At 43.5% G+C, this 111888-nt stretch overlaps 1 protein-coding gene across 2 annotated transcripts; it reads left to right on the top strand.

Annotated features, from left to right (window-relative positions):
* The first annotated feature begins 3169 nt into the window (after window positions 1-3169).
* ciita (class II, major histocompatibility complex, transactivator) lies at window positions 3170-111187 on the top strand. Of its 2 annotated transcripts, none has more exons than XM_072268944.1 (23): window positions 3170-3202; window positions 15475-15786; window positions 57133-57264; window positions 60188-60277; window positions 60402-60467; window positions 66153-66239; window positions 67664-67735; window positions 68625-68717; window positions 70447-70593; window positions 78174-78302; window positions 84572-84640; window positions 85920-86144; window positions 89024-89098; window positions 91749-93480; window positions 97380-97559; window positions 98338-98409; window positions 99337-99417; window positions 100879-100992; window positions 103246-103329; window positions 105200-105283; window positions 106960-107043; window positions 108125-108215; window positions 109678-111187. In XM_072268944.1, exons 2-22 carry the CDS (start codon window positions 15477-15479, stop codon window positions 108198-108200), a joined length of 4002 nt encoding a protein of 1333 aa, XP_072125045.1. In that variant the 5' UTR covers window positions 3170-3202; window positions 15475-15476; the 3' UTR covers window positions 108201-108215; window positions 109678-111187. The 2 variants fall into 2 exon arrangements, with proteins under 2 accessions (XP_072125045.1, XP_072125046.1); XM_072268945.1 differs by lacking the exons at window positions 3170-3202; window positions 15475-15786 and adding exons at window positions 31229-31413; window positions 62160-62204.
* The last annotated feature ends 701 nt before the right edge of the window (window positions 111188-111888 follow it).

Below are 111888 nucleotides of genomic sequence, written 5' to 3'. Positions count from 1 at the left end.
CCTATCATTTTGGATCTCCCCCTCCCCCTCCCACTTTCAAATCCCTTACTCACTCTTCCTTCAGTTAGTCCTGACGAAGGGTCTCGGCCCGAAACATCGACTGCATCTCTTCCTAGAGATGCTGCCTGGCCTGCTGCGTTCACCAGCAACTTTTATATGTGTTGCTTTAGATCATGTTGATTGATTTCTGCAGACAAAATCAGATTGCACCCACACATGCACGGGCGTGCACTGAATCATTTCGGACTAAAGGCCATCTAACTTCATTACCAGCAATGAAAAATACCCCCCGCAGCTGCTCGGTAACCTTTACTGTCAACTGCGCTTTTAACTTCTGGCAATAATTTGTAAAAATTAGTAGACATGTTTGATCTGGGGATAATCTTAAACCACATAACATTTTAAACACTTCATAAAACTCTGCCACTAAAAGTATTCTGGCTTCTGTTATGAATTAGCAGATTCCCTTCTTCAGTGAGATATAGTGAGTATTTGGCTCAGGTCAAGCAGAGTGAGAGAGCTGATTCACTCTCACCCACTCCAGGGCTATAGAGTCTTCTAATGGCTCTTCTCACATATTTAGATAACTTAACAAACCCTCAACTGTGCTCACCTTTTTTCTTGCACTCAGAAGCATCACTGACATCGGCACACACAGAAATCCCTCCACACCTACCACCTGAAACCACACCTTTGCCTCTCTCTATCAATCTATCTTTCTCTCTCTCCCCCTTCTGCCCCCTCTCCCTTTTCTCTCCCCACTCTCTTCTCCCTCTCTCCCCCTCTCTCTCCTCTCTCCTCCTCTCCCTCTCTCCCCCTCCCTCTCTCCCCACTCTCTCTCACCCTCCTCTCTCCCACCTTTCACTCTCACACCCTTCTCTCTTTCTCCGCTCCCCAGCTCAACCTCTCCCTGTCTCCCCTCTATCCCCTGCTCTCTCTACCCCTCCCCCCTCTCTCATCCCCTTTCTCACCCCTCTCACACCCCCACCCTCCTCTCAGCATCCCTCACTCTCCTCCCTCCTCCCTCTCCCTTTCCCCCTCTCTCTCCCCTCACTCCCTCCCCTCCCCTCTCTCCCCACTCTCTCCTCCCTCTCTCTCCTCCCTCCCCTTTCTTCCACTCCCTCCTCCCCTCTCTTCCCCTCCCTCCCTCTCCCCCTCCCTCCCTCCCCCTTCCCCTCCCCCTCCCTCCCCCTCTCTCTCCCCCTCCCTCCTTCCCCCTTTCTCCCTCTCCCCTCCCTCCCTTGCTCTCCCTCCCACTCCCTCTCTCCCCTCTCTTCCCCTCCCTCCGTCTTCCCCTCCCTACCTCCCTCTCCTTTCCCCTCCCTTCCTCCACCCCTCTTCCCCTCTCTCCCTCCCTCTCCCTCTCTTCCCCTCCCTCCCTCCCCCTTCCCCTCCCCCTCCCTCCCCTTTCTCCCTCTCCCCTCCCTCCCACTCCCTCTCTCCCCCTCTCTTCCTCCCTCTCCCACTCCCTCCCTTTCTCTCCTCCTTCTCTCCCCCTCTCCCCCTCCCTCTCTCCCCTCTCTTCCCCACTCTCTCCGTCTTCTCTCCCTTCCCCTCTCTCTCCCTCTTTCTTCCTACTCTCCCCCCCCATTCTCTCCTCCCCCCCTCTCCCTCTCCCTCCCCCTGCCCCCGCCCTTCTTCAGTATCTAGGACAGAGAGAATCAGGGTGTGCCGGTGTGAGAGGGTCCACAGGTGAGAAGGTAAGCAAAAGATACACTGCTGGGGGCAGCAAAAACCAACAAAACGTCAACACAAGAGATTCTGCAGACGCTGGAAATCTAGAGTAACACGTGTAAAATGCTGAAGGAACTCAGCAGGTCAGGCAGCATCTGGGGAGAGGAATAAACTGTCAGCACTTTGGCCCCCGTCCCTTTACCAGGACTGGAAAGGAAGGGGGAAGAAGCCAGAATAAGAAGGCTGGGGAAGGGGAAGGAGTAGAAACTGGAAGGTGACAGGTACAGTCAGGTGAGTGATAGGTAGCTGGGTGGGGAGGGTGTGAAGTGAAAGCTGGGAAGTGATAGGTGGAAAAGTTAAAGAGATTTTGTGCAGTTTTGGTCGCATCCTACAGGAAAGATATAAATAAGGTTGAAAGAGTTCTGAGAAAATATGCAAAGATTTTGCCGGGTCTGGAGAACCTGGTTTATAAGGAATGATTAATGGGTGAGGGCTTTATTCCTTGGAATGTAGAAGATTGAGGAGAGATTTGATAGAGCTTTACAAAATTGTAGTATAGATAGGATAAATGCAAGGTGGTTTTTGGCATTGGGGTTGGGTGTGACTGCAACCAGACCAGGTTGGGTTAAGGATGAGAGGTGAAAAGCTTAAGGGAGCATTAGGTTGTGAGTTCCTCATTCAGAGGGTCGCGAGAGTGTGGAACGAGCTGCCAACTCAAGTGGTGCATACAAGCTCGATTTCAACGTTTAAGCAAAGTTCGGATGGGGACATGGATGGTAGCGGTATGGAGGGCTACGGTTCCGGTGCAGGTCCATCGGAGTAGGCAGTTTAAATGGTTCAGCGCGGACTTGATGGGCCGAAGGGCCAGTTTCTGCGCTGTACTTTTCTGTGACTCTATGGCTGAATAAGAAGGAAATGGACAGGGGAGAGCGGAACAGGGAAGAAAATGAGGGAGACTGGACACCAGATCGATCGATGATAGGCAGGTGGGGAGAAGAGAAGCGGTTAGAGTGAGGAATAGGAGAAGAGGGAAGGAGGACGGTGGAATCATCCAGACGGAAGCTTAACGTTGTAGACTTTACTATCGTGCAATGCTCCAGTTTAGTCAAGGACACGAGCGAAAGCAACAGATAATGGGATATCCGACACTGAAATGTTCTCACCATGTTGAAATGACAGTAAAGGTCCCTTCACACAAGGTGCTATATTTATGAAAACAGGATACACGTGAGAAACCAAATATAACTTTAATATCTAATGAGTAAAACTGGATTGGGCACTGTTACTGAACCGCCGGCTGACGGGACAATTTGGGGATTTCCTTCAACCGTTTTGGATGGAGGGGATTTCATCTACAAGAATGCAGAAATATTTTCAGGCCACTAAAAGTAGGACGGTAGTCTTTGGAGGCGTTTACCGCCACTGGAACCACCCAGTAAGGTTACGAATTGTTTTATTCAGTCCATATCAAAACGTTACGAAGCGTCGGATCGGACGGAACATGAGCACTGGGAGCTGCAGCGAGAAAGTAAGTCTGGTTTCAGAATGTCTAATAGGCTTTTTTTAAAAACCGATTATTAACCTCAAACCTAACGGCAACTAATATGAAAAGTACAACACATCGCCGAATCAAATTAGTAAATTAAGTTTTGAGAATGTGTATCTTAGGCAATTGAACATTTAATAACGAAACTGCCTAAGAGCGGGTGTCAACGATAATTTCTAAAGAGACACATCCTTACAGGTGAGTTGCCGGGAGCTGAAGGAAATAATACAGTAAAATTGGGACCATGCATTCTTCAAGCATTTCCTAACCTGCTTGACTAGGACCGGTGTTAGACACCGGTGTCGTAAGCGATTTGAAATAGTGTAATCATTGCAGAAGCCGGAATTCAAATCAATACTATAGTGCTGATAACACCCGGTAATGATGAAGAAGTTACGATTAAAAGGAATGAATTGATGCCTGATCCATCTTTTCAGATTCAACAGAAGTGGTTTATAATGGGTTGAGTTGAAAATGTCTTAATTAATTTATAGGACATGGGTAAGACAGACAAGATCAGCGTTTATTACCTGTCCCTAATATGTCCCTGACATGCTATCGAAAATCTTCTTCAGCCGCTTCAGTTTGCTCTGGTTGAGAGAATCTCGTGGTAGCGTTTGGATCCAGTGACAATGAAGAAATGCCTATATACAGTATATCCAAATCGGAATGCTCCGTGTCTGTTCTGCTTTTTTGTTCTTGCTTTACCCTATGAATGATACATTTTCGAAGTCATCTTCTCTTCAAACCCGGTAACCGTTCATTGGTTTCACTCAATTGTCATTGAACTATCTTTGTGTGTAGTTTTTCACTGATTCTATTGTACTTCCTTGTTCTACTGTGAATGCCTGCAAGAAAATGAATCTGATGGTAGTATATGGTGACATAATGTGCAACAATCTTAAGCACCCTAGCTATATATGGGTGTCTAAGACTTTTGCACAGTATTTGTCAAAGTGGGGAAACTTGTAAATCTGGCGGAAGTATAGGATGTTGGGAATGGCAAGAGCGGAGCGCCAATAGTGGAGTGTGGGACAGGTGTTGGAGAGGGAGTGCCAGAGGCAGGGGGAGGGGGGGTGGCACTGGTGTAGACACACCCAGCCCTGAGACACCAGGCAAAGTCATTTGATGCCAAACAATTGGTTTATTGATCATTACAGAATGTCTCTCTGGTGCTTCCCCCTCCTTCCCCTCTCCCTGCCCCCTTCCCGCTCTCAGTCCACAATTGACACCCAAATCAGAATCAGGTTTATCATCACCCACATATGTAATGATTTTTTTTGTGGCAGTAGTACAGTGCAATACATAAAATTACACCAGTACTGTGCAAAAACCATAGACATTCGAGCTATATACAGGAGACGTGCCCAAGTCTTTTGCACAGTACTGCACATACTTTTCTAGTTCATTGAGTTTGAACTGTGAACACTTGGGAATGATTGATCCTGCAGGACAAGGTAGAGGAAAAGATCCACAGCAGAAACATAAACAGGAGAAAAGCGATGGGAATAAGGGTAACAATGAAAGGTGGAGGAGGGAAGAAGCTGGAAATGAAGATGGGCAAGAAATGGGGACAAGTGTGGAGGAATTTGCTTTTGGAGAGAAAGAAGATGAGAAGAAGATTTTTGGTTTAGAACCGAGGATAAGTGTCAGCTCATAGTGAGGGGAAGAGGAGGGTATTATGGGGAGGGGTGGGAAGTCTAGTACAGGAATTGCAAGGCATCTGACCACAAGTCCCTGCGAGGACTGCTGAGATAATCATCAAGGTCTCTCTTCCATCCGCTAGAGATACTTATGAGGAGTTCCCTTAGCATTGTCAATGATCCCTTCCATCCGTCCAATAAACTCTTTGACCCCTTACCATCAGGCATGAGGTACCATCATATTAGCACAAGAATTAGAATGAGAAGCATCTTCTTCCCCCAGGCTGTAAGACCATTGAACCCCCTACCACCACCCACATCTCATCACATATGAAGTGCCAATAGCATTATGCTGCTTACTTTTTAACTTGTATCATAAGTGCAGCTTATTATTTGATAATTTATTCATGGTAATATTACTGTTTGTGGCATGTGTGTGAGTTATATATACTGTGTTATCCACCTTGGTCCGGAAGAACATTGTTTTGTTTAGTGGTATACATGTGCACAGTTGAATGACAATCACCCGAACTTGAACTTTGCCAGCAGCATTTACTGAGGAGCTGTTGACGGGGGAGTGGTGTTGGTTCGGTAAAGGAACACCCTGAAGCAGGAGAATGGTTTTGCCCGCTGTTTGGGGGGTGAAGATGGGTGTGAGAATGGAAGGAATGGAAGGATTGAAATAAAGGATAAGTTTTGAGAACAAAAATATTTGTTTAGATTGGGCAGCAGGAGAAAAGAGTGGATGTTGGTTGGATGAATTGACATTTGAAAGTGTATCAGTTTGAAAAGCTGACAGGTTGCAGTATCCCTGCAGGTAAGGTGTGGGGCTGATTATGGGAAACTACTAGTATAACTTTTCAGGAAATTATATTCTGTACTGTTGGTTTAAAATACATTTCATTTTTAGAACTTTTTTTGTCAGATTAAATGTATGGTTGTAAAGTACTAGAATTGACTTGAATGTAATTATTGGAATGTAAAGATTCCAAGTTTTTTTAAGGCTGTAAACCATTGCAGATTGAGGAATGGACGATCAAACTTGTGCCTCTGATATTTGCAAATTTCTCCGGTGTTTTTACTTTTCTGTGATTTTTACCCACAATGCTCTAACTAGTTGATGTAACCAGAAACACAAGAGATTCTGCAGATGTTGGAAATCCACAGTAACACTCACAACTCAGCAGGTCAGGCAGAATCTATGAGGAGGGTTAAGGAGCTGAGCTTTTGGGCCGAGACCCTTCTCTGATGGAACCAGGGCTGTCTCAAAATATGTACAATTTAGAGTCATTGAGTCATACGGCATGGAATCAGACCATTTGGCATGCAAATCAGCAACCACCTAATTACACTAGTCCTCCACCAACTCCATTTTAATTTACACACACTTCTATCGCAATCCTCCCAACCAGCTTTTACCACTCAGCTACACATAGGGACAACCTACAGTAGCCAATTAACCCACCAACCTGCATGGAATGTGGGAGGAACACAGAAACACAGAAAACCTACAGCACAATACAGGCCCTTCGGCCCACAGTGCTGTGCCGAACATGTACTTACTTTAGAAATTCCTAGGGTTATGCATAATCCTCTATTTTTCTAAGCTCCATGTGCCTATTTTGGAGTCTCTTAAAAGATCTTATCATATCCGCCTCCACCACCGTCGCCGGCAGCCCATTCCATGCACTCACCACTCTCTGCGTAAAAATAAACTTATCCCTGACATCTCTGTACCTACTTCCAAGCACCTTAAAACTATGCCCTGTCGTGTTAGCCATTTCAGCCCTGGGAAAAAGCCTCTGACTATCCACACAACCAATGCCTCTCATCATCTTGTACACCTCAATCAGGTCACCTCCCATCCTCTGCCACTCCAAGGTGAAAAGGCCGAGTTCACTCAACCTATTCTCATAAGGCATGTTCCCCAATACAGGCAACATCCTTGTAAATCTCCTCTGCACCCTTTCTATAGTTTCCACATCCTTCCTGTAGTAAGGTGACCAGAACTGAGCATAGTACTCCAAGTGGGGTCTGATGAGGATCCTGTATAGCTATAACATTTCCTCTCGGCTCCTAAACTCAGTCCCACGATTGATGAAGGCCAATGCACCGTATGCTTTCTTAACCACAGAATCAACCTGCGCAGCAGCTTTGAGTGTCCTATGGACTCGAACCCCAAGATCCCTCTGATCCTCCACACTGCCAAGAGTCTTACCATTAATACTAAATTCTGCCATCATATTTGACCTACCAAAATGAACCACCTCACACTTATCTGGGTTGAACTCCATCTGCCACTTCTCAGCCCAGTTTTGCATCCTATCGATGTCCTGCTGTAACCTCTGACAGCCCTCCACACTATCCACAACACCCCCAACCTTTGTGTCATCAGAAAATTTATTAACCCATCCCTCCACTTCCTCATCCAGGTTATTTATTAAAATCACAAAGAGAAGGGGCCCTAGAACAGATCCCTGAGACACACCACTGCTCCCCGACCTCCATGTAGAATATGACCTGTCTACAACCACTTTTTGCTTTCTTTGGGCAAGCCAATTCTGGGTCTACGAAGCAACGTCCCCTTGGATCACATCCCTCTTTATTTTCTCAGTAAGCCTTGCATGGAGTACCTTATCCCATAGCCTGCATGGGAAATCAGAGAACCTACTTGATCTCAGGGAATAAATGCAAAGTTCATACAAACAGCACAGTAGGTCAGATTGAACTAGGTGGCAGCAACTCTGCCAGTTGCCCCACTCAATTTCACTTATCAAAAGTGTATAATCATGACCATTCTTTACATGTACGCTTTTTGGGACTGTATCATGGACAAAAATGGAGATGACACTGCTATGTCCACATTATTGTTTCTCATTGTGGCACCAAGGTCCTCAGGTCCCAAGGTATTATTTAGAAGAACAGGATAGTTACGGCCAATAGCTTACTGCTCGCTAGTCAATATTAATTCCCAAGTCTAATAGACAAGTTATCTAGTCCATGTCACTTTGTCCTTTGTGGAAGGTGGTACAGCTTTTGGGTTGTGGTTTTCCTGCATAACTGATCTCCCTCCGAATCACATGGCATTTGTACTTCATTGCCACTGGGTTTAAACCGTGGAGGCCCTCTTCAAGAGGGACTGCAGCAGTCCAAGAAGGCAGCTCACCATGACCTACTCTGATCAAGACAGACCAAAAGATGGTGACAGTCCAGTGACACCCACTGCTTTCAAATAAGTAAAGAAACATATATTCACAAATAAATAGGTAGATAGATAGAAAATATAAAAAGGTGGATTATGGTATTCATTGTCTTTAAATTCCCTTGCCATAACTTGAAAGGGGCGGGGTGGTGAAAGGTACAATAAAATGTCTTTTCTTGTACCCACATACGGTATGCAACTCTTAAAATTCAAGTGGCTTTGGTTTCATTTCAGTTCTTGATTTTATTTTTGCTTCTAACCAGTATAGTGTTTGTTAACTTTTGCACTAAACCACTTTTGCCAAAGAATTGAACATATTCTAATGCTCTTTAAAAAAATGTGTCATATATTCTTAGGATCTCAACACTCACACAATATGCCATTCCTATACAGCTGTGTGGCTTGGCTCTTCAGACTGCCTATGTGTGGCTTTAAGAGGACAGCGCAGAAAAAATGGATAGAAACACATACATATGAAAAGGGAAATTTTATGAAAGACATTTTACAGTTTTGCACCAATTCAAAGAAAAATATAATCTAAGCAAAAAGTTACAGAAATTGTGGATTTTTAAGAAAATATGTAATCCCATACACCATATTTCATGTTGAAAACCCTTTCCTCTTTTTTTTTGCTTAGTTAGCAATTACTGTTTGAAAATAGAGAAGCTTTGGTCTAGTGTGTGTGATTTGAGAAACAAAATCACTCCTAACTATAAAGGGAATAGGAGATTATGTCAGAATCCTATGGAACAAAACTTCTTTCATAATCTACATTATATTTTAACTTCAAAATTCTGTAAAACCATGTATGGTCTTTCTTTTAGATACCATCGTCACAGTTCACAATATTTTTCACCTGGAAGTGCACGTATATTTGATGTTTTGTAGATGATACAATACTTCTCTTTTATTGCTTTAACAGAGAATAAATTGATGCACAGCTTGCTTTACTTTCTAATCTCAGCTGCTGATTTAGTTTGCTATGTAAGTTCCCCATCCTCTCTAAAAATACCTGGGAACATGTTTGAGATGATTTCTAACAGTCTGCCAAAATTTGTCCTGAGTATTTGTTTGGCCTTAATGGTTTCTTAGTAAATATTGAAAGAATTTAGTAAGTTCACAAACAAAAGAAAATCTGCTGGTGCTGGAAATCCAAGCAACATGGACATCAAATGGCAGAGCAACTCCCAGGTAGCATCTGTGGAAAACAGTCAACATTTTGGGCCAAGACTCTTCATTAGGACCCAATCAGGACCCTTCAATGCTACTCATTTAGTAAATTGTTCGAATGAAAATGACAAAACGTTACCGGGAGAAGTTTCCTCTCCCGCCACTATGCAGTGCTATCTGACCTTAATGCCCACTTGAGGAGGTAGTTGTAGCTTTGCTCTAGTGTCTCATCCCAAGGACAGCGTCTTTAGAAAATGTAATAATCCTGCAGAGCTGCAGGGAATGAATGTCAGCCTAGATCCAAGTAATGTGAATTCAATCCAAAACTTGTGACTTTGAGGTGAGAGCACCTAATAGGTCTTTTTTATCTCAAAAGAATTTTTTTTTAATTATGTGGATCTGAAAAACAAATATCATTTAGAAATAATGTCTTTCAAATATGAGATTCTGTAGAAAGCAGACCTCGCCTGCAGTTTTCTTTCCTTTGTGTTGCATGGCAAATAACTGACCCAGGGCCATTTTAGGTGCCCCTTCCATATTCATTATTTGGCATGAAAGCACAAGTGTGTACTTCTCAAAGTTCCTCTTCCTGCGTTGCCTCAACTTCCTCCTGATTCCCACAGTTTCTACTGTTCCAGATTTTGTCACAGTGGGTCTAGTTCCTGTTATTTAATACAGTATTTTTGCCACTGTCTAATAACACTTCTTCTCCTCATTTTGACCATATGTAATATGGAATCCACCATTTTAAAAGATGTTGTGTGCATTACCATAGAGTTACAGAGCACTGCAGCGTAGAAATGGGCCCTTCGCCACCACCACCACCCCTGCTGCCCCAGTCTGTGCTGACTATTATTCGGCTTAGTCCCATCGACCCTAGATCATAGCCCGGATAGCCCTTCCAACTATGCACCTAATCAAACTTCTCTTAAATGTTACAGTCAAACCCCCACCCATCGTTTTCGCTGGGAGATGAGCCTGACTTTTCATTCTAAACATAGAGCATAGAACACTGCAGCATAGGACAAAGCCTTTGGCCCATGGGGGGGTGCCAATCTTTTAACCTAGTCTAAGATCAATCTAACCCTTCCCTCCTACATAACTTTCCATTTTTCTATCATCCATGTGCCTTTCTATGGGTTTCTTAAATGCCCCTAACATATCTGCCTCTACCACCACCCTGGCAGGGTTTTCTACACCCTCTCAACTCTCTGTATAAAAACCTGTCTTTGACATCCCCCCCATACTTTCCTCCAATCATCCTAAAATTATGCCCTCTTATATTACCCATTTCTGTCCTGGGAAAATGTCTGGCTATCTACTTGATCTATGCCTCTTATCATCTTGTAGACCTCTCTCAAGTCGTCTCTCATCCCCCTTCGCTCCAACAAGAAAAGCCCTACTGATGCACTATTAATTACTCCAAAAGACTGGAAGTAGAGTAAATACTGAAAGGCTTTTACTAACAGTAAAATGGACCCATGTCCATGCTGAGTATCTATCCTGGACTGAGAGGAGGAGCAGTGACACAATCGCCTTTATTCAGGGGTCTGTGGGAGGAGCCACAGGAGCAGTCAGCAGAGGGGCGTGTCCAGGCAGGTAACCCAGTTACAACCTATATACCTGGTTTACCACACCTAGCTCACTCAACCCAACCTCCTACAACACGCTCTCTAATGCAGGCAGCATTCTGGCATTCTAGTAAATCGGACTTCAACCACATTAAAGCAGCACACCATCCTCCCACCCTCCCCTCTGCCTGCGCCTACATCTACGCTAAGCTACACACCATCCTAGCTTGGAAATACATCCCATTTTCTCTATGCTAATCAGTCTATTTTTTGGAAATCTCTCCTTATAGAATCAGAATCAGATTTATTGTCCTTGACATAAGTAATGAAATTTGCTGGTTTTGACAGCAGGCATAACAAATTAGAATAAGTAGGAATATTAAACAAACAAACAAGCAAATATATGAATGACAGACTAATAATCAAGTATATAAATAGACAGATACATAATTAGTGCAAAAGGTGAATAGTGAGGTCGTGTTCATGGACCGTTCAGAAATCGGATGGCAGAGAGGAAGAAGCCACTCCTAAGACACTGAGTGTGTGCCTTCTCTCTGACAGTAGTGACAACAACGGGTTCTTTAGTCCAATTCCTTGACATGGGTGTATATACCCAGGGTACGAATACCAGGAAAGTTAACTTCTGAGGCAGCACCACTTCCAGTTACAGCAGCTGGGGAGCTGCTGCGGATTAAGAATACGGTTGACCACTGCTTCCTCAAAGATGGACAAGACCCCCTGGTCTTACCAGCATTGTCTAACCCCAAAAAAATCAATTGCATTTCTGGCTGGATGAGTTTAAATAGGTTGCAACACTGAAAGCAATATGGTTTGTTGTGGAAGATCTAATTTTTTTCTGTTTACAGGAACTCATTTCTGAACATGCTATGATAAAAATGTATGCAGATTCATTCTGAGAAAACAGATAACATTAAATGCACTTTATTCCGAAATAATGTTTTGCCCTTTTGCAGGTTACCAATGGGCGTGTCCATTCCAAAGGCATAACAAGTCATCAACACTCATGCCATCTATAGGCAGCTGCTTTCTTTCTTCATGCTTTAGGCTTCCCAGCATGTCACATGATTTCCCAGCAGAGTTAGTAGGTGCTCAAGATTTTCCCTCTTCCTATTTAGTAAATATTATGAAGTAGTTTTCCTGTTTGTGGTTTATAATCTCGCTGTCCATCTTCACATTCAAATTCAGGTATGTTGTAATTCAACTGTGCACATGCTAATAGTGAAATGAAACATCATTCTTTGGTATCAAAATACAAAACGCAGTACATAGAGCACATAAAATAATATTAACAGACACTAAAAAATATTCTGTAGATGTACTGTGCATGTATGACATACAGTATATTTTAGACCATAAAATATAGGAGCAGAATAAAGCCATTTGGCCCATCGAGTCTGCTCTGCTATTCCATCATGGCTGATCCAATTTTCCTCTCAGCCCTAATATCCTGCCTTCTCCCCATATCCCTTCATACCCAGTGCAATCAAGAGTCTATCAACCTCTGACTCAAATATACATAAAGACTTGGCCTCCACAGCTGCCTGTGGCAAAGAATTTCACAGATTCACCACTCTCTGGCTAAAGAAATTCCTCCTCATCTCTGATCTAAAAGGCCGCCCCTCTATTCTGATGCTGCGTCCTCTGTTATTCTGATGCTGCGTCCTCTGGTCTTAGACTCTCCCATGATAGGGAGCATCCTCTCCACATCCACTTTATCAAGGCCTTTTACCATTTGATAGGTTTTAATGAGGTCAATCTTTGTTTATCTGAATTCTAGTGAATACAGGCTCAGAGCAATCAAATGCTCTTCACGATGACAAGCCATTCAATCCTGGAATCATTTTCATGAGCCTCCTTTGAACCCTCTCTACTTGCAACACATCCTTTTTAAGATAAAGGGCCCAAAATTGCTCACAATAATCCAAGTGAGGCCTCACCAGTGCTTTATGAAGTCTCAACATTACATCCGTGCTTTTATATTCTTGTCCTCTTGAAATGAATGCTAACATTGCATTTGCCTTCCTCATCACCAACTCCAGCTGCAAATTAACCTCTAGGGATACCTGCATGTTATACATATTTTAATATATAATGTATTATGTTACTAGAGCTGCTATAAATAATGTGTACTGGGTGGTAGCAGGGTGTTCAGAAGTAGCGTTGCCAACTTTCTCACTCCCTTAAGGGACAAAAGTAGCAATCAAATAGGGGACACTTGTGTTTACCCCGAGAAAGACTACCATGACCATGAAGCCTTGTGCAGGCACCTGTGTGCGCATGCATGTACGTGCCGATTTTTTTTCTACAAATCAGTTTTGGCTTAATCTTCCGATTCTGTTAAGTGAAACTACACTGTACATACATTATTTCTACTTTATATAGGCTGTGTATTTATACTATCATTCCTGCTTCTACTGTATGTTAGTGTTATTTTAGGTTTTATGTGTTATTTGGTATGATTTGGTAGGTTATTTTTTGGGTCTGGGAACGCGCAAAAATTTTCCCATATAAATTAATGGTAATTGCTTCTTCGCTTTACTCCATTTCCGCTTACGAACGGTTTCATAGGAGTGCTCTACCTTAGCGGGGGAAATATGGGGTAAGGGCGGTCCGGTATGGGACAAGCCAATTTAGCCCAATATACGGGATGTCCCGGCTAATATGGGACAGTTGGCAACCCTATTCAGAAGTCTTTACAGAAGTCTCAGTTGAGCTGTCCTTGTTCTTGTACTGTGGTACCTCCTGCTTAATTGTAGGAGAGCAAAGAGATTGTGGTACGGATGAAAGTAACCAGCTAAAATTTCACAAATGTTGCTGAGACCCAGTCGGCCTCTTAGTCAGAGGTTCTTGATCCCAGTCGGAGTCCTGTAAGCTGAGCTCACAAACACGGGCGTAATATAGATTCAGTGTACTGCTGATACAGTGCTAGACTGCAAGAGGTATAGTCACTCAGATGAGGCAATGACTTAAGGTTCTGGGTAGGTCTTGGGTAGAAATAAAATATCCTATGATGCTACTCCAAAGAGAAACAGAGAAGATATCCAAGGGAATAATATCCCTTGTGCAACATGTCTGAAACAAATGAGCTGTCCAACACCATATTTCCATTGCTAATGAAAATCAATAATGTTGGAAATCTGAAATAGAAACAGAAAGTGCTGGAAAATCTCACATCAGAACCTTGACTGTTTCTTTTTCCACAGAAGCTGCCTAACCTGTTGGGATTTACTGGCATTTTCTGTTTTTATTGGTTTACCAGGATGGCTGCAGAAAACTCCCTCGCCAAATTAAATGGGTGACACTAAATCACTAGATGCTCCAGGGCAGGTGAGCAGGATTGAGACAGTCTGTGAATCATGATGAGTTAATCATATAGCATACAGCACCTCCTGTACCTTTAAAAGACTCGGGCGTCCTGTCCCTTTGGTGGAAGGTGAAGTCCTCAGGTTGCAATGCTGTTTCCAAAATGGTGGGGATGAGCCATGTTTCTATGAAGCAAAGTACACAGCAGTCCCTTCTGTCCCTCTGGTACTGCAATCTTGCTCTGAGGTCTTCAGTTTTATTTTCCAGAGACTCTACATTCACCTGCAGGATAGTCGGAATTGGGAGTCCAAGACCTTTGCGCTTCAATCATACCTGTAACACTGTGCGCCTTCCTCACCTCCTCTTTCTTGAAGGGGAACTGTACTCACGTCCTGACTTTGCTGATCTTGTGGATTGATAGATTTTTTTTTTAAGTATTAAAACGATGCTGCTTACTGTAGTTCCCATGTGGATGTCAGCTGTAGAAGTCCTAAGTGGGAATGCTTGATGATTTCCATTGGAGCTGCACGCAAAGAATCACCATCTTGTCTAAGACTTGTATTATGAAAATATCATAACACTGGACTTTATTTGATGATTGTATCTGCTTTAACCAGAAGCAAAATTTGTGGAAGAAAGAATTACAAGTCAATTTGAGGTTTGTTTCCTCCCTGTGAGGCTACGTGTCATTGGTTCAACAAGGAAATGTGTCAGTCTTCCTTCACCCACCATTCGCCACCAGCTACCTGCACATTATGCTTAGCTGTGGTCCGAACGAAGGAATCAGGTTGAAATGGCGACCTAATCGTCCTGGTTACTTTTTAATTTCAAGGTGGCGTGTGTCATTCATACTGTACATCAGTAATAATACCTTTTAAAGATGGGGCCCAAGATAGCATACCGTTAACTATAAGACAATACCCAGTCAAAAGTGTGAGGCTTGAAATCACAACTGCTGGTGGAACTCAATGGGTGAAGCTGCATCTACAGAGGCAAAGGGATGGCATTGAGACTCTGCATCAAGACTCACAACACTCTATCTCTGAAGTAGGAGTAACACTCTTCTCTTAAACATCTGGTGACAGTCTTTTCACCTACGTTAACGCATTCTCCTGATCAACTGCAGTGTTATAACTGGTGATAGAAGCATTATGTCTTTGCTATTCCTGTTAAACAACTTAAATATTTCTCTATTTGATTCATGCATTTCTAGGCAGCCCTGTTTACACTTCCTGCAACATTTTACGAGGGAACTGACTCTAGCAACTTGACAATATTCCACTGTTCACTTAGAATATTTTTCACATTATACTCATTAATTATCTCTATATTCAATCTCTCTAGGTATGATCCACTCCAAGAAATTCCTGCTTGGCTTAATTAACATTCTGTCAAATGCACCTCCTTTGAAATTTCAAGACCTACTGATTGACTTGTTGGGAAGGGGCCTTTTAACAAAGGATGACTACAGACATTACAATCAATGTGAACCTGAGGACTTGTCACGGACCATTTTGGTATCTGCTCTGGGCAAAGACGAAAATTACTGTCAAGCATTTCTCTCCATTCTTTGTGATAACTTTCCATGGATTTGTGCAAAGCTTCAACAAGTTTCCAATGGCAAGGATCAAACATTGTCAAGTGGACAAACTGGCGGTAAGTAACTCCATTTTTTTTTTTAAGTTCCCTTCTCAGTAATAAGACATGGGAGCAGAATTAGGCCATTTGGCCCATTGAGTCTGCTCCACCATTCCAGCATGGCTGATAAGCTGACCAAAATCAGACTATAAGTAAGATGGAGATGTGGTTTAGTTTGTAATACGGGCTAACTACACTTTAAATAGTGTAAGAAGGGCACGATTCCCCATCATTTTATGATGGGGAATTGTGAATGAGTGTGCAGCCATGTTTCACTAATATGCCACTTGTTTGAACAACGTCCAGTGTAAATTTACAACATTAAATTCAGGAGCACTTGTTGAAAGGTAAAAAGCTGACAACAGTTAAAATAGGTGATGATGTCTAGCAGATTCATGATGTTTTTCCTAGCTTTTGCCACATTAACTTAAATATCTCATGGAGTCTGTGCGGTGGATGGCAATGTTATCTTCTCTTTTCATCGCCTCATGACATCCCGATTTTGGAAGACATGGTTATTTACATGCGGCTAGAGAGGGGGAGTTCACGCTTCAGGGGCTTCCTCAATTAACCATGGATACCAGAGCATCCATGTTGAGAATGTGAACATGCGAATAGGAGAGGGTCTCTTATTTCCATTTGGTGTGGTTATGGCTGAACGCCATAAGCTGAATTTTGTACAACAAAGTTTGGCTAGTTGCAGAATAAACATTGCTAATTGCAGATAAGAGTTACAATTTGTTTCCACCCTTGTATAAGCAGTGTCTGGAACTGTCCCCAATTTTCAGGGCAGAAAATAACAGCATTGATGATGCAGGCCCTGGTCCATGACTCCGCAGTGAATGGAAAGGACTTTTCTCTATTGATTTCATCAGTTTTCTTTCCCATTTATCAAATCACCTCTTAACCCTTGAAGCCTATTTATCATTCTGATTTACTGACATGGCATTTTCCCCAAGGTCTGTTGACTCGTCCTAAAATGTGGTGACCACAATTGCTGACAGTCCCTCACGTATGGTCCAATCCATGCTTTCAGAATTGTGTGTAATTCCTATCCCCCTGTACACCAGTTCTCAAGATATGAGTGCCATTCCATTGGCTGTACCATTCTGAGGCAATACGATAGTTCTTGGGCATGAACGCCCAGCTCAGTTTGAGCCTCCAGTGCTTCTAACTGCTCACTGTTTAGAATGTACTCTGTCCTGCCCTTCTTAGATAACATTCACCTATATTGAAATTTATTTCTGCACTTTTGCCCAGTTACTTAATATATTCGAAACTTATTGATGCCATTCAAACCAATTACAACGTTGCCCATCTTTATGTCATTGGAGACTTAGCTTATAGTCTTTCATCTCATTGGTTTATAAGTTCAACGAACAGTTATGATCCCAAAACTGACTCGTGTGGGATTCACTTTGTCAAGTTGATTGCTTACCTTTTATCCCAACTCTGTTCAGCCAGTTTCCTTTCTAGATTAATACAGTTCCCACAGGGGACTGTAGCGGCTCCCTTCCTGTTTGTCCTGTATACCTGGAACTTTAGATACAACACTGAGTCATGTCATCTGCAAAAATTCTCTGATGACTCAGCAATAGTTGGGTGTATAAAGGGAGGATGGGAGGATGAATACAGGGCCCTGGTGGAGGACTTTGTCAAACGGTGCAAGCTGAATCATCTGCAGCTCAACATCAGTGAGACAAAGGAGATGGTGATGGACTTTAAGATGACTAAGCCTGTTACTATTGATGGTGAGGACAGGGATGTGGTGAGGATTAATACATTACCGTCAAACCCAAGAATGTAAAATCTCAAGTGGGAGAAATTATGAAGTACCTCTGGAAATTTATATAAGTACCATCTGCAGGTATTCCCCCCTTAGTCATCGCTGCAAAAAAAAGTGATTATTTGTCAGAGGTGACATATCTTGGGAAACCCACTGGAGTTTTGAAAGAATGAGCAGTGACCTTATCATGTAAGGTATGCTGGAGACTTGTGGGTTGGATGCTGAGATCCTGATGGGGCTATGTAGAAATACATTTTGAAGAGTTTTGGTTGCCCTGTTATGGTAATGTCATTATTAAACAGCAAAGATGTTAAAGATGGCACTGGTGAGACACGGTGCCACTTGGCAAGCATAGAACAAAACTACTAACTATTCCATTAAATACACTTTTTCTGGACTATGATCACTGCAATCTAAAGCCTGTACTTCCCTTTGGGAGTTGTGCCTGAACCTCCTGTATGACCTGACATTTTGCAGTATCCTGAAGGAATCAGAGGACAGAACTTTTGAGAATGAAGGTATGGCCTCAGCAGCATTTGCTGGAGTGGACTTGGGGCTGGGCCTGAGAGTGAAAATGAACCAATGTTTGGCCAATTTAAGCGCCGAGAGGCGGCAAAGCTGAGGGCAAAGGACGAACCAGAGTTCAGCTCAGATTTATTCACCTCAGTGCTGAACTGTCTCCGTGGCTGTGGCCTGCAGCCATCAGGCTCCTGGACCAGCTGCAGCGCTGAACTGACTCTGTAGCTGTGGACTCGCTTTCAGGGACTCTGCAGTTCATGTTCTGTGTGTTATTTGGTTACTTTTTCTTATTGTTACACGATTTGTTTTGTTTCGCACATTGGGTGCGTGATGGTCTTTGTTGTGTAGGATTTTTAAAGGGGCCTATTGTGTTTCTTTGTTTTGTGGCTGCCTGCAAGAAGGCGAGTCTCAAGGTTACATGTAGTATACGTACTTCGATAATAAATATACTTCAAACTTTTTAAAAGAATCCCCCCCCAAAAAAATAAACAAATGCTGCTAGGACATGAGGGGCCGAGTTTTGGAAAGAGGTTGAACAGGCTAGGACTTTATTCCTTGGAACATCGGAGATTGAGGGGCGACATTACAGAGGTGCATAGAATCATAAGGGATATGGATAGGCTGAACATGCCTAGTCCTTTTCCCAGGAAAGGGGAACTAAAATGTGGAGGGCATTGGTCTAAGGGGAGAGATGAAAGATTTAAAAGAGAACGGTACATTGTTGGTATGAGCTTCCACAGGAAGGGTTGAGGCAGGTACAATCATAACGTGTAAAAGAATTTTCATTAAGTACACGGATAGGAGGGATATAGAGGCATATGGGCCAAACATGAGCTAATGTCACTTTTTGGGTACCATGTTGGCTTGTATGAATTGCACTAAGACACCTGTTTCCATGCTGGTAACTCTATGATTCTAAGTGGTATCAATTCAGAGTAAGGGATCAAGCACAGAAAATGGTGCTAAGGAGGAATTTCTTCTTTCAGACAGTTGCCAATGGTTGAACTTTTCTGTCCCAAAGAGTGGCGGAGGCATATTCAAGTTGTAAGTTGACAAAGGAATTAAGGGGCCTGTTTGGTCAATTCCTGCTCGTGGACTTTCTAGTCTCTGGGAGGAGGAAACCAGAGGTCCATGAACCAATCCTCATGGGAGGATAGGAGGTGGAGAGGGTCAGCAACTTTAAATTTCTCTGTGTTATTATTTAAAAGGATCTGTCCTGGGCCCAGCACCTAAGTGCCATTATGAAGAAAGCACAGCAGAACCTCTACTTGCTTAGAAGTTTGCAAAGATTTGGCATGTCATCTAAAACTTTGACAAACTCCTATAGATATGTTGTGGAGAGTATATTGACTGGCTGCAACACAGCCTGGTACGGAAGCACTAATGCCCTTGTACAGAAAAGCCCACAAAAAGTAGTGGATACAGCCCAGCCCGTCATGGGTAAAGCCCTCCACACCACTGAGCACATGGAACACTGTCACAAGAGAGCAGTATCCAGCATCCGGGACCTCCCAGCTTCTAGGTCATGCTCTCTTCTTGTCGCCACATGAGCTTTAAAACCTTCACCACCAGTTTCAGAAACAGTTATTACCCCACAATTATCAGCCATGATAACTTAATTTGCCCCATGACTGAACTGCTCCCACAAAATATGGACTCACTTTCTAGGACACTGCATGTCATGTTCTCGATATTTATTGCTTATATATTTATTATTATTACTATTATTATTTTTTCTTTTTGCATTTGCACAGTTTGTTGTTTTTTTGGCACCTTGGATATCTGTCCTGTTGGATGTGGTTTTTCATTGATTCTGTTGTGTTACTGTTACTGTGATTACCCACAAGGAAGTAAATCTCAGCGTTGCATATGGTGCCGTATATATACTTTGATAATAAGTTGCTTTGAACTTTGATCTTGAACTTTGTTATGTTCTTTAATTTATGCCAGTTCTTCCAGATTAATTAATTACTTTCAGAGTGCACAGACAATTGATTCTTAATTATAGGCTCCAATAATTTCTCAACAGCAGATGATGGGTATACTGATCTAGAATTACTATTTCTTTTGTGAACTTACTTTAAAATGTCACAGTGGTTTTTCAGTCTTAAGAAACAGTGCTTCAGAAAATATAGTCAAGACTTTTGCAATGTTCACTTCCACTAAAGCCCTCAGGTGAAAACATCAGATTCTGGGTGTTTTGCAACCATCAGTACCATTATTTTCTTCATAATTTCTATTTTACTTTACTAACTTTGCAAGGATTCTTGTCCCTGATTTAGTTCTGCAGGATTGCTTTGATGTTACCTTTATCCATTACTGTAAATATTGACACAGGTAGAAATGAAGCATGCCCTCTATTTACTTATCTTCATTTATAAAGTCACCATTATTGATTTTTAAGGGAACCAAATTACTCGTGGTAACTTACTTTTTTCCAAATAAAATGTAGGCAAGTTGTGTGGGTTTGATGTCCCTTGCAGGTTTTAGGAACAGCTTCTTCCCCTCTGCCATTAGATTTCTGAATGGACAGTGAACCAACCTATGAATCTCACCTCATTATTTTTTCTCTCTTTTTTGAACTACATATATTGTAATTCATAGTTTTTCATGTATCACACTGCACTGCTACCACAAAAAAACAATTCTCAGAATCGGTTTTAATATAGAACCATAGAACCATAGAACATTACAGCACAGAAACAGGCCTTTTGGCCCTTCTTGGCTGTGCCGAACCTTCTTGCTGCCTAGTCCCACTGACCTGCACCTGGACCATATCCCTCCATACACCTCTCATCCATGTACCTGTCCAAGTTTTTCTTAAATGTTAAAGGTGAGCCTGCATTAACCACTTCATCTGGCAGCTCATTCCACACTCCCATCACTCTCTGTGTGAAGAAGTTCTCCCCCCCATGTTCCCTTTAAACTTTTCCCCCTTCACCCTTAACCCATGTCCTCTGGTTTTTTTCTCCCCTAGCCTCAGTGGAAAAAGCCTGCTTGCATTCACTCTGTCTATACCCATCATGATTTTATATACCTCTATCAAATCTCCCCTCATTCTTCTACGCTCCAGGGAATAAAGTCCTAACCTATTCAACCTTTCTCTGTAACTCAGTTTCCCAAGTCCTGGCAACATCCTTGCATATGTTGTGAAATTTAAAAATGCAAACTCGAGGAAATCTGCAGATGCTGGAATTTCAAGCAACACACATCAAAGTTGCTGGTGAACACAGCAGGTCAGGCAGCATCTCTAGGAAGAGGTACAGTTGACGTTTTGGGCCGAGACCCTTCATCAGGACTAACTGAAAGAAGATATTTGAAAGTGAGAGGGGGAGGGGGAGATCCAAAATGATAGGAGAAGACTGGAGGGGAAAGGGATGGAGCTAAGAGCTGGCAAGTTGATTGGCAAAAGGGATATGAGTGGATCATGGGACGGGCGGGAGGCCTAGGGAGAAAGAAAGGGGGAGGGGGGGAAGCCCAGAGGATGGGCAAGGAGTATAGTGAGAGGGACAGAGGGAGAAAAAGCAGGGAGAGAAAAAAAATTAATAATAAAAGATAAATAAATAACGGATGGGGTACGAAGGGAAGGTGGGGCATTAACGGAAGTTAGAGAAGTCAATGTTCATGCCATCAGGTTGGAGGCTACCCGGGCGGAATATAAGGTGTTGTTTCTCCAACCTGAGTGTAGCTTCATCTTTACAGTAGAGGAGGCCGTGGATAGACATATCAGAATGGGAATGGGATGTGGAATTAAAATGTGTGGCCACTGGGAGATCCTGCTTTCTCTGGCGGACAGAGTGTAGGTGTTCAGCAAAGCGGTCTCCCAGTCTGCATCGGGTCTCTCCAACCTGATGGCATGAACATTGACTTCTCTAACTTCCGTTAATGCTCCACCTCCACTTCGTACCCCATCCGTTATTTATTTATCTTTTATTATTATTAATTTTTTCTCTCTCTCTCCTTTTTCTCCCTCTGACCCTCTCACTATACCCCTTGCCCATCCTCTAGGCTTCCCCTTCTCCCCCTTTCTTTCTCCCTAGGCCTCCCATCCCATGATCCTCTCACATCCCTTTTGCCAATCAACTTTCCAGCTCTTGGCTCCATCCCTCCCCCTCCTGTCTTCTCCTATCATTTCGGATCTCCCCCTCCCCCTCCCACTTTCAAATCTCTTCTTTCAGTCAGTCCTGACGAAGGGTCTCGGCCTGAAACGTCAACTGTACCTCTTCCTGTAGATGCTGCCTGGCCTGCTGCGTTCACCAGCAACTTTGATGTGTGTTGTGAAATTTGTTGTTTTGAGGCAGATGAATGTTCCAATACATAATAAATATAAATTACAATAAGAAGTGTGTGTGTGTAGTACGAAAAGAGAGGGAAAAGTCATGAGGTTGTGTTTATGGGTTTATTGTGCATTGAGAAATTTGATGGCATAGGGGAAGAAGTTGCTCCTGAAATGTTGACGGTGTGGATTCAGGCTCTTGTACCTCTCCCCCGATGGTAGCAACGAAAAGGGGCATGTCTCGGATGACGGGGGTCCTTAATGATGGATGCCGTCTTTTTGAGGCATTGTTCCTTCAATGGGGAAACTCGTGCCCTTGTTGGAGTTGGCTGAATTTACAACTCTCTGCAGCTCTTTCTGATCCCGTGCAGGAGCCCCTCCATGCCAGACAGCGATGCAACACATCAGAATGCTCCCCATGGTACCTCTAGAGAATTTTGTGAGAGGCTGCACAAAGGAACAATGTTGATGGTTGTAGTGGAACTGGTCAAGGATGGAGACTGTGGCAAACAATGAGATTTAGGAATAAACTCTTTTTGGGCATCCAGCCGGTTTCAGGTATCGATTTTAACTGATGTTTCGATGACAAACTCTGTCATCTTCACCAGGGATGATGCCTGGGCATGTCTAGTTCGGTGGTATTTCTACCCCCTCCGTCCATCCCTCCTGATTGGGTAGTTCTTATCCAATCAGGTCTTCACTGTCCCACCTTGTTTACAATTGAATTCTAGTTCTTACTTAGAGCAAGACCTTCGTCTTTGTTAAAATTCTTTTCCTTTAGTTTAATTTCAATGGCCTCCTTCAACAGGCGGTCCCAAAAGCCGTTGGCACTGCACAGTAGTTCTGTGCTGTCAAAGTCAATCCTATTACATTGCGAATGCAATGTTCTACTGCCGCCAATTTCTCTGGGTAAGCCAAACAGATACACCTCCTGTGCTCCTTGATGTGGGTTTCTACTGTGTATCCCGTCTGGTCAATATACGCTGCTAGATATTCACAGGGAATCCTGTAAACACCAACCATCCTGAGTCCCATGTCATCTTTGACCCACATGAGCTGTGATTTGTGCTTTCTCATGGGTTTGTGGATGGTATTAATCTGGTACTTCTTCAGAATCCCTGGCGATCCTTCCTGAAACCGTGGAAATATCGGGAAGACAGGCAGTCTCCTGGTTCAGATTTATTTATTTGTTTTCCACATGTACATCCAAACGTACAGCACAGTGAAGAGCATTGTTTGTATTGACGTTTGCATGTTCTGGGGTGGCCTGTAAGTGTCACCACACATTCCAGTATGCTCACCAAGTTGTACAGAACAACATGAGCAGCAACAGCAATAACACAACAATAGAAGACAATAACCATAAAACGAGCCCCTTTCCCATCCCTCCTACCCACCCAGATAGGTTTCCAACTCCAAGACAGGCTGCAGTAGGCCTCGAGCCCTTGCCTCTGGAGTCTCAGATTCGCAGTCTTTGAGCCTCCAACCACAAACTTCACCCCAAAACACCAATCACGGGGTTGATCTTTGGGCTTTGTCTTCCAGACTAGCACAGACCACGAAATAACAATAGAAACTAAACGCTTACTCTACTAAATGGCACAAACAGTCTGAGCAGATGTATCAAAGATTCAGGAAACACCTGGCAGCAGGGTCACAAGTAAATGAAACTTAGCAAGGAAATAAGTAAAAATTAGTAGAATAGCAAGACGTTGTACTGAAGTATATGACAATACTTTCTTCCAAAGATGTGTGACATCTTTGTTATTTTAACAACTGTGAATGTTCAAGTTACTTTTGAAAAGATGTGCAAATGGAGCACAATATCTGAAAGGTCAAGGGAAGCAATTTGAGGAACTGTAAATGGAGTAACTCTCTATTCTCCCCTTTGTTAGAGGATTTTAGGGTTGTATTTCTTATGTTTGTGTTTGAAATTTTAGCTGTCAGCTTAATGTAAATACACGTGTGCAGGTTGTTGCTTTTAGAACATAGAACAGTAGACCCTTTGGCCCACAATGTTGTGCTGAACCAATTAAACTAGTAATTGAATGCCTAACTAAATGAATCCCTTCTGCCTAACAATATCGATATCTGTCCGTTCTCTGCACGTTTATGTACCTGTCTAAGAGTGTCTATCAGACTTACCTCCACCACCACCCCTGGCACTACCTTCCAGGCCCTGTGTAAACAACTTGACTTGCACATCTTCTTTGAACTTAGTTAATTTCACACCCTCTAGTCTTAGACATTTTGATCCAGTGAAAAAGATACTTGCTGTCTATCTATGCCTCTCATAATCTTATAAACTTCTATAAGGTGTCCCCTCATGCTCTGGTGCTTCATATAAAACCCCAGTTTTCCCAACATATCATTATAGCACATGCCCTTTAATCCAGTGGCGTCCTCTGCACCCTCTCCAAAGCCTCCAAATCCTACCTATAATTGGATGATAAGAATTGAATGCAATATTCCAGATGTGGGTAACAAGTGCTTTATAAAGCTGCAATGTAAACTTCCTGACTCGTGAACTCACTGCCTCATCAACCAAAGGCAAGCATGCATGTTCTCTGTTCACCACCTCATCAACTTGTGCAGCCACTTGGGTGAATTTTTATCTTCTAGAGCAGGGGTGTACAACCTTTTTAATGCCATGGACTCCTACCATTAACCAAGGTGTCTGTAGACCCCAGGTTGGGAACCCCTGCTCTAGACGGGATATGTGCAGTCTGTGAGTAGGTAAGATAGGAGGGAGGCTATTCAACCATCTCACTTGACAAATCATCTATTGTCATGGTCTGGATTGGGGTCCCTTTAAATTTAGCTTGTTTATGTTACGATCCGGACCATTGATTCCCTGTTTTCCCGTGTCCCTCAACTTTGGTGATTAGAGGCAATTAACACTTGGCTGAACCAGTAGTTTATAGTCTCCAGCTTTCAGCCGTTCGGTGCGGGAGCGTCTGCAAAGTCTGCAAAGTCTGCAAAGTCACGGCGTGCCAATGTCATCTGGCCGGAGCAAACCTAGTCTCTGCCGAAGCGAGGGCCGGTAATTCGCCCTTCCTCACTGGAGCAACCCTGTCCAGTTACCTCACTGAAGTGAGCCTGCAAAATTTCCTCATCAAGGTGGGTCCGTCAGTTAATCCGCCGGAGGGAATCAAGAACCGCTGTCCTCTGTTCCCGGGCCCAGTCGAGAGCTCGGCACTACCTGGAGGTTCCAAGTCAAGTCCTGGCTCTGGGCGGCGTTCAAGTACCAAGTCAAGTCCTGGCCCTGGCGGCTTTCAATTACCATGTCAAGTTCTGGCCCTGGCGGCGTTCAATTACCATGTCAAGTCCCGGCCCTGGCGGCTTCCCAGTTCTGAGTCATGTCCTGGCCCTGGCGGTCTGTGATTCCTGTCCTACCCCCTTGTCTGAAACCCTTCTCTGCACCTCTTGCCTCTAGCCCTCGTCTGCAGCCCCCGCCTGCACTTCGGTCTAGTTCCATCACCGGAGCTAGATAGGTACTGTCTGGTGTCCATTCGTGTTGGTCCTGTCTTGTCTTGTCCTCGCCTCCACGGGGTAAGTCAGGCTGTCTTGCTGTTGCCCTGCGGAGAGTCATGTCTTGATTTGTCTTGTCCTTGCCTCCGTGGGGTAAGTCTGGCCGTCTTGCCATTGCCCCACGGAGAGTCATGTCTTGTCTCGTCTTGTCCTCGCCTCCGTGGGGTAAGTCGGGCTGTCATGCCATTGCCCCGCGGAGGGTCATGAGTCCTGGCCCTATGTCCTGTACCCAAGGAGGGGTCCCGGCTCTCTGTTCTGTGTATGTGTCCATGGTTCCATGTACCTGCTCTCCCGAGACCGAGGTACTGGGTCCTTGCCTAGTCTCGGGCTCAGGGTCCATACCCTAGCCTCTTCATGTCTCCTCTAGTTCTGGGAGCCAATTCCGAGTCCTAGCCCAGACCCTTGGTCCCAGCCTAGTTGTAGTCCTCAGTCCTTGTCCAGTTCGCTATTCCTACCCCTGCCTTGCTCTCCTGGTATCGAACAATAAACTAAATCTAAGTAACCTCACAAGATTTGCCTTGCATTTGGGTCCACCCTTGCTCCCAATAACCCGCCCATTGTGACAGTAACAAATTTATAGAGGAAAAAGTACTAATGAGACAGAAGTATTAATTACAGAAAAGTCTTTAAATTGCCCCGGTTGCCTCAATATATACTGCATATATGACTGATGCGACTGAGTTTCTGATCCAATGGTGTACTCAGAATTTTTATTTTTGGTGACTCAGGATAGTTTGTTAGACTCTGGTTTGGTTATTACAAGGGACTTTAGCGGTATGAAAGTTATTTGCTACTGATTAGCTCATGCCTGGATGTTATCTAGATCTTGCCGTATTTGGATATGGGTCCTGATTGGCTGACAATTTGTAAAATGGAATTGCACATGAAACAATGTCTCACCGTGTGATGGAGACAATTGGAGTTAGTTGGCTCCAAGTAGTATCAACAGTGGTGTCCAAAGGCTGAGATGATTCACCTCCAACAACTACGGCTATTTTTCTTTGTGCCAAGTGTCTACAATGGTATTGTTTTCCCCCTTGATGTCTATTGGCCAGCTTTATCAGGTCTTCTAGATGTCTTGAGGTCAAATCAGCAGGTTAGTTACTTTCACTTCATCTCTAGAATTTGGCCCTTTGGGCAACGTTTGGACCGTAGAGCTATGATCAAGTTGGCAGCTGAGTGCTCCTAGTGAAATCCTAATTGAGCACTTGATGCATAAGTGACACTTTAAAAGCATCATTGATGGGATATTCCATCAGTTTTGATGATGGTTGACAGTCTAAGAAATCTCTCATTTAACTGGCAGTGCCAAAATTGTAGCCGTATTGGAACAGCTTGGATAGAGGAGCATGTTATTCTGAACAGCAGGTGTCAGATTCAGAACTAGGAGAATGGTTTCATGGTCTTTGATATATCCAAAGCCTTCTGTCAGTTCTTAATATCATGTGTTGTAAATCAGGTTGTTGAAGATGATGGTGGAGATCTCAGGAGGAAAATGACAAGAACCACCTACTCTGCACTCCTGAATGAGCATGACTGCAAACATGTCAGCTTTCTCTTTATCTCACATGCTGGGCTGTCATGGTCTGGTCCGTGAAATCCGCATTCCGGTTCACGGTCTGGACCATCGATCCGTATTCCAGGTTTTCTGGTTTTCCCTTGTTCTGTTGGGTGCTCTAACTGAGGCACATGATTCTTGTTTGGGCAGACACATAAATACCTCCAGAGACAAGGGCTTGGCTGCTGGATTGTTCCTGTCCAACCCACTGTCTGAATCCCTTCTCTGCCCCCTGCCTTGCCTGTAACCTTTGCCTGCACTGCTGTCAAGTTCAACTATCTGTTGTTGTTTTGAACTGTCTCTGTGTCCATGCCTTTGCCAGGTAGGTCTGGCTGTTTACTGATACCTAGTGTTGGGATCTGTCTTGTCGTGTTCAGCATTCTATGTATGAGTCCTGGCCCTATATCCTGTTTCCAAGGAGGGTCCTGACTCTGTGTTCCATGTCCCTGTGTTCCCGTCTCTCAAGTCCAAGGCTCCATGTTCCTGTGCTTGAGACCAAGGCTCTATGTTCCCGTCCTTCCCAAGACCCAGGCTCTAGGTTCTGAGGTTCCTGTCATCCCAAGTCCAAGGCTTGGCTGTTCCTGAGTACTAATTCAAGGCTTTGTGTTCTTGTCCTGTCCATGTGCCTCATCCAGTCCTGCAGCCACACCATGTCCTCACCTAGATCTGGGGTCTGAGCCTGAGTCAAGACCCAGGTTTTGAGTCCTTGTCCAGTCTCTGGCTTGGAGTCCTTGTCCAGTTTCCAAGTTCCTAGTTCCTCATCCAGGTCCCACTTTCCTAGTCAAGTCCTAGCCCATGTCTGTGTTCTTGTCCTGGCTCCTAGTCTGCATCCAGTCCCATCCCTAAACTCTAGTCCGTTCCTAGTACTTCAGTGATTGTGTCTTGCATTTGGCTCTGCTCCCAGTGCCCCCCTTATGACATGGGCCCTATAGTTATTGAAGATGGGGATGTCCTTAGAACTTACTGTTCCTGTTAGTTGTTTAATTGTCCACCACCACCCATGATTAGATGTGTCAGAACCACAGATCTTCGTTGGTTGTGTGGTTACCTTGCTGCTTTCAATGTACAATACACATGTAGTCAGCCCTCTGTTGCAACTACACAAGGTTATCCCCTCATTTTCATGAGGGTATGCCTGGTTGAGCAGTTTGGGCAATCTCATCTGCAGTCTCATATGAACTAGGACAGCACCCCTGGCTTGAGAGAAACTGTAGTTATAGACTGATAGTGTGCCTTTTTGTAGTGGTCTACAACACCTCAATGGAGACCAGCATCGAGCTGCCAGATCTGTTCAATATCCACGCCACTTAATAAGATTTTGTTGCTACAGAACATGGTGGAGGACATCCTTAGTATGAAGATAGGTCTTTGTCCCTGCAAGATTTTATTTCTCGTCGGTCAAAGTTTTTGTGGGTATCTGCTTCAGGTAGGTGAGTGATGGTAAGCTTTATTTGTGACACAGTGGTGTAACAGGTAGAGCTGCCATCTCACTGCTCTGTGTTTGATCCTGACTCCAGTGCTGTCAGTATGAACGTTGTACCTTTTCGATATAACATATGAACTTTTAAAAATTCTCCTTTTCCTCCTTGCATTACCATTTCCTGGGTTCTGAGTTTACTCTATTAAATCTTCCTAGGTCATTACTAGAACTGCTAGACCTGTCCTTCCAATTGCTTTTGCAACTATCAATAAAGGGTGCCGCGGCTCAGAACAGCTTGGGGCTTCAAGGCTTGGAGTTCAATTCCTGCTGCCATCTGCAAGGAGTTTGTACGTTCTCCCCGTGACTGCGTGGGGTTCCTCCGGGTGCTCCAGTTTCCTCCCACCATCCGAAGTCATGCCATTTAGTAAACTGGTCATTGTAAATTGTCCTGTGATTAGGCTAGGTATAAATAGGTGGGTTGCTGGGCTCATTATGTCCGAAGGTATAAATAAATAAACAAACAAATAAATAGGTATGTAAAATATCTAAGTTCCCTCTCACATGCTCGTCAACATGATTCACCTCCTACCACTCACCTACATTAGGGATCATTTATAACAGGCAAATATCTGAGTAACCGGCATCCCACTGGGATGTGGAGCAAGTGGGAACACCTGGAGGAAAGACACAATGATATTGCAGTCAGTGAGGTTGTATGTGGTTTATAGGAAGTAGGTATTCCCCACGGTGGTATTGTAGTACAGCCAACCTCTGTAGAAAAGAAACATAAGAAAATCTGCAGATGTTGGAAATCTAAAACAACACACTAAATGCTGGAGGAACTCAGCAGGCCAGGCAGCATCTATGATATCGTTTCAGGTTTACTTTTCCTGATCTTCCATGGTCTTCCTGTCAGATTCCCCTTTTTCCAGTCCTTTATCACTTTCACCAATCGACTTCCCAGCTCTTTACTTCACCTCCTTCCCCTCTGCTGGTCTCAACTATCACCTCCCACCTTGTACCTCTTCCTCCCCCTCACCTCCACTTTTTCACTCTGACTTTTCCTCCTCCTTTTTCAGTCCTGACGAAAGGTCTCAGCCTGAAGCATCGACTGTTTACTCTTTCCATCGATGCTGCCCGGCCTGCTGAGTTCCACCAGCATTTAATGTGCGTTGCTTTGGATTTCCAGCGTCTGCAGACTTTCTTGTGTTTCTTATCTACAGAGATGGGCTCTACTACAATACCGCTGAACCATCACCATGGGGAATACCTACTTCCTAGAAACCAGCTACAGCCTCACTGACTGCAATATCGTTTTGTCTCTTTCCTCCAGGAGCTTCCACTTGCTCCTGCATCCCAGCGGGATGCCCGTTGCTAGGACGTTTACCTGTTATAAGTCATCCCTAATCTCGGTGAGCAACAGAAGGTGGATCATGTTGACAAACATGTAAGAAGGAACGGGACTGATGGGATTTTTTCTCACAGTTGACATTGACTGTAAGCGCAAGATGGACGCCTGCTACATTGATGGAAGTAACGTAGTTGGATTTATCCCTTGTGCTGATTCACTCGCTACTTGCCTCTATCCTGTCCGCCAGCCCTCAGCCGGCTCAGTTAATGGTGGTAAAACTACGCTGTTTTTATTTTCAAAGTTTAAATTCCCCACCCAGCGGCCATTCTGACCCTTTGCTACCTTCACTACTGACGCACGATGGCAGATGGCGTTCAACTCAGAGGTTATTTTATGCCCTGTTTTGACCCGATGCCATTAGTCTTCCCGGGGTCTTCCAGGGCTAGACCCTTCTCGCTTGTGTGAGAAGCCCAGTTTCAGATTCACGTCCCTCCATCAACCTCCCCCAGATCCTCCTAGCGCACAAAAACCGCTCGTAAACGTTAGCTCCATTTGTTGTATGTACATGAAAACATACAATGGAATGCGAAAATAAAAAACAGCAGGCATTGTGCTGCGCAGAGGAAACCCAGAATATTACAGAAAAACTTACAAACTCCTCACAGAAAGTGGCAGGGATAGAAACCTAATCTTACAAATGGCGCTATAAAACTTACCGCTAACAGCTGCGTTACCTTGCCGCCTTCCACTTACTCCCCTGTATTAAAATGATTTGCATTTATATTCTACCTTTCAGAATCTCCCAAAGCAAAATAAAGTATTTCTGACCTGAAATGGGCACGCCCATTGACTATTTCAAAAATGCAACTATATAAATAATTAGCTAGCGAAGTGGCGACGACGCACCATCCGTTTGCCTTCACAGACGCTGCCTGACACGCTGAACCTCCTGCAACATTTTGCTGCCGGGGATCCTTGCACCTATAGTCTATTGTACTTTCACAATCATATGCCTTCACAATGTAAACTCAACTTTAAGTTAAGCTTGCGGTTCTGGTTGGTAGGACGCACTGCGCCTGCGTCGCGGGGATTCCCCTGCATCAATTGTTCCTGGAGCTAAATTGAGGGGGAAAACGCGGCGGGTGGTTTGGGAAAGCTGAAGGTGAAAAGACGGTAGATGATAGAGGCGACCACCCTCTCCTCGGTAGGTTAAATCCTTACATTGTCGTCTTGGTTGATGCGAATCTGAGATGGTAGTGTGTGCTCACTGTACCGCGTGTATGCTGTTGCGGCTCCTATTTACTAAGAGTTTCAGTTTATTAAATAAATCTTGTCTTGGGGAAATAAGTGGAATGTTAGAAAAAAGCTGCCGTAGCTGGGTGGCTCATTTTCGTGGCTGTTTATTGTTACTTTTGCAGAGAAACCTTAAACTGTGTGCTTTGGTAAATCTGTAAAATAGAATTCACCATTCCGGTTAATCACATGTACTTGCCGATGTATAATCTGTTTCGCTGTCTGAGATTTACTTTACTGAGGTGTCGTTTACAAACAGTAGTCGGCATTTCAACAAATATAAGCTAAGCTGATCCAGATGCTGTTAATGGAGATGAACTTGCTTTGGAGGGGAGCCAGCGTTCTTTTTGGGCGTTTGGTTGCTTTCCTAGGCGGTTCAGCGTGGGACAACGATCAGGGATCAACGTTCAACTGCAGCGAAGCAGGCAGGCGGTGGCTTTGCTACACTGTCAAAGCAGTGGTTTCTCGGGACCAGTGTAATTCACAAGAAGTTGTAACAACATTTAAAGAGAAAATCTTGGAAGATTATAATGCTTGGATTTTAGCTGGCACGTAGTGATGTATATGAGAGGTTACGTTTATTTTCAACGAATGCAGCTATCTTTGTATTTCCGTTTATGCATCCAATACCAGCAAAATAGCACATATACACCAAAACATTTGCGGCTTTTTTGGACAAATGCCAAGAATTTCACTTTTGCTTAATTTTTTTTACTTCGATTACATCATGCAAAGACGGCCATAGATTGTGACAAAATACTTAATCAGTATTTTAAAAAGTGGCCCCGAGTGATTTAATATGAATCGCCGTGCGTTTTTCTGTTTGGATTATTGTTTGCTGGAACGTAAAGAGGCTTTCCGGGAAACTGAAAGTGAGTTTCACTGCTCTGGAGTACCGTCGGGTTTATAGGAAATAATAACTAACCAAGTCGGGAATTTCTCCGCTCGATTTTCCTCGTGTTGCACCTGTGTCCCTGCAATTTACAATAAATCGCAACCGAATTGCACTGTGTTGAATTTAATCGAATTGGTTATTATCGGCGGGGATGGAGACGTCTTTAGCCTCAAGTACACGTGATGAATAACTGAATCTGGACCTGGGCCAGCAGTCAGTGAATGTCTGCAGCCTCATCTTGCATTTAGTGTTTAATATGTACCTAGATAATATGTGCAGCAGGCTAGGCGAACTCTGCAGGGTGAGTAAGAGTTAAATTGTCGGATTGAAGACCCTTATAACCATATAACAATTACAGCACGGAAACAGGCCATCTCGGCCCTTCTACGTGCCGAACTCGTACTCTCATCTAGTCCCACCAACCTGCACTCAGTCCATAACCCTCCATTCCTTTCCTGTCCACATATCTATCCAATTTAACTTTAAATGACAACATCGAACCTGCCTCAACCACTTCTGCTGGAAGCTCGTTCCACACAGCTACCACTCTCTGAGTAAAGAAGTTCCCCCTCATGTTACCCCTAAACTTTTGCCCTTTAACTCTCAACTCATGCCCTCTTGTTTGAATCTCCCCCACTCTCAATGGAAAAAGCCTATCCACGTCAACTTTTATCTATTCCCCTCATAATTTTAAACACCTCTATCAAGTCCCCCCCTCAACCTTCTCCACTCCAAAGAATAAAGACCTAATTTGTTCAACCTTTCTCTGTAATTTAGGAGATGAAACCCAGGTAACATTCTAGTAAATCTCCTCCGTACTCTCTCAATTTTATTGACATCTTTCCTATAATTTGGTGACCAGAACTGTTTTCTTATAGGCCAAATTTGGAGTATTGTGTACAGTGCTGGATTTTCTCTGCATTTTCTGCATTTGTCATCTTGAATTTGTTGTTTCTTAAGCCCACCCTCCGCCACCTCCAGTTTAAATTCCATGCGGAATATTTTGGAGGATCAAGAACCAAGAACCCTTCTTCAGAACCGCGAAAGAACGACGATAAGTAAGTTTTAAGAGAAGGCGTGGCAGCATTGAACTGGACAGAGGGGAGGAACATGTATAGGATGCAGAAAGGATAGCGTGTGCGGAAACTAATGAATTTGCAAAAGTCTAGGTAACTAACTGTCACTGTGCATAGCAGAACAGGCTATTTCTACTGTGTCATATGTCTGTGATGGGTCTCAGTATTCCCCTCGCTGTTAGTGTAGCCCACCTAATGGTAGTCCTACCTACCGCCCCTGCATCTTGCACACTTTTTTACGGTTCTTTGTTTGTATTCTAACTCTGTTGTAAACTAGTTTGCTGCTTTGTTCATCTTCTGTTGCACTAAGAGAAGGAATGCCTCCCTTTCCACGCCCAGACCACATTTCGGTACAACTGATCACTTGGCTGCATACAGGCAAGAGGTTAAAGCGCAGCCCGTTAGAGATTAGGACAGCAAAGAGATGGTCGCGGGAGGCAGAGCAGCGGCTACAGGGCTGCTTCGAGTCAGTGCACTGGGCCATGCTCAGGGACTCCTCCGTGGCTCTGAATGAATACTCCACGGTTGTCATGGACTTGAAAACAGCTGTAGACGAGTGTGTCTCCACAAAATCATTCAGAATCCTCCCCAATCAGAAGCCCTAGATGAATCATGGAATCTGCAGTCTTCTGAGGGCTAGATCTGAGACGTTCAGGGATGGAGACCAAGAAGGTCACAAGGGGTCCAGTTGCCATTTCTGGAAAGCTATCTCACGGGCGAAATGGCGGTTCCGGACTAAACTTGATTCTACAAAGGACCTATTATCTCTTATAAAGTAAAATAAAGCAACAAATGCGGCAATCGGGCTTCGCTCCAGATGAGCTTAATGCCTTCTGTACTCGCTTTGACTCGAAACACAGAGCAGCCATCACGAACTCACGCAGCCCCCAACGAGCCTATGATTTCAGCCTCTGAGGCTGACATGTGAGCAACTTTCAGGAAGGTGAACCCACGAAAAGCATCCGGACCAGACGGGGTACCTGGCCGAGTAGGAAGGAACTGTGCTGATCAACTGACTGGAATATTAAATGAGATCTTTAACCTCTCCCTTCGGCCGTCTGACGTGCCCACCTGATTCAAGCGGACTTCACATACCAATGCCCAAGTAGAACGTGGTAACATCCCTTGACTATCATCCGTTAGCACTTACATCCACGGTGAAGAAGTGCTTTCAGAGGTTGGTGATGAAACATATCAACTAATCGAGAAGGGTCTTGGGTCCACTCCAATTTACCTACTGGAGCAACAGGTCCACAGCAGATGTCATTTTATTGGCTCTTCACTCAACCTTGGAACATTTGGACAGCAAAGATACATGCATCAGGATGCTCTTTATTGAGTACAGCTCCACATTCAATTCCATCATCCCTTGAAAATGAATCAACAAGCTTCATATTGACCTCATATGTCCTTGTGCAATTTAATCCTCAATTAACCCTCCCCACTGATCTCCCTCCTGGCACTTATCCGTGTAAGCGGAACAAGTGCTACACATGCCCTTACACTTCCTCCCTTATCACCATTCAGGGCCCCAAACAGTCCTTCCAGGTGAGGCAACACTTCACCTGTGAGTCGACTGGGGTGATATACTGCGTCCGGTGCTCCCGATGTGGCCTTTTATATATTGGCGAGACCCGACGCAGACTGGGAGACCGCTTTGCTGAACATCTACGCTCTGTCCGCCAGAGAAAGCAGGATCTCCCAGTGGCCACACATTTTAATTCCACATCCCATTCCCATTCTGACATGTCTATCCACGGCCTCCTCTACTGTAAAGATGAAGCCACACTCAGGCTGGAGGACAAAACACCTTATATTCCGTTTGGGTAGCCTCCAACCTGATGGCATGAACATGGACTTCTCTAACTTCCGCTAAGGCACCACCTCCCCCTCGTACCCCATCTGTTACTCATTTTTATGCACACATTCTTTCTCTCACTCTCCTTTTTCTCCCTCTGTCTTGCCCATCCTCTGGGGTCCCCCCCTCCCTTGTCTTTCTTCCCGGACCTCCTGTCCCATGATCCTCTCGTATCCCCTTTTGCCTATCACCTGTCCAGCTCTTGGCTCTATCCCTCCCCCTCCTGTCTTCTCCTATCATTTTGGATCTCCCCCTCCCCCTCCAACTTTCAAATCCCTTACTCACTCTTCCTTCAGTTAGTCCTGACGAAGGGTCTCGGCCTGAAACGTCGACTGTACCTCTTCCTACAGATGCTGCCTGGCCTGCTGCGTTCACCAGCAACTTTGATGTGTGTTGCTTGAATTTCCAGCATCTGCAGAATTCCTGTTGTTTGCGTTTAAATTCACTACTGCGAAGCCTCTTCCAGTGATGCCTACACCGAAGAAGTTTAGATCCTCTCTTCGACGGGAGTTCAGTGAAACCATCTCTCACTGCTCCCCATCTGTAATTTCTTCGGCTCTTCAACTTTTCGACCACACTTTGACTCAGACTCGCTATCACAGCCATATATCCTTTCTTGGAACGTGCCTCCGTCGCCAACTTACTCCAGTTGGCTTTAGGATTCGTTTCCAAGCCTCTCAGTTTGGACCTTCTGAGGATCCCAGGTACTCACATTTTATTGACTCTGCCTCTCGCCGCTTCTCCCATCAAGCTCTGAAGGCGACCCTCTCCGCCATGAGGAGGTACTTGGTGTCCCTATCCCAGACCCTTCCACACCTTCGGGACACTTTCTTCGCCGTCTGTAATGGTCCTACCTGTTATTTCATCCTCCGTCGGATTCACGCCTGCAATCGCCGTTTTTTTGACTTTGTCATGTTAGGCAAAGATCGCAAGATCCTACATCTACGGACTCCAGAGCCTGCCGGCCCCGACGCTAGCAGGCATGAACTTCAGATTGCGGCTCCTGCCACTGATCTCGGCGGCTCCAACACCTCGGCATATTCAAAACCCGGACTCCAGCAACGACCATGGACACCTTCACAATGATTGCGCAACCACCTACTGCGACTCCAGCCTTGAACTCCAGGCCGGGTCTTTATGTGCTGCTGTTGTGACTCCCGTCTCCCCTTCCCCCACCAATACTCTGAAATCCCGTCTCCTTCAGATCCCATCGTCAGTTCCTGGGTCCTCAGAGGCTCCATCTTCCTCTCAACCCAACCCTCCCCTCTCCATTGACACCCCCAGCCTCCCCCCTCCCCCCTCTGATCCCAGCTCTCATCCATGCCGGGTCTTTACTATCCCCTCCGACCTTCAACTGTCAGAGGCAGAACGCTCTGTCCTCAGTAAGGGCCTCACCTTTGTCCCCCTTCGCCCACACCTCAGCGAGTTCCGTGTTTGCCATGATGCGGAACTTTTCTTCCACCGTCTCCGTCTCCGAGCCTACTTCTTCGGCAAGGACTCTTCCACCCCCACCGATGACCCCTTCTCCTGTCTTCAACCCTCCTCTTCTTCATGGACACCCCGCTCTGGTCTTCTGCCTGCTCTGGATCTCTTTATCGCTAATTGCCGACAGGACATCAACCGTCTCGACTTCACTGCACCTTGTCCCCATTCCAACCTCACTCCTTCCGAACGCTCTGCTCTCCACTCCCTCGGCACTAATCCTAACCTTATTATTAAACCCGCCGATAAGGGGGGTGCTGTTGTAGTCTGGCGTACTGACCTCTACCTTGCCGAGGCACAGCGACAACTCACGGATACCTCCTCTTATTTACCCCTTGATCGTGACCCCACTAAGGAGCACCAGGCCATTGTCTCCCACACCATCACCGACTTTATCCGCTCAGGGGATCTCCCATCCACTGCTACCAACCTTATAGTTCCCACACCCCGCACTTCCCGTTTCTACCTCCTACCCAAGATCCACAAACCTGCCTGTCCTGACCGACCTATTGTCTCAGCTTGCTCCTGCCCCACCGAACTCATTTCTGCATACCTCGACACTGTTTTATCACCCTTTGTTCAATCCCTTCCGACCTATGTTCGTGACACTTCTCACGCTCTTAAACTTTTCGATGATTTTAAGTTCCCTGGCCCCCACCGCTTTATTTTCACCATGGATGTCCAGTCCTTATATACTTCCATCCCCCATCAGGAAGGTCTCAAAGCTCTACGCTTCTTTTTGGATTCCAGACCTAATCAGTTCCCCTCTACCACTACTCTGCTCCGTCTAGCGGAATTAGTCCTTACTCTTAATAATTTCTCCTTTGGCTCCTCCCACTTCCTCCAAACTAAAGGTGTAGCTATGGGCACCCATATGGGTCCTAGCTATGCCTGCCTTTTTGTTGGGTTTGTGGAACAATCTATGTTCCGTGCCTATTCTGGTATCTGTCCCCCACTTTTCCTTCGCTACATCGATGACTGCATTGGCGCTGCTTCCTGCACGCATGCAGAACTCGTTGACTTTATTAACTTTGCCTCCAACTTTCACCCTGCCCTCAAGTTTACCTGGTCCATTTCCGACACCTTCCTCCCCTTTCTAGATCTTTCTGTCTCTGTCTCTGGAGACAGCTTATCCACTGATGTCTACTATAAGCCTACTGACTCTCACAGCTATCTGGACTATTCCTCTTCTCACCCTGTCTCTTGCAAAAATGCCATCCCCTTCTTGCAATTCCTCCGTCTCCGCCGCATCTGCTCTCAGGATGAGGCTTTTCATTCTAGGACGAGGGAGATGTCTTCCTTTTTTAAAGAAAGGGGCTTCCCTTCCTCCACTATCAACTCTGCTCTTAAACGCATCTCCCCCATTTCATGTACATCTGTTCCCACTCCATCCTCTCGCCACCCCACTGGGAATAGGGTTCCCCTGGTCCTCACCTACCACCCCACCAGCCTCCGGGTCCAACATATTATTCTCCGTAACTTCCGCCACCTCCAACGGGATCCCACCACTAAGCACATCTTTCCCTCCCCCCCCCCCCCCGCATTCCGCAGGGATTGCTCCCTACACAACTCCCTTGTCCATTCGTCCCCCCCATCCCTCCCCACTGATCTCCCTCCTGGCACTTATCTGTGTAAGTGGAACAAGTGCTACACATGCCCTTACACTTCCTCCCTTACCACCATTCAGGACCCCAAACAGTCCTTCCAGGTGAGGCAACACTTCACCTGTGAGTCGACTGGGGTGATATACTGCGTCCAGTGCTCCCGATGTGGCCTTTTATATATTGGTGAGACCCGACGCAGACTGGGAGACCGCTTTGCTGAACATCTACGCTCTGTCCGCCAGAGAAAGCAGGATCTCCCAGTGGCCACACATTTTAATTCCACATCCCATTCCCATTCTGACATGTCCATCCACGGCCTCCTCTACTTAAAGATGAAGCCACACTCAGGTTGGAGGAACAACACCTTATATTCCGTCTGGGTAGCCTCCAACCTGATGGCATGAACATCGACTTCTCTAACTTCCGCTAAGGCCCCACCTCCCCCTCGTACCCCATCTGTTACTTATTTTTATACACACATTCTTTCTCTCACTCTCCTTTTTCTCCCTCTGTCCCTCTAAATATACCTCTTGCCCATCCTCTGGGTACCCCCCCCTTGTCTTTCTTCCCGGACCTCCTGTCCCATGATCCTCTCGTATCCCCTTTTGCCTATCACCTGTCCAGCTCTTGGCTCTATCCCTCCCCCTCCTGTCTTCTCCTATCATTTTGGATCTCCCCCTCCCCCTCCAACTTTCAAATCCCTTACTCACTCTTCCTTCAGTTAGTCCTGACGAAGGGTCTCGGCCTGAAATGTCGACTGCACCTCTTCCTGGAGATGCTGCCTGGCCTGCTGCGTTCACCAGCAACTTTGATGTGTGTTGCTTGAATTTCCAGCATCTGCAGAATTCCTGTTGTTTGCGTTAATCCTCAATTTCCTCACTTGCAGACCCCAATCAGTTCAGATTGGCAACAAAACTTCTTCAGCAATCTCCATCAGCACAGGTGGACCACAAGGCTGTGTGCTTAGCCCCCTGCTCTACTCACTTTACACTTATAACTGTCAGGCTAAGCACAGCTCCAATGCCATAGTTACATTTGCTAACCACACCACTGTCTTTGCCAAATCAAAGATGGTGACAAATCAGCACAGAGGAGGAAGATTGAAAATCTGGCTGAATGGTGCCAGATTTGGTGACAACAACCTCTTACTCAATGTCAGCAAGACAAAAGAGCTAATTGTTGACATCGGGAGGAGGAAACCAGAAGTCCATGAGCCAGTCCTCGTCGGAGGATCAGAGTTGGAGAAGGTCAGCAACATTAAATTCCTCAGTGTTATCATTTTGGAGGACCTCGCCTGGGCCCAGCACGTAACGTGCAATTACAAAGAAAGTAAAACGGCGCCTCTAACTTCCTTAGGAGTTGGTGAAGATTTGTCATGACATCCAGAACTTTGACAAACTTCTATAGATATGTGGTGAGGAATATATTGACTGGCTGCATCACAGCCTGGTATGGAAATATCTATGCCCTTGAATAGAAAATCTTACAAGAAGTAGTTGTTATGGCTCAGTCCATCATGGGTAAGGCCTTCCACACCACTGAGCACATCTACATGCATTGTTGCAGGAAAGTAGCATCCATCATCAGGAACACTCACCACCTAAGCCGTGCTCTCTTTTCACTGATGCCGTTGGGAAGAAGGTACAGAAGCCTTTGGACTCACACCACCAGGTTAAAGAACATTACCCTTCAACCATCAGGCTCTTGAACCAAAGGGGATAACCTCACTTGCTCCATCATTGAAATGTTTCCACAACCAAAAGACTCACTTTCATATTCTTGATATTTATTGCTTATTCATTGTTTGTTTTTTGTATTCGCACAGTTTGTTGTCTTTTGAACACTGGTTGAATGCCCAAGTTGATGCAGTCTTTTTTTATATTATTATTATTCAGTCATGGATTTATTGAGTATGCCCACAAGAAAATAAATCTCAGGGTTGTATATGGTGACACATATGTACTTTGATAATGGATTTACTCTGAATTTTGAACTTCTCCCTAACTATGTTCCTAGCTACTGCTGTTGGCCTGATATCCCTACAGTTTATCCCCACAATACACATGCTTCACCCTGATAGAAATACCTGCTTTGGCTTATTCATTGCTTCCCTCTCCTCTTTTCTATGAAAGTTAAAACTGGCTTGTTTTCTCTTTTTTTTTCCCCCCCACCATTCTGGAAGAGCCCTCCACTTAAACCAATAACCCTGCTTTTCTTTCCATCTTGCCTGCCTAATGTTTCCAGTACTTTGTTAAATGCAATATCCAATGCAAACCCAGGACCATAATTTTTTGCACCAGAAAGTAATTAAGCTACTTATGTACCCATGATAGATTATCCTCTCCTATGAGATTTTCTTCAGCCCTTTATCTCTTCCACCTTTCACCTTCCAGTTTCTCACGTCATCCTCCCTCCTCCGTCTCCCAACCTTCCCCTATCACCTGTCAGCTTGTACTCTTCGCTTTCCCACCTTCATATTCTGACTTCTTCTTCCTTACATTCAATGAAGGGCCTGAAATGTCGAATCTATTCAGTTCCATAGATGCTGCCTGATCTGTGGAGTGTCTCCATCAGTTTTTTGTCTGTTGCTCTGGATTGCAACAGCTGCAGAATCTAATTAAGCTGCTGCTCTCAGAGTTCAAAAGTTATTTCTGCTTTTCAACAATCCCAGTTATGGTGTGACATAAGTATGCTGGTCCAAGATGGCCGATGGCCTGGCCAATATTTATCCATGAATCAAAAATCACTTGGATTGTCAGGTCATTATCATCTTGAACTTCATGAAAACTTGTGCCTTCTCCTACCTTATAACAAATATTCATTGATTGCGATGTGCAATGGTTGAAAATGGTCCCACCAGGTCCTTATCAATCGTCAGCAAGTAAACCGACATAAATACCATGCTTGATCTTTTTGCTACACCTCACACCTCAGTTCGTGGCCTAAGGCAGAAGGAGTCAATTTTAGAAAACCTAGCACATTTATTTTTCCTACATTTACACACTTAGTCCAGCGGTTGTGGAGCATACAGATCTCTTCTTTGTAGAAGTCGGCGTCTTGGACCTCCAGAAAGTGGTCCACAGCAGGGGTGACTGATAAGTTTGTGGCCTAAGGTAGAAGGAGATGAGGAGAAACGTCAAACTTTCTGCATCTTCACTCAGAGTTGAAATGCACGTGCATGTAACGAGAGCTGTATAACTCATCTCCTTTTACCTTAGGCCACAAACTTATCAATCATCCGTGCTGTGGACCACCTGGAGATCCAAGACGCTCTCATTACATGCCAGGTAGCCACCAAACTGATGGAATGAACATTGATTTCTCCAATTTCCGGTAATTTTTTCCTATCCCCCTTCCCACTTCTTCATTTCCTCACTCTTACCTCTTCTCATCTGCTTATCACCTCCCTCTAGTGCCCCTCTTCCTTTCTTTTCTCCTATGGTCCACTCTCCCCTTCTATCAGATTCCTTCTTCTCCATTCCTTTCCATGCCTGATGAAGGGTCTCAGACCAAAATATTGACTATGTATTCATTTTCATAGATGCTTCCTGACCTGGTGAATTCTTCCAGCATTTTGTGTGTGTTATTCTGGATTTCCAGCATCTGCAGAATTTTTATCATTCAAAAAGCTTAACTGTCTTCTTAAAAGAGGCAGGTGATGCAAAATTTGTAGTCACGGAAGAGAAACATTTACAAATATTGAGAGAGAAGACATTAATGAACCATAAATTTGAAAATTAAAATGTCTCATTTAATTATGCCCCTGGATGTTGAAAGAAGTGTGTGTGTGTGTGTGTTGCGGAATGGATGGAAATAATAAAGACTATACCCAGCATTTTCCGGTCATATCTAGATACAGACATGGCACTGGAGGAGTGGAGGATTTGTAATGCATGAGTATGGGAACTAGAAGACAGAGAAAAAAACAAATTGTACTTCACACCCACTGGCCTGTAGCCTCCTAAATCAATCCAGCTGTTTTTTTAAATAGAAAGAGAGTTTTTGCTGCCAACACCCTATCAAGCAGCAAGTTTGAGAATTCCACTTTTTTCCCTCCAATGAACTTTTTTTCAACCATGTCGCTATTTTCTAGTATATCCTAAGCAAAATATGCCCTTCCTCTTCACCCTGGTGAGCTCTCAGTTAAATTTCCTTGCATCTCTCTGTTTCAAAATTAAGGAAATAATCACAAACCAGCTATTTTTTCCCTAATAACTAAATTGTAAGTTTTTGCTACATGCTGTCATAAGTTCAATTATATTCTTCTTGAGTGGCGACGATCACTGAAGGCTGAATTAATGCTTCATACAATTAAGCTATGACTTCTTTAGTCTAAATCTAGTGCCTCAGACATTATATAAAAAGGGTTCCATTTGTAGTTAATCATTTTACCCAGCTGTCCTGCTGCATCGAGGGATTTGTAGGCATGCTCACCAAGGTCTGTTTCCTCCCCACCAATGCTCTGCACCTAATATAACATAACATTGGTTTTTTAAAAAAGTAAGGAATAGACTTTAATAATGGCTCAGGGGGAAGTTGAAACTTTCCAGAGCAGATAACAAGGGTCATTGGCACTTTTGATGTTTTCATGGATTTTGGTAAGGTGGTTGACAAAATCCCAGAGCATTGCAGTTGAGGAAGTGGGTTAAAATTACAATGGAGCATTGTGATTTAATGGCTGAGCAGCGAGGTCAAGGTGAAATTATATGGAAGTGTCTGTTGTGGTTACTACATTGCTGGAAGGGTGTGATTGGCACGAGAGAGTAGATAGTGGAACCTGCTCCAGTTATTTGGAAAAACTTTTGATTTATTTTGTTTACTTTGAGCTATTGGAAAAGGAAAAGAAATGTAATTGAGAGCTGTTCAGAGTAAAGAGAACAGAAGATACTATGTAGCAAACATGGTAAATTGGTAAGGTTAATTAGTAAGTGTGTTTATTAGTGTCATATGTATAGAGATCCAGTGGAAAACTTGTTTTGCATTTCATTCATCACAACATAGCATCGAGGTAGTACAAGGGAAAACAATAACAGAATGCAGAATAAAGTATTACACTTACAGGGCAGGCAGACAATAGGTGCAAGGTCATAATGAGGTAGATTGTGAATGAAGAGTCATAGAAAGGTGGTAGCATAGTGGTTAGTCTAATGCTTTCCAACACCATCTGTAAGATTGGTGTTCGATTCCCGCCACTGTCTCGGAGGAGTTTGTACGTTCTCATGAATGCACACGTTTCCTCGCACTTCCCAAAGGCCTACAGTTAGGGCTTGTGAGTTGTGGGCGTGCTGTGTTAGTGCTGGAAACGTGGTGACCCTTGCGGGCTGCCCGGCACAATCCTTGCTGATTTGATTTGATGCAAACGGCCTGTTTCATTGTATGCTTCGATGAATATGTGACAAATAAAGCTATTCATTCCTCTACTTAAGGGGCTGTTCAATAGTCTTGTAACGGCAGGTTAGAAGCTGTGCTTGAGCCTGATTTATGTCATTTCAGGTTTTTGTATCTTCTGCCTAATCGAAGGGGGGAGGAGAAGAAAGAATGTCCGGGCTGCATAGTCTTTGGTTATGTTGGCTGCTTTACTGAGGCAATGGGAAGTATAGACAGAGTTAATGGAGGGAAAGCTGGTTGCTGCAACTCTGTAATTTTCTTACAGTCCCAGGCAGAACTGTACCACTGCCGCAACACATTCTGATAGGATGCTTTCTATGGCACATCTCTAAAAATTGGTGAGGGTTAAAGGGGACATGTCAAATCTTTTCATCCTCAAGCAGTGAAGACACTAATGTGCTTCTTTGCCGATGGTGTCTGTATGGTTGGTCATCGTAGGTGATGTTTGCACCTAAGAACTTAAAGTTTTCAACCTTCTCTGTTGTGTATTTAATATTTCAACTGTTTGATTAAGCATTCTTGTTTGATTAACTAATTCATTACGGGCCATATGTATAAATACATGAATTTTCTACAACATCACGCTGCATGCCTCGCTTAAAGTAAATACAAAGTTAGACCCCATTCCCGGACTCCCATGTTTTTCTTTGAATTAGTTTGATGTTTTGAAGTTACAAATCATAATACTGGCGACGAGGATGAGGTAGACCAGCAGTTTGAGCAGCTGGCCATGCACTGTATGGAATGCCAACACGTCCAGAAGATGCCAAGAGCAGTGTCTGTCCATCCCTGGGAATGGTTGGCATTGCCCTGGCAAAAGATTCATTTGGATTTTGCCAGACCATTCATGGCACAGATTTCTTGGTAGCAGTGTATGCAGCTACAAAGTGGCCAGAAGTGTTCCCAATAGCCTCCACTACATCCTGTCTTGCACACAATGTATTGGGAAGTCTCTTCACAAGGACAGGTATCCCAGAGCACTTTGTCAGTGGCATTGAATCACAGTTTGTGGGGTCAAACATTTTCAGTCATTCCTGAGAATGTTCCATCTACACCAGACCACACAATTACAAATGGCTTGGCTGAAAGGTTTATCCAGAGTCTAAGGAACACACTGTGAGCAACGTTGACAGAACACACTACACTGACCCTGAACCAAAAGCTCCCCGATTTCCTCCTTCCAAGACCAGAAGAAGCTGCAGAAGATCGTGAACACAGCCCAGCACATCACAACAAACCAATCTTCCGTCCTTGGACTCACTTTACACTGCACGCTGTCGGAGCAGTGCTGCCAGGATAATCAAGGACACGACCCACCCAGCCAACACAATTTTCGTCCCTCTTCCCTCCGGGAGAAAGCTTAGGAGCTTGAAGACTCGTACGGCCAGATTTGGGAACAGCTTCTTTGCAACTGTGACAAGACTGCTGAACGGATCCTGACCCGGATCTGGGCCGTACCCTTCAAATATCCAGACCTGCCTCTTATTTTTTTTTTTGCGCTACCTTACTTTCCCTAATCTACTTTCTATTTATGATTTATAATTTTAGTTTTTAATATTTACTATCGATTTGAACTCCAGAGAGCGCGAAGTGCAGAATCAAATATCGCTGTGATGATTGTACATTCTAGTATCAATTGTTTGGCGACAATAAAGTATATAGTAATGCAACACATTCCACAGTCAACAACTTACCGGCCATGCTGTTCCTGGGTCATCCCTTGTGCTCGTGCTTGGATCTCCTCAAACCCAATCTCAGAAGCTGTATGTTGGATCTCCTCAAACCCTATCTCAGAAGCAGTATGTTGAATACGGCTGAGACAAATTGAGGGCTCCTCAAACAAGGAGGTTCAGTGTTTCGCTCCTGGTCAAGTAGTCCTGGCGAGGGACTAGAGAGGTGATCAAAAGTGGGTACTCGGAAAGATTAAGGACAGAACTGGACCACTCTCCTCCACAGTGGAGATTGTGTCTGATATCGTCTGGAGACGACTCGCCGACCAGTTGAGGAGAGCAGAGTCAATTGTTAGAGACGAGAGTTGGCTACCACTATCAGAACCGCTCTCTGCAGACTCAGAATCGACTCCAACGATCATCTTGGAGGAGGCCCTGTAACCTGGGATTGTCTCACAGCCACAAGCAGAGTGATGCCCCCTTGTCAGGAAAAGTGTTATCCCACTAGAGAAAGAAACCCTCCACAGTTATTAAATCTTTCAGCTGGAATGGGAAAATTTACAATTTACTACGCTGTGCATGTCTGTATATTGTATTTGTAGTATGCTGTGTATATCGTTGATGTATTCTCTATTGAGTTGAGTTTATAGCTAAACAAAGAGGAGTGTTGTATATTTAATATTTCAATAATCATTGAGTAATCTGATATTTGTATTGGTTGACTAAGCATTCTTGTTCATTTAAATAATTCTTCACGGGTTATATGTATCAATACGTGAACTGCGTATATCATTACACTACCAAGTGATACGTGCAAACCTCGCTTAAAGTAAACTCTGTTGCGCCCACATTTTCGGACTCGCGTACTTTGAATTAGTTTGGTGTTTTGAGTTTGCAAATCAAAAGCCTCTCGATCACAGAACCATTGATGTTAACAGAGGCTTGGGCACAACCCCACTTCCTGAAGTCAATGATCGGCCCTTTGGTTTTGCTGCCTTTGAGGAAAAGTTTATTGCTGTGGTACCCTGCCTGCCATGAGGTGCTCTGTCTCTTAGTGGTAGGGGTTTGAGTGGGGATGGGGTGGGTGGAGGGGCACAATTCACACAAGTAAATGTGGACCCTTCAGACTTGCTGCCTGCCCGACACGGTATTGGAGGCAGAACGTTTCAAAGGTCCCTGGATGAACACTGAATTTGGGAGGCCGCAGCCTGGTAACGGTGACGTAGAATTCATCTCTTTCTGTGTCTCTAAATACCCAAAGGGCAGAGACACCCTGTGTGAGGTTTTGACCCTACTTATTGGCCTAGTCCTATTATCTTGTGCTCTAAAAGCTAGGGACTTTTCCCCAGGGCAGAAATGGCTAATACAAGAGGACATAATTTTAGGGTGATTGGGGGGAAGTTCCTGGGGGATATCAGAGTTAAATTCTTCACACAGAGGTGTGAGTGCATGGAACGCCCTGCTAAAGGTGGTTGTAGAGGCAGATGTATTAGGGCCATTTTAAAAAAAAACTCTTAGATGGGCACATGCATGATAGAAAAATGGAGGGCTATGTATCAGGGAAAGGATAGATTGATCTTAGAGCAGGTTATAAAGTCAGTACAACATCATGGGCCTAAGGACCTGTAGTGTGCTGAAACATTCTACGATTTATGTTAAATCTGAAAACCAGTTCTCTATGGAGCACTCCCAAGTATCCAGATACAAAAAACACAAAATGCTGGAGGAACTCAGCAACTCAGGCAATATCTGTGGCGAGGAATAAACAGTCGACATTTCGGGTTGAGACTCTTCATCAAGGTTGGAAAGGCGGGGAGAAGAAGGCAGGGGGAGCAGAGGGAGTATGAGCCAGCAGGGTATAGGTGAAGCTGGATGAGGGGGTAAATGGGTGGGTGGAGGTGAAGTGAGAAGCTAGGAGGTGATAGGTGGAAAAGGTAAGAGACTGAAGAAGAAGAAGGAATCTGATAGGAGAGGAGAGTGGACCATGGGAGATTATCCTGGTACTGTATTTTCTATTAGCCAATCTCTATCCTTGCCCAAATATATTACCCTGCCTCCCCCCCCCCCACCCCAGACCAAAGTCGCTCGTCACGCACAGTAATCTTTTATATGGTATCTTCTCAATGTTGCCTGGAAATCCAAATCCATTACAGGTTGATTCTCCTTTATCCACCCTTCTCTTCTAAAAGAACTCTAGCAAATTTGTCAAGCACTGCTTCAGTTTCGGAGGACTATGTGAACTCTGCTTGATTTTCTCAAAGTTTTATCGTTGCCTCCTTACTAATGGATTTCAGCATACCCCCGATATCTGATACTACATCTCTACTGCCCATCAACCATCCTCTATCTCTGGCGGTGTTTGAGGCTTCCTTCATCAAGTCTGTAGCTTGATTTTCACTACTGTCTGACTTAATTGACTGACAGTGGTGAAAACCAAGCCCACTGACACGAGGACGGTCAGGAGTAGCATCACACTCAGATGTATGTTTCTTCATTGCTGTTTCTGTAACAGTTTTGCTTTACCAATCAGGGTTGTTAGACCTGATCTGAATCCCTCCCCCCCCCCCCCCCCCGAACCTGGATAACTGGTGGACTACTCTTAGTCTGGCCTCTACCCTTTGACCTCTTTGCCATAGGTGACACTGCCAAGGGCCAAAGTGTAAATTCCTGACTTCAACCAACATAGTTCTCTGGGTCATTGAGGCATGTAAGCCTCCAAGCCCAACAGACAATAGGTGCAGGAGTAGGCCATTCGGCTCTTCAAGCTAACACCGCCACTCACTGCGATCATGGCTGATCATCCACAATCAGTACCCTGTTCCTGCCTTCTCCCCATATCCCTTGACTCCACTATCTTTAAGAGCTCTACCTAACTCTTACTTGAAAGAATCCAGAGAATTGGCCTCCACTGCCTTCTGAGGCCGAGCATTCCACAGATCCACAACCCTCGGTGTGAAAAAGTTTTTCCTCAACTCCGTTCTAAATGGTCTACCCCTTATTCTTAAACTGTGGCCTCTGGTTCTGGACTCCCCCAACATCGGGAACATGTTTCCTGCCTCTAGTGTGTCCAATCCCTTAATAATCTTATATGTTTCAATCAGATCCTCTCTCATCCTTCTAAATTCCAGTGTATACAAGCCCAGTTGCTCCAATCTTTTAACATATGACATTCCCGCCATCCCTGGAATTAACCCAGTGAACCTACGCTGCACTCCCTCAATAGCAAGAATGTTCTTCCTCAAATCTGGAGACCAAAACTGCTCACAGTACTCCAGGTGGGTTCTCACCAAGGCCTTGTACAACTGCAGAAGGACCTCTTTGCTCCTATACTCAACTCCCCTTGTTATGAAGACCAGCATGCCATTAGCTTTCTTCACTGTCTGCTGTACCTGTATGCTTCCTTTCAGTGACTGATGAACAAGGACACCCAGATCTTCCCTTTTCCTAACTTGACACCATATAGTAATCTGCCTTCCTGTTCTTGCAAAGTTGTGGTCAGTGTGGTCCTCCTGGAGGAGATGCTACATTAACTGGTTTATAATTTCCTGCTGTCTGTCTCTCTCCTTTCTGAATTGTGTCTTTGCATTGCTGATTTCTGGTCTTCTGGGTCTTTTCCTGAACCCAGGGGAGTTTTGTAAGATTACAACCAACAGAGTAATCTTTATGCAATGCACACAAAATGCTGGAGGAACTCAGCAGGCCAGGCTGCATCAATGGAAAAGAGTAAACAGTTGACTTTTCAGGCCGAGACCCTTCATCAGGACTGGAGATAAAAAAGACGAGAAGTCAGAGTAAGAAGGTGGGGGGGGGGAGGAAGAAGTACAAGGTGGTGGGTGATCGGTGAAACCAGGAGAGGGGGAGAGGTGAAGTAAAGAGCTGGGAAGTCGATTGGAGAAAGGGATAAAGGGCTGGAGAAGGGTGAATCTGGTAAGAGGGGACAGAAGGCCATGGAAGAAAGGAGGAGGAGCACCAGGGGGAGGTGATAAGGTGAGAGAGGGATATGGTGAGGGGGAGCACAAAGAGTAAACCTTTAGCACTATTAGTTTGTCTAGTACCTATTTCCTTAATGAAGTGAATTATTTTAAGTTTCTCCTTCTCTACAGCCCAATGATGATGGCATTGGGATTCTGATGCTGAATGATACAAATCATCATTTAGAATGTCTACTGTTTGTCCATTTCCCATTATTAATCCCTCAATCGTCCTCTTCGGTAATATAGTATAAATGAGTACTCCTTTCCTTTTTCTGTCTCTTCCTGTCTTTTGCTATGCTTTTGCCAGTTTTCACACGCTACCTTTTTTAGTCATCCTTCCCTGCACTAAAAAAATCATAATTTTCTGGCCTCCTATTACATTGAGTATGTTTAATTTCCATGTAATGATATCCTTAACATCCTTACTTAGATGTTGCATCCTCCTTCCAAGTCTTTCTTTCTCATTGGAATATACTTCTACTGAGATTTACAAAAACAATCTCCTGCCAGTGCTGATTTGCCATTTAATACTATGTCCTAGAATTGATTCCAATCATTTCATAGGGTTCAGGGTCAATATGTTCCACAAAGAAAAAGAGCAAAGCTGTCAGATCTGGAGCCCTCAATAACAAGCTCGGTCCCTGCATTCGTATGATCACCAGGCCATGCCTTGTTCTCATTGCTACCATCAGGAAGGAGGTACAGAAGCCTGAAGGCACACACTACAGTACAATTCAGGAACACCTTCTTCTCTGCATCAGATTTCTAAAATGGACATTGAACCTATGAACATTACCTCACTATTTTTTTATTCCCTAATTTTTGCACTACTTACTTATATATAATATACCGTGAGTCACAGTTTCCTTTTTCTCTTTATATTGCATTGTACTGCTGCCACAACGTTAGCAAATTTCAGGACACATGCAGGCAATATTAAACCTGATTCTGATTGCTCTCCCTCATTGCTGTCAGAGGATGGTTCTGGAACAAGGTTTAATCAATGCAGTTTGAGGATTGGACTGTAGTTCACATTGTGACTTTTTTTGGTTTCTTTTTCTGTTGCTATTTTTGGGGGACGTTGAATCAGGGTGGCCTGCAGATGATGAACACTGAGCTGAACTGAATGTGGACTCTTTCATTTTTGTGCCTTTGCTCGTTCTTTTTCGTTGCTGTTTGCGCAATGTGATTTTTTTGCGAGTGGCGGAGAGGGAGGGTTTGATGTTTTTCTTTGAATGGGTTCCACGGTTTTCTTTGTTACATGGCTGTCTGTGTGGAAGATGAATCTCAGGGTTGTATACTGCATACATCTAGAATAAATATACCTTGAATATGGCAAAATAAAATAGTACACCTATAGCCTAATACAGTAGAAAGCCTAAAGGAATCAATACTATATAGTATGAGAGAAAATGTAGGTAGGATTGTGAATAGAGGAAAGGATGCTTCAGAGGTTTTAAAGGCATTTACACTCAGTGGCTACTTTATTAGATACAGTTGTTCACCTGCTTATTATCCAATCAGCCAATCATGTGGCAGCAACATAAAAGCATGTCGACATGGTCAAGAGGTTCATTTGTTGTTCAGACCAAACATCATTATGGGGGAAGAAATGAGATCTAAGTGACTTTGACTGTAGAAAGCCTGTTGGTGGCAGCTGGAGTGGTTTGAGTATCTCAGAAACTGCTGATCTCCTGCGATTTTCACGCACTTTTCTAAGAGTTTACAGAGAATGGTGAAAAAAGCAAAAATCATTAATTGAGCAGTAGTTCTGAGGGCAAAAACATACTGTTAATTACAGACTGGTTCAAGCTGACAGGAAGGCAACAGTAGCTCAGTGGTAGGCAGAAGATCATTTCTGAATGCACTGTATGTCGAACCTTGAAGTGGATGGGCTACAGCAGCAGAAGACCATGAACATACACTCAGTGGCCGCTTTATTAGTTTCAGGAAGTATCTAATAAAATGAACACTGAGTGTAGACAAGCTGAGTGGCAGGAGGAGAATAAAACATGAAGTTATTGACTTTGATGCGAGAAAACAGAAAAATAGAGTGCATTTTAACTGGTTAGGTATTGGATTATGTTGATGTTCAAAGGGACACAAGTCACTGAAAGCTGATACGCGGGTGCTGCAAATGATTGGGAAAGCAATGTTAGTCTTTAGTATAAAACAGAAAGATAACTTCAATTATATAAGGCTTTGGTGAGACCGCACATTGAATATTGTGGACAATTTTGGTCACCTTGCTTAAAAAAAATCATAATGTCCCAACCATTGAGCATATCTCCATGAAATGCTGTCATAGGAAAGCAGCATCCATTATCAAAGGTTCTCACCACCCAGGTCATGGTCTGTTTTCACTGCTGCCATCAGGTAGAAGGTACAAGAAGAGCCTCAGGTCTCGCATCACCAGGTACTACCCCTTAACCATCAGGCTCTTGAATAAAAGGGAATAACTACATTCAACTTCGCTTGCCCCATCATTCAAATGTTCCCACAACCAATAATCTCACTTTCAAGGACTCTTTATCTCTTTATTTTACAAACGTGTAGATTATGGTAATGGCAACATATATGTTCTTGTATAATAGAATTTACTTTGGACTTTGGAAAGGAGTGTACCAAAGATTCAGTAGGCGGGTTTCATGGGTGGTGGGTATGCCACATGAGATGTTGAGTAGACTAAGCAGATATTCTCCAATGTTTGGTTGAATAAAAGAAATTCTTGTTGAAACTTGAAAAAAAATTACAAGATTCAACAGGCTGGAATATAGAAGTGATATTTTCCTTACTGAGACATGTATAGAGTTGATAGTCACAGAATGATGGATAGACCAATTAGAATTGAGAAACAGAGGAATTTCTAATTTATTCACATAGAATGGGGCAAATCATTGGAATTCTCTCTCCCAGAAGGCTATAGAAGTTCTTCTGTGTATTTAACCAAACAGAGACAGATAGGTTTCTGAATGTAAAGGAAATTGTGGGATGTGGGCCTAGAAACATGGATCTAGGGACAAAGCTCACCTATGATCTTGATAAGTGTACATTAGGTTCAACAACTAGATGGCCTACCTCTGTCCCAGTTTTTGTGTTATTAGGTTAAAATGAATATTAGCAAAGCAGAGAAAGTAAGGCCTATTTGGAAGTTTGGTTAATAGCGAGTTTGGCAAAATGTTTGCAAACGTTTTGGCTCCAATTGAGAAGCCATCAACAGTGCGCAGTTGAGGCTGTTGTCTCCTCAGAAAGCCGGCTTATATACTCCTCCAGGGTCTGACTGGGTATTGATTTGACATCGTGAGCTTGTTGGCCGGTTAAGAACACTGTGAACAGTTTAGCAGTAGAAGGTTCAGATTGGCTAGCAATATTCTGCAACATTTCAAAGTAAGGGCTTCGAGGGGTATGAAAAGCAGTTTTGTGTGTATTCAATGAATTAGATTCTGAATGAATAGATAGCAGCTTTTTTTTTACAACTAATAAAGATATGACTATGACATTCAAGGGGCTCTTAGATAGGCCCATGGATATGCAGGGAATGGAGGGATATAGATCCTGTGCGGGCAGAGGCGAGATGTAAATATGACATTACATACACCAGAGACATTGTGGGCTGAAGGGCCTGTTTATGTGCTGTACTCTTCTCAAAGAGAGTTGTTTACTAAGGTTAATGAAGTATGGAAATATTAGATAGGCAGTGTAAAAGAGGAAGTTATGACTTTTTAGCATGTTTGGAAGTGAGAGAATTGTCAGTCTTAAATGAAGTGATATTCCAGCTTCTGAGAGGAGGAAGAGAGAAAACTGCAAGTGATTTAACATTATGTTTCAGTCCTTCCTGGTTATTGGTGCAGTGCTTGAGGACTCAAGGATAATGTGTTCCTTATTTAAAACCTGAGGGACAGTATGCACCTTCATTTCTAAAGACACCTTCGATGCATCGATTATTTAAGGACAGTCAACACAGATGGATGGATGGATTTATTTATTTATTTATTTATTTATTTAGAGATGGAGAATGATAACAGGCCCTTCTGGCCCAACAAGTCTCCACCGCCCAATTACAACCAATGACCCTTTCAGGATTCTTTTGAAGACCCTGACCTGGAGTTACTTTGGTTCTTTGCCGGAATGGGACCCGCTCTCAGGGTCTCACGACTGGCTGCTATTCAATTTACCAAGGACATGGCCTAGCAGACTGGCGCGTGTTCAGAGTTCCGGGGTTTCGTGGCTCTGCTGGTGGGCAGACTCTAGATCAGTGCCGCCGCAGGAAATTAGTGTGCCGTGGGAGACAGAAGATCGAAAGCAGCAAGCTGGCTGTGTGCCCAGAGACCTAAGTTCTTAGGGCTCAGTGCTCGGAAAAAGTGATGCAACAGACTTTTAACAATAAATCAGCGAGTTGTTTGTTATGTCTCCCCTCTCACTGTAAAACGGGGGACACCTCTTTTTCCCTTAGGGAGAGAGAGCCTGTGGTATGTCAAATTACCGGGTGAATGAGTAGTCTTTGGAGTACTGGAAGTCTGTGTCTTTACTGATGCTTTGCTGCACATTGAATGCCCAGTGGGGGGGCGCCGATGCTTTTTTGTGGGGGTAGGGGGGGTTATTGCTTTGCTGCTGCTTTCACGTGGGGGGGGGAGCTGGGTGGGGGCTTTGTGGTTCTAACATTTAACTGTCATTCATTCTTTGGGGCGCTCCTGTTTTCGTGGATGTTTGCGAAGAAAAAGAATTTCAGGATGTATATTGTATACATTTCTCTGATATTAAACGTACCTTTGAAACCTTACTAACCCGTACGTCTTTGGAATATGGGAGGAAACTGGAACATTATGACATATCAAGTAGTGAACACGGAGCTCAACTTTGCTCAACACCACCACTGAATTCTCAACAGGAGCCAAGTTAACAGGGGCTGATCTCACGGAAGAGTTCAGTAACACTCCAATTTGCTCTTGTGGGATTGGCTGAACGTTGAAGGGTGCTGTCAGCAATAATTATGAATTACTGTGGCCTAGTGACACTTTATGTGCAATCAGTATATAAGCTAGTCTTATGTATTTATGTTTATAGTGATTTTGTGTTGTGCTCTTTATGCATATTATGTTTTTTATGCTGCATCAGATTTGGAGTAACAATCATTTCGCTCTCCTTTACACTCATGTACTGAAGAATGATAATGAACAATCTTGAATCTTGAATTAATTTCTCTGAGGGCATGGTTAATTTTGTCAATGGATTCAACCTACATTAAAATGGAGAAAAATCATCCACATGCAAGATTTCTGAAGAATTATGTTAACTTTTTAGAAGCTTGTTTTCAGTGCTTTATGAATTTTGAGTCAGATTTCCTATATTTGAGGTTTTTGTTTCCCTTCATTCCAAATATATGCATATAGGGGTAGTGGTAATGGTTCTGATGGCTCTGGGCCTCTGCTCACCTGAATTCAGAAGAATGAAGGGTGACCTCATTGAAACCTATCAAATGATGAAAGGCTTTGATTGAGTAGATGTGGAGAGAATGCTTCCTATGGTGGGAGAGTCTAAGACCAGAGGACACAGCCTCAGAATAGAGGGACGTGCTTTTAGAATGGAGATAAGGAGGAATTTCTTTAGCCAGAGAGTAGTGAATCTGTGGAATTCATTGCTGCAGGCAGCTGTGGAGGTAAAAATCATTGTGTATATTTAAGGCAGAGATTGATAGATTCTTGATTAGTTAGGCCATGGAGAGATACAGGGACAAGACAGGAGATTGGGGCTGAGAGGGAAAATGGGTCAGTCATGATGAAATGGTGGAGCAGACTCAATGGGCCAAATTCCCCAATTCTGTTCCTATATCTTATGACCTTATGGTCTAAACTACTGCTATGTGTTGCATTTTCATGGCAAAGTACTACAAGATCTAGATTTCTTTTGGACCTTGCTGAGTGATGCTGAATGTATCCGAAAGAAGGGCTGTGATCTGAAATACAATTTTATTCCTTTCCATAGATGCTGCCTGACCTACTGAGTTCCCGCAACACCCATCAAAGTTGCTGGTGAACGCAGCAGGCCAGGCAGCATCTGTAGGAAGAGGTGCAGTCGACGTTTCAGGCCGAGACCCTTCGTCAGGACTAACTGAAGGAAGAGTGAGTAAGGGATTTGAAAGTTGGAGGGGGAGGGGGAGATCCAAAATGATAGGAGAAGACAGGAGGGGGAGGGATAGAGCCAAGAGCTGGACAGGTGATAGGCAAAAGGGGATACGAGAGGATCATGGGACAGGAGGTCTGGGAAGAAAGACAAGGAGGGGGGAACCCAGAGGATGGGCAAGGGGTATATTCAGAGGGACAGAGGGAGAAAAAGGAGAGTGAGAGAAAGAATGTGTGCATAAAAATGAGTAACAGATGGGGTACGAGGGGGAGGTGGGGCCTTAGTGGAAGTTAGAGAAGTCGATGTTCATGCCATCAGGTTGGAGGCTACCCAGACGGAATATAAGGTGTTGTTCCTCCAACCTGAGTGTGGCTTCATCTTTACAGTAGAGGAGGCCGTGGATGGACATGTCAGAATGGGAATGGGCTGTGGAATTAAAATGTGTGGCCACTGGGAGATCCTGCTTTCTTTGGCGGACAGAGCGTAGATGTTCAGCAAAGCGGTCTCCCAGTCTGCGTCGGGTCTCGCCAATATATAGAAGGCCACGTCGGGAGCACCGGACGCAGTATATCACCCCAGTCGACTCACAGGTGAAGTGTTGCCTCACCTGGAAGGACTATTTGGGGCCCTGAATGGTGGTAAGGGAGGAAGTGTAAGGGCATGTGTAGCACTTGTTCCGCTTACACGGATAAGTGCCAGGAGAGAGATCAGTGGGGAGGGATGGGGGGTATGAATGGACAAGGGAGTTGTGTAGGGAGCAATCCCTGCGGAATGCAGAGAGAGGGGGGGAGGGAAAGATGTGCTTAGTGGTGGGATCCCGTTGGAGGTGGCGGAAGTTACGGAGAATAATATGTTGGACCCGGAGGCTGGTGGGGTGGTAGGTGAGGACCAGGGGAACCCTATTCCTAGTGGGGTGGCGAGAGGATGGAGTGAGAGCAGATGTACGTGAAATGGGGGAGATGCGTTTAAGAGCAGAGTTGATAGTGGAGGAAGGGAAGCCCCTTTCTTTAAAAAAGGAAGACATCTCCCTCGTCCTAGAATGAAAAGCCTCATCCTGAGAGCAGATGCGGCGGAGACAGAGGAATTGCGAGAAAGGGATGGCGTTTTTGCAAGAGACAGGGTGAGAAGCTTTTTATGTCGAGAATGTGGGTGTATGTAGGTCAAGCTAATTTTTGACTTTTTTTTCCATATAATGGAAAGGATGGCGGTCTGGCAAATAGTCCAGAAAGTTACCGCATTGTTGGGAGGTGCTACTGTTCAGTATTCAGGAAACTATGTTTAGACTTTTGATTTGGGTGTGACACAAGTATAACTTGAGTGTTTTCAGTTTCACTGCAACATAATTTTTTGCAATTGCAACATATCCAAGTGTGTAATATTGTCTGACATTTGATAAATATCTTTCCTCCCCAACTTGAGAAGATTTACTTCTCCAAATCTACATTATTATGCCAAATAGAAAACTGGTAAAACAACGTCTGAAATTTTGTCATATCATTTTTTTGTGAAAAATGATACTTTGTGACATGCTTTTCAATCCTCTGATGTTCTTTCTGTTTCTAGACATGAGAAGCCAAAGCTATACCTCAGAGCAACCAGCAGTAAAAAGCCACAACTATTTGACTTTGCTTCATGATGAGCAAATGGCTCTGCCCGACACCTGCATTCAGAATGGAGAGGCAGCTTGTGAAACAGGTATCTGCATTGTGAAGCAGATAAGAAGATAGTTTGTTATCAGAGAAACACATCTGCGGACAAATATGTTCATGTCCTGAGATGCTTTTCAAAGATTAAACAACATTGTTTTGCGAAGGATTATTTGAGTTCTACTGTTTTGGAAATGGTCTACTGTATATTGTTCCAGACCTACATTTGTTTCCCTGATATTTGAAATCAAATTACCAATTTGACTGCTGAGATCCCTCATAATTTATAGGAGCAGAATTAGGCCACTTGGCCCACTGAGTAGGCTGTGCCATTCCATCATGGCTGATTTATTATCCCTTTCAGTCCCATTTTCCCGCCTTCTTCCCATAATCTTTGACACCCGTACTAATCAAGAACCCATCAGCCTCTGCTTTAAATATACCAAATGACTTGGCCTTCACAGCCACCTGGGGCAATGAATTCTATAGATTCACCACCCTCTGGCTAAAGAAATTTCTTCTCATCTCTGACCTAAGGGGATGTCCTTCCATTCTGAGTCTGTGCTCTCTGGTCCTAGACTCCCCCACTATTGAAAATATCCTCTCCATGTCCACTTTATCTAGGCCTTTCGATATTTGATAGGTTACAATGGAATCCCCCTCATTCTTCTGAACTCCAGCAAGTATTGGCCCAGGCCCATCAAATGGTCCTCATATATTAACCCTTTTATTCCTGGAACCATTCTCATGAAGTTTATATCCTTCAACTGCATCCCCTCGAATCTCCTCCACTGCAGGGAAAACAGACCCAGCTTTTTGACACATGTCCTCCCCGCCACACACACAACAGCAGCACCAATTTTTAAAGCTGCTGAGGAGATAAGCACACGCTACAGATACTGGAACAACCAGAACTTGGGAGGATGTCGTGGATGCCCAAGATACCTTATCACAGGATAGCTTTGCAAACATGACAAAACTGGCAGATGCAGGAAATCCAAAGCAACACACACAAAATGCTGGAGAAACTCAGTAGGTCAGGCAGTGTCTACAGAAAAAAAAAGCTAGCTGTTTACTCTTTTCTATAGATGCTGCCTGGCCTGCTGAGTTCCTCCAGCATTGTGTGTGTGTGTTTTGCGCAGGGTAGGTCTGGACCAGTTCTCTGAACCAGTATACTTGAGTCTAATGCAATCAATTTTGCAGTGGAGTGCTGCTAGGGTGCCTTGTGAGGTTTGCACAATACTGTATATTATATCTTTCCAGTTACCAATTTTTCTACTGAGCTAATACAAAGCTAAGTACTTCTGTTATTCTAACTATTTCTGTTCCCCGACCACCTTCCTATTTTAATCAACATACAGCACTGTGCAAAAGTCTTAGTGACCCTAGCTACGTATACGTGCCTAAGACTTTTACACTATGTTATATATTGATACAAAATGGATTGCCTTGGTGCCAGGTTGGTGAGGAGACAAGCTGCTCACCATTTCCTATGACAAACTAATTGATAGGTGTCCGTGAATTCACTGTTCGTTTTCTCAAGCACCATCATGATGGCTGCCCACTCCAGCAGCAGAAAACATTAAAGGAATTTGCTCACTTAATGTTGTGTCATGCCCTTGAGTAAAGCAGCACTCCCTCAGTGCCGCACAGCAGGTGACTTTATGAGATAGGTGAAAACAAGAAACTCAGAGGGGACTTCTGGTGGCTGAAGGCAAAGAAGATGGGGCTGAAGGTTGTAATTCAAAAGGGAGCAAGAAACATAGAAAATAGGTGCAGGAGTAGGCCATTCGGCCCTTCGAGCCTGCACCGCCATTCAGTATGATCATGGCTGATCATCCCTCAGAACCCTGTACCAGCCTTCCCTCCATACCCCCTGATCCCTTTAGCCACAAGAGGAGATGGCTGTACAACAGGAGTGAGAATGCTGACAGTCAGCTGCAGAATAGCAAGAAGCAAGTTGGAGGCTCAAAACTGTCAAGAAAATACCGCACACACTGGCATTCAGATCTTGATGAAGTATACTGTGTATGAATAGAAGGAAGCAAAAAAAAATAACCAGTGGGATAGTGAAAACAAGGAGCAACCCCAAATTCACTTTTGGTCAAGGTGGGAGGTCAGACCCATGCAGTTTCACTTAACATTACCAGGTCCTCTCACTCCAAATCATGGCAACTGAGAAGATGATGTATTTAAGTGATACCCAAAGCACGCGTCTATTCTCTGAGGTGGATGCCCAAGATGGGTCAACATTAAAGATAGTGGTTGATGAAAGTAACAGTTGATTTCATGATTTCACGGGTAGCTTGGGTCAACGTCTTTCTTCGTTTGATGGTGCTTGGCGCCATTTCATTCGGTGTTTCTTGAAATCAGTCCTCATGTTTATTTCTTTGACCTGTGGTAATGTACGTATAATTTTCCTTACTTCATGTGTAAGTGACAAGAAGATGCCTGTGGAACCAGAGGTGTGATAGCTTAAGGGAATTAGTTGGCTCATACCAAGGATCAGAGGGTTATCCTATCGCAAGTGGCTAACAAAGTTGGGTTTATATTCTTTTGCGTTTTAAAGAATCTGTAGTGATCTTACTGAAACGTATAAGATGCTGAGGGGGCCTGATAGAGCAGATACTGTGACATTGTGGGACAACATCAAATAGGGCTCACGCACTGGTTACAAAATAAGGAAGCCAACATTAAAACAGAGGTGCCTAGGAATTAAGTTTTGCAGGAGGGGTGAATTTCTAGAATTCTGTGCCCTGGATAGATGTGGAGGTTAGATCATAAAATGTATTAAATAGCAGGGAGGTAAACCTTTGAGGAGTTGAGGCCTGGGCCAAAGCAACAATGAACATGTTGAATGGTGGGGCAGGTTGCCAACTCCGCCTCCTATCTTCTCGTGTGATCTTTTCTAAATACTAAGAATCAATCTCGGCACAAACATGCCTGAATGTTGTTTCTCTCATCCATTTGAGGTCTTGATGATAATCACTCTGAACTGCAAAGGATTTTGGAAGACTTGTTTGAGATGAACATGAATTGTGAACAGTATGAGGGTGGAATCGGTGAGTTGCATCATTTTACTGAGTTTCTCCTGGGATGAATAGATCATTGATACGAATGGAATAATTAAATATGCTTCTCTTTCTGCAAACTCACCACCATATCTGCCACCTCTCTATTATGCAGATGGCATTGTGAAGTACTTACAGGATCCACGGCCTTTAAACACTATAGCACTGGAACAATATTTTGGTAAGTTTATTTTCGCTTATGAACATAGTTGTCATCGTTGGCTCAAACAGTGCCAATAGTGAATATGGTGTTGTGCTCACTGTAGTTTCTACTGATCCGTCTCCCACAGGAAATGGGGTGAGAGGGAGTGTTGCTCTAGTGTAGACTTTCATGCTCCCCCTAGTCTTATGCCACAGATTGGTACCTGTCACCATGTAATATGGAAAGGGTGTGCAGGACTGGACTGAAAATATTTTAAAAAGCAAAACTAATATTTGAAATAGTCTTATAAGACTATAAGACATAGGTGCAGAATCAGGCCATTTGGCCCATCAAGTCTGCTCTACCATTCCTTTCTGGCTGATTTATTTTCCCTCTCAACCCCATTCTCCAGCCTTCTCCCTGTAAACTTTGACACCCTGACTAATCAAGAACCTATCAGCCTTTGGTTTAAAAATACTCAATGACTTGGTCTCTGCAGCTGTCCGTAACAATGAGTTCCACAGATTCACCACTCTCTGGCTAAAGAAGTTCCTCCTCATCTCTGTTCTAAAGGAATATCCTTCTATTCTGAAGCTGTACCCTCTGGTCCTAGAATCCCCCACTATGTGAAACATCCTCTCCACATTCACTCTGCCTAGGCATTTCAATATTCAATAAGTTTTGGTGAGAATTCCCCCTCAGTATTTGAAGACCCAGAGCCATCAAACGCTCCCTATACATTAACCCTTTTATTTCCTAGGACCATTCTTGTGAACCTCCTCTCGACCCCCTGCAATGGTAGCACATCCTTACTTAGGTAAGGAGACCAAAACAGTTCGTAATACTCCAAGTACGGCCTGACCAATGCTTTATATGGTGTCAGCCTAACATCCTTATTCAGTAAATTTTGGGGAAGTAAGTAATTAATTATAATCTATTGCTTTCTCATGTGTGTGATTTTTCATTCCATTCTTGTCAACATTTCATGAAGTATAATTTGACCATGTCGGCTGAGTTATTCCAAATGACTGCAATCAGAACACTACCTTGCTCTTTTTGCACTACATGTTTAATTAAATTTTGTACACAGATGTTTATTGTTGTAATTTATAGTATTTTATGAATCGCACTGCAGCCTCAAAGCAAAAAAAATTTCACAACCTGTTAGTAACATTAAACCTTGATTCTGATTCAGAACGGATGCCCATTTGCATCTGCATGGCGCGCCCTTTGCCAAGCCGTGCTTCACATTGGTTTACAAAAGTATCTTTACAATTTTATGAAATTGTTGGCACACCAGGTAGACTTCCTGGTGGACAGCATTTCCTCCCAACTTCCCTCAACGTAGTGCTCGTGCAATGTATCCAAAGAGTACCTCCGAAGAATGGTTGCCACCAAAACTCTTATTCTGTCTTCAAAGTTCAGAGTAAATTTATTATCAAAGTGCACGACTGTCACCACGTGCTACCCTGAGATCCATTTGCTTGCCGCAGAACAAAGAACTATAATAGAATCAATGAAAAGCTACACACTGATGACCAATGCGTAAAGGAAGACGATTAGTGCAAATACAAATAAATAAGTAATACTGGCAACATGAGTTGTAGGCTCCTTGAAATTGAGTCCACAGGCTGTGCAATTTGGTCAGAGCTGAGACAAGTAGGTGGAGGAGCTCCTTAGAGAGTGAGCCCTGATGCTTTTCATTGTTGGCTTTCTTTCTCCATTTTGTAGGTGAAGAAATCGTGCTTAGAAATACTCCATTAAGCCACACCACTTGTAAGTTCCTTAATTACAGTCTGTAATAACTTGAGGGTTACGCCACTGTCGGGTCCTTCTCAGAGTGAGTCCCTCGATCTGTCGGAGTGCCCTCGCTGTTGCTGCCTTGCGGCACCTGCAGTCACATCACTGTTACCTGATGGAGGCACTTTCACCTTCAGGTGCAGACGACCTGTTAACTTTTATGCCTAACTTTACTTGTTTAATGATTCACAAACTCCAGCTTAAAATTCGACTGGTTCTGGGGTTTGACACCAGGTTTATGCGGAAAGCAGGGAAGAGGGATTATTAAACTGAGAGATTCAGTTTTTCCTCGTTGAAGGAAATAGACAGTCACCCTTGCTGCTTTAGTTAAATTCAACTGGGTCACACTTCTTTAGAACATTTAAATTTCGACCCGGTATTGATTTTAAGCCCTGATCTGTGAATTGCAGTAGGAGAAAAGTGTTGATGTGAGGTAGTGTGACATTTCTGGTGAGGTCATGTAGGTTTATGTTGGATATCCAGTACATAAACCTTATAACTCCACTCTGCTTTCGATGCTCAGTTTGAACTGCCACCTCTTTTCTTATCTATACTCAGTGGCCACTTTATTTGGTGCAACAGTACATCAAATATCTAATCAGCCAATCACGTGGCAGCAACTCAATGCATAAAAGCATGTAGACGTGGTCAAGAGGTTCAGTTGTTTTTCAGACCAGATGTCAGAATGGGGGAAAATGTGACTGTAGTGACTTTGACCGTGAAATGATTGTTGGTGCCAGATGGGGTGGTTTGAGTATCTCAGAAACAGCTGAGTATTCCAAGCACAACAGTCTCTGGAGTTTACGGTTACGTAAAGCAAAAGACATTGAGCGAGCAGCAGGTCTGTGGGCAAAACCACCTTGTTAATGAGAGAGGTCAGAGCAGAATGGCCAGACTGATTCGAGCTGAGAGGAAGGTGACAGTAACTCAAGTTACCATGCGTTACGACAGTGTTGTACAGAAGAAAATCTCTGAACACCCAACATGCTGAACATTGAAGCGGGGGGGGGGGGGGCTACAGCAGCAGAAGACTGCAAACATACACTCAATGGCCACTTTATTAGGTACAGCAGGTTCCTAATAAAGTGGCCACTGAGTGTAAATGTACCAGTGTGGCCCTCTGTTCCTGTGTCCTCTCAAATGTTTGCCACCCTCATCTGTAGCATTGACTTTAACCACTCCCTGTGGCAGTGAGTTTTGCACTTTTGGTGACTCTTGTAACAATGGTCTCTGCTTACCCCCACAACTGACTGGATACGGGAGCAGATGCTGGTGTTGCTGTCTCATTGCTTTGGGCACCTTTGTTTGGTCCTAGCCTCAGATGCTATCTGTGTGAGGTTGCACAATCTATCCTTTGCCGTGCGCCTTTAGGTCGGCGGCAAAAGAGGGACTGGTGGGCATATGAGAAGGAATAAATTGCAGGAGAAACAGCAAGGCGTATTGAACTGTTGGTTGCTGCCTTTGATCTGGTGGGTTGAATAGCCTCTCTGTTCTGTAGTAAATACTGTATGTGGAAAAATTCTCTGCACATTCCTTCCATCAAAACCCTTCATTACTCCAAATCATCGATTAGGTCACAACTCAGCTTTATTTTTAAAGTTCAGAAGTAAAATTATTATCAGAATACATACATGTCACCTCATGTTCTCTTTCCTGCTGGCATACTTAGCAAATCTATAGAACAGTAACTGTAAACAGGATCATTGGACAACAAACAGTGTAAATACAAATATAAATAAATAGCAACAAATAACAAGATAAAGGAGACCTTAACTGAGCGTAGTTATCCCCTTTTGTTCAAGAGCCTGATGGTTGAGTGGTAGTTACTGTTCTTGAACCTGGTGGTGTGAGTCCTGAGGCAGTTGTACCTTCTACCCGATGGCAGCAGTGAGAAAAAAGCAGGGCCTCGGTGGTGAGGATCTTTGATAATGGATCTTCACCAGCCAGGCCATGCTCTTTAATAATATAATGAAGATCGATCATTGCAATTCTTCTGGCTTTTGCTGTCATGTCATGGCCTGACAATGATGTCATTTATGTTGTCGGCTTTGATATCAGTGATCCCTTCTCTCTCCTGTTACTGTATCCTTTGCCTGAGTTTATTGTGGAGGAAGAGGATTTCACTGTTACACGACAGGAAATACAGTGCCTTGAAGAGATGCAGGTGATTTTTACATATTGCCTGCTCTTTCTGATTTCATAACACCCATTTATGACAGAGATATTTCACCTTCATGAAAGAAGCATGAAAATCATTCAGGTCACCGAGAGGCATCACACAAAATGCTGGCATAATTCAACAGGTCAGGCAGCAACTATGGAAAGAACTGAAGTGTCAACATTTCGGGTCAAGATCAGTCCTGATGAAGGGTCTCGGCCTAAAATGTTGACTCTTCATTCCTTTCTGCAGATGCTGCTTGACCTGTTGAGTTACTCTGGACTTCCAGCATCTGCAGAATTTCTTATGTTTACCTTAGAGCAGTGGTTCCCAACGTTTTTTATGCCCTGGACCAATACTATTAAACAAGGGGGCCGTGGACCAGGTTGGGAACCTCTGACCTAGAGGCATCATCAGATATCTGTAATGGGCATACCTGCTTAATTTGAGTGTTAACAACAGCAGTGGAGAACCAAATCAAATATAAATGGGTATGGTTTAGTGTAAAGTTTTCACCAGGATGTTTCATTCTGGCAAGTGGATCAGGGTAGCAGGAGGCTTGCTCTTTCTTAAAGAGGTTTTAATTAATTTTTCCATTTGCTGGTATCAGTGTGAAGAGCAGGTTGTCCAGATCGAGAGCTGGAAAATATGTTGTAGTCACCAGTAGGTGCAACATGGAGTTCTAGAGAAACCTCATTCCCTGGAGTATAGCTGGTTCCGTACCATAGGAAACGGAGAAACAGCTCCAATGCATTCAAAGGAAATGCAGGTCTGTAAGTAAAGGAAGAGAAAGGTTTGCTGGTGAGATGAGATGGAGAAAGGAGGTAGGATATTACGTACGGAATGGCGTTTATGTGCTGTACATCCATGTAAGCTCAGTTTATAGAGTCATAGAGAACTGCAGCACAGAGGCAGGCTCTTCGGCCCATCTAGTCCATGCTGAAACATTTAATCTGCCTTGTCCCATTGATCTGCACCTGGACCATAGGCCTCCATATCCCTTTCATCCATGTACCTGTCCAAACTGTTCGTAAACGTTGAAACCGAAGTTGCATCCACCACTTGCACTGGCAGCTCGTGCCACACGCTCGCCACCCTCTGAGTGAAGGAGTTTCCCCTCATGCCTGCCCCCACTTACCCTATCTGTACCCTGCATAATTTTGTATACCTCTGTCAAATTTCCCTTCAATCTTCTATCTTCGGAGGAATAAAGTTATAACCTATTCAAAGTTTCCTCATAGCTCAGGTCATCCAGTCCCAACAACATCCTTGTAAGTTTTCTGTGTACACTTTCAACCTGTAGATGGGTGACCAGAACTGCATGGAATACCCCAGATTAGGCCTCACCAATGTCTTACACAATTTCAACATAACATCCTATCTCCTGTACTCAATACTTTGATTTATGAAGGCCAATGTGCCAAGAGCTTTGTTTAAGGCTCTACTTACCCGTGATGCCACTTGTGTAGAATGTGTATTCCCAGATCCCCTTTTTCATCTGCACTCTTCAATGTCCTACCATTCACCGAGTAAGACCTACCCTGGTTGGTCCTTCCGAAGTGCAAAACCTCACACTTGTCTGCATTGAATTCTATCTGCTATTTTCAACCTTGTTGTCAAGGACTCAACCTATTGTGATTATAGACCTCAGTCAGACTTTATTTTTCATGAAGGGATATTAGATTCTTCTCCTATGATATAATGTCATGCAATTTATTACACTATAGATTTTATGTTAAAACAGTTTTTTAATCTTTTTATTCCAGGCCACAGCTCAAGCTTAACGGACGATGAGGAGACCTGCCAAAATTCAGTCACACCATCCTTCATCAAAGCAAAAAGCAGGAAGAGAGGTGAGCTGGTCATTCCAAATCATTCATCCTGCTCAGTGTGAGATCATACAGAGTAGGCTGGAGGTTATACATGGGAAAGAGCATTTTGATGTTAGAGAGGGAGAATCAAACTATAGAGGAACCTAAATGTTCTTTAATAAACTCAGCTGAATATTCTATGAATAAAGGGTTCCAGGAACAGAAAACGTAAGTTGTGGTTTGTATTCTTCCTCTTTTTCAAGAACATTTTTTTTCCCAGGTTTTAAAAATGGTTTGCTTCTGCATGGTGAAGTGATAATAGTTAAGCTTCACAGGAAGTCCAGTGATGGCAGGTGTCACCTCTAATTTGTCCCACCAGGGGTTGGGTTGATTACATTAGGACAGACCTCTTAGGGATTTGGGGAAGAAGGTGCCTATTGGCTGTCTCAAGGGTTTTCACTTGTCTTTAAAGAGTACTAGGACCGTTTCCCAGGCAGAAGGTAGAGAAAGTGGGTACAGTGGAGATCCTGTCTGATTGTTCAGTGATGAAGTACCCTGTGTGTCAACAACATTGTGGTGTAACTCACTATTTGTCAGGATGTTGCTTCATGCCTGAAACATCTCTTTGTCCTACCCACCGGTGGCCAGTTAAAGTACCTCTGGGATTCCATTGGCATCCACCGGCACTGGGGTCTCGTGGGGCGTTGGCTCCCTTGTTCTGCTTGCACCAATTGGGAGCAATTGAAAACCCTCAAACCCTCCAGAGAGTTCCGATTTCCAACAGGAGCTGATGGATGGTCCCTTTCATAATCAAATGGAACCCCCAGTGCCACCCAGTGTGATTAGTTAATGGCTCCGTAACTGAACCAACCAGTACTAGATGAGGTTGAAATGAACAGGAAGACAAGTTGATATGGTCAGACTTCGCACAGTGGGAAGAGTTGGACCTATTGGACCAACAGACCTTTCTCTATATTGTGAATCTTTGTTATGCCATGAAAGTTGGATTCTTTCTCCTCTTTAGGTCATAGCTTCTTTCTTCTCAGCAGGCAAACCAAAGGAAAAGTGTGTGAAAGTCAGAGTTGCATAGGATTTATCACAAGGTGATGTCTGGAACCTTGGTCTGTGTTGTGAGTGTCTAGGGGTATTGGCTACTGCCATAAAGTAAATTTATTATCAATATACATACTGTACTGTATATGTCACCATATATTACCTTGAGATTCATTTTCTTGTAGGCATTTACAGGAAAAATAAAGATATACAATAGAATTCATGAACAAATAACAAAGACCGACAAACAACCGATATGCAAAAAGGGGAAATCATGCAAATGATAATTAAGTAAATAAATAGTAGAGTTGTGGAGTCCTTGTAGGGTCCATAAGGTGCACAGTTCAACTGATCCTGATGTTTGCTGCTATCAAACGGACCTGCAATAAATTCTCTGTCCTCTTTTCTACCAGCTGCTGATGATGACAGAGGACACGAGATTTTATCTGAGGATCGAGCTGCAACACCAAAGCAATTCAGAAGAGGTGAGGAACTTGCATCACCAACTCACATTGGCCCCCTTCTTAGCACCCTGTTCCAGAAAACCCACCCTTTGCAAAAACAGAAGCAGCAGTGAAGGGCATGATTACAAAAATTGCCATTGTACTTTGCTACTGCTGGACAGAAAATAATCCTTAATCCCATTTTTACTGGCTTGCAGTGATTTGCATGCACAGCACCATAGCTGGTATCTGTGATGCAGGCTTAAATAAGTTTTACCTGGAGGTGATTCTTGATATATTCAAAGCCCTCTCTCAGTCTTTCTCTTTCTCTCCTTCCCCCCTCTTCACCTGCCCCCCCCCCCCGAAAGACATGGTTGGACAGCTGTCCCACCTTAGACACCAGTCACTAGATGTTTGCAAGGTCAGCATGGCTGGGAGTAACTTCATCGTCCAAAATCTGTGTCTTGGTCAATGTCAGGGGGCCTGTCCAGTTCTATCCCTTCTCCATGTGTACATAGTAGTAGTGGTACAACTAAGTGACTATCTTAACTCATTCAGAGAGCAATTAACCAACATGGGACGGGACAAGAGGCACATGTAGGCCAGTCCAGGTAAGTATTGTAGACTTCCTCCCCATAAGGACATTGTTTTTATGATAGTTTCAAAGTTTTTATAATCAGTGTTATAAGTCTTGTTTTTTTAATCCCTTCCCCCGAAGTCCAGATTATAAATAGAATATAACGTTTGTGGTTACCATGGTGAAAGGTGAACTCAGCACTGTGGTTTGGTAATCTGGCCATTTAATCACTATGTCTTCAGCAGTAGAACAATGGTGTACAGGAAACTCTTTGACTGAAAAATGTTTTTTTTGCTGATGTTGGCTTTGGAAGGTTTTAAAAACTAAGAAATGCTTTTAAATATTGATTTACAGAACCCAAAACCAAAGCTAATAGTTCAAGGAAGAAATCCAAATGTAGTCCTCCATCAACTCTTGCCAAAAGACAAGCTACACAGACCAAACAAGGTAGGCAGCAAAGAGGGTTCCCTGGCTCATTTTAGTGGCAACTTTCATTTTGTTGGTTAAACCAGGGAGGGATGGTTTCCATTTGGGTTCTTAGCTCATCCTTGGTTCTCCTGTCTGTAATGGAGTAGCAGGGTGAAGTGGTGTAAGGGTCTGTTGAGTGAGATCATTTGAGGAGTTGGCTAGAGAGTAGCACATGGGGATTTAGAGAGCTGGAGGTTGGGGATGGGCGGGAATAAGAATTGAAATGGGGCAGATTGCACTGGCTATGGCCATTGGTTCCGAAGAGAACCATCATGGGCAGCACTGTGGCGTACCGGTTGGCATAATGCTATGACAGTGGCAGCAATCAGGTTCGGTTCCCCCTGCCGTCTGTACGTTCTCCCCATGACTGCAAGGGCTTCCTCCAGGTGCTCCACTTTCCTCCCACGTTCCAAAGACATACGGCTGGGTTTAGTAAGTTGTGGTGCCAGGAGCAAGGCGAAACTTGCAAGCTGCCTTTCAGCACACATTTGAAGATTGTTGACTCAGACTACGCATTTCACTGTATGCTTCAATGCACATGTGACAAATAAGATTAACCATTAATCTGTAAACAGTGTTCACTGAGAACTCAAAAGATCTGCTTTGGGTAACAAATCTTGCCCTATTAATTAGCACCCCCCCCCCCCACCCCAGTGATCTTTCGGTTGTTTCTGGCACCCCAGCAGCTCCTGGACGTTGAAGAGCAGTCATCTCCACACTACTTATTTAATTTGTGTGGGATGTTGGCATCGGTGATGGTGAGCTGAACTCATGAACAGCTTCAATGTTTTTGGTGAAGGTACTCCAATAGCCCCAGTTCTGATGTCTCTGTTGTAGCGTGGATGAAATCACCAGAGAGACAGAGTCACTGGTAGATACAAAGCAGCTTCTTTATTCGATACAACAAGGTACAGCAGGCATCTTAACGGATGGAGACGCTTTCCGCAGAAAGGTCTGCTAGCTAAAATGTGGGCTCGATATTTATATGCTAAACACACAGGCAATCGCTACTTAAAAAGTTACAGACAATGCTGCCTTTTGAAGTTACATACAAACACACCTTCCGATTTCATCCTTTCCTTCTGACGCCAACATGTCTGGGTTGGTATCCACAGCCTTTAGTTCAATTCACAATACATTTATTTGGCATTTTACGTGCTAACATAGAAGACAATTAATATTTATAATGTATAGATAAAACTGTCTTCGAAACTACAGCATCAGGCACCAGAAGCATCTGGTATTTACACCTTTTAGGAAGCCCATTGGGGTGGACTCAATCCACAGTCCTTTGTCAAACAGTTAAAATAGAAGTCTGGTGGCCAAAGTCATTTAAGTGTTAACAAATCATCTACCCAAAAAGAAAGCCACTCTAACATCTCAACCAGAAACGTCAACTGTTTATTCATTTCTATAGTTGTTGCCTGATTTGCTGAGTTCCTCCAGCATGTTGTGTGTGTCACACAGGATGGTGTGTGACTTGGAGGAGACCTGCGTTTATGGTGTTCCCCATTATCATTGTATTATTGCAAGCTCTGGTCCAGTAACCTCGACTGACAGAAGCTGTGGAAGGTACTTCTTCCGGAACAGAACAATACTGGGACAGTTAGTCACTACTTTGGGACTTCACTTGTTGGAAAGGAATCGCTGCACTGTGTAGTGGGAGATAATGAGCTGCATGTAACAATATATTTCACCATTGTTTTAGATGAAGAGAATCTAGCTGCTTCTCCAGGACATTGTCCAAAGACACTGGATGCCCTTTCCCCTGTTACCTGCTCTTCAGGTATCGACCATCTGAAAGAACTCAAGAATCATGTCTCACACTTTGGATCAAGCACGCATTTCATTCCAGGTTTGTAAATCTCATTGTTGAATGTGATCTGTACTTGGATAGCGCGATATTAAAATCAAGAGACAGATGTTAGAAACATAGAAAATAGGTGCGGGAGTAGGCCATTCGGCCCTTCAAGCCTGCACTGCCATTCAGTATGATCAGGGCTGATCATCCAACTCAGAACCCTGTACCAGCCTTCCCTCCATACCCGCTGATCCCCGTAGCCACAAGGGCCATATCTAACTCCCTCTTAAATATAGCCAATGAACTGGCCTCAACTGTTTCCTGTGGCAGAGAATTCCACAGATTCACCACTCTCTGTGTAAAGAAGGTTTTTCCTAATCTCGGTCCTAAAAGGCTTCCCCTTTATCTTCAAACTGTGACCCCTCGTTCTGGACTTCCCCAACGTCGGGAACAATCTTCCTGCATCTAGCCTGTCCAATCCCTTTAGGATTTTATACGTTTCAATAAGATCTCCCCTCAATCTTCTAAATTCCAACGAGTATAAGCCTAGATCATCCAGTCTTTCATGATATGAAAGTCCTGCCATCCCAGGAATCAATCTGGTGAACCACCTTTGTACTCCCTCTATGGCAAGGATGTCTTTCCTCAGATTAGGGGACCAAAACTGCACAGAGTACTCCAGGTGTGGTCTCACCAAGGCCTTGTACAACTGCAGTAGTACCTCCCTGCTCCTGTACTCGAATCCTCTTGCTATGAATGCCAGCATACCATACGCCTTTTTCACCGCCTGCTGTACTGCATGCCCATTTTCAATGACTGGTGTATAATGACACCCAGGTCTCATTGCACCTCCCCTTTTCCTAATTGTCCACCATTCAGATAATAATCTGTTTTCCTGTTTTTGCCACCAAAGTGGATAACCTCACATTTATCCACATTAAATTGCATCTGCCATGAATCTGCCCACTCACCTAACCTATCCAAGTCACCCTGCATCCTCTTAGCATCCTCCTTACAGCTAACACTGCCGCCCAGCTTCGTGTAATTTGCAAACTTGGAGATGCTGCATTTAGTTCCCTCGTCTAAGTCATTAATAAATATTGTAAACAACTGGGGTCCCAGCACTGAGCCTTGTGGTACCCCACCAGTCACTGCCTGCCATTCTGAAAAGGTCCCGTTTATTCCCACTCTTTGCTTCCTGTCTGCCAACCAATTCTCTATCCACATCAATACCTTACCCCCAATACCGTGTGCTTTAAGTTTGCACACTAATCTCCTGTGTGGGACCTTGTCAAAAGCCTTTTGAAAATCCAAATATACCACATCCACTGGTTCTCCCCTATCCACTCTACTAGTTACATCCTCAAAAAATTCTATGAGATTCGTCAGACATGATTTTCCTTTCACAAATCCATGCTGACTTTGTCCGATGATTTCACCGCTTTCCAAATGTGCTGTTATCACATCTCTGATAACTGACTCTAGCATTTTCCCCACCACTGATGTTAGGCTAACTGGTCTATAATTCCCTGGTTTCTCTCTCCCTCCTTTTTTAAAAAGTGGGGTTACATTAGCCACCCTCCAATCCTCAGGAACTAGTCCAGAATCTAATGAGTTTTGAAAAATTATCACTAATGCATCCACTATTTCTTGGGCTACTTCCTTAAGCACTCTGGGATGCAGACCATCTGGCTCTGGGGATTTATCTGCCTTTAATCCCTTCAATTTACCTAACACCACTTCCCTACTAACATGTATTTCCCTCAGTTCCTCCATCTCACTGTACCCTCTGTCCCCTACTATTTCTAGAAGATTATTTATGTCCTCCTTAGTGAAGACGGAACCAAAGTAGTTATTCAATTGGTCTGCCATGTCCTTGCTCCCCATAATCAATTCACCTGTTTCTGTCTGTAGGGGACCTACATTTCTCTTAACCAACCAATGTGCTTACCACCTGAGAATTAGTTGTGGCTGCAAGATTTTGTCTCAAGTTGGGTGTAACCACTGCAGATACTACTGATAAAGATTTTAAATTTCAAACCTATTTCCTTATCTCAGGTTTTGGTTACCGACAGTGCTATGCAAAAGTCTTAGGGACGTGTATATATAGCAAGGATGCCTAAGACTTTTGTACGGTACTGTAGTAATTTTATGTCTTGCACTGTACTGCTGCTGCAAAAAAAACCATATTTCATGACATGTGAGTGACGAATAACCTGATTCTGATATGAGTCTCTGTTGTGGACTGGAAGTGGGAGGGAGCAGGGAGAAGGAAATCATAGTTGGGAAAAGGGGAAGGAGTGGGAAGCATTAGAGAGACATTTTGTAATGATTAGTCAATCATTTGATTGGAATCAAATGACTTGCCTGGTGTCTCAGGGCTGGATGTGTCTGCACCAGCACTACTCCTCACCATTGACACACTTTCTCTGCCACCTGTCCCATACCCCTCCCGCGGCGCTCCACCCTCACCACTCCCAACAACCTTTGCTCCAGTCAGATTTACAAACTCCCTCTCCACATCGACAGATACAATCCTGTGCAAAACATAGAAACATAGAAAACCTTCAGCACTATACAGGCCCTTTGGCCCGCAGTGCTGTGCTGAATATGTACTTACTTTAGAAATTACCTAGGGTTACCCATAGCCCTCTATTTTGCTAAGCTCCATGTACCTATCAAGGAGTCTCTTAAAGGACCCTATTATATCTGCCTCCACCACCATTGCCCGCAGCCCATTCCACGCACTCACCACTCTGTGTATTAAAAAAAAGCTTACCCCTGACATCTCTGTACCTACTTCCAATTGCCTTAAAACTGTGCCCTCTCGTGTTAGCTATTTCAGCCCTGGGAAAAAGCCTCTGACTATCCAATGATCAATGCCTCTCATCATCTTGTACACCTCTATCATGTCACCTCTCATCCTTCGCTGCTCCAGGGAGAAAAGGCCAAGTTCACTCAGCCTATTCTTATAAGGCATGCTCCCCAATCCAGGCAACATCCTTGTAAATCTCCTCTGTACCCTTTCTATAGTTTCCACATCATTCCTGTAGTGAGGTGACCAGAACCGAGCACAGTACTCCAAGTGGGGTCTGACCAGGGTCCTATATTACCTCTCAGCTCTTAAACTCAATCTCATGGTTGATGAAGGCCAAAGCACAGTATGCCTTCTTAACCACAGAGTCAATCTGCGCAGCAGCTTTGAGTGTCTTGTGTCTTATGGACTCGGACCCCAAGATCCCTCCGATCCTCCACACTGCCGAGAGACTTACCATTAATACTGTATTCTGCCATCATATTTGACCTACCAGAATGAACCACCTCACACTTATCTGGGTTGATCTCCACCTGCCACTTCTCAGCCCAGTTTTGCATCCTATCGATGTTCCACTGTAACCTCTGACAGCCCTCCATACTATCCACAACAAACCCAACCTTTGTGTTATCAGCAAACTTACTAACCCATCCCTCCACTTCCTATCCAGGTCATTTATAAAAATAACGACGAGAAGGGGTCCCAGAACAGATCCCTGAGGCACACCACTGGTCACCGACCTCCATGCAGAATATGACCCGTCTACAAACACTCTTTGTCTTGGTGTGGGCAAACCAATTCCAGATCCACAAAGCAAAGTCCCCTTGGATCCCATGCCTCCTTACTATCTCAATAAGCCTTGCATGGGGTATCTTATCAAATGCCTTGCTGAAATCCATATACACTACACCTACTGCTCAACCTTCATCAATGTATTTAGTCACATCCTCAAAAAATTCAAAGGAACACTCACAATGCGCTGGACGAACTCAGCAGGTCAGTCAGCATCAGTTGAAAAGATTAGTCGAAGTTTCGGGCTGAAACACTTCGTCAGGACTGAAGGAAGAACTTTCAACTACCAGCATTCTTCAAACCCTCCCCAAAACTCTTCTTTCAGTCCTGACGAAGAGTTTCGGCCCAGAATGTTGACTAATCTTTTCAACTGATGCTGACTGACCTGCTGAGTTCCTCCAGCGCATTGTGAGTGTTCCTTTGACAACAGCATCTGCAGATTATTTTGTGCTCAAAAAATTCAATCAGGCTTGTAAGGCACGACCTGCCTTTGACAAAGTCACACACATCAAAGTTGCTGGTGAACGCAGCAGGCCAGGCAGCATCTCTAGGAAGAGGTGCAGTCGACGTTTCAGGCCTAAAAATAGATAAATTCTGCCTCTCAGGATCTTCTCCATCAACTTACCAACCACTGAAATAAGACTCACTGGTCTATAATTTCCTGGGCTACCTTTGCTCCCTTTCTTGAATAAGGGAACAGCATCTGCAGCCCTCCAATCCTCTGGAACCTCTCTCGTCCCCATAGATGATGCAACGATCATTGCCAGAGGCTCATCAATCTCCTCCCTCACCTCCTACAGTAGCCTCGGGTATATCTCGTCCAGTCCCGGTGACTTACCCAACTTGATGCTTTCCAAAAACTCCAGCACATCCTCTTTCTTAATGCCTATATGCTCAAGCATTTCAGTCCGCTGCAAGTCAGCACTACAATCACCAAGGTCCTTTTCCGTAGTGAATACTGAAGCACAGTATTAGAACATAGAACATAGAATAGTACAGCACAGTACAGGCCCTGCGGCCCACAATGTTGTGCCGACCCTCAAACCCTGCCTCCCATATAAGCCCCCACCTTAAATTCCTCCATATACCTGTCTAGTAGTCTCTTAAAGTTCACTAGTGTATCTGCCTCCACCACTGACTCAGGCAGTGCATTCCACGCACCAACCACTCTCTGAGTAAAAAAACCTTCCTCTAATATCCCCCTTGAATTTCCCACCCCTTACCTTAAAGCCATGTCCTCTTGTATTGAGCAGTGGTGCCCTGGGGAAGAGGCGCTGGCTATCCACTCAATCTATTCCTCTTATTATCTTGTACGCCTCTATCATGTCTCCTCTCATCCTCCTTCTCTCCAAAGAGTAAAGCCCTAGCTCCCTTAATCTCTGATCATAATGCATACTTTCTAAACCAGGCAGCATCCTGGTAAATCTCCTCTGTACCCTTTCCAATGCTTCCATATCCTTCCTATAGTGAGGTGACCAGAACTGGACACAGTACTCCAAGTGTGGCCTAACCAGGGTTTTATAGAGCTGCATCATAACATCGCGACTCTTAGATTCTATCCCTCGACTTATGAAAGCAAACACCCCATAAGCTTTCTTAACTACCCTATCCACCTGTGAGGCAACTTTCAGGGATCTGTGGACATGTACCCCGAGATCCCTCTGCTCCTCCACACTACCAAGTATCCTGCCATTTACTTTGTACTCTGCCTTGGAGTTTGTCCTTCTAAAGTGTACCACCTCACACTTCTCTGGGTTGAACTCCATCTGCCACTTCTCAGCCCACTTCTGCATCCTATCAATGTCTCTCTGCAACCTTTGACAATCCTCTACACTATCTACAACACCACCAACCTTTGTCATCTGCAAACTTGCCAACCCACCCTTCTACCCCCACATCCAGGTATTCTTTAAGTACCTCTGCTATCTCCTCCAGTTCTATACACACTTTTCCACTGTCACACTTGATTGGTCCTATTCTCTCACGTCTTATCCTCTTGCTCTTCACATACTTGTATAATGCCTTGGGGTTTTCATTAATCCTGCTCGCCAAGGTCTTCTCATGGCCCCTTCTGGCTCTCCTAATTTCATTCTTAAGCACCTTCCTGCTAGCCTTATAACCTTCTAGATCTCTATCATTACCTGGTTTTTTGAACCTTTTGTAAGTTTTTTTCTTCTTGACTAGATTTTCAGCAGCCTTTGTGCACCATGGTTCCTGTACCCTACCATCCTTTCACTGTCTCATTGGAACTATGCAGAACGCCAGGCAAATATCCCCTGGATATTTGCCACATTTCTGCTGTACATTTTCCTGAGAACATCTGTTCCCAATTTATGCTTCCAAGTTCCTGCCGGATGGCTTCATATTTCCCCTTACTCCAATTAAACGCTTTCCTAACTTGTCTGTTCCTGTCCTTAGCCAATGCTATGGTTAAGGGGATAGAATTGTGATCACTATCTCCAAGATGTTCTCCCACTGAGAGACCTGACTAAAGCCTTAGCCACCCTAGTTATATACCAAAGAATTTTGAACAGCATTGACTATGAATATCCCTAATGTAAAGATACCTCTCTTGTGAAACATGTTGGGACTTATCAGTACATTAAGGGTACTATTCACTGCAAGTTCTTAATTGATTGGGTAATCAGATTCCTAATGAAGGGTCTTGGCCCGAAATGTCGACATTTTATTCCTCTCCGTGGATGCTGTTTAACATCCCGAGTTCCTCTATCATCTTGTGTGTGTTCATCAGATTCACGGTTGTGATCACTGCGCAGTGAGACCTTCATTTTAATGTGCTTTTCACTTTCCCATAGACCTGAAGGGAGGACTGACAAATTTTCTAATAAAGGGTATTTGTTCTGAAATGTTGACTTGATTTCTCTTTTTATGTATGCCACCTGACTCAGAGTATTTCAATATATTCCGTTTCAGACTTCCGGCATCTGCAGATGTTTACATTCACATTGACAATTTAATTTTCTCATGACTCCCACCTGTTGGCCAGTGTTTAAAAAAAGTGTGGGGGCTGAGATGATGCAGTTCTCCATTCTGAAAGAGAAGCATGTGGCCTATGGGGATTTTTAGGAGGCCACATTTCACTGGCTCTGGCCAGTGGTTTCAAAGGGAACCATCAACGTTCAGCTTCTCCCACGCAGCCAGGCTCCAAACTTAGTACTGATTGAAAGATACAATGAACAGATCACCAGATTTCACACAGATCTGGGACTCTCCAGAATGCTGGGTGGGGAATCTGCCTCTCCCCTTCCACCCAACTACCATTCTTACTCCTGTGGTGCAAGGTTTGTGAATCCATTCTTAGAAATGTGGAGTAAGATCTAAGTTCTATATCGGGAAGTTGCCTTTCCAGTCCTGATGAAGGGTCTCGGCCTGAAGTGTCGACTGTTTACTCTTTTCCATAGACGCTACCTGAACTGCTGAGATCCTCCAACATTTTTTGAGCATTGCTCCGGACTGCCAACATCTGCGGAATCTCTTGCATTTGTGTTGGCCCTTGCTGCAGCTGGGCTGCATGGTAACATAGTGGTTAGCATAACAGAGTCGCTTTACAGTGCCTGCGACCACCGATCATGGTTCAATTCCCACTACTGTCTGAGGGGAGTTTGTATTTTCTCCCATGACTCTGTGGGTTTCCTCCCAATGCTCCAGTTTCCTCCCACATTCCAAAGACGTATGGTTAGGACTAGTGAGCTGTGGGTGTGCTACGTTGATGCCAGAAGTGGGTTGACACTTGCAGACTGCCCTCAGCACAATCATTGTTGATTTGACACAAACAATGCATTTCACTGTATAGTTCCATGTTTTAATGCACATGTGACAACTAAAGCCAATCTTTAAAGATCTCTTTATAAGTTTTAGTCCCAGGTTGGAACATTATCCCTGCCATGTAATGCTGGTGACTCTGGGCAGAGAATGGGGACAGAATTACGGATCCAGTTCAAAGTTGTTCTGATAGACTGCAAAAAAAAAAAAGCCAGGTTATAATTTTTGCATTTTTATGTTTCAGTGTACAAAGATGACTCAACCACTAAGGGAACAGTTGTTCCTCCTCCTGCAGGTTTTCAGCTTCTGTCGCCAAGCATAGTTCAACAGCACATCACCAACATACCCATTAATGGAACCACCTGCTTTTTAGGTCTGTATATCAGTCAGTTTTTGCTACCTTTGTAGCTCGAATGGAATCAACCTACATTTTTTGTGATGTTCAGGAGGCCTCAGTTATTTTCAGATCACCACAATCTGGGACGTGCCTCTTGACGAATGTGATAATTAACTGATGCTACTCTCGATCGTGGTCTCTTTGGGGGCTTGGCTATTGCTTACATTTTGGGTAATGGGGGGGGCTTATGCTTTTGCTGAGGCAGGTGGGGGGAGGGGGAGGAGTAGGGGAAAGGCTTGCTGCCTTGCTGCTGCTTGTGTGGCGGGGGGGGGTCAGGAGGACGGACTAACATTTTCCTGTCACTCATTCTTTGGAGTTTGATTTTCTTCTGTTTCGTGGCTGTCTGTGAAGAGTAAGAATTTCAGGTTGTATACTGTATACATTCTCTGATATTAAATGGAACCATTGAACCACGACATGTTTCTCAGTTCACATAATTTGGAGAAACATTCTAACCAAGTGGTAAAATAGGTTTCTGTCCCTACAGATGCTGCCTGACCAGCCAAGGTACTCAGCAAGTAGGGCAGTATCTGCAGGCAGAGAAAGAGAGTTTATGGTCCACCTATCACCTCCCAGCTTCTTGCTGCATCCCCTCTCCCCCACCTTCCATCCAACCACCTTCCTCCTCACCTGGTCTCACCTATCACCTGTCAGCTTGTAAAACTAACCCCACTCTCCCCCCCCCCCCCACCTTCTTATTCTGGCTTCTTCCCCCTTCCTCTTCAGAGCTGGTGGAGGGTCTCAGCCCAAAGCATCAGCTGCTTGTTCCTGTCCGTAGGTGCAGGCTGACTAACCGTTCCTCCAGCACTTTGTGTGTGGTCTTTCTGCAGGATTTTCAGTGTCTGCAGAATCTCCTGCCTTTATGTTTCAGGACAATGATTCTTCACCAGAACAAAATAAATAGAGATGATTTGAAAATCAAGCAACACATGTGAGAGGTGACTGATAGAGGTGTACCTGAGGACTGGGAGAAATTCAGAGTCCAGCAGAGGAGGACAAAGGGCTTAATTAGGAAAGGGAAAAAAGATTATGAGAGAAAGCTGGCAGGGAACATAAAAACTGACTGTAAAAGCTTTTATAGATATGTGAAAAGAAAGATTGGTTAAGACAAATGTAGGTCCCCTACAGACAGAAACAGGTGAATTGATTATGGGGAGCAAGGACATGGCAGACCAATTGAATAATTACTTTGGTTCTGTCTTCACTAAGGAGGACATAAATAATCTTCTAGAAATAGTAGGGGACAGAGGGTCCAGTGAGATGGAGGAACTGAGCGAAATACATGTTAGTAGGGAAGTGGTGTTAGGTAAATTGAAGGGATTAAAGGCAGATAAATCCCCAGGGCCAGATGGTCTGCATCCCAGAGTGCTTAAGGAAGTAGCCCAAGAAATAGTGGATGCATTAGTGATAATTTTTCAAAACTCGTTAGATTCAGGACTAGTTCCTGAGGATTGGAGGGTGGCTAATGTAACCCCACTTTTTAAAAAAGGAGGGAGAGAGAAACCGGGGAATTATAGACTGGTTAGCCTAACGTCGGTGGTGGGGAAACTGCTGGAGTCAGTTATCAAAGATGTGATAACAGCACATTTGGAAAGCGGTGAAATCATCGGACAAAGTCAGCATGGATTTGTGAAAGGAAAACTATGTCTGACGAATCTCATAGAATTTTTTGAGGATGTAACTAGTAGAATGGATAGGGGAGAACCAGTGGATGTGGTATATTTGGATTTTCAAAAGGCTTTTGACAAGGTCCCACACAGGAGATTAGTGTGCAAACTTAAAGCACACGGTATTGGGGGTAAGGTATTGATGTGGATAGAGAATTGGTTAGCAGACAGGAAGCAAAGAGTGGGAATAAACGGGACCTTTTCAGAATGGCAGGCAGTGACTAGTGGGGTATCACAAGGCTCAGTGCTGGGACCCCAGTTGTTTACAATATATTTTAATGACTTGGATGAGGGAATTAAATGCAGCATCTCCAAGTTTGCGGATGACACGAAGCTGGGCGGCAGTGTTAGCTGTGAGGAGGATGCTAAGAGGATGCAGGGTGACCTGGATAGGTTGGGTGAGTGGGCAGATTCATGGCAGATGCAATTTAATGTGGATAAATGTGAAGTTATCCACTTTGGTGGCAAAAATAGGAAAACAGATTATTATCTGAATGGTGGCCGATTAGGAAAAGGGGAGGTGCAACGAGACCTGGGTGTCATTATACACCAGTCATTGAAAGTGGGCATGCAGGTACAGCAGGCGGTGGAAAAGGTGAATGGTATGCTGGCATTTATAGCGAGAGGATTCGAGTACAGGAGCAGGGAGGTACTACTGCAGTTGTACAAGGCCTTGATGAGACCACACCTGGGGTATTGTGTGCAGTTTTGGTCCCCTAATCTGAGGAAAGACATCCTTGCCATAGAGGGAGTACAGAGAAGGTTCACCAGATTGATTCCTGGGATGGCAGGACTTTCATATGAAGAAAGACTGGATGATCTAGGCTTGTACTCGTTGGAATTTAGAAGATTGAGGGGGGATCTGATTGAAACGTATAAAATCCTAAAGGGATTGGACAGGCTAGATGCAGGAAGATTGTTCTCGATGTTGGGGAAGTCCAGAACGAGGGGTCACAGTTTGAGGATAAGGGGGAAGCCTTTTAGGACTGAGATTAGGAAAAACTTCTTCACACAGAGTGGTGAATCTGTGGAATTCTCTGCCACAGGAAACAGTTGAGGCCAGTTCATTGGCTGTATTTAAGAGGGAGTTAAATATGGCCCTTGTGGCTGAAGGGATCAGGGGGTATGGAGGGAAGGCTGGTGCAGGGTTCTGAGTTGGATGATCAGCCATGATCATAATAAATGGCGGTGCAGGCTCGAAGGGCCGAATGACCTTTCTGCACCTATTTTCTACGTTTCTATGTTTCTATAAGATGTTTTGACAGAGTGGACAGCCAGCACCTTTTTCCCAGGGCAGAAATGGCTAATACAAGACAGCATAATTTTAAGGTAATTGGAGGAAGGTGTGGTGGGGGGGGGGGGCGTGGATGTCAAAGATAGTTTTTGTTACACAGAGAATGGTGGGTGTATGGAATGCACTGCCAGGGGTTAGTGGTAGAGGCAGATACATTAAGGATATTTAAGAGTCACTTAGCTAGGCATGTGGATGAAAGAAAATGGAGAGCTCTGTGGAAGCGGAAAGTTAGAATGATCCTGTAGTAGGTTGAAAGGTTAGCCCACCACTGAGGGCTGATGGGCCTGTGTTGTGCTGTTCCAAGTTCAATATTCATATGCTAACAAATAATTAAAAACTCATCAGGAAGTGAGATAAAATAAATCAAGCACTTATTTGCACAGGGTTGACTATGGAGCTGAGGGATACAATGTACCTTTTCCCGGTAAATCAGTGCCCTACTGCTGGGCTGAAGGGCAAGTCCGTTGTCGGCATAGGAGGCCTGGTGCTCTGGGACTGAACTTCTACTGCACGCAGAAGTCCAAGGTGATCTTGGCTCACCGCAGCCGGCAGTTGCTTAATAGGCTTAGTCGTTAATCTGTTCAATCTACCTTAGCAAAGCAGAGGGTGCTGAAAATACTCAGTGGGTTAGGCAGCATCTGTGGAGAGGGAACCAGGATCAAAGATCCTTCATAAAACCAGAATCTTTGGTTGGGTTGAGTTTGTCTCCAATCTTGGTAAATCATTTGCAGATGTTTCATCACCATACGAGGGGACATCATTGGTGCGCTGTTAATTTGTGTTGTGTTCTTTGAATGCTTGACCTTTATACACTTACCAATCAGCTGATTGGTCGGCATTTTGGAAACTCAGTGGTGATGTAGGGAGGTGGTCTTGTCAATGGTTGGTTGTGCGGTGAACTTTGTGTGTTGTGGTCTGGAATTTTGCCCACATTGGCTCATAAATAGGAACAAGGTTTACAGCACACTGATGACGTCTGCTCGCATAGTGACAAAGTGTTTGCAAATGTATTGCCAAGTTTGTAGAACAGCTCAACCCAACCATCATCGACCTGAGCTACACATTTTCAAAGGTATTTCCACCAGAATCTTTCATTAATTTGCCACATCTACTGTAATTTGCTTCTGTATGTAACATCATCTGTGAGGAGTTGTGGACAGTAACACCCACTCGAAACCCATTCAGCACAGGTTTTAAAAAGCTGACCACATTAAGCATGCATTACTAAATTAACAATGAGAGGTGTGAGACGATGAAAAATGCAGTGGATGTGCTTTATTTCTCAGGAACCATTTATTAGAATAAAACTCGTGCAAGGATCACAGCAGGTGGCGAAGCAGAAAGGTGGCATGGGTTTAGGGGTCTGATTGCAGAACAGAATGCAACGATCTGGGCTGTAAAGAAGTCAGTCCATCTGGACAGGTGTGAGGGGCACTCTCAGTAGCTGCAGATGAGTAACCTGAAATTAGAAATTGTGGGGAGAGCCATGGAGTTTGTCACTGATGATGAATTGCAGCCTCGGGACTGTGCCACGGGGCAGTGTAGAAAGTGAACGTTTGCACAAGGAATACTGACTTGCCAGCATGGTCAAACAAATGTAGACGAGAAGATGAGGGAGATTGCTGAGATAAGAACACAAATTTAGGAAGATAAAAGATATTATAGGAAGTTTTTTTAAAAAAAAAGGTTAGCTTTATTTACATCAAAACATTCAGTGAAATGAGTCGTTTGCATCAACGGCCAACGCAGTCCGAGGATGTGCTGGCGGTGACTCGCAAGTGTTGCCATGTTTCTGGTGCCAACGTAGAATGCCCACGGCTTACTAACCCGTACGATTTTGGAATGTGGGGGAAAACCTGAGCAACCCGAGGAAATGTGCGGTAGTGGGGAGAACGTACAAACTCCTTACAGACCTTGGAGCGAATTGAACCCCAGTCACTGGTACTGAAAAGCCTTGTCTGCTATTGTGGGACTGACTTCATGAAAATCTCAAGCACTAGACGGCATTTTGGCTGGTGCTGATGAGCTGTGCCTCCAATCGCCTGTTTTTGTCTGATCCTATGACAACGGCTATGTTGTTGACGTCATTCCCAGGCAACATTCACTTGGTTTTAGGGAAGTAGTCAGTCATTCAGTGAATAACATTAAAGGGAAGTCCGGGGATGAGTTGGAGATAAACAACAGAATTGCCCTGCAAAGGGGGTTGTTCCTAATATACCAGCATTGTCTGTGCCATTGAAGCAGGCGACCTATAATACATACTGTAAACACAGGAGACTCTGCAGGTGCTGGAAACCTAGAGCAGCACACACAAAATGCTAGAGGAACTCTGCAAGCAAGGCAGTATCTATGGAGAGGAATAAACAGTTGACATTTCAGGCTGAGGCCCTTCGTCAGGACTGGAAAGAAATGGGGCAAAAGCCAGAATGAGAAAGGAGGAGAAGGAGTTCAAGCTGGCAGCTGATAGGTGAAAGCAGGCGAGGGGAAAATCGGGAGGTGGGTGTGGGAGGGAATGAATTAAGAAGCTGAAAGGTGATGGGTTGAAAATGCAAAGGGCTGAAGAAGAAGGAATGTAATAGGAGAGGACAGTAGAGCATGGAAGAAGGAGAAGAAGAAGGGGAACCAGAGGGAGGTGATGGGCCAGTGAGGAGAATGGAAGGGGCAAGAGAGTGACTAGAATAGGGAATAGAAAAAGGGAGGAGGGAGGGGGAGAAATTACCAGAAGTTTGAGAATTGATATTTATGCCTACAGGTTGGAGGCTACCCAAATGGAATATGAGATGTTTCTCCTCCATGTTTGGTCTCATTGTGGCAGTAGAGGAGGCCACGGACCAACATGTTGGAATGGGATTGGGAAGTCTTTTGCCTTGCTATATGCCTGTAACACGTATTATTTTACTTTAACTAGAGGTAGTTTTGGTGGACTTTTGTATTTTAATTGCCAGGTTGGTGATGTGGTGCAATGAATTACCCCAGTCTTCCTTTTGGAACAATGATGTTGTTCTGTGAGCCAGCAGGCCAGGCCATTCTGTCAAACCGTTCCTTCATTATTCTGCTAATGCTACAGCAGAGCCATCTAGTGGCCTTGTAGAGAACTGCCTTTATTTTCTTCACTTGCATGGAACAAGAATTAAAGCTTTCCTGAGTACTTTGGCAAACTATGTAGCCAGTGCAAAGTTTTTTTTTATTAACCAAGAAGCATTTCAATGTTTTCTCTATTTAAAGTGAATCGTTTGCATGAAGGACCATTTTATAAAATTAGCTTGTTTGTTTTATTTTTCCAGTTCTAAATGGAAACTCACGAATTCTTGAATTAGCAACCCTGCTACAAACAACGCCTGATCATTCTCAGCGTGAGTAACTTTCTGTCATTGTTCAAGAAGCAGCACTTTTAAATGGAAGTAAGCAAAAGGGCTAATGATGGCCCTCATGGCTGACCATCACAATTCACTTTCACCTTGGCAAAATTGAGATTAGATTTTGTCATGTTCTAACAGTGATTGATCTTGTGTTAAGCAGAAACTAATGGTAGTTTTGTTTGTGAATTGGCCCAGATTTTAACTAGATCTACCACCAGATTAATAGCGGATAATTATTCTTACAAAAATATGCATAAATTATGATGCCTATATTGTATTGTATATCACAGTATATCGTTTAGTATTACGAAGGTAATGTTGCTTTGTCCGCTGAGTTTGGCAATTCACTTGTGGACGTTTCATCACCAGTTGAGTGATATCCTTAGTGTGCAGTTGTTGATGTTTCTCTCTTGCGGTTATATAGCCCCATCCTCCTCCCCCCTGTTCACTTGCTTCGGTCCTGATTGGCTACTTCATCAGTTAACCTTGGAATTCTATTGGCTCGTGTTTCTTTGGCTTAGGGATTCGCAGATGGCATCTAAGATAATATAATATTAATATAAATATTGTACATAAATACACAAATACAATGTATAAAGGAGATTAAAAATTAAGCATCAATAAAAAAATAATTTTATTTGTTTCTTTTGCATTGCCTGAATTTCCTTTTGTTTAAAATTACAATAGAACATAGGGTCCAGAAACTGGATACGCAGTCAAGAGGGAGTCTCAGCCTCGTGACCCAACCCCTAAAAAGGCTTAATTGTCAGTATAACTCCTTGTGATACCACGTTGCTGAGTAGGTTGGGATTAGTGAGCTTCCGTTTTTTGAGAATGGGATTGATAGTTCTGCTAGACTCCGGGTATAATGACCCTATGAGTGAGCCAAGAGCACATTGCTTCAAGGTTTTCTTTTCATTTGAAAAAGTAACTTCACTCATAGAAAATATGAATAAAAATGGTGCCACTTTCTTTAAGTTCTTTTAAAAAATTGGCGTACGCATGCCAGTGACTGCTTGGCCACGGCATCATGATACCAGTGTGTTGCGCCACCTTAAACCAGGTATTGGTTGAGACCCAGTGTCAGGGAAATCTATTACCTGTATGCTTTCTCAATTTAATTGATTGTTGTCGCTTTCATTGCCGTTACTTAAATCCGATTCTCCTAAGAGTTAATGACATGCTCAGTCTATCAGTTTAAGCATTCTGCAGAAACTAACAAGCCATGTTAGTTAAACTGGACTTCCTTATCTCCACGTGTTTTGTCTGACAGGTGGTTCCGTGTATGGCTGTACGCAGAACGTTTCAGTGATACCAGGGAATACTTCCCCTGTTATTTCCAATGCTACCTCTCCAGCCAGTTCTGTCGGCAGCCCTACCACCCCAGGGGCCTCCAGTCCCCAGTCTGCTGACTATCACTGGTCGCAGGAGACCACGATGGGAGTGCAACCTGCGGATGTTCCGATGACCCCCCTGTCTGACAGCAGTGTGGGACCAGGTATGTGGAATGACTTGAGATGCGAGGCGCTGGGGATATTCAACATGTTGGGCTGCATCTGTGGAGAAAGAAACAAGGTCAACATTTCAAGTCAATAACCTTTCAGCATTGACTTGAAATCAGAGATGTTTGGAGCCGCGGTAGGGTTGAGGGGAGGAGTGGTGGTGGTACGCGTATGGAGAAACAGAGAGGGTGGGAGGGATTAGTGATGGCGCTGATTGCCTGACTGAGCTTGTGATCAGTCTGGAGCAGATGTCAACTGAAGGAGATGAACAAAGTCAGAGGAGCAAAGAGAAGAAAAGCCGTAAAAGTTAAGTTTAGAAGAAATAAAACACTGCAGATGCTAAAAATCGGCAATGAAGACAGAGAATGCTGAACGCTCTTTTTAAGAGTCATAGAGTACTACAGCCTGGAAACAAGACCTTCAGCCCATCTAAACCAAGCCAACCTAATCTTCGCTCTAGTCCCATCTAACTACAGTTAGACCATATCCTTCCAAATCCATCCCATCTAACCAAACTTCTTTTAGATGTTACAATTGAACCAGCATGCACCACTTCATTCCGCACACTCACCACCCTCTGAGTAAAGAAATTTCCCCTCAGCTTCCTCTTAAATATTTCACCTTTTACCCCAAACCAATGCTTGTCTTGCACAATCTGAGGGGAAAAACCTGCATGCTTTCACCCTACCTCTATCCCTAACAATTCTGTGTACCTCTGTAAGACCTCCTTTCACTCTTCTACACTCTGCGGAATAAAGTCCTAGCCTGTTCAATCTGTTCCTATAACTCAGGTGCTCAAGTCCTGACACGTCTTTGCAAATTTCTTCTGACCTTTTTCAGGCTTATTGATACCTTTGATGTAGATAGGTGACCAGATCTGCACACAATACTCTAAATTTAGCCTCGCCAACATCTTGTCCGACTTCAGCGTAACATCCCAACCCCTGTATTCAATGCCCTGATTTATGAAAGGCAGTGAACCAAAGGGGTGCCAGGGTGGAAATACATCACTATCAAAAGAGGTGTAAGGCGCTCCTTCCCTCCTTCGCTAGCATGCAAGTCACATGTAGGTAAAGTGTGGCACCTGATTAGCTCCCCCGCCCGCCGACCGATCAGGGTCACGTGAAACCGTGGTAGCAGGTAGTGGATGGTCCATATCACAAATCCTGGTGATGCGACACTGACGCCAGGCAGACAATCTCTAAAGAGTATTGATAATGGCTGGGGTCACCTGCCTTGTAAAGACACTGCCCAGAGGAAGCCAGTGGTAAACCACTTCTGTAGAAAAATTTACCAAGGACAATCATAGGTCATGGAAAGGCCATGATTGCCCATGTCATACGACACAGGACATGACGAACGAACGATCTCGAAATAAACAAAGTAATTCCTACACAAGTCAAATTTTGTTACTCTCCACATATTCTCATCGGTTTCCTCATATTCTGCCGTCACAGTAGTGACAATTGACGTACCAACCCACGTGTCTTGAGAGGAAAGTTGAGCACCCAGAGAAAACCTCTATGTTCAGAGGCAGAATGTGTAAAATCCACCCAAGCAACACCAGAGGTCAGACATGAACCAAAGATCTGGTGTTATGAGGCACCGACTCTACTTGCTGTGTCAACGTGCTTCCCAGTTCTGCTTCAATAGGTTAGAAGATTTACACTGAATGGCCACTTTATTAGGTAGACATGTTTGCCTGCTCGTTAATGCAAATATCTAATCAGCTAATCTTGTGGCAGCAACTCAATGCATAAAAGCATGCAGACGTGGTCAAGAGGTTCGGTTGTTGCTCAGACTAAACATCAGAATGGGGAAGGAATTTGATCTAAGTGACTATGACCCTGGAATGATGGTTGGTGTTCGATGGGAGTGGTTTAAGTATATCAGAAACTGCTGATCTCCTGGGTTTTTTTTACACACAACAGTCTACAAAGTTTATAGAGATTGATACAAAAAAAAACACCAATAAGCTGCAGTTCTATGGGCCTTGTTAATAAGAGAGGTCAGAGGAGAATGGCCAGACTGGTTCAAGCTGACTAGAAGGCAACAGTAACTCACATAGCCACAAATTACAACAGTGGTGTGCAGAAATGCATCTCTGAATGCACAACACGCCAAAGGTTGAAGAGGATGTGCCACAGCAGCAGAGGGCCATGAGTATACACCAGAAGTCACTTAATCAGGTTCAGAAGGTACCTAGTCATTGTGCCGGACGCCGGCCCCCTAGGCCTGAGTCGACATAGTCACAGTAGTAGAGTGGCGTCTGAGTTAATTGTAGGCAATTAGCACAGCACCACAGAAGACCGCAGTGGAAGTGCCCACATCCTGGTCTTGGGGGAAAAATGAAACATTAATCTAAAGGAATCTCTTGGTTAAGACCATAAGACATAGGAGCAGAATTAGGCTATTTGGTCCGTTGAGTCTGCTCCGCCACTTCATAATGGCTGATCCATTTTCCTTCTCAACCTCTTTTCTCAAACATTGGAATAAAGGGTAGCCAATCTGCACACTGAAAGGCTGTATAATTCTACAGTTAGGGAACAGCAAGGTCGTTATTCTGAAACTGACTGATGAAACATAAGGACACTGGACAGCTCTTCTGATCTTCAAACTGCATCCATTGGAGCTTCTACATAAGAAGACTGAGTCCTTTTTTTTAGCGTGTTTGAAAGGTGTGTCAATCTAACAATAGAATATTCCCTCAGTGTTGACTTGTCACCCAGGGGTGAACCAACAGTTGGCGTTAGCGATGATACTGGGGAATTCCCGGGGGCTTCACAGAACTAGGCAGCCAGGTAGGGGCAGTGAAGGGGACCTAAGTGACGGGCTAGTGCACAGATCTTCTGATAGTCTCTTCTTTCCTTGCAAGACCTTGAAACAGAATCATCCAGTGAAGAATCAAATGAACCTTTGATTCCGACAGTCAAGCCATCCATAATAACGAGTAAGTATCAAATTTCCAATATTGTTAACACCCGGCAAATCGCTGGAAGTTGTGATTTGAGACCAGTGAATCCCATTGGCGAGTACATTGAAATATTGGATTAAAGACCTGAGGATTCTGTGCAATATATTTCACTTTCTGAGTATTTAGTAGAGTGTTTAAATAGTGCAGTTCTGAAAAGATGTAGAGATCTTCTGGACAATGCTGTTTATTGAACAGTGTATAGGATTTCACCAGGGTAGCCAGTTACCTTGGTCACATGCTAACGTACAAAATTGCAGTGCAGAGCTTTACAAATGTTCATTTGGTGCTCAGCCGTTTTCACATTTACCCGGGCCTCCACGCACCCTTCACTTTATAATTTAGCTGTTAAACAATAGTTAACCCTTTTTAACCAAAATTGTTAAATAATCCCAAAAGTAGTCCCAGTTCTTCACGCTTATCATCCCTGAAGAAGAGTATTGGGGTGCCACAGTCGCATAGTGGTTAGCATGACGTTATGACAGCCCGGGGCCCTTCTGGAGTTCAGTCCTGGTGCTGTCTGTAAGGGTTTGTATGTTCTCGCTGTGACTCACGTAGGTTTCCTACCACAGTCCAAAGATGCAGCAGTTAAAAGGTTAATTGGTATTTTAAAATTGTCCTGTGAGCAGGCTATGGTTTTGAAATTGATGGATTGCTGCATGGTGCTGCTTACTGGGCTGGAAGGGCCTGTTCTGTGATGTATCTGTAAATAAACAAATGGAAATAAAATATTTCTTCATCATTTTAATGCTGGAGTTCCCTTGTACCGCTCGCTAACAATGTAATCGTGCGTTTTACCATCTCCACTCAACTCTTCCACCTTGATTACCTGCAGGATCAATTCTCATGGCCTGCCCCGCCATACCACACTTCACTTTAATTATTTCTGTAAACATCTGACTAATTATCTTGCAATCCTTTCTGTGAACACTCCCTCTCCCATGGCAAAAGCCTCACAAACCTGCTCCCGTGCTGTCCACCCCGTGTACTCCTCCTGAGACGTATTGCAAATTCCCGAGGGTCCACTTCCCATAGTTCGAGAACCACTTGTACCCCTCTTCCAAAACTAACTGATTGGAGTCAGCCACACCAAATTTCAGAAGCAGAATACAGTCCCATATTTATTGCTTGTGACACAAAACAAAATTCTTTGCAGCATACACAAGATTTTTTAAAAAATTAGGGATACACCAAAGTAACAGGCCTTTCCAGTCCAACAAGCCTGCGCGGCCCAATTACACCATGTGACCAATTAACTAACCAACCAACGCCTTTGTTTTTGGATGGTGGGAGGAAACCGGAGCACCTGGATGAAACCCACTCGATCATGGGCGGAACGTGCAAACTCCTTACTGGCGGCAGAGGGAACTAAATCTGATGCTGTCACTGTTGTCGCATTATGCCAACGGCTACGCTACCATGCTGCCCCTGATGGTTCCCTTTGGAACCACTGGCCATAGCCAGTGCAATTTGTCCCATTTCAATTATTGTTCCTGCCTATCCCCAACCTCCAGCTCTCTAAATCACCATGTGCTACTCTGTAGCCAACTCCTCAAATGATCTCACTCAACAGACCCTTACACCACTTCACCCTGCTACTCCATTACAGACAGGAGAACCAAGGATGAGAAAAGAATCTGAATGGGAAACCATCCCTCCCTGGTTTAAGCTAAAAAGATGAGCCAGAGGACTCTTTTTTTTCCTGCTTACCTTGTTTAGTTGGTGTAGCTTGTCTTTTGCTAAGAGCTGATAGAGATCTACTTACACAGACATCCCACCTCTCCCGGAAGTTCCGGGAGTCTCCCGCATATTAATAGTGGCTGCCTGATGCCTGCAAATTATATACAATATCACGGAAATCAATTTTTTGAGAGAGAGAGCGTGAAAGAAGGAGCGCAAGAGCAAGAAAGCAAGCGCGAGTGAGAGCGACCACGAGAGAGAGCGTGAGCGTGCACGAGAGAGTGAGAAAACAAGCGTGAGAGAGAGAGCGAGAAAACAAGCGCGAGTGAGAGCGACCACGAGAGAGAGAGCGAGAAAGCACGTGCGAGAGAGCGCGACCACGAGAGAGAGAGCGAGAAAGCAAGCGTGAGAGAGAGAGAGAGAAAGCAAGTGCGAGAGAGCGCGACCACGAGCGAGAGAGCACGAGCAAGAGCGAGAGTGTTCCAAAAAAAAGTCAGAGTGACAGTGTTCCAAAAAAAGAAAATATAAAACGTACATCACCCCAGACTACACTAAAGTGTACCCCTACCTAGTAGGGGTCAAAAATAATGACAGTGTTGCTCACTGCACTGTTTGCTACAGTGAATTTTCTATTGCCCATGGTGAGTTAAGACTGTAAAAGACGTGTTGAGGTGAGTTGAACAGGTGTCATTCATTCATTAGCATAGCTAACGTTATTTAAACTAGCTGGTTAGCTGCTAAGGAGCTACTCTGTTGCAAACATCCCACCTCTCCTGGAAGTCTCCCGCAAATTGATGGTGCTACCTCCCTGAAATGAGTTTTTGCAGGGTGGGATGTCTGCATCAGGGAGTGACAGGATTGTACCCAGATCACTGGACTGTAATAACTGCAATGCTACCGTGCTGCCTAGATGGTAACATATAATTACTTACTCTTTTTGTTTCCACAGAAGGTGTGGAAGACTGTGTAAGAATGGTGAAAGAATATCTGAAGGACATGACCCAACACTCTTACATTTGCCATGAGCACGACGAGATGCTTCTTGAAGACATTTATGTGGATGTCTCAATGGTGGAGGTTCAAGTTGAAACAAAGTCTGGAAGGAACTCCACAAAGTGCTTGGACAAGGAGTGCAGGATCTATGACATTGCAGAACAAGAAAGAAGAGCTGTGAACATGGGCAATCTCTTTCACATCTCAGGGAAAAGGCAGAAAGAAACGAAAGTAATTGCGCTGTTGGGAAGAGCAGGGATTGGTAAAAGCGTGATTGTCCAAAGGATCTGCCACGACTGGGTAAACGGGAGCTTCCGGCAGTTCTCATTTGTTTTCTGGTTTAAGTGCAGGACACTCAACTTCACGAAGCAGTACACATTGAAGGATTTACTCTTCCAGCCATTCCTTCCTTGGCTGAAGAACACAGATGAAGTCTTTCAGTACCTGTGTCAAAACCCACGCAAAGTTCTGCTTGTTTTTGATGACTTTGAAGATTTCCAGGATCACGACGGCCTACAGCAGCCTACAGCCTGCAGCTCAGCAGAGAAGCCGTGCAGCGTCAAGCAGCTGCTGGCAGGCATTCTGCAGAAGAAACTGCTCAAGGGGTGCACGGTGCTCATTACGGCGAGGCCCAAAGAGACCTTTAACCAATACCTCGGCAAGGCGGACAAGATTGTTGAAGTGCTGGGTTTCAGCCCAGCTCACGTGCGGGAGTTCCTGCACAGGTACTTCGAAGACCCCCTTGTAGTTGAAGAAGTGGTTTCGTGTCTTCAGGAGCAGCCGTACATGCTCAGCTTATGCCATGTTCCTTTATTATGCAGGTTTATCTGTTTTGTTCTCAAGGGCCAGTGCCAGCACGGAGAGGCTCGCTTAGCACTGCCGCCAACCCTCACCGATTTATTCCTGAACATTCTTCAGATCCTCCTGTGCTCTGGAGCTCCCACCTTTCCGCAGAACCAAAACATAATTGCTGCACAGATGCACAGCCTGCTGGAGGTGAGCAAGCGCGCCTTCGCGGGAGTGCAGTGCCACGAATGTGTGTGCATAGAGTCGACCAGGTCCACAGAAATGTCAAACTTCGCTCTGAAGCACGGACTTCTGAGGCCTTTCTTAAAGATTGGTGAAGTTAAAGAATGGGAGTGTGGGAAAACCTTTTCCCATTCTTCCCTGCAGAACTTTCTGGGAGCACTGCACTTACTGTTTTCAGAAGAAATCAAATGTAAAAGCCTTACTAAGATTATTCTGCTACAGCACAAGAAGAGGAAATCGCAGGCGGACTGGTTGGACATTGTCCGAAGGTTTCTGACAGGACTAGCATCCAGGGAAGGAAATGCCTTTCTGAACTGTCTCTCTGGTTGTTCAAAGGCAAACATAAAGAGCAAAAAACAAAAGTGTCTGCGGAAATACTTCTCTGAACTCGAGGTGAGCTCACTCAGTGCCAGTAAACTGCTGGAGCTCTGTCACTGCGTTTACGAAGCACAGAGTGTGGAACTCACCGCACAGGTGGCGGCTAAACTCAGTGAAAAGTTGTCCTTCAGGGGTACACGACTGACCCCATCTGACATATTGGTATTGCTGTACGTCATGCAGAGAGCCCCGAGTAACTTCGCCGTTGACTTAAGGGATACGAGCATCGACCTACAAGGGATCAAGCAGTTCGTCGAGTCGAAGAATGTGACCTCCTTTAGGTAGGTGAACAGACTTCCCAAGTGCAAGTTGAATTTGGTCTGGTTTCAACTTCACAAAGTGCTGGAGGAACTCAGCAGCTCTGGTAGCACCTATGGAGAGGAATAAACAGTCAAAGCTTTGGGCTGAGACCCTTCATTGGGAATCAAAAGGGAGAAGGAAGAAGCCAGAATAAGAAGGTGGGGGGGGGGGGGAAGGAATGCAAGCTGGCAGGTGATAGGTGAAATCAACTGAGAGGTAAGGTGGGAACATGTGGTGGATGGATTCTGGTTCCCCTCTACCCCTATCCTTCTCTTCACCTGCCCAATACCCCTTCCTTTACTCCATGGCCCACTCTCCTCTCCTATCAGATTGCTTCTTTGGCCCTTTGCCTTGTCCACCTATCATCTCCAAGCTTCATTCCCCTTTCCCCACCCATCCATCTTCCCCCTCACCTGGTTTCACCTATCCCTTGCCATCTTGTACGTCTTCCCGTCTCCCCACCTTCTTAATCTAACTTCCTCCCCTTTCCTTTCCAGTCCTGAAACATCGACTGTACCTCTTCCTAGGGATATTGGTTACATGGCTTTTGATCTGTCTTCCTCCCCTTGAAGGTGCAACTCAAAATATAGGCTTCACTTTTGATCCCGATGAAGCATCACATCAGTTCTTGTTTAGTAATCATGCTGGTAAAGCACCTTGGCATGTTTCATGACGCGTTGCAAGCTCTATAAAGCCTTGGTTAGACCACACTCGGGATATTGTGTCCCGTTCTGGTCACCTCATTGTGGGAAAGACGTGGAAGCTTTAGAGAGACAGAGCAGTGGAGATCTTCATAATGCTACCTGGATTAGAGAGCCCGTCTAATGAGGATAGGATGAGTGAGAGGCTTTTCTTTGAGCGAAGGATAAGAGGTAACTTGATAGAGCTGTACAAGGTAATAGAGGCATAGATAGAGTGGATAGCCAGAGACTTTTTTCCCAAGGAGAAATAGCTAATACAAGGGCCATAAAACTTTAAGGTGATTGGAGGGAAGTATAGGGGGGATGGCAGAGGTAAGTTCTTTACAGAGTGGTGGGTGCATGGAATGCCTTGCTGGGGGGGTGATAGAGACAGATACATTAGGGACATTCAAGAAACTCTTAGTTAGGCACACGGTTAAAGTTCAAAGTATATTTATTATCAAACTACGTAAATATCACCATATACAACTATGAGATTCATTTTCTTGTGGGCATACTCAATAACTTCATTATAGAATAGTAACCATAACAGGATCGATAAAAGATGGCAACAACCTGAGCATTCAATGGGTGTGCAAAAGACAACATACTGTGCAAATACAAAAAGGAAGAAATAATGATAAAAAATAAGCAATAATTTGGCCCATATCCCAACAAGCCTCCCCTATCCATGTATCTTTCCAAATATATTTCAGATGTTGTATTTGTACCCACCTCTACGACTTCCTCCTGCTACTGTGAAATGTTAAGCTGAAATCTTTGGAATAAGTAAAAGATTTTGTGGTGCTGTTAGAGAGAAGGTGGCGGAGTTAGCCCAGTATTCTGGTCAGATATTTCTGTCAATTAATAGTAACCAAAAACATGATTTGGTTATTAGCCCGTTTCAGGTTGGAAATCAGCTGCAGTGTTCACTTTCATGAACTTCAGAAGTGAATACTACTGGCTTACTTCTATTGTTTGCATAGTTTGTTTCTTTTCTTTGTCTATTGGATGTTCGATGGTCTTCTCTTGATTTGATGGATTCTTTTGGGTTTCTTTGTTTTGTGGCTGTGTGTAAGGAGACAAATCTCATTGTTGTATAAAGTATACATACTTTGATAATAAATATTCTTTGAACTTTGAATATAAGTGACTGTACAGTATTTCATTGGCTGCTAGGTGCTTTGTTGTGGCATCTTAGAAGTGGAGGGAAAGGTTTACGAGGAGCCTTGATAGGAGAGTATGTTTGCTTTGGGAGAATCTAGATCCAGAGGCTACTGTTTTTAAGAGTTCGTCCTTTTAGGACAGAATGAACGGACTTTTTCCCCTCAGAGGGTTATGAGTTTTTGGAACACTATTCTGCCAAGAGCAGTAGAAGCAGAGTCATAGTACAGTACAGAAACAGGTCCTTCGGCTCATCTAGTCCATGCCAAATGGTTATTCTGCCTCATCCAAATTATCTTCACCTAGACCATAGCCTTCCACACACCTCCCATCCATGTACTAATCCAAATTTCTCTTAAATGTTGAAATCAAACCTGCATCCACCACTTCTGCTGGCAGCTCAAGTTCAAGTTCAATTTCAATTGTCATTCAACCATACACATGTATAGAGCTAAATGAAACTATGTTCCTCCCGGTCCAAAGTGTAAAACACAACCCATGCAGACACACACAGCACATTTAGTTAAGGAAACACATACAGTCACAAAGTAATATTAGCCCAAGTCCCTGAGTGACATGACCTGAATATTGATGGTGCATGGAATGTTGTCCTGCAGGCATGTTTCTGCAGGAACAAGTATGCAGCAGTTCCTCATGTTGCTCTGGGTCAGCCATAGATGAAACCAAATCAACTTGTCTCGTGCTGGACCTGCTGCAGACGAAGGCAATTCACCTTGCCTTCAGGGGAACGACCACTGGAGAGCATCACCGACAGGAGAACCGGCCGGCAGGGGACAAGTCCCCAACCCAGCATTGGTTCCAGCGCACCTCTGTTCTCTCCCACCCCACCTCTGGCGCCTCTTGCCCAGGGTGGCTGCAACAGGTAATGCCATGGTGTGCTCCGTGCAAGAACCAAGTCCACGCAGCTCCCCTCCCCCCACTGCCAGTCTCACCAATGAACCGGACTTCCAGTATTTTGTATTGCCAATATCCAACAGGGTCTTGCGATCACAAGAAGACGTTTAAGACACACTTGTGGCATCTGTTGGACCCAAAAAGGCTGCTGCAACCAAGCATGCTGACATCTTACTGGAAGTCGCACCACCCTCTGAGTGAAGAAGATCTCCCTCAGATTCCCCTTAAGTATTTCACCTTTCCACCTTAACCCATGATCTCTAGGTCTAGTTTCACCCAACCTCAGAGGAAGAAAGCCTACTTGAATTTACTCTATCTATACCCTTCATAATTTTGTACACCTTGATCAAATCTCCTACACATCAGGAAATCAAGTCCTAACCTATTCAACTTTTCCCTGTTACTCAGGTCCTCAAGTCCTGGCAATATGCTCATAAGTTTTCTATGAGGCAGCGGTGGATAGATTCTTAATAAGCAAATGGGTAATAGGTTACTGTGAGTAGATTAGAATGTGGAGCTCAAGTTATGATCAGATCAACCATTTAATGACAGAGCAGGCTCAAAGGCTGAGCGGCCTAGTCCTTCTCCTAATTCAAGTGCTTGTATACAAGTCCCCTTTGACATTTATGGTAGGTAGTTCACACAGTGTTTGTTCTTCATAGTGTGTGACAAGCTGGGCTGGGTAGATCAGACTGTCAGCGTGTATGCATGCTTGCGTCTAAAGGACTACAGCAGCCAGGCACAGATCAATCAGTAGCTTAAGAGTCACGGTATGGTTTTTTTTAGGATTTTGTGAAAAATAAGGATATAGGAGCAGGAGCAGGCCATAAGTCCTCTAGAAGTTGATCTCAGGGTGGTATATGGTGATATATACAAACTTTGATAATAAATTTACGTTGAACTTTGACCTGATCTCTGGCTTAACATGCCATTTTTCTCTGAATCCCCATAACCCTCAGTATCTCTGATTTACCAGATTATTGCCATAATGAATTATGAAACCTTCCTCTCCTGCCTCGTTCTTTAACAGAGCCAACAGTTAAATGAGATCCTGGTTTGCATGATTGAATTTTTAAATAACATTTTCTGGTGCCCTTTCACGAGTTGGTTTCCCTTCGCAGGGTGTCGATATGCGACGCGGTAAAACTCTGGGAGCATTTGGAAGAAACGGAATTACACGAGCTGCTTCATCTGTCCCTTGTCAAGTTCTCTGTCAATCCTTTTGAGGTTAAGAGTTTGAAAGATATTGACGACCTTGATTTACTGGTGCAGATTCACAAGGAAAGAAGATTCCTGTCAAGGTGTGTTGACGCTTCTCTCGCTTAGCTTCTATCTGTAGATATGTGTTCAGCTCCTCTCCACAGCACCCCATCATAAGGTAATACAACTGACTGTCCTGTTTCATTTCCAAATTATTTGTATGATAGAATGAACTTGAAGGGTTGTATGGCCTTCATATATTCTATTCATACTTGGAAAATAGTCCCATCGAAGCTATTCTTTATGTGTAATTCTGATATTACTGAATAACTATTTACTGGATGGTGGAGTGGAGATATATCTCTACCAAAGGAGGCCCTCCTCCCCTCTGCTATCCTGCAGGTTACCCTTGGGCAAGGTGTAGCACCTGCATAACCCTTGATCAGGGACAAACAAAGCCATGGAAGCGGGTGGTAGGTGGTCATATGAGCAGCTGTTGCATATCAACTCCTGGTCATGTAACCACTGACACCAGGCAGACATCCTCAGAAGAGTATTAATAATGGCTGTGGTCACCCATCCTGTAAAGCCGCTGCCTAGAAGAAAGCAGTGGCAAACCACTTCTGTAGAAAAACCTGCCTAGAACAATTGTGGTCAAGGGACCATGATCGCCCACATCAAATGACACAGCACGTAATGATGATGAAGACTCGCTGGATTTACAATACTTGACTATTTGTATTAGAAGTTTGTGGACAAACTTTCAGCAATGTTTTCTGGTGAAGAAATGGGGAGAATACTAGTTGAAAAGGCTATCACTATGTAGTAAAAGAAGGGCATCGTATTTCATCTTTTGCTTCTAACTTTCACCTGAAACAGTGCCCTGAGAACATCCAGAGATGAACTCCAAGGATTACCTGCAGTGAGGAGCCTACAAGTGCTGGAATTTGCGTAAGTGATGATCTGTAATCTCTAGCCTTTTTCAATTTGTGAATGCATAGCTTCCCCAGATATTTATCAGAATCAAGTTGTAGGCAAACTCATGAGGGTTTAGTAACAACTTCAGAGAACTCTTTGGTTACCCATATTACTGACTATGCCTAGAACTATTTTGTGACTCATAGCCATCCCAGAAAGCTGAAGAGAAACGTTTGAAGGAGAAAGACTGAGGAGAGAAATCAGAAGGAGCAATCACTTTGCAAAAATCCCTTGCTCCTCTAATAATCAAATCTGTATGCTAATTAGAAGTGGAACCAATGAAAAGTGATTTTTAAAATGTTATAATAAGGTTAAATGTAAGTATGATGGTGTTGTAGCCAACTATAGGGTGGAGGCTCTTCACGGATCACACTTCCTTTTAGATTGTGAGGTCCAGAATTAGACTCAATAAAATGGTTGTGGTGTAAGCAGATTTAGCACAATTTCTTTCCTATAGAGTTATAGTGTTGTACAGCAATAGGAACAGGTTCCTTGGCTCAACTGGTCTATGCTGGCAAAGATGCACATCCAAGTTAGCTCCATTTATCCACGTTCAGCCCATATCCTTCCAAAGTAGGGCTTCCCACCTGGGGTCCATGGTAACCATGGTGACAAGGTTGGCAACCCCTGTTCTAACATACCTTTCCTATCCACATAAATTTCCAACTGTCTTTTAAAAGTTGTTATAATAACTGCCTCAACCACTTCTGTTTGTACTCCTTGCCTGTTTATAGGAAAAGAAAGCTCTGAAGCTTTTTGTAACTGTTTTCTCAACTTGTCTGGCTCCCATCGACGATTATTAATTACTCAATCCTTTAGTTTCCTTAGTACAATTAAGCTACACGAATCACTAACTGATGGATGGTTAACAATGAAATGCAATTTGATTTAATCTTGCAGCCTCGGCCCTGTAAATGGACCTCAGGGATTTCGGAAACTAACAAAGATTCTACCGTCACTGGTATTCCTGAAATATTTAGAGTGAGTAAAAGGTTGAAATGTCTTGTCCAGAAAATACTTCAATTTGACAGATATTCTCAACTCTCTATTACGATGTATTACACTGATTTTATTTTAATTTATCTTATGCAAAGCTATTGATAAATCAATTCATTTTTATGAAAATTATAACACATGTCAGAGTGAAAACATGGCTTCATTAATCACCACAATGTTACATTCAGTTTAACAGTAATGTCATTTGTGAGTTCAGTTTAGTATTTGACAAGTAATGAAATTGTACTGTCACATACCAGTAAATTCAATCATTTTATCTGATGATCAAACTTGAATACTTAAAGATAGATTTTGTCAATACATTTTATATAAATTGCATTTCTGTATTATTCACATGTAGAATGAAGACTGTTAAAATATGTGTTTTACAGTTCATCTGCTTAGAGAATTAAGTGTTCAATATACACGCAGTGGCCACTTTATTAGGTACGGGGTGGAACCAGTGTAGGCTGCAGCTGCTGCAGCCCATCCATTTCAAGGTTTGATGTGTTGTGCATTCAGAGATGCTCTCCTTTACACCACTGCTCTAACGCGTGGTTAATTGAGTTACTGTCGCCTTCCTGTCGGCTTGAACCAGTCTGACCATTTTCCTCTGACCTCTCTCATTTACAAGGCATTTTTGCCCACAGAACTGCCACTCACTGATTTTTTTTTTGGTTTTTCACACCGTTCGATGTAAACCCTAGAGTCTGTTGTGCGTGAAAATTCCAAGAGATCAGCAGTTTCTGAGATACTCAAGCCAGGCTGAGATACTCAAGCCACCCTGCCTGGCACCAACAATCATTCCACAGTCAAAGTCACTTAGATCACATTTATTCCTCATTCTGATGTTTGGTCTGAGCAACAACTGAACCTCTTGACCATGTCTGTATGCTTTTATGCATTGAGTTGCTGCTACATGATTGGCAGATTAGATATTTGTATTAATGAGCGGGTGTACCTAATAAAGTGGCCACAAGTGCAGCTGCCTGCCACACATATTGTTACATACATTATGAGTACATTTCATTCATAATAATACATTGTGTCTACATGTTTCCAAGGGAATATTCTGGTATAACATGTATTCTTTTGAAATGTAGCAATTCTGTGCAGATGTTTGCTAAGACTATCATTTTTATTTCAAGTAACAGTTTTCAAGCTATCGTAAAGTTGTATATGGTAGACACTGCAGGAAGTAGTGCAAATTCACCAGTTAAACTTCACTACTGTACAGTACTTCGCACATCAGTAATTAAACAGCGTTCTACCGGGATATGGCAGGAGAGGGACAATAAATCAGCCATGGTGGATTAGCAGAGCAGACCTGATGGGCTGAATTACCAAATTCTGTTCCTATGTCTTATGGTCTTTAAGATTGTGGCAAATTTCCTTTTATTACTAAAAGGTAGAGTTTCAATTGAACTTCTTTTTTTTTTTATGTAGCCTTGAAGGACCAAGTTTACAGAAAGTTAAAATGAGTGAAAATAAAATCGGAGACGAAGGAGCTGAAAGATTGGCAGAGGTGCTGTCTCACTTAACGTGTCTGGAAAAATTGATGTGAGTAGCAATGTTTATATGTATCCAAATGTATGTGTAAAGGTATGTTCATCTGTAGATGAAGCTGTGACAATCACATTTGGAAAATGATGGCCGGGTTTGTGTTATGCTGCAGATTCCCACCCCAGTCCAGCTCCCCGGGAGCACTGATCACACCAATGTTTAGCCTCCACTTGGCATTTACTCTCCTTTGCTACATGTTAACTTTGTCTAAAATCCAAAGCGGAATGCGTCAAAGTAGCATTCCATCATCTGATTATTTATTGAGCTGTAGGCTCTTCCAGCCCTTCGAGGCATGCCACCCTATAATCCCTTGATTACAGGGTGATATACAATGACCAGTTAATTGCTCGGTCATACAAAGATGTATCCCTCACTAATGCAATGAGCAAGGACAGTCTACCAGATTATTGTCTGGTCTACCAGGCAGCAGTGACCCCACCCTCCCATATGCATTTGCACTTAGAGCACTGGAGACATACTGTCTACAAAATACTCTCTAGGTCCCCTTGTTTAAGTGAACTAACCTTTCTCAGCACTAAGTCCCTAATTAACTGCTGGTCAGTGTCATTTATACAACTGCCACCAGATTCCTGCCTCAGGCAGTCAACTCTGAGCATTGCCATGACAACACATTACAAGAGACCAAGGAAACCAAGGTTCTCAAAGCATGGTTGATGAAGTGTAGAATCTCCACTGACCTACTGGAATACCAGTCCCATAGCTGGTGAAATAAATGAAGAAAGACCATTTTGGGAATGTTATATTGTGGATAATAACTAAAGGAAAAATAGCCGGAGTCACTTAGCATTTCAGTGCAAGGGTGTTTATTAGGTGCATCAAAAATCAAACTTACAAAATTAGTGAAAATAGTGAAAAGAAAACTGTCAATATTTGCAAAAAGGTACCAGAAAACATATTAATACCTCCATACTATTTTTGTCCAGAATGAGCTCCTGGCAACCCCTATCTCACTCCTACTGAGAGCCAAGAGCCCTGTTTGTTCAGCACCAGGACATACCATCTTTAACTACCCATAAAGTTAACTAAAGACGACACATAAATTAGAATGTCATGCACCCCACAATGTAGTTACAATCATATTACCAAATAAATAGAAGTATCTAGCTTAAATATAGAATAAAAATAACATACACATTTACACATCCCCATTACTACAGAAATGGAATATTCCACTGTTTATGACAGGAAAGGTGCCATAAAGCCAACCAGACTGCATCAGCTCAGTTAGGACCCATTATTAGAAAATACTGGGGAAGACTTTAAAGTGTGCACACGCAGCACAATGACAAGTGTGTGTGTGTGTGTGTGTGTGTGTGTGTGTGTGTGTGTGAGATGTTCTCTGTTGCAGGGTGGAACTGAGTGTCTCACATTAGAAGCTTAGAGAATCCCAGCATGCAGAGGAATGAGCACACTACCTCCTATACCTCGCACCTAGTGACCCCATCAAACACCTTTTGCCCTGAGTCTGCAGATCCTTAATTGCCTCATCAGCTCCTCAGCAAATTACCCTTGGTCCCATGGGACTGCCTAAGAAGAATAAAAAGCTCCATTATGAATTACTACAAAGGAACTCCCACGCCCCAATTTAGAATCACCATCTACACTAAGATAATAGTTCTGCCCAAACACTGTGAAGTATATCTGGATTGTATATCTCTCAAATTAGCAACCGATGCAATTCCCTGTCCTTTTTGTTCATTTTTTCCTCATAATTAATCTCCCTGTTATCTCTGTCCACTCCACATTTTCACATTTTTTCTTCCCACCCTGTCTGCTTCCTACTTCCACATACCACTTCATCTTTCCGATTATAATTTTCCTCTGCAACTTCTACTCTCTCAGCCAGCCCCTCCATTTTGCCCACTCTCCCTTCTCCCTCCCTTTAGAAGATAAAATAGTGGGACTGTGGCAGCCGTCAGGAAGAGGTCATGTGGCAGGATTTCCCAGAAATCCGAATTGTAGTAAACAAATTGAAAGCCTGACCACTTTGAACTGTGAACAAGGTGACAGCAGGTTATTGATACTGTGTGTATGGTATCCTGGACATGTTCAACTGGTGCCATGGTTCTCTGGACATGACAAACCTGAACTGGTTCTTGTGGGCTAAATTTGCAACCGCTGGTAAAACAGGTTAAACATCAAAATGCTTTTGTCATTTACTATTCTGAGATAATATAAAATGCACCAATAAATTCAAACTAACTGTTACAATTTTTAAATATATTATAGATTGTCACGCAACCAGATAGCAGACCGAGGCGCACAGAAGTTGGCAAGATCTCTTCCCAACCTAAAATTCTTGAGGACTCTCAGGCAAGTCTTAGGAAGTTGCTTTTGTTTATTTAAAGAAAACTCCTACATATGGGTGCGGCCTATTTAAAGCCAAACTGCTTGGAGCCTGTTCTGCCATTCCATGGAGAACTAAAACCAATCTCTGTTGACATATCTTTCCACATTTCCCTTAAACCTTTGGTCAGCAAAAATCAACCAACCTTAGATTTAAAAGGAACAAATAATGGGCAACAAATACATTCTGTGACCACATCAGGTGATTTGATAGGTTAACATGAAGCTGTACCTCTGTAGTGTTCCCTAAGGATACTTGATAGGTAATCAGATGCTGTTAACTCTTCTCTATGTTACAGCTAGCACTCAACAATGCTGTACATTCAATCATCAATTTAATTTACTTCAGAAGTTAACCGGTAGGTTAGGATTAAAAAGCTCTCCATCTGATGTTTGTCACTAAGTGTGTTGGACAGTATAACATCAGCTGACAGCCTGAATCTGAAAATACTGAAATGGTATTGAGTAAGTCTTAAGCTTACAAGTTAAACTGCAATATTTCACATGGGTGGCATAGTTACCTGGCAGTCAGTGCAATCGCATTAGAGCGCCAGCGATCACTGATGATTGTTCAGTTCCTGCCGCTGCCTATACGGAGTGAATACGCTCTCCCAGTGACAGCCTGGGTTTCCTCTGTGTGCCCCACTTTTCTCCCATGTTCCAAAGACTTACAGTTAGAATTAGTAAGCTGTGGGTGTGCTGTGTTGGTGTTGGAAGTGCGACAACGCTTGTGGGCTTTGCCACGTGATCCCAGCGGATACTTTATACTTTATTGTCGCCAAACAATTGGTACTAGAACGTACAATCATCACAGCGATATTTGATTCTGCGCTTCCCGCTCCCTGGATTACAAATCGATAGTAAATATTAAAAATAGTAAAAATTAGTAAATATCAAAAATTTAAATTATAAATCATAAATAGAAAATAGAAAAGTGGAAAGTAAGGTAGTGCAAAAAAACTGAGAGGCAGGTCCGGATATTTGGAGGGTACGGCCCAGATTGGGTCAGGGTCCGTTCAGCAGTCTTATCACAGTTGGAAAGAAGCTGTTCCCAAATCTGGCCGTACGAGTCTTCAAGCTCCTGAGCCTTCTCCCGCAGGGAAGAGGGACGAAAAGTGCGTTGGCTGGGTGGGTCATGTCCTTGATTTAATTTTTGGATTTAATTTGACCCAAACAATGCATTTTTATTGTATGTTTGGATGTTTTGACGTACATGTGACAAATAAGTCCAGACATAAATCTTTGATAAATGAGTGTTGTTAATACAAACTCAATGCGTTTCAAAGTTAAATAATAATTATTATTTATATAGCACCTTTCTTGCATTAAGATGCAGGCTCAAAGTGCTTTACATAGATTGTAAAGGTAAATCAATATAGTCATAAAAGTACAAGACAAAATTAAAACTCATAAGTAAAGACAAGCATTATATAGGATAAAATGTAATCAAATATATTATATAAATATAATGAACATCACTAGGCATTAAGCATAAGTAGGCCAGATTTTAAAAATTATTTTTTAAAAAGCGTTTTGAAACATTCCACAGTACTACCCTGGTGTATCTCAGTTGGTAGAATATTCCAGGTTTTTGGTGTGTAAGAGCAAAAGGCCGCATCACCAGTACTGATGTATTTGGCTCTAGGAACACTAAGCAAATCAGTATTCACAGATCTGAGATTACGATTAGGGATGTAAGGGGGGTGGCTGCTCCTAGAATTCTTGATTTAAATGAGACACTTAACTAACTTCAGTCACCTCTCTGTAATTTATTTAAATACATCAAGCCATGAAGATTATCAGTGTCCACCTTGTCTAACTTTATTTTCTTTTACAGTTTGTATGACAATAGCATTGGTGACAAAGGTGCAGAAAAGCTAGCAGAAATCCTCCCAGTAATGAAATCACTGAAAGTTCTGGAGTAAGTATCACTAATATCAAGATGATAGTAATTATATAAGGTTAAGTTAAGTATTCCGGACAGATGGGGCTCAATCGGCTGTGGTTGGCAGCTCATCTAGGAGAAGGAGAGTTCTGATCACAAACTTCTGCCTTGTGGCTATACCCGCTCATGGGGAAGGCTTCTGGAGTAAACCCCAAGGAAAAATCCTGAGCTGGGGTCCCTAAGAGAGTCCCATGTCGAGTTCAATGCTGACTGGCAACTCCTGCAATGCCACTGGTGTCAAACTCTATCGGTCGCTGCCATTCCCTTGGATTCATCAGCTGTGCGGAGAGAGGGAGCATGAAGCATGGGGAACAGCTTGCTCCCTGCCCTGGGTGCGTCTTGACTGACGGCACTGCACCAACAATGTAGACAGTTAGGTCACAACATCCATGTTCAACCCCGACCCTGTAAGTTAAGGGGGAAATTATTTGACCTCCCATTCACCTCATTGTCTGCCTCCTTATTAAAAAGGGGCAACATGCGTCGATCCCTAAGGGCAAAGTGCCTGAGGAGCATGATGGCTGTCCACTGATCTCTGATACATTATATGTCTGACTGCTGCCTTAAAGCTGTGAGGGGTCAATATCCACAGGCAAAAAAGGGTTCAGAGTCTCCTTTAGGGTTCTTCTGCAAAATATCAAGGCCTCCTAACAAGGCAAAGCGTCTGCGGTCTTAGCCGATCCGTGATCGCTGGTGCTGTAGAGTGATGGCACTACCCGCTATTCTGCCATGCTGCCCGTGCAAAATATTGCAGTTTGAACTGTCGGCTTACACACACCGGCAGCAGGGGAGTTGCACGGCCTTGGCTCTCGCACGGACCAGGCCCTCGTGCCGCAGCACCGCCTGTTACAGCCACCTTGGGGAGGAGGTGCCGGAGACGGAGCGGCAGCCCGCTGGAACTCATACTGGGTTTGGGGCTGGTCCCTGCAGGCCGGCTCTCCTGTCGGCGCTGTTCTCAAGTACTCGCTCTCTGGATTTCCTTCGTCTGCAGCTGACCCGGTGCAAGATGAGGAACTGCTGCGTGCTTGTTCTTGCAGAAACATGGCTCCAGGACAATATCCAATGCACCATCAGTCTTCAGGGCATGCCAGTCAGGGACATGAGCTAATTTTATTTTGTGACTCTATATACTGGATCAGAACATATGTGCTACGTTTTATACCTGGCCCCAGAGGAGCAATAATTTGCATGTATATTTTTAAATTACAATTATACTTGAACAATCCTTAAAATAACTGCTGAGGCTGCCAAAGAAATGGTAAGGAAGCTGTTTGTTATTTTACCTGTGTAGCCTGGATGGAGGAATGTGTCCCTCACTGTGAGCAGCTCTCATCCAGCTCATTGTGTCAACTCCCACACTTCCCTCCTGCAATGTCCTTATTGTCAGTGAGGAAGTTGACCCACATTTGATTCCAGTGACAGATTCATGACAAACTCTATTATTAAAATTGGCTTGAGACTTACAGCCTGCCACCTATCTTGGATTAGAAAATGAGCTTCTTTTCTTCCATTGTGTCCGTTTTCGTTGTGATTAGATCTTAGTCAGAGATTGTGATGTGAAGCATTGAAGGTATAAAATGGTCTTGTGGTTGAAATATCCAGAGTCTGCTGTTGCTGTTGATTGTAAAGGATTTTGTTTTTTATTTCCGCAGTGTTAAATTCAACAAAATTACAGATGTAGGAGCCCAGAGACTTACGCAGAGTTTAAAGCATTGTCCCCATATTCAGAAAATATGGTAAGCTAGTTCATATAAAATCAAAATTAACATTTGCATTGACCTTGAATTACCCTTGTAATATGTAAACTTTCTCAGAAACAATATTAAGTAGGTATGGCATTACTCAGCAATATTTTGAACCTGTAGGGATGCTTATTTGGGTGCATAGATATGTGCACACACTTGCTTGCTTCCACAATTGCATGTACCTTCACATTCTTTCTCTAAATCTATACATATCCACTTTCGTATACGTGCATCTACACTGGCACACAATCAGCACCATGCTCATGCACCACTATATGCAACACACATATTCTCAATTGTCCACTTTCTCAGAGGTATTTACTTAATAACATCAGACTCCAATATGATCATTTTCTCCTGTCTAGACCACAACCAGTAAATCATCAGTTTCTCTAACCTGTTAATTTTCCTCCCCTCCCCTCTCTCTTTTTCTCATTTTCTACTCTTCATTCTGGTTACCTTTCACCCCTTCTCTTCTCCTCACCCTCCCTGGTTCCTCCTCTTCTCTTTCTTCCATGGTCCACTGTCCTCTATTAGATTCCCTCTCCTTCAGCACCATCCCTCCCAGCTTCCTACTGAATCCCATCTCCTCCAACCACCCACTTTCTCCCTCACCTGGTCTCACCCATCACCTGTCAGTTTATACTCCTCGCCCTCCCACCACCTGTTTATTCTGGCTTCTGCCCTCTTCATTTCCAGTCCTGATGAAGGGACTCGATTTGAAACATCAGATGTTTATTCCCTTCCATAGATGCTGCCTGACTTGCAGACTTCCTCCAGCAATTTGTGTGTGTTGCTAAACATTGAATTCAGTTGTGTTCCAACACCCAGAAATCCTCATCAATGAAGCCAATCTCACTGTTGTCATTGTTGTGACACAATCACACCTACCATAGCATTGATTACTATTAGTCACAATGAATCTGGAGGCCAAATATATATCAAGATCAATTAAGAAATGTTAAACTGAAATCTTGTGTGGTATTATTCTTCACTAAACATCGCCTTTACCCTACTGGACAATGAGATAGTTTACTTTGTATATTTTACAACTTTCCACTTTCATTGGCAGGATATGGAGTCCTACAATTACACATTGGATGTCAGAACACATTCAACAGATTGATGTCAGAATTAATTTACAGTAGGAAAACCTTTCTCAAGTGAGTGCATTAAATTTTGCTTTCCTCTGTAACATACAATCATTTATTTTTAGTATTTTAGTGGTTCGGTGAATTTAAAAAATTTTCTTTCCCCAATGGCAATTGTATTACCTACTACATATATTTGCAAAGTAACATATGGAGATATTAGCTTTATCATTGGTGATTAAACTCATACCAACTCCAGCTTTAAAATTGCCATTGTATCTTCATAACGCTGAGCCAGAGATTCTGAGCCGTGAAGGTCTTGACAACTGTCAGTGCGCTTCTATTAATTGGCTGACAATATAAAGCAGTGGACTTCTGTGTTGACACACAGTCCCAATGGAGCCTAAAGATAAAACTTGCTATCAGTTGGGCTTAAACTGAAATACTCTCCCACACTTGGAAATGCAGAAATAATATAGTAAACAGAAATAGTGTTCAAAAATGCTCAACGCATAACTATTTTATCGTAGAAAAGCATCCAGTTCAGATATCCATTTAAGTTTTTCCAGTGATAATCTACTTAAATTTGTCTTATTACATTCTATCACTGCAATTGGTCATCACAGAGGTTGACAGGGGAGTTATTTGTTCTATATACATGTTATTTAAATGTACTCCTCTTCAATTAGTAATAAAGACAATCCTTGCCATTCATCTGTAACACTGAGGGAATTCCTTCTCAAGGTCATTTTCTTTTGATTGTAGTTTTATTAAACTGTATGTTACTGAAAGTCAATACTGTGCACAAGATACTTCACACTTTTTACAAACTGTCAAACATCCAAAACTCTCAAGTAAAATTTTTGTTGTTTCATGTAAAATAATGCAACACTATCTCAAAAGATACTTTAACCTTTAAATACAGCAGCACATCTCTTGCATCATAAATGTGACATTTCTATAATGCACAAAAACAATCTTTATCATTTATTTGAGAGGGATTTGCATTAATTGCCAATTAGCTCCACATACATGCAGATTTGCAGAGATGGACTGGGCTTCAGGGGAACTAGGTTAACCTGGGTTGACGTCCAAAGTTGGAGGCCTGGTCTGAGAATCTGGGGACAGGGTCTGGAGGGTGACCTGTCCTGGGATTAGAGGCCTGTCTCGGTGGATGGGATGGTTGTTTTGCTGTTGTTGTTCTGTGGAACATGCTGGGCTTGCTATATTGGCACCAGAATGTGTGGTGACACTTGCAGGCTACCCCCAGCACATCCTTGGGTGTGCTGGTTGTTAGCACAAATGACACTTTTCACTGTACCTTTAGATGTACATGTAGCTCGATGTAATCCTGAATCAAAGAATGCCGACACTCTCTCAGGTTGGATCCTTTACAGCTGTCAGAGAGATGGGAAGTTTGATGATCTAAAAAGCAAAGCCATTATTTTGCTTTGTTTCTCAATGACTTAAATATTTTTGCTGAAACTAAAACACGGTGAATTAGTGCTTTCTTTTGTTTTCACTTCTATTACAGAATTTCAGAAGAAACACAGCTGAGAATTGGGACTTTGCAGAGGAAAGCTCAACTCTTTGCACTGAAGCTTTGTAGATTGCACTGTGGGACCAATGCCTTTGTCTTTACTACCCTTTTGATCACTTTCATCACTTTGAAACAATAAGACTATCAACGAAGATTGCCCCTTGTATAGAGATAAGAAAGTCATGAAAAACTTCTTTGACCAGAGATGGACTAGCATATAGAACTTATTACTGCGTGGGGATGACCAAGTTCATTAGCATTAATGCATTTGACAAGATGCTGAGTGCCTGTGTGAGGATGAAAGGGGATGATCAGACAGTTTAGGTCAGATGGGCAAAGGCTTGGATGGAGCATAACCACCTGCTGAACCAGGTGGGTTAAATGTTCTTTCACTATACTGTACTTTTTATCTTAATTAATATTCTTAATGTGGTAATTGACTTTATGTCAGGTTGAACTTTATGGAAAAGAATACAGTTGGGAGTGAAGCAATGCTTCAAGTATCCTACTGCTCCCATGATCCTAATATTAGCAAGAGTAGCACGAGGGATTATGTAGAGCATATTCTTTGCAGGCAGCTAAACCTGACACAAGTGGAAGACCAAATGAATCATTAATTAAGCTTTGCACAACGTAAAGAATTGCACTGGATGACTTTAGTGAAAATTGTTTGCTGCTGCTGAACTCTGTATTGAAAGAACCATGTTAATAAAAATTCTTACGCTAAAATACAGAGTTGGCAACTGACTTGCTTAACCTCTTGTGGTACAGTGCTGCCGATGGAGGGCAATTAAGTCAAAATTAAAAATTATCCTGGAGTGGTGAGGAGCTTCTCAGATTAGTTGGTATGTTAAAATAAGACACACTTTACTATGGTATTATTTCCAGTTATGTAACAGATTATTTCTTATATTTCTGGTTACCAAATCAAAGATTACAAAGTTAGCATAATAGTGGAAGCCCTTCCTTAAATTGTTGAACTGAGGGAAGTAACCACTGTTAAATGTCTAAACTATAAGAGACACTTGCAAAATGATAATTCCCTATAAACAGGATGGAGAAAATGATTACCCACCTTTCTATTCTGCATCATTTTAATTGCAATAAAAAGCAGTAACAAAATTAAGACACTTCTTACTTAACTAATCAATATCTCAACACGTTTAAGAGTTTAAATGTTGCATGTCTTCTTTCATATAAAACTGCTCCTGGAAAGTATAAAATCACAGAATATATTTTAATTCATCAACTGTTGTACAGAAATGAATTGTTCTTTTTCAATAAATGAAATGTTGCCTGTCTGTAAAATGTCAATGCATTAGTTTGTACAATGCATTAGTGTAAAGCAGAAATGTAAGGATATTTGTACAGAATTAACATTGTCAGGAGAGTATACAAACAAAGTTGATGTTCTTAAGTTTTAATTTAAAAAAGAAAAGCTTGTTTTCAGTTTTGCTGTTAAAAACAAATTGCACAAAACCATCATTTTAACTTTAGCTGCTGTTCTGAATAAACTTAAAAGTAAAATCAATAGAGATATTTTCTTTTGGCGTATTACTACTTTGGCAATATGATCAGCTCTGAAAACTTGGACAGTCCACCAGCATGCTTGAACCTACCAAAACACCTGAAGAATAAAGTCCACTGTAGATTTCTGGAACAATACCGTAGGTTTAATTTGCTGTTTCTTTTCTCCTTAAAAAAAAGTACACACCAAGATCAATGTTTCTTTTCTTACAGGTGCTGTCTGAGCTGCTTTTTCCAGCATCTTTTGTTTTTATTTCAGATTTCCTGCAAACATAGTTACCATTTAATTCTCTACAGTGAATGTTACTGTGGATAAGTTTTATTTTTTCTCTGATGGGATTTCCCTTTGTCTCTTACTCCTGATTCATCTTCATTTCACTGTTGGTCCGCTCTGAAGGATCATTGATCTTGATCTAAAATGTGCTTTTGTTTCTCTGGTGATACCTAACTTGATGAGTATTCCCAGCAGTTAATACGTTTCTGTTTATTTAAGGAAAACTGCTGATTAACCTGGGTGAGAATAAACTGTGGACTACCCTTAAAGGAAAAAAAGCATTTTGTCACCTCTCCTCTTGTTTACTCTCCTCAACAACCTCTGCAGCTCTTTGTGGAGGAAAATCAGTAAAGGAGTGAGAGAGACAAGGGAGTAGCAGAGGGATTCTGAGTGACAGTACGGCA

Source organism: Mobula birostris, chromosome 9, assembly GCF_030028105.1.
Source record: "Mobula birostris isolate sMobBir1 chromosome 9, sMobBir1.hap1, whole genome shotgun sequence".
Classification (NCBI taxonomy): Eukaryota; Metazoa; Chordata; class Chondrichthyes; order Myliobatiformes; family Myliobatidae; genus Mobula; species Mobula birostris.
This window is presented reverse-complemented; position numbering and strand designations above follow the sequence as displayed.

Excerpts from the sequence above, each read along its gene's own strand:
- ciita (XM_072268944.1), top strand. The coding sequence starts at position 15,477 with ATGATCCACTCCAAGAAATTCCTGCTTGGCTTAATTAACATTCTGTCA. Across the intron at positions 57,265-60,187 it reads AGAGGCAGCTTGTGAAACAG|GTCTTGATGATAATCACTCT; the intron begins GTATCTGCATTG and ends CATCCATTTGAG. Across the intron at positions 89,099-91,748 it reads CAAGCCATCCATAATAACGA|AAGGTGTGGAAGACTGTGTA; the intron begins GTAAGTATCAAA and ends TTGTTTCCACAG.